Source organism: Talpa occidentalis, unplaced genomic scaffold (genome assembly GCF_014898055.3).
Source record: "Talpa occidentalis isolate TD23 unplaced genomic scaffold, MPIMG_talOcc4v2.1 talOcc4.12, whole genome shotgun sequence".
Classification (NCBI taxonomy): domain Eukaryota; kingdom Metazoa; phylum Chordata; class Mammalia; order Eulipotyphla; family Talpidae; genus Talpa; species Talpa occidentalis.
Window position 1 is genome coordinate 61,635,903 of NW_023601212.1, and position 144,179 is coordinate 61,780,081.

General features: G+C 39.5%; 1 protein-coding gene across 12 annotated transcripts; it reads right to left on the bottom strand.

Moving 5' to 3' along the window:
• Positions 1–11,648: 11,648 nt before the first annotated feature.
• On the bottom strand, positions 11,649–98,936 carry PRRC2C (proline rich coiled-coil 2C). 12 transcript variants are annotated; one of them, XM_054693479.1, is made up of 36 exons: positions 98,727–98,936; positions 74,765–74,930; positions 73,852–74,029; positions 72,459–72,568; positions 70,923–71,048; positions 68,789–69,012; positions 67,114–67,196; positions 66,384–66,517; positions 66,219–66,306; positions 65,145–65,289; positions 63,665–63,718; positions 58,180–58,792; positions 55,847–56,016; positions 53,202–53,451; positions 51,809–52,019; positions 49,055–51,304; positions 46,461–46,669; positions 43,050–43,204; positions 40,920–41,754; positions 40,152–40,237; positions 36,360–36,548; positions 35,966–36,217; positions 34,895–34,987; positions 31,043–31,144; positions 27,794–27,995; positions 24,458–24,661; positions 22,994–23,106; positions 22,494–22,630; positions 19,956–20,187; positions 19,118–19,240; positions 17,872–18,090; positions 17,465–17,568; positions 16,956–17,082; positions 15,851–16,087; positions 14,279–14,331; positions 13,747–13,862 (listed from the first exon to the last, which is right to left on the bottom strand). In XM_054693479.1, exons 2-36 carry the CDS (start codon positions 74,874–74,876, stop codon positions 13,790–13,792), a joined length of 8,493 nt encoding a protein of 2,830 aa, XP_054549454.1. In that variant the 5' UTR covers positions 74,877–74,930; positions 98,727–98,936; the 3' UTR covers positions 13,747–13,789. The 12 variants fall into 12 exon arrangements, with proteins under 12 accessions (XP_037362388.1, XP_037362391.1, XP_037362389.1 ...); XM_037506491.2 differs by lacking the exon at positions 14,279–14,331 and having other exon boundaries at positions 11,649–13,862; positions 73,852–74,026; XM_037506494.2 differs by lacking the exon at positions 14,279–14,331 and having other exon boundaries at positions 11,649–13,862; positions 72,474–72,568.
• Between the last annotated feature and the right edge of the window lie 45,243 nt (positions 98,937–144,179).

A 144,179-nucleotide genomic window follows, 5' to 3' on the forward strand; every position in this document is an offset into this window, starting at 1 on the left:
TGCTTATTGGGGGTTGCAGGGATGGGGATCACTGTTTATGCTCTATCCCCCCAAAGAGCCAGAGAGGGGCTCTTGAAACCTGGTGGTGAGTCTGGCCCTGTCACCTAGGAGACCAGGCCTCTGCAGGGGAGGTCAATGCCATTACTCTCAGGATCCTTCAAAGCATAGTTTGGCACTTGGAGGATTCAAGGAACTGAGATTCACTACACCTGTGAATTTAATAAATAATAATAAAAAAAAAAGCCTGCAAACAGGCTTCAGGTGTCAGGGGCAAGTTCCATAAGGGCCCAACACAGTGCACTTTGCAAAGGACTTTCACTGCCAGCAGCCCTGTCCCAGCCATACTTCCTGAGCCTCCCCTATTCTGAGACAGAAATTTCCTCCAACAGTTGCCACAGAGAAAAAGCATGATCCTCCTTCCATTTTAGATAGAACAATCTTACTCTGGCCTTGCCATGTGAACCAAAGGGAGCCCCACTTTCCCTCAGGTGACAATAGAGGAAATGGAGGCTTAGCAGGTGATCTGACTCCACCAGGTCACACCTGGGCCCCCTTCCAGGGCTGCTTGGCCTCCAGCTCCTGGAGCACCACCTTCAAGGGCAGTTGACTTCACAGGCACAGGCAGAGCTTTCTTCCTGAGCACTCACCTTTTAAGGAACAGGAAAAGGACCACACAGACAAGGCTAGGGCCTGGGACTAGGCTACTTGTTCAGACAAGTTCCTGGCATAGACCCTGGAGGCTTGATATTGATGAGAGATAAAATAGTGGAGGCCCATTTAGTGCTACCAATCAATGGATGACATTTTACATGGTCTCATTTGGTCACCACCGAAATGGCAAGATTAAGTATTATGATCCCCGGTGAACAATGGGGAAACTGAGCAGTGGGGGAATTAGGTGACTTCCTGAGAGGGACAGAGCTCATTCTGCTTGGTTTCAGTGACTATGCTCTTTCCACGACAGAGTCAAGCACCCCTCAGGTCTGCCTCCTGCCACTCTGTAGGGTAAGTAAAGTATCAGGCTTTTCTGCCCTCCCACCATGAGGACAGATGACAGAACCCTGTGGTCCCGAATGCATGCTGATGGTGGGCACCTTGAGTAGGTGTGGGCATATGTAGATGGGATTCACCTGGGCCAAGAGACTGGGTTTAACAAGGGCAGCGTCATGGGGGTGTTAGGGGGAAAAGGATGTCCTAAAGCTAATTCCATACAGGCTTTGTGGACTCCACCCCCACCCCAGGTCAAAGCCAAAGACTCTGGGAACTTCAAATCCCATCACCACCAAAGGGAAGGTGGCTGGGACCTGAGGGTGGGGTTAAGCAGCCAGGGTTGGTATAAAAACCAGACACGTGGGCCTTGGGGGCTTGCTCTCTCGCTCGCCTCCTGGCTTCACGGCTCCTGGCTGGCGGCCAGCTCTCAGAGCGCCATTTTGGGATTCCAGATCGGCGGATCGGGTAGGACTCATTTAAAACTTTGTCTCCCACTTTTCTCCCTGAGCTGTACATTTCCTCACTTCCCCTTCCCTTGTAAATAAACCTTTTATTAACCTTTCGCGTGTGCCTGCAGTAGAGTATTGATAAGTCCTTTTAAGCGCGCGGGTGAGGACCCACAGTCAGGCACCCCGTTTTGTATGGGGGCTGCCCTATAACAGTATCGGGTAGGTCGCATTAAAGACTTTATTTCCCTATTTTCTCCCTGAGTTGTACATTTCCTCAATTCCCCTTCCCTTGTAAATAAACCTTTTATTAACCTTTTGTGTGTGCCTGTAGTGGAGTATTAATAAGTCCCTTTTAAGTGCGCGGGTGAAGACCCACAGCCAGACAACACGTTCAATATCGGGGCTGCCCTATAACAGGGGCACCAGAAAAACGAGAGGAGACCCAACGGAAGAGCAGAGAAGCAGAGAGACCACCAGAGAACACCGGAGAGCCCAGAAAGAGTGAAGACTTGCTGGGGGCTCGGGAGGCCTGCCAGCCTCCCGGCCCCCCAGCACCCCTGCCTGCCATATGCCTGGTAAATCTAAATAAAAGCCTGCAAAAGCTACTGAGGACTCCAGGACTCACTTCTCCTTCACCTGTCTGCTCGGGTCATAGAGATCCTGCTTATGCCCATTCCTGCCGTTACACACACCATCTCCAAGAAACAGGAGATAAGACTCCAGCTATGGACCCCAGTCCCACCCCATGGTGAAGCTGCTGTTCCTGGTGTGTGAAATGTGGTGGCCTTAGCTGGCCAACCTGACCTTTTGGCTGGAGACACTCATTCTAAGGAGGTGCTGGGCCCTGATCAGGCTGCCACAAATGTGCCAAAGTAGTGTATTATTTCCAATTAAAGAAATTGTCAGTGAATGAATGATACCCTAAAAGTAGAATTTTATCCTAAAAGTTGAATTTTCTTCTGCCCCTCTGTAGGGTAAGTAAAGTATCAGGCTTTTCTGCCCTCCTACCATTAGGATTGATGATGGAACCCTGTGGTCCTGAATGCATGCCTGGTGGTGGGCACCTGGAGTAGGGTGTGGGCATACGTAGATGGGATTCACCTGGGCTGAGAGACTGAGCTTATGAGGGCAGTGTCACGGGGACGCCAGCAGAACCACGAGAGGAACAGAGAACAAGGACACGAGAATATGCTGGAGAGCCCAGACAGAGTGAAGACTTGCTGGGGGCTGGGAGGCCTGCTACCCTCCCGGGCCCCCAGCACCCCTACCTGCTGTGAACCTGGTAAATCCCAATAAAAGCCTGAGAAGCCACGGAGGGCTCCAGGACTTCTCCTTACCCCGTCTGCTCGGATCATAGAGATCCTGCTCCGTGTCTTCCTGCCCCTACACCCTCCTCCTCTGTTCCCCTGAAAACTTTAAATGAAAGGATCCCTCCCAGGAGCCTCCCTGGTGGCGCAGGGGTTAAGTCTCAGTGCTATCAAGCTATCCAGCCATCAAGGCATGAGTTTGATCCCTGGCCAGAGAGCTGACATACATAGCACAGCAGACCCCTCCTGTCTCGCCCGCTGCTCCCCTCAGTAGTGTCTTCAGTAGATCTCCCCGTTCTGCCCCACCACGCTGTCTCTGGTGAATCCTCTCATCCCCCACACCTCTGGTCTACACCCCAGCTCCTGTATGCATAAATAAATAAATCTTTTTAAATAAAGAGAAAAGAAAGTCTCCTGCCCCCTCAGAGATGGAGACACACCCTCATTCCCTCCACCCTTATCATCAGACAGAGGACAAGCTCTGCATAGTTCACTGCATTTGTTATCAAAACTTTAAAGAATTTCTTTGCCTTGTCTGTTCTTCAGATTATTACTTCTTTGGCTAAAAGCTATATATAAACTGACTACTTTGGTCATTCACTAGATTCTGTATCTTACGGACTTCCATGTGCATGAAATTAAATCTGTCTCTTGCTAGTCTTTCTTGACAATTTATACTGGAACAGCCAGAGGAACCAAAAGGAAGTGAGGGGGAGAGTCCCCAAAATTTGCCCTCTAGCCAGTGCACACTGACTTACCTTTTGATTTCGGGTGTGCTCGGTTTGTGACCTCCTCCCGCATGTCAACTCTCGTAGTTTTGTGTAGGAATTCTCTTATTATAAAACTGTACCTACATACCTGCTACTCAACCTCCTCAAAGAAGGAAAAGATTTCAAACCCAGGACCAACTGCCACCCTTTTGTCCTTTATGCTCCCATGGTCACTCTCTCTCAGGAGTTTTGAGTTAACGGACGGACTTGTACCCTAAGGGAGCAGCTGACACCAATTTTCCCTGAAGCTATGTCCTTGATGTTGCAGGGGGAGTCGCTAATGCAGAGTGGGGGAAGGGATTCTGTTACCAGGGCAACGAGGAGGCACTTAGACACAGGGAAACAGGATGTCTTTACCTTTTATTGACTTTATTTTAAAAAGGTAACGGGAAGAAAAAAAAAAAGCTAACATGGATACCCCTGCTCCCAGCAACATCATACTCACAGCTCCCACTGCTTCCTGTTAATTCACCCACTGCTGTTGAAGTAGCAGGTGCTTGGGCTTTGAAATGAATTAGTTGACTAATCTTTGAGCTGAGTAACCATGTCAAGCAATTTAACTTCTTTCAGCCTTGGTTTTCTTACCTGTGAAAGATGAGTAATACTATCTTTCTCCCAGGGCAGTTGTAAGGAATGAGAAGATACTTGCAAAACTCCCCAATCCTGACTTTCTTGGGGTATTTTTAGATATTTCAATGATGCTTAAGTATATGTATTTAGCCCAGAAATGAGTATGAATTATGTGATGGCAGGTGTGTCTACCTTCCCTTATGTAATACCATGAATGCACAACTTTTCCTCTCAAACCCAATTCTCTATACTTTCAGAAGCAGGAACTCTATTCCCCACTCCAACTCCTGCCCCACCAGGCCTCTGCATAGTGTTGAGCTCCTTGTGGGTTACATTTGATATTTGCATGATGGATACCTTCTGGTCAGTTCAAAGAGAAGGAAAAAACTCGTTTGCTCCTGTTAATTCAGTATGTGGGTGCAATCTCAAACTGGACAGCTGCTGCTCTGCAGCTCAGGGGTGGCCCTAAATGATAGCAGCAAAGGAAACTGTCCCATAGGCAGTTTCAGGCACTGCATCTGGTAAAGAGTTGGGCTGGTCAGGAGTTTCAAAGGAAAAATGACTGGACACTTGAATCGACATGTATTCTGTATTTAGATTTGCCTTTTCTCCTTACAGGACCTACCTCAGCCAGCACCAGTCACAGCTGTGGAGTGTTTGTTCTACCCTCATGGTGTCCTACGTGATTCCTCTTTGGACCAAGGAATGCACATTACATAAGAGAGGTGGCAGTGTGTGCCTCATCACAGCTTCCACTGTTCTTACCTCACACTGGACTACTTAGAAGTTCAAGGCTTTTGAAGACACAACAAAGGGGACAGCTTGGAGATGACACTGCAGAGCTGGTGTGACACGGAGTTTCCTACATGATCTTAATGATCCCTGCGGAACCAAGCATAAGTATTCTTAGCCATTGCTTGTGTAACTGCCATTTTAGAATTTTAGGTTTTGCTGGGAAAAGACTGCATTCCAGAGATAGTTTCGACCCTCACTCCACCCTTACTCTCTGGTCACCAATGAGGGTGAACTTGTAATTGGAGCTGCAGGTTGGAGCTGCATCTTGGCCTGGCCAGTCAGCTTAGAATGATAGCCGGGCAAAGTTGGAGAACGCATCCTCGTAGCCAATGAGTAACTGCCAGCATAATTTAACCTTATTAAAAGACCCCTGCTTCCTTTGTTCGGGGCTCTCGGTATCTGCCACTGCGTTGGTAGGTGCCATGAGCCAGGACTTGAGTCTGAAATAAACTCCCTTTTGTGTTTGCATCGGCTGTCTTTGGGTTCTTTGGGTTCCTGGAGGCTATGCTCGCCGAGTCTGCTGGCCTTGGGCACAACAATCCCTACCTCCAGTCACTCACAACTTTGTGTCATTTCTGCCCTTGAGTGTGGGTTTACTGAGTTAATGTGAGCAGAATATAGCAGGAGTGATAAAGGCCACTCCCAACATGGAGCCATTAGAAACTGACTTCTATCTTAGATGGTGTTGCTTGGACTGATAGCTTTGAAGCTAGCAGCCATGATATCAGGCAGTTCTGGGGTAAGGCCCAGGGCTCATCAGAGCTGAGGCCTCTCAACAACCACCGTGTGAGTGGTGCTGTAAAAGTTTTCCCCCATTTCGGCCTTAAACAAGGCTGTAGCCTCTGTAAACAGCTTGACAGTACTCAAGACCTTGAGCCAGAGGAAGCCAGCTATTCTTGTATTCCTGACCGATGGAAACTGGTAGTTGTAATTTGACCTACAATTCTTGGGGTAATTTTGTTACACAGTATTAATTAAAAGACTCAATCCTTTTCTAGGGAGGAATTAAACAGTTTACCCCTGAGCGACCCACTTGGGGAACTTGTAATTCTTATCCCTGCAATTCTGGTGCTGTGGGTTTAGAAGTAGGTTCTCCCTCTCAGGAGTTACAAATAGCCTGTGGGTACAGGAAGAGCTCCATTAAACTTCATTGCTTAATTTGGGGTGAACTTGCAAAAGACCAGCAGTAAGAAGTTACAAGTGCTTGGGGCCTCCCTGGTGGCACAAGGGGTTAAGTCTCAGCACTATGAAGCTATCTGCACCACTGCGGCATGAGTTGGATCCCTAGCCAGGGAGCTACCCACACGGCGCAGCAGACCTCTCCTGTTGTGCCTGCTGCCCCCCTCAGCAGTGTATTTCAATCAATCGACCCGTTGTTCCCCTCTGTCTCTGGTGAAATCTTCCACCCCCAACTCTCACACCTCTGGCCTGTACCCCAGTTCTTGTATGCGTAAGTAAATACATCTTAAAAAAAATAAGTTATAAGTACTTGAATCCAGTCATCTGGACTTAAGGGCAGGGATGAATGTATCTGACACTCAGGTAATTATAGGGGCATCTCTTGGTACTTGCCTGCCAATTTTGGCAGGACATATACAGTAGAAGGCATGCTGAAAATGGTTCGGACCCTAGCAGGTCTGGGATAAACCACATAGAGTGTAACAGGGTGGTCCCCAGGAAAGGGAAAGGTTCCAGGTTCCCTGCCCCACCCAAAAGGAGGGTGGAGCTGAGCAGGGAGAGAAGCTGCAGAGGAGACTGAGGAAGGAAGGAAGCAGGATGGAGCCAGGAGACCTGGAGGAGGCACATGGAGCCGAGAGACAAGTGAAGAAACTGCGCTTGTCTTTTGGTCGTGGACTAAGTGACACAGATGTGGGTGAGAGACCCGTGGGGAGGGGACAATGGCGGTTTTTGTCTTGATTTTGCTCTTTTCCTTCCAGACTTGTCTGGTTGTTTCTGATGCTTTTCTTTGGGTCCCCACTGGAAGATACTTTAGACTTGTGGCAGGCTTTGGGGCCTTGCTCCTGGGCCAAACCTGTTTGGGTGGACTTTTACCCACGAAGGGACGGGTTAGTTTGGGTGCTTGATTTAGAAACTATATTCTTTGCCTTTCCTGTATCGTTGACTAATTATATTAAAGTTCCTTTTCATTAAAGTCTCATGTTTTGTGTTGATGTGGTGGATGGCAGAACCTATTTAGAGCAGGTAGGTTTGCGGGCTCTGGGGTGCCCCTCTCCCTGCTCTGTAACTAGAGCGGCAAATGTGTTGGCCAATGGTGAGGGAATTCTGTAAAGAGGGAAAGGAGAGGAGAGGACACTGGTTGTGTCCTCTGGTCTTTGACCAGCTGTAAATGCTGGGCCTATATTTTACCTAGTAATCTTTGTAAGTTTTTCCAGGAAGAAACCAACCACTGTCTGAGGACTATCCCCCGAGCCGCTTTGCTGAAGCCAGTGTGCGTGAGTGAGGAAGAGGTAGACTGTAGTGGGTGCTGGGGGCACTTATCTAAGAGGCCAAGGCACTTGTGACCTCAGCTCTTGCAGTGGGGGCTCCAAATTGGGCCCCTTTCCAGGAACTGTCCTCAGCTAGAGAAAATGCCCCACTCAAGACCTCACGTCCCCTCTGCCCCTGACCCAGGGCAATATTGGACATGAGGGTATAAAGGCCTGGCCCCCATGCCAGACAGTACTAAACGAGTATTTCATTACTAGAGACCTTTGTGGCAATAGCAACTCATTTCAATTCCACCCTCTGCCCAGACCTACCTTTTCCCCTTTTAAGTGTTGATTCCCAGGGCAGGCCCCCACAAACTTCCCATACACATCTTTAGCACTGTTTCCTGTGAAACCTAAGACAGACATGGTAGCTGCTAAACAAATGAATAAACAGATACTATTTGAGTGTTGTGCTATTCTTAACTCGAATGGAGGGGAGGCTCCAGCAATCACCAAAAATAGTTGTGTGCAGCTTTTAGAATAGTGGGATCAATCCACAACTGAACTTGTACATCTTATAGTGGTAAGAGTTAAACCACAGATTAGGAAAATGCTATTTTGGTAGAGAACCGCTGTGGGTTTTTTTTTTTTTTTTTTTAAAGAGATGCTCTCTTCTGTGGGAAGTCAATACAACAGATAAAAGCTATCTACCAACTTGACTTCTTTTAACTGTAAGACACAAGGAAACTGGACCCCTCTATAATTTGAAGAGGACAAGAGAACCCTTGACCTAATGCCATGTAAAGTTACTCAACTATAGGAAGGTGCTAATTCAGGTAAAACTATGTAGATTGAACAAGGAAATTAAGTAATAGTCTCATAGCCTACCAAACACCAGGCATGTATGTATATTATGTATGGAGTAAATGAATGAATCTTAAACTTTAATTACCTGCTCTATAACATGGCGAACTGATGACTTTAACTAGTAGGCTGTTAAATCCGTATCATTTAATTTCTACCAATTTCACTGTAAAACTGTCTTATCTAACTAGGCATGGGGAAAACTGAAGGCAAGTATCTATAAAAATTCAAAGAAATTTTCTACTCAGCCTGTCCATACACTTGGCTAGCAGACACCTCAAAGAAACAGCACAAGCGTCATCAAAAGATTGTGGATGGGAAAAAATGTACACTTAAAATCAAGCAATTATAATATACATTTTATGTTATTTCCCACTCTGACCTGCTACCGGTCTGCAAAGGACTTCTACTTAAGAATCTAAGTGACGCCTTGTCATGTTCACTCTACCATTGAAATGAGCTTCTGCCAAAAAGGCTAAACATCAATAGTATTCTCGTCTTCAAATGTTGCCACTGTCTTCTGTTAACTCAGGAAAACCATGTAAAGCCAACAGCAGACTCAGCCCTACACTGAGGGTGTGAATGAAACCAGCACATGAAAAGAAATGGGGCGAGGAAACATCTTTGGCAACTTGAAAGCAGCAATATTAGGGCCTCCCTGATGGCGCAGGGATTGAAGTATCATCATTATCAGGCTACCATCAGCCACTGTTCTAGCCCCTTGGCCAGGGAGCTGACCCACAAGGTGCAGCAGACCTCTCCTGTCTCGCCTGCTGCTCCCCTCAGCAGTGTTTTTCAGTAGATCTGCCAGTTTTGCTTCCCACTCTGTCTCTGGTGGATCCTCTCACCCCCCCCACACCTCTGGCCTATACCCCAGTTCTTGTATGCATAAATTAAAAAATCTTAAAAAAATAAGTAAAACAAAAGCAGCAATATTAAATGCCAAGATAGCCAGTGTAATGTTGACACCATTGTCCTGTCTTTAACGATTTCACCAACATTTTATGGCTGAAGTTTCTTAAGAACATAAAAATATTAAAGTTTGTATTTATCCACAAATAAGTCAACTGTGGTTAACTGCAGACTATGGGTAAAAAGATTGTAAAAGGACGTGCAAACACTGAAAATGCTACAAAGCTATGAAACATGCTGCAGTGGCAGCTGAAAAACCACTGGTGACCTGCAAAGACGAAAAACCTAGCACGCTGTTAGGTTCTGACAGTCTACTCTCAACTTTCCAAACCTATGATAAATCTCATCTTACCTTTTACATCTTTTTTTTTTTTTAATTATTTTAAATTTTTTTTAATAGAGGCATGTTTTATTTATTTATTTGTTTGTTTTGTTTATACAAGCACTGGGTACAGTCAGAAGTGCGGGAGGGTGAGAGAATTCACTAGAGCCAGAGCAGGGAGCAGAGCAGGCAGAAGGACCAAAGCACACTGCTGAGGGGAGCAGCGGTCAGCAGGAGAGGTCTGACGCCATGTGGGACACTCCTCCGGTGGCCGGGGAGCAGCCGGGGATCGAACCGGCGCTGCAGAGGCTGCGGGCAGCTTTGCAACCCAGCGCTCAACCGCTGCGCCACCGGGGAGGCCCTTACCTTTTACATCTTATGTCTTGCCTCCAAGCCAAGAGTATGTTGAGGATCTATTTTCTGTTATTTGTATGGTGAAAACCAAGTATTACTAAAAGCCATTTCAACTCTACCCTCTTTATTCCCCAATCCTTTTTACCATAAAGCACAAATTGTTATTAACTAAGGACAAACACATCCCCAGTTCAAGGGGCAGAGAATGCTCAGAAGTCTGTGACCAAATATGTCAACCACTTAACATCTTTTGGATTAACTTGTCACGTGAGAAGTCAGACACAAGTTCTCTATCAACTGTGAAGAACTTCTACAAATAACTTATTTTGACTGGACACACTTTGGTTGCTATTTTATTCTATTGTAGATCCTAGCTAGCAAAAGCTGTCAGGAATTCACCAGTGGTATTTCATGTTAATGCAAAAACATGCCTGGTGGCTTGCTAGTGACACAAGCTGTATTAACTTTATAGTTGGTGACTTCTTAAGTCCCAAAATTTTGGAGGACTGAATTTGAGGACTAGAATACGAAAAATAATGGCAAAGGAAGTGGCTAAGACAAAAGTGTCAAGTGGCGACTACAGCTCTTTGCTGCAAGTTTGTGTTCCCACCTTCTCCACCAGACCAAATTAGAGCCTATTTTAAGAAAAACCATAGCTGGGCCTCCCCAGTGGTGCAGCGGTTGAGCGCTGGGTTGCGAAGCTGCCCACAGCCTCTGCAGCACCGGTTCGATCCCCGGCTGCTCCCCGGCCACCAGAGGAGGGTCCCACATGGCGCGCAGACCTCTCCTGCTGCCCGCTGCTCCCCTCAGCAGTGTACTTCGGTCCTTCTGCCTGCTCTGCTCCCCGCTCTGGCTCTGGTGAATTCTCTCACCCTCCCGCACTTCTGACTGTACCCAGTGCTTATATAAATAAATAAATAAATAAATAAATCTTTAAAAAAGAAAAAAAAAAAAAAAAAAAAAAAGAAAAACCATAGCCAAAAAGATCAGATATCAAGACAGGGAGTTTAAGACAGCACTAGAGTTTTGACAGTACTGGAGTTTAAGACTTACAGTATCTGTAAATAGAGGGGATTAGTGACTGAATTATTAGATTTCCTTCTTTTTTATTTTTTAAAGATTTATTTGTTTATGCATACAAGAACCGGGGTACAGGCCAGAGGTGCGGGGGTGAGAATTTACCATAGACAGAGTGGGTAACAGAACAGGCAGATCAACTGAAACACACTGCTGAGCGGAGCAGTGAGTGAGACAGGAGAGGTCTGCTGTGCCATGTGGGTTGCTCCCTAGCCAGCCGGGGATTGAACTCATGCTGCAGAGGCTGCGGATTGCTTAATCCCTTGCACCACCAGGGAGGCTGTGCTTAATCCCAGTGCTGTGCTTAATCCCTTGCACCACCAGGGAGGCCCTAGATTTCTTAAAGCTCTGTCTGGAAGCCAAGTGCTTTGGATATGTTATTTTAGGGAATCAAAATCCCTTTGTACTTCATTTAAACAAACCAGGTCAATGATAAACTGCTTACAGTTTGTGCGTAGGGGTGCTAATGTCTATAAATGTGCTAGCAAACACATGAAAATGACCAATGTTAAGAGCCAGATCTAGGGCCTCCCAGGTGGAGCAGCGAGTTGAGCGCCACACTGTGAAACTGTCCGCAGCCCGGGCAGCATAGGTTCAATCCCGGCTGGCCGGAGAGAATCCCACATGGTGGTGCAGACCTTTCCTGCCGTGCCTGCTGCTCCCCTCAGTGGTGTATTTCTGTCGCCTGCCTGTTCTCCTTCCCTGCTCTGTCTCTGGTGAATCCTCTCACCCCCCCACATCTCTGGCCTGTATCCCAGCTCTTGTATAAAAATAAATCTTAAAAATTAAAAAAAAAAAAAGCTGAGATTTATTTTTGGTCAACTATTTTCTACATGCAGCACTGCATTATCAGTCTTCGCTTCCTCTTGGATACACTGTATTTCCAACATGATTCTGGCTACCCCGAGAATAGGGTCCATGACTGTTATGCTATCCTCTGTGACAGCATTTACCTTAAATAAGCTTCACGGTTTTTGAAAGTCAGAAATCAAGTTTTGGATGATGTTTTCCCAGCGCATAATGTAGTCTTGATCACTATTTTTGGTACATGACAAGACCTTTTTGCTTCAGATTTCAGGAATGGATTAGAAGCTCCAAGATTCATTATTTAGAGAATACTTTATTAGTCTCTGTAATCAAACCCATGTAGATAAGACCTTACATATTTAATACAGTGTGTTACCCCTGTACAAATGGAAAAAAATTATGTTTAACGTTTCTAGACCAATATGGCTGTTAATTTCTGTACAATGCCAACCCAACACGGTACAACTGGGATACTTTTTCCAAAGTTGACAGCACAGCTAATTTCCAAAAATTCAAATTATATATATATGTATATATATATATTTATTTATATAAAAAGACCAATAGCAGTATGTTATGCATCAATAGCAGCAACAGCAACAGCTTTTCCAAGTTCTGCAGTCATCTGAACAAAATTATAGGGACAGCTAGCACACTATTAAAAAAGGAAAAAAAGAAAAGGTAAAAAACAAAAGCCCCCCAAACAGCAAAGTTCTGTTACTGTTGTGGTACCTGGCACCATTTTTTTTAATTAGTTTCTCAATCATCATCTGGAAAGAAAACATTCTAGAATAACGTCATTAAAAACAGCTCTGATAAAGCACGGTCACTACTACGTATCATAAAGCAGGTACAAGGTATTTTACATTCACAGAGGTATGATACAGTACTGTCCTACATCTATAATACTAGAGGATACAATTAAAAAGGCATTATTTGAGACTTGATTCTGACCATTCCAGCAGAGGGCCCAAAGGATGTTATGACACAGCAATGGTAAAGAAATGCACCTTTCATTAGCCGTACTTACTGCTCTTCATGAACATCAGCTAAAAACCGTTACCATTTAATAAAAAAAAAAAAAAAAAAGAAAAAAGTAAAGAAAAACCAAAAAAACCTCCTAACCATTGGATTCATACAAAGATGACCGAGTGGAGGCAAGCAAGATTCAACCAAACTATTATTTTACCAGCTCTGTCCTGTGTGAATGCTAAGAGCTCCGTGGAAGAAAGGAGATGTCAAGTAGCACTTCAAAGCTTCGGGCCACAACCAACACAGCATCATTTCAAATAGAAGCAGTAGGCAAACACTGCCCATGTGATATGTTCAAGGATGCTGATATCAGTAATTCATCATCGCTCACTCGTCCAGGGAGAAGGGGAGATCAGTTACTGTACTTTGATTGTGTTCAACTCAACCACCATCACCATGTTACAAAAATAGCAAGCTGCCATAATAAAAATAAGGCTCCTCTATCCAGCACCAGTTATCTTCAGTTCTTCACCACCAAGCCTACAAATGCTACAACCATATCCAAAGAACATAAGGGAGCAAAGAAACCACATCTGAAGTATTAGCCACACTGTTCATGCCGAGCTATTCCTTTGCAGTGTTATTTTTTCCATATTTCTGATGTTTCATCTAACCAAAAGGATTTTAGTTCTAAATTGTATGCACCAAAGGCATTTGTGCATAATCTGTATAGAAATTTTGACTGAAGATGCATGGCCATCAACAGAGTGCGTGCTATATAGTAGGTGCAAGCTTGCAAAGCCTCACTGTACTGGTGCAGCAGCTGTGTGTCAGTGTAAATTGCGCCTATGTCCCTTGTGCATCTCAAGCTCTGGACAGGATGTCACAGGCCATTTGACCCCTTTGGCTGCTGGCATTATCTGACTTCATTTCTCCCTCTTCCCCCCTCTTTCCTCCCCCCTACCCCCTGCAATAATCCATAGCCTTTAAGATTTTGTTTCTTCAGTTTTGATGGCCTGAGGTTTGATTGGTCCAGTTCTAACAGGTTTGGTGGCTATGGTGGCCGCAGGGGGTGGCTTTTCTTCTACTTTTTCCTGACAGACACCAGGAGGGTCGGTCAGTGTTTCAGGAGGTTTACTTGAATCATTGTCCACTTTCTGGGCTTTGCCTCCTATCTGTTTGCTCTGTTGTTGTTCAGAGAAGAACCGCTGCGTGGACTGAAGAACCTCTGCTCTCTGTTTTGCCTTGAAAAATGAGAGACAACAACTGAAAATGCTGCCGCATCACGCAGGCCTGTCAATCAATTTCAATTCAAATTTTTACCAATCACAAATCAGTTTTCCCCACGTTGGTCTGGCCCAAACCAAAGGTACCTCATTGAGTTTCAGCTTTTAATGGGTAGATCTCTTCCTATTTTTGAAAATATTCCATGTAACTTTTTTTAACATTTGAAAGAACAGAACCTCCTCCCACCACTTATAAATAATAAATAGAAATTGCTGCTGGCTTATATTTTTTCTGGGACAAGCTTATCGATATCAAATGTTATTTAGGGAGCCTACTTGCAAATTCAAAACATATAAGTCACACGTAAAACTTCTAGTCATCAATATGTGGTCTACAATAAAATGAAAAGGAAGCACTTATATTGTGGCATTACCAACACCTAGGACCAAATGTCTTGTGGCTGAGTCCTCTTCCCACAGCTCTCTTCTGCAGGGGAAGAGCATCAGAAATTAGTAACTACAACTTCACTTGATCACTAAGTTCTGATAGCTCCTACCACATTCTGAGCTGGTAAAATAATTTCCTAGTTTTATCAACCATGTGTCCCAAGAACATACTTACGTCAATCTGTAAATTATACCACTGTAACAAACACAATTAAAATGTAAGCTTCTATGCCTCTCGCATATAATAAAAGCCCTTCATATGTTCTACAGATAACCTGCATTGTTTCGAAGATCTGGAGTAATTGAAGAAATTTGTCCTAATTCCCACCCCATTTGGATGATGAAACTTTAATGTCATTTCAATATGGGAATGCATGAAAATCAAGTACTAAGGATCCAGAAGCAGAACTAGAATCCTAGGCCAAATTGTGTCCAGATGTTTCCAGGCATACTAGTATTTTTAATAGTTATGAAAATATAGAAATCATAGGTGTACAGCTTTAATAAATGTAGATAATATTTAAGTTTCACTCCAGAGTAATATTTCAATTTGATTACTCAGGATCAGAAACAAAGGATGTCAATCCAGAAAATGGCTGACATTTTAGTTAGTCAAAACAATTCTCTAATAGTATCATTAAAAACATGGTTTCAATTCATAATAAAACATTAGCTACAGAAATCTCTTTGAAAGCAGCAAATTTTCTTTGTTCTGGTCTGAGTGATAAAATAGGCACGATTAATAAGACCTTTAAAGTCAAGTCTAAGTAAATACAGAAATAAACTGATTCAGCTGGCTGTACAGGCAGACAGGTAAGGTTAAAAACTGTCCCCACACAGACTCCTAAAGGCACTCTTCTACATTAGCAAACCTTACATTTACCAGTGCCTTTTATCATGAAGGATCCCAAAGTGCTTTTTTGACTTCTTCATCTACAACTGTACAATCTACTGTGGCATATAGCCATTTTGGATGGCAGGCAAAAAAGGGGTATGGAAACAGCCTGAGAAGAAAACTACTTGGATGACTCATGAGGGAAGAAAAATTAAGACAGGTAACATGTCTTACCCACGCCAGAATTTTCACATAACCATGAATTATGTCTTAAGTTTGGGAATGGAGGGGGGAAGAAGAGGAAGGGAGAGAAAAACAAAGGGATTAAAAATGAAAGAAAAAACAAAAACAAAACCCACCCAAAATGAAGGAAGCCTATAATTCCTTTCTTTTTTGCTTTTCAAAAAAATTAGTGGCTAAACTCAGATTCCCTCAAGTATTTTATGAGCAATGCATTGGGCCAAAGAATTTAAAATGTTAAGTTGTTTGGTGACTGGGGGTGGGGTTGGGGGTGGTAAAAAAAACAATAAAAAAGGAAAAAGAAAAAAAAGGTGGGGGAAGGGAAAAAATAAATAAATAAAAAAAAGGGGAATGAATAAAAGTAGCTTAATTAAGTCTGCTAAGACAATAAATGCCTGGATATACGGTTATGGGTCCAGAGGCATCTTCAGACATGGTTCAGAGACAGATTCTTGCTCTGTTTGGCTGTTAACACTGTACTAACCTTCATGTCTTGTTCAGCCTTCAACGCAGCCTGGGCCTGATTACCTCTGACTCCAGATAGTGATCCACAAGGACCCCTGGCTACATGTGGCAAACGAGCATGGCTCATGAGGCCTGTGGTCAGCGGAGGAGGCATCTGATTGGCCAGTGCCATTGGTGGCCTCTGAACAGGCGCTGGGAAGGTGTTAGTATGTGGGGCTCTTACCAATGGAGGGACCAGGTTAGGCTGAGAGAGAATCTGAGTGAAAAAAACAAAACATACAACATTGAACTGTTAAAAAAAAAAAAAAAAGCCAACTAGAAACAGGTTGGCTTATCCCAGAGTAAATCTGTGCCCATTCTGCCAGTGAAAGGAGGTATGTGGTCTTGTGCCATGCTAACATAGGGACTAAGAACACAGAGGCCATGCTTGGAGAAACTAACAGAAAAAGTGGGCAAAGCATGCTAAGGCACTTCAGTTGGTTCTAGCATTTCAGGTACAAATTGTGAAGGAGACAGAAAGGCATTAAGATATTTTTGAAAAATATGCAACTGCAGAAAAGGCACACATCTATACCAAACACATTCTGACGATAAATGAAATACTAATTCAACAATACATGTTTTGTCAGGAACCAATTCTAGTTTGTGAGAGTTCTTAACGATTTTTGTTAGCCCCCCCCCTATGACTGGCAAAGGGAAGTGAAGCCAATATTTTTACAAATATATTAGAACATTTTTTGGAATTTTACCTCGAAAAGAGTTATCTTAAAAAAAATTTAAACCTAAAAAACTTTAAGCACTGGGACCCTTCTCTGAAAAGTCAACTTCTTCAAAAAGATAAAAGGAACAGAACTAAAATAAATGATCAGAGCTGTGTGGGGAATCTTTTGACTGTTTCTAATGTCTGCTTTACAACTGTAAAGTTACTACCTGTGTCTAGCTTAAAACTGCAGAGAATATATTTGAATGTCATAAATTTACAGTTAAATATAAGAAACAGTTTCTCATTAAGAACTGTGCTTCTAAAGTGGTTCACATGGCAAAATTATGAAATCAGACAATTAAGCCAGATTAGCGATTGTTTGCAGGTATATAATACTCATTTCTCACTTATATCTGCCCACCTGGGGTGCAAACTGTGTAGGAAATGGTTGTGTCATTCTCACAGTGGCAGGGGCTGACTGGAACTGCTTCTGATAGACAATGCTGTTCATTTTGCTGGACTGGCTGTTCGGACTTGTGGAAGTAGCCCTTGGAAAGAAGCCATCACTGGTCAGTACGGTAGTGCCACATACATAATGCTGTTAGAGTTTTAGAGACATTGCTCTTGGTAGATTCATCATACTTGGTAGCTGATGAAAATTTACCAAGGGAGTTACCAAACAATATGGTAGGAGCGACACTGGAAGGGCAGAGGTGAGAAAGGATACTAGCTAAATTTGCCCTGTATTTAAACAACTTTCTTAAAATATAGGACAGCAAATACATTCTTAATTTAAAAGCTTTAACATTTTAGACAAAACTATCAGTGTTACTGTGCTCAATAAGGGACTGGTAACATATTATGTATTTAACAAATAAATGGTATTTAATTATTTGGAAATTCTTTAAGCAATTTAAATGCCCATTTTACCGGAAGGGACTAGATGTTGATGTGGTGCTTCTACCGCTGATTGGAGGTGTGCCTGGTTTTATATCAATGCCACTTCCAAAGGCTTTTAATTCCATTTCAGACATCTGAGAAAAAGCATAAAATAAACTTAAAATTTCTTCAATTCCATTACTAAGTGTTATGTTTAGTATCCTATATATGAAGACAATCTAGCAAAGAGCAAAGAACCTTATTATAAAAATCCTATAATTTGGTTGGAAACACCATGGAATTATTAGGACCAAATGTGTGGCTAGAAAGTCCAAAAGAAGGTGCAAATCCAACTCATTCACAAAATTTGTGAATTCTTCATTATCAGGAAAACCCCAGAAGGGGACAGACACAATAAAAGTAAACAGATAAGAAATGGCAAATTTTTCTTCACTTACTTTTCCTGTGGTTGCAATCATGCTATGCTGAGTTCCAGCAGGGATTAATCCTCTGAAAGGCTGGCTCACTTGTGCAGGACGACTCAGGCTCTGGGCCTGGGCTTGTGGGGTGGTATGCTGTAATGGGGGCTGAAGAGTCTGAGGCAAAGCAATTAAAGGCTGTCCTGTAGATCCAAAACTAGGCAAGGAAAGTTGGGATGCTGGTAAAGGTACTGTAACCTAGAAAATAAGCAAAGAGAAACTGTTGCTATTTGCCTTTACCTGTGGTAAGTATCGTTATAACTGTACATACAATTCTTCAAATAATTCTGAGTAAGATTTGATACAATACATCAATCTATTAATGTATTTCGCTTATAAATTTCTGCTTAGTGACTATCTCTACTTTTACCGAAGGTGCACAACAGATTTGTAATACAGAAACGATGTAACTGAAATGTCATGACTATCTTTGAATTAATCCATAGGATCATCAAAGCATCATGAAAGATAACAAAACTATGGAGATAAAATTTAAGAAAGTAGTTATAACCTCTCCAATTAATTTTTAGTGTTTTCAGGGCCAGTCAAAAAAAGCTTTGACAAGAAGAAAAGTAACTTTTCAGTTTCATATAAACAATGTTTAATTTGAACATCAATAATATTTATGAATTGCCAACCCTTAAATTAGCCAACAATATTGTTATGAAAAATGACTAATGATTTGTTTCTTTCCTACAGTCCTTAAATTTTAGAGTAAGCTAATGTATGACACTCACTGCTACAAAAAGAGAGTTCTGAAAAATTGTTTTTCACTGTATTCATATAGTTATAAAATGTGCGTGTTATTTGTACTGCCATGATTTGCCACACTGTCCTGTGGATTATGCTGGCCAGTGTGAGTGGCTTCAGTGTTTTCCTTCACTGCTGACACAAATGGGTAAAGTGCCTGTTACAATTGCATTTAACTCTGTATTTTGGACAATGGTTTTCAAACATTTATAGTCAGGGAATTCCCTTAAATAAATTATTACATGGAAACCCATCAAAAGAAGGGGTAAATATCAGAACTAATTCAAGGGGGGATGGGGACAGGAATGTTGTGGGACAGAAGCATGTTCTACTCCCAGTGGACATCATCGAATTCCTGGGACAATACAGAGATCAGTTTGAAAACCACTGTACCAGCTGCCTGTCTCAGTTCTATTTAAATTTCGCAACAACAACAAAAGCAGTAATAGTAATAAAGAAAATTGAGGAAATTTACCATGCCATAGTTTACCTGCTGGAGAGCACTTGGTGACTGGGCAGTGTTATAAAAATTTGTCTGACCAGGCTGTTGTACTTGTCCAGAATAGAGATTTGAAGCCTGGGTAAGATTTGCTCTAGCCTAAAAAAAAAAATTTTTTAAAAAATCGTAAGATTGAAAATTTTCCAATTCAGAGATTGAAATTATTATAGCTCCAAAGTAATCATTAAGAATGTTAGTATTAGATACTTGGGAATAAACCTAAAAAAAAAAAAGAGGTGAAGGACCTATACAAATAAAGCTATAAAACACAAAGAAATGGAAACACATCTCCTGCTCATGGGTTGGAAAAATTAACATTATCAAAATGGCCATCCTACTAAAAGCAATATACAGATTCAATGCTATTCCAATAGGTTTCAATGACATTTTTCAAAGGAAAAAAAAAAAAAGAATGTTAGTATTAGAGGGCCTCCCTGGTGACTCTAGGGGCTAAGTCTCTGCACTATCACTGCTTTGGCCTGAGTTCAATTCTTAGGTAGGGAGCTACCCATAAGGCGCATAAGACCTCTCCTGCCTCGCCTGCTGCTCCTCTCAGCAGTGTATTTCACTAATGTGCCTGTTCTGCTCTGCTCCCCCACTCTATCTCTGGCGAATTGTCTCACCCTACCCCTGTACCTCTGGCCTACACCCTAGCAGTTTTTCTACGCAAAATTAAATTAAATTAATAAAAAACAAAAAAGAATTCTAACAAAGATTTTCTGAATTGTGTCTTCTAACATTAAAAGAAAAAGTTTCCTTAAATAATCTGCTGCATGGAAACATATGACAACACATGACCTAACCTCTGCCTTACCTGGAGAAGGTGTGTATCAATCAGTTGGGAACCTCCTAGTCCAGATGCCTGACCCAGCTGGTGTTCATACAATATAGGGATAGGCTGAGTACTTGAAGTTTGTTGAAACGCAAGACCTGATTGTGCCTTGGCAAGTTCCTGGTGTTGGACAGCTGGGAAGTTGTGGATGGCAGTACCAGAAAGTACCACAGATGGCTGGGATAGACTGCTTTGCATAAAAGCAGGTTGAGATCTACATACATATGCAAGAGAAAAGACTGTTAGAATTTTACCTTAAATCTAGAAATCTTAAGGATAAATATCCCCAAATGACCAAGCATTCTAATTAGCATAGAAAATACAAACAAAGGTAGACCATACAGATCTTGTCTAAGGTACTAGTTTCAAGATTTAGAGCCCCATACAATACAGCTCCACATGTTAAAAGTTCTGAATAAAGGCTTGCTCCCCCTCAGAATCTGTAAGGACTTCCCCCCTTGAATGACAGCGTTTCTCTACTTGTGTTCACTGACAAATCTGCTTGTTTTCTCTTTGGTATTGACATGTTATTCAAATTTGTAGCACCAAAAACACTGATTTGTATTTCATTACTTTCCTTTTCATGTACTTCACACAAGAGGACTGGAGACCTCTGGGAAAAATCAGAGCAGTAGTTCACATCAGAATTATCCATGAAGGTTCCATAAATAAAAACCAATGCTGGAATCTAACCTTTGATTTCCCGGTTATCTCTGGGATGGAAACTCTAATCTGTACTCAAGAAATTGCTACTATACAGAATAAGCTAAAAAGAATAACTAAATCAAAGTGGTGGACTAAAGATAATACCATCACCAGATAACATTATGCTTTGTTAAGGTTGACACATGTGACAGGAACAAAAGTTGTGAAGTAGGAGTGCTAGCCAGGGTAACAAGTAATCTCCATAATTGTCTATTTACAATTTACGCTCCAAATATAAAATGGGAAGACAACATATTGTTATGATCAAGCTAAGTGACAGAGTAGGTTCAGAATATAAATATGTAGGTACGTATAAATATAATAGAAATTAAGGTACATAAGTAATAATATAAATGCACTACATACTACTGAAGAGTATCTAATCAAAACAAAAATGAGAACCACATTTATAAAGTTCTGCTCATTTAAGAAAGTTTAATTGGCTGAACACAGCTTCTTTAGAATATAATTTATGTAATCTAAAAGAAATAGCAATCAGCTATCCAAAAAGATAAACTCTTGCCACTTACGGCAACATGAATGAAGCTGGAGGGCATTATTCTAAGTCAGATAGAGAAAGATAAATACCAAATGGTGTCGCTTACATGTGGAACAGTGAGATACCAAACAAAGGATCAGATGAAGCCAAACTGAACAATGGCTAAAAAGCTGACTATGGAACTGAGGCTATCTGAGTGGAAGAGAGAGGAGGGGCAAGAAAAAAGCTGGAGGGTGCACAGTGGACAATGGGGGTAGACTATGGGTGCTTTGGTGGTGGGTATGGTACAGTAACAACACCCGAAGGGAGAGATTCTACACCTCTAAAACACAACTATGTAAAGCCAATGTTACCTCAAAAAAATGAAACGAGCAACACTGAAACTGCCGAACTTAAGTTTCGAAATTCTATCTGACCCGCTTCAAAAAATTTTCTAAAAGCAAATGTGTAACTTTGCAACCTTCTTAAACTGAATGTCTAAAAGTGATTTATTTTTCTTTTTGATGATTTAGGGTCAGTAGCATGAGTATCAAGGCAGCAATGTCATAATGAGGACTGAGCTACCCTCCATCACTGTTGTCATGACTGTTACTCTCACCTTTCCAGTCTCATTAAGTTGAGATGAGAGACACCAAGGGCTGAATTCAGGGTCTGCCACTTATTGGTAGTGTGACATTAGGTAAAAAACCCAGCCTCTTTATGTCAAAGGGATGGCTTCCTCTACCTTGCATGGTTTTGTTAAGACTAGACTGAATTACATGAAAGGCTAAATGCTGTCATATATAAAGTAAACTCAAAAAAGATTAGTTTTTATCCCTTCCCTAATTACAAAGACAACTTACACGGAATCTTCAAAAATTAAGGTTTTCTTCTACACTACACAACATACACGTCACCACTATTGCTATTCTTTGTCTTAACTCTTCTCGCTTCTATTACCCTGGAACCACCCCTTGCACCGTTCTGTTCTCTGCCATGCTTCTGCTCTTAGATAGAGCAGGCTTGGGTTTAGAATTGTCAGTCACCTGATGGTACTTAAACTTTTAGATCCTTTATAGCAGTTACTTTCTGTGACTTCCAATTGTTATGGGATTATTGTTAATCTATTTCAAGAAGCTTTAAAGCTTGTTCAATAAAGTCCAACTGAAACTACCAGTGACTGAGGTTCATGACATATAACCAACATGCTTAAATATATGATGTTATTTAAGGAGGTCACTCTAGTTTTGCGGGGGGGAAGGAGCAGTAAGGATATCACAAGAAGGCTCAGCAGTACTAATTCCTTAATGCTGCAAACTTAATTTTAAGGCTTTTACCTGTATGGTTGTAGTGAAGAACTGAATAATTCCTGAGCCTGGGAAACAGCAGGTCCAGCACCCAAACTCAGTTGGGCTTGATGTTGTCCTTGCAGTGGTGCATAAATAGGGATTGGAATCTGCTGGACTGAAGTTGGCTGCAAAATCATGAAAAAACAATATATGAAGCTCATACACACAAATCACAACCGTTGGGGGAAAAAATTGATATATGAATAAAATAAGATTAATGTCACTGAACAGCTTCCTTTTAAAACAAAACCAAATGCAAACATGTAACCCTTTCTTTCTGACTCATTATTTCACATCGTTAACCATTAAGCTTTGGCAAATTTGGGAGCTTTAAAACTTTGCAATTTGCATATCAAGACATTACTGGTTGTTCCAAGTTAATAGAACATTGTAACTTCAGAGAGTCTTATCATTTGTAGCCCCAGAGAAATATTTCACCATAAAAACTGTGAGAAGGAAATACAGAATGGGAGAAGTCTGAGATTTACCTGAGAAAGACCTGGTTGGAAGCCTTGTTGCTGAGCCAAGGATGGTGGAGCCAATCGTGCATGTTGAGTATTAAATAAATGACTTGTGTCCATATAGAAAGCAGGAATTTGAGCTATATCCCATCAGAAAAAAGCAGTATTAAATGTTTAGAAATAATAACTGAAAACCAAATTTTGAGGCAGATTCAAATAAAGTGGAACCTCTGAAAATTGTCATGGAAAAACTAACACTACAAAGAGATGTAAATGCAAAAAGATGCGAAACTGCTGGCATATTTATATATGTAAATAAAAACATAACTCAAGTGTTTGTGAAGGCATGGAATAACAGACATCAATACAGTCAAAACTGGTAAAAATTTCACATAATTTACAACAATAGAAAATGAACCTACCTATCAAGCCAGCAAATCACTCTAATTTTAAATCTACCTATTAGACTTTAGCAAAATATTTCAAAGGAATTGCTATTCAAAAGAGTATTTCAAAAGAAAAGTGTAAACCTATTTATACTTTCAGTTTTGGTAGTATAGATTAAAGAGGTTTTATTTTTTAAAAGATTTATTTTATTTATTTATGCATATAAGAGCTGGGGTGTAGGCCAGAGGTTCAGAGGGATGTGAGGATACGCCAGACACACAGTGGGGAGCAGAACAGGCAGATCTACTGAAATACACTGCCGAGGGGAGCACTGGGCAAGACAGGAGAGGTCTGCTGCGCCATATGGGTCATCTCCCTGGCCAGGGATTGAACTCCTGCTGCAGTGGCTGCTCATAGCTTCAGAGTACTGAGACTTATACCACCAGGGAGGCCCCCAAGAGAATGTTTTTCTAAATGTGTTTTATGTATCAACTATTTTGTAATTTGCCGTTTTTACAGAATAGTATGTTTTGGAAAACTTCCCACGTTGTTTTTAAGTTGTCACCATTATAACAGTGAAATGAATCAATATACTCACACATATATCTCTGATTAACTTCAACTGTGCGATAAGATTCTTATTTATTAAACTACTACTATAGTTAATACTTACTCATAATATAGTCTGAGATACTTAAGAAAAAATTATGCCAATTTACATACTCACCAACAGTGTATTCTTCCCATTGAAAGGCAACAAACAGCCTCACTGTGTTTTCTTATTTTGAAATTAAATCAAGTGAATGTTTTTCAAACATTTATTTACTACTTAACTCAGATTAACATTGTGGTATTTAGTAGGGACAAGCTACCATGAGCTCCCTACATAATTTTTTTCTTCTTTGCTATTTCTGTTACATCTCCATGAACTTTTATTCTCCCCTCGAGTTTGAGATAGTTTTATAATTTGGTCGGCATAATAGCAAATGTATAAATTATCCTTCAAAGTACTAGACACCAATTTGATCTAATGGGGGGAGAGGGGGAGGGAAGCATTTAAAAAGTCTTCATTTTCTAAATTTTTCAATCCTAAAAAAATCTTACCTGCGGCAGACTGAGAAACATAGACTTGTGGACTCTGTTGTTGCTGGGCAATGAGGGAAGGCATACAGCTCAGCTGTGAAAAATGACTTGCAGAAGGCAGGTTGCTTGTTTGTAATTGCTGGGGTTTCACTTTACAAATATTTGGAGGGTCCGATGTGGTTGTAGATTTTGTACTCAAAGAAGAGGTAGTGTATGTACCAGCTCCTACATTTGGAAGAGGGATAGAATAATGGAAAGATGTCACATATTTTAGTGTTGCTGTTCATAATAAAATAACTCTGAGTACTAAACAGAAACTGGAAAATTAATGTTTATACCTATCATGTACTTATCTACTGCCCTGAGGCCAAAGTGTCCCTTACACTTACAAAAGGAACATATCATTAAGTGTTAAGTCTACAAAACCCAGAGAAATATAGTAGTAGAGATTGAAATAAGGAAATAAAAAAATAAAGCTCACAAAATGAGACCAAGAACCTACACGTTAACTTAAAGCTTAGCATTAAACTAACATTAGTCACACGCACAAAAAAAAGATAATCAAGAGCTTCATTTATTAATGGCTAGGCGTAAATATAACAAAGAAAGTCAAAATACTATGGCTTAGAGAGGAGTGAGGAGTGGAAGGAAACTGGACCTAGAGCAAAAAAGCAGTTGGGTTCCAAAGGAAGAACTGGGAACCTTTCCAGTCATTGTGTTTCCTAATATTTCCACCACATTCTCCTGGTTCCTTTACAGCCACATCCTCACCCACCCAAAAAAACTGAAGTCCAAGCTAGTAAGCATTAAGTGAAAGATGCCTAGGCAAATAGATGGTGGGGAGCTTCAAAGGTTTTTAAATAGGGAAAAGACATATTTGGGACACTCTTTAATTTGAATCTCTAGGTTTGCCTTTACATTTCTGATACCAGATAATATAAAAATAACTATAGTACAACTCAAAGATCAGTTCTTTTGGTATTCAACATCAGCAAAGTATGCCAGAATACAGAAAAACAATTCTACACTCCCCAATGAAAACAAGTCAAAGAAAGTATATTCTTTTCTTTTTAAGTTATAGGGCATAAATTTATTACAGAGTAGTCAGCTATTAATATAATGAAAGCAAACTTTAAAAATTTCCCCAAATAGAAATGTTTTTAAAATTTATATATATATGAAACTTTTTTTCATTTTTCTTTCTTTCTTTTTTACAATGTTTGCTTTTTTTTCTCAGGTGTAGTCCCCACAGAATTTCCACCACCAGTTCACTCATGCGCCATCACCACAATTTCCTTGTGCTCGTACCTCTCTCATTTCGATCCCTCTCCCTCCTCCTCCTCTGCAGAATGTCTCTGATTTATAGTTGTGTTTTTGCTTTGTTGTGTTTTTTATTGTTATTTTTGCCCCCTAATGCCTTATTGGTTCTCTTATATTCCTCCTATAAGTGAGACCATCTGCTATTTTTCTTTTTCGTTCAGACTTATTTCACTGAGCATAATCCCTTCTAGCTCCATCCATGTTGCCATGAATGTCATCAGTTTATCTTTTTTGATTGCTGAACAGTATTCCATTGTGTATATATACACACTACATATTCTTAATCCAGTCATCTATTTTTGGGCATTTGGGTTTGTTTCTAAGTCTTACCTACAATAAATAGTGCAGCAATAAACATAGGGGTACAGGTATTCTTTTGAAATAGTATTTAAAAAAAATAATTTAAATGCTTTTAAGTTTTTTTTTTTAAAAAGATTTATTTATATAAGAACTAGGGTACAGGCCAGATGCGCAGGAGGGTGAGAGGATTCACCAGAGACAGAGCAGGGAACAGAATAGGCAGACTGATGAAATACACTGCTGAGGGGAGCAGTGGGCGAGACAGGAGATGTCTGCTTCGCCATGTGGGATTCTCGCCGGCTGGCCGGGATCGAACCTGCACTGCAGAGGCTGCAGACAGCTTCATGTGCAGCGCTTAACTGCCTGTGCCACAAGGGAGGCCCTGAATTAGTGTTTTTGTGTCCTTTGGGTATATCCCTGGAGTGGAATTGCTGGGTCATAAGGAAGTTCCATTTTTAGTAAAGAGGAACCTCCACACAGCTTTCTATAGTGATTGGACCAGTTTGCCTTCCCACCAATGTAGGAGAGTTCATTTTTCACCACATCCTCTCCAACATTTGTTGTTGCTAGTTTTTTTAGTATGTATCATTCTCACTGGTGTAAGGTGATACGGCATGTGGTTTTTATTTGCGTTTCCCTGATTATTAGGGATGTTGAATATTTTAAGAAAGTATATTTTATGGGAAAAGAGCTTCCTTTGCTTTTGAAACACTGGAGAACACTGGGAAATGCAAATGGCTGTTTTCAACAGAACATAGTAAAAGGGTATACTGTTCTTGAAATATCTCCTGTGATTAAGAACTATAAATCTCCCAAATGGGGTAACAGTTCAATGAAAGGATTACACAGTAATGAAAAAAGGAAAACACCTTCTGATGGGGGATGCTGATAAATTCTCCTTAAAACAAACAAACTGGAAATTCTCTACCCCTAACTCTTCATGGGGATATGTATATCTGTATCTATCTCTATATATAAAACCAATAGATTTAGGTCAGTAGCTCCTTCCAGTTAAGATATAGATCACAAAAAAATTTATTTTTCTTTTTTTAAAAAAATATTTATTTATTTATGCATACAAGGGCTGGGGTATAGGCCAGAGATGGGGGTGTGGGGGTGGGCTGAGAGGATTCACCAGAGACAGTGGGAAACAGAACAGGCAGACTGACTGAAATACACTGCTGATGGGAGCAGCGTGCGAGGCAGGAGAGGTCTGCTGCACCATGTGGGCTGCTCCCTGGCCGGCCGGGGACGTGCTGCAGAGTCTGCGGATTGTTTCATACTATGGTGTTTAACCCCTTGCGCGACCAGGGAGGCCCACAAAAAATTTTAAAGCTGTGTTACTGTTATTTCTGAGCTGATAAAATTAGTTATGTATGGGTTAAAAAACAAAACCAAAAGGTGAATTTTACAGACAAATTCAGAGGAAAAAGAAAAAAATCCTTTTACCAGTTACAATTAGTTTCTACAATGGGGGAGGGGTAATAAAAGAAGGTTCAAAAAAGTGTTTTAGTAGGACATCAATATTTTCCAAACTAACCAAAATTGAGAGAGGGCGAGAAAGGGGAGGGAGTGAGAATGGGGTGGAGTTTACAAAACAACTATCTCATGCACAATTTGATATCTTTCATAGTTCTCAACCCGACCCCACATTGGGGAGGACATTAAATAGGAAATAACCTTAAGAAATTTTAAATAATTTAAGATATTCAAAGTAAAGGCATAAAAAACTTCTACCTGACAGTGACGTTGTTGGAGTGACTGAAGCAACAGGAATCTGAGGCATTGACGCACTTGAGAATGAATTGTAATTAGCAGTGCTAGGTCCACTGGCACTACTGCTGACTCCACTTGCAATCGGAGGTGCTGTGGAAGTTACTGGGGATCCCTTTTCTCTTACATTTGGAGAATTCTCCCACGCTTTGCGTGCAGACTCCATCTGCAATAAAATGGACACTTTTAAAAACAAAATCACTGCAACAAAACGTATGCATACATATGCAAATATGCATCTATATTTAAATTCCAAATAAAATTTCCCAAAAACCACAGAATAAAAAATTAAGAGCCCTAGGATTTTCAGACCTTTCACTTTCCACTTTATGTTTGATCCTCTACTCAAACTGGGAGGAAATGGACTCTGATGATATCTTTACAGAGTTTGTAGACAGCATGCTGACAAAAGTCGTAATTCCTGCATCATCTAAACATGAGTCCACACCTCTACCAGTGAATAAAGAAACAAAAAAATGCTCTTATTAGACCGACTGAGACCCAAACTCTAGTAGGAAAAGGCACCGAACTACCTTGGAAGAAAATATCTGTCGTGTCTCGTGTCTCCCCCCTTCCCCCATGCCTTCTTACTTTGTAAAAGCAAATAGTTCTCAAGTGGCAGATGACAGTTATCTTTTGTTTGGCTGTTTTAAACTCACGGTGTCTTAAAAAGGCATGTAACTAGATGGGTTTTAGGCTTGAGTACAGTAAAACACTTGGTTTTACATCCAGAATCTCATCAAGCAATTCAGATGCTGGCCACTGCCATTTATGGCTACTGGTTTTCTTAGTCTACGAGTTTCTTAAAAGACAGTATCAGCCTTACGTCAATCTAGAGCAGTTCCATTCAATAGACATATAAATGCAAGTTTCTAAATTTTAAAAAGTAAAAATAAAGAGGTAAGACTAATTTTGACATTTTATATTTACTATAATTTTATGTAATGAACATAAAGGTTGGAATATTTTAATTCTTTAAAAAGGCTAACATTTCAGATCTAGCATCTATTTACATTTACATGTAAATCACACCCCTCAATTTGGATTAGCATCCTTCAAGTACTCAATAACCCAGTGAACTGGAGAGCACAGAGGTAGATCCTTGAGCTATCCTAAGGCTACTCTAACAGAAAGGGGACAATAGGCTGAAATAAAAAAATTCAATATAAACAATAAAATTCAGTTGTAATGACCTATATAAGGCTGCCCTTTTCACAAGTAATTTTTAAAAAGTTGTTAGGAAATTTGTAGGTTCTTGAAATAGCAACTTTATTTTTCTTCCTATTGACTTTTTAAAACACATTAAATATAATTTAACTTTTTCTAAAAATAAATCTTTTTTTAAAAAATTATTTATTTATTTGTACAAGCACTGGGTACAGTCAGTAGCGTAGGAGGGAGAGAGAATTCACCAGAGTCAGAGTGGGGAGCAGAACAGGCAGAAGGACTGAAGTACACTGCTGACGGGAGCAGCGGGCGTCAGGAGAGGTCTGCATGCCATGTGGGACCCTCGTCGGCGGTTAGGGACCCTATAAGTTAACTCTTTCTTAGATATTAATGTCACTTTAAATTCAGAAATAGAAAACACTGATGCATGGTTGGGGCTATCTGGTCACAATCACCTGGCTGACTTTAAATGTGTTTAATTTTAAAACGAAAGTCTTAGATTAAAAAAAAATTAGGAAGTGAGCCACAATGCAATTTGCTTGGACTATTTGAGATATAAGGTTTAGAGAAATTTCAGAGTACAATGTCATTTATACCAGCTTTGTTGTGCTGAGAACACAGAAATTATAAGCAATCTTGTATAATATATAGCCATGTATTTGGCTTCATTTCATATCTGAAACAGCAAGAAAATTTAGTTTCTATTTTTGGAAATTCAAGGAAAGTAAAAATTAACTACACTCATTTCCCCTCCCAACCCCAGCAAGAACCCAAGTCAATAAATATCTGTATTATATAACTTTTACTTTATATATCCCCCAAATAAAGAGGTATCAGAAGTAAACATACAGAAAGTAGAGGTCTTAAGTTAATGTGATTTAATTTAAATTCATTTTAATTCTAAATGTATAAGATTTCTACTAGTGCTAAAAATATTAAATGTAAGGCAATGTGCAGTGGGATTTTCTGAGACATTAATGACAGGACAAAGTAATGTTATCTGCCTTATGCAAAACTGATATTGCTTTGAGTAGTATGATGGTCAAAACCACATATAAAACACGAGATAAGGAACAAAGAATGAGATAACCATTCAAACAGAAAACAACAAAGGCTGAACACGCATTGGCAGTAAACACTAAAGACTGGGTAAAGATAGGGTTGACACAAAGAGAGGAGGTGATCTTATAAGGTTTTATCATCTTGCACTATAAAAGCAGATGGGGGACAAAGAAACAAATGGTCAGGAGACTAGAGATTCAAACAGAAGCAACTGGCCACATTATAAAAAGACTTAGTTTCCCAATTTCCTGAAGACAGTCAAAAAGATTCACTGTCAACCATTGTGAAGTATAGGAGTCCTGCTATGACAGGCTAAGTATTTGCCCAGATCATAAAACTGAAGAAAGAGCACCAATGAAATAAATGCATTAAAAAAAATTCCTCACTTAATTCTACATCTCGGCCTTCTGAATAACTAATTTTGAGGCAACAACTGATTTTAAACTTTTTAAATAGCGTAATTGTAAAAAGCATTAGCAGTTCAAAATTATAATCAGATTTAAAAAATGATTATGATATCAAAAAGTTAAGTTGTTTAAAATAAAATCTCCTTTGCCCCCTTATCACTACCTCTAAAATATTCTAATTACTACATTGCATTCATTCAAATCCACACATGACTTATAGGAAAGACAGAAAACTGACATTGTTACCATTAACAGTATTTAGGACTAATATATCCAAACATTATTAAGATCTCTAATAGGAACTCAGAATAAATAGGGAATATAAATGCTCTCCTGTATTTTTTAAGACAAAAAATTCACAAGCATAATCAGCCTCACTTTAAATATGAGGTATCAAGTCACTAAATGGAATCAGAAGCTAATACAATTTTAAGGTCCAATTTGACATCACTTAATTTCCTCAGTTTTGCATGTTGCTTATCAAACAAAATTAGTAAAAATACCAAAAAGACTAGTGTTAACTATGTCCCCTTGCATGCAATAATCAAGGACCCTTAGAGACAGATGTCGTACATACCTTGAAGGTGAGGCTGAAAGTAGTGGGAGGAACTGAAGTTAGGCTGGAGCTCTGTTGTATAGTCTCCCTCTTAGGGAGGGGAAGGGTGTTGGGCAGGGGCACCTGAAAAGGTAGGCAACACATATCACAATCTAACTAACTAAGTCTGCCACAAAAGCCCCATTAAAGATAATGCTAATATATGCTAAGGGTGTTTTATTTTTTATCAGAGCCAGCAAGAATACAGGATTACTGAGCATTACATTGTGTTTAGATGTAATAAACACATCTTACATCTAAGATGTAAGATGACTTTGGACATCTTAGATAAGACTTCTGAAGAGAAATATTGTCTTTTTATTCATACGTTGACAGAATGTCTGTCCCCAAAATAAGATAGATACTTGAAGACAGTGCTTTTCCTGTTTCAAAGTGTCTACAAATCACCTGTTTAAATTCAGATTGTGACACATTTAGTCTGGGGTAAGGCCTGAAATAGTGCATTTTGAATAAGCTCCCAGGTGACACTGATGCTGCTAGTCCTGTGTAGCAAAGCTCCAAGGGAAAGCATTTCTACCATTAATGCAGCCACAGGTTCAATCAGAAGCATCTGACATGACAGTATAAACACAAGAAATTAATCTCTTTCCTGTAATACATAAACTTTCTTACAAAGATTCAAGAACAAAAGTAGTTTGGAGAGTGATATTGTCCCCTACCTCCTGTTACTGGACACACTGCTTTGCTCTAGTAATGACATGATTATGGAATATATTAATTAGAAACTTTAAGATATTAGAAACTCACTACTACATCTTTTTTTCTTCTAAGAATCTGGATCTTGAGATTTTATTAGGTATATCTATAGTTGGTTTCAATGTTTCACTCAGTTGCTCAGGTAAAAATGGGATGTTTGGAGGTTTCAAGATAAGTACTTTGTGATACTATGGACTATCTAATGAAGTTTATAATTCCACAAACTACTTGGTGGAAATTATTTCATAGATCTTTAAAACAGCTGTTATAATGCTATAATAATCAAAACCACCATCTGTTTTTAAATCTTCAATACATTCAGGATTCAAAACAATTGTAATGTAATTAAAAACCAATTGTAATATGGTTCGTAAGGTCATATTAACCTATCTGAGCTTACATCCTTAAAAAATGTACATCCCACTAGGGGAATAAGTCTTTTATAAGTATATATATAATTTTTAAAGGCAAAAGTTTTCTGCATAAACTGGAACTCTCCCCCAAACTAATGAATGAAAAAGGAACATTTCAAAAGGTGCTATAATTTTTCCCAAGTAGGACATTTGTTTTTAAAACTACATTAAGTACAGTAAGACCATGAAAATCATCCCAAACTGAAGACCATCTATAATGTTCTTTTTTTTTTTTTAAAAAAGATTTATTTATTTATTTATACAAGCACTGGGTACAGTCAGAAGCGCGGGAGGGTGAGAGAATTCACCAGAGCCAGAGCAGGGAGCAGATCAGGCAGAAGGACCGAAGTACACTGCTAAGGGGAGCAGTGGGCGGCAGGAGAGGTCTGACACCATGTGGGACACTCCTCCGGTGGCCGGGGAGCAGCCGGGGATTGAACTGGCGCTGCAGAGGCTGTGGGCAGCTTCGCAACCCAGCGCTCAACCACTGCGCCTCCGGGGAGGCCCTATAATGTTCTCTTAACGCAAAGTGCTTTTCCTGTTTTCAAACATACTCTGATGCAATGCTATACATCAAAAAGATATTGCATAGCTATGCACAAGACTGGGTCTCTTCTTCCAGCAGCCCTCCATGCATAAATTAGTTGGCCTCACATATAACACAGATTAACCTCATAGATAAATGCTTATATGGAAATTTGCAAGGTCTTTTATGAATTCTGAGAATGATGAAATCTTCCTCACTAGTAATATTTCATAAATTATATTTTTAGAGGATACTTTGGCAGGAAGCATCATATACTTCCTTGAAAAGGTTACATCTTAGAAATACTGTTATTTATTTTTAAAACAGATTTATTTATGCATACAAGAAGTGGGTGTACGGCCAGAGATGCAGGGGGTGAGAGAATTCACCAGGGACAGAGTGGGGAATAGAACAGGCAGATCTATTGAAATACACTGCTGAGGGGAGCAGCAGGTGAGACAGGAGAGGTCTGCTGCGCCATGTGGGTAACCTCCCTGTGCTGCAGTAGTTGCAGATAGCTTCATAGTGCTGACCTTAACCCCTTGTGACACCAGGGAGGCCCCAGAAATACTGTTTTTTTTAAATGAGAAAAGATTACACAATGAAAGCATAATTAAATTGCTAGCTAGCTACTACTGATTCAACATCTGATAGTCTCATAGTGACACCAGCACTTAATCTGACAGGACATCTTTTCCTCCTGCACAAGTTTTCCATTTCTTCCTACAGAAGTAAATAAATAACCATTCTCAATAAGGATAGGGGAAAGGATTTGGCACACCAAATTTTTTAACATTTGAAAGTTGGAAGACTTCAACTCTCAAAGCACTTGCTATTATCATTAGGAGAAAACAAGATTTATTCCTTTCTCTTCCTTTTCCCCCAGCTATATACTAAGAAAGTGAGATTAAATGATCCTCAAATGCTTCTCAGCTCTATAAAATTCTATCTTCCTGAAGTTAACAAATAGAATGCAAAGGGAAAGAACGGAAAGAAAACAGAACAGATATTTATTCTTGAAAAGTGAGTTAAAAAAGCCCTTTGTAAGAGACCTTTAAATATATTTCTAATGGATACTTTTAAAAAAAGATTTATTTATTTATGCATACAAGGGCTAGGGTACAGGCCAGAGATGGGGTGTGTGTGTGTGAACATTCACCCGAGACAGCGGGGAACAGAACAGGCAGACTGAATGAAATACACTGCTTAGGGGAGCAGCAGGTGAGACAGGAGAGGTCTGCTGCACCATGTGTTTCTCTCTGGCCGACCGGGGATTGAACTTGTGCTGCAGAGGCTGCAGACTGCTTCATAGTGCGGTGCTTAACCCCTTGCGCCACCAGGGAGGCCCTCTAATAGATACTTTTGAAAATAATGACCATCATTTGAGTTTGATAGCCTCTGCTATTACACAGTGCTGTATTTAAATAGAGAACAGTTGACAAATTTTCCATTGTACCTGCCCTCCAAAACAAAGTTCACACACAAATAACTTTTAAAATATTTTCTGCCACAGCAAGTTAGCTAACTTTGGGGCGAGGCGGGTAGGAGGGATGGCCCGTTTTCCATCTGTCATTCAAGAAACTGGGCAAATGATGGGCTGTGCTGACTTTTAGCACAAATTTGAATTATAACACAGTTGCTCTGGGGAAGCGCTATTTACAACATGACTTATACCATCTTTTAATACACACTTTTAAAGAGTTTTGGAAGTAATTACATAATTGAAGCCTTACAACACAAATAGTTAGCTTCAGTATATATTTTTTAATTAAAAGAAATATCCAAATCATCAGAAACACTCCAGTTGTTTTTTAAAAGTGAGTTTTCACTATATATTGTGAAAAGATTTAATTTAGGCACAAAAATCACTAAATAAAATGTCAAATTTGTAGAATGTGAAAGAAAAAACTCTTACCAACTAGGTTAATAGGGTTAGTATGTATGAAATCAAGTCTTAGCAGCACAAGACAGGGTCTTAAACAGAAAAGTTAAGGACTTTCAGGGGAAAAACAAAAAAACTCAGCTCTGGCTATTTTTGCTTATTACATTACTGTACTAATAAATACAAATTTATTACTAGCTTTCTCTGAGTTAATTATTTGTCATGCAGCAGTATGTACTAGATAAAAATAGCCAAGCTCCTATCCAAACTTGCCACATCTCAGGATGATTACTTACATTATTAACCAAAGTATCCTCCATCTTTGCATTATTAGTAGACACAGTGTTAGGCAGAGAAGAAGAAGGTGTAGTATAGTCTGTTACAGACTCCTGTAGATTGGTAATAGAAAAAAAAAGGTTTAAACTGAATTAATGAATCACTTTCTAATGGAAGTCTACCAGGTGTAATGTGGTTTTGGAGGAAAGCAAGAGAGAACAGATCTTAAGACTCAATTCACTCAAATCTTCAGGACGAACAGGTATGAAAACAAGCATGAACCTACAACTGAAATAACATTTTAACTATTGCTGGGGTCTTGTACCATTTTTTTTCTGAATGCATGGAGTATCACTAGAAGGCTGTGATCAGTATAAAATATGACAGAGTTGGACATTACAGCATTTACTTACATACAGTGAGCTGTATGGTAATGAAAAGGGAAAAATGTTCAAATAACATCTTTCTTCTGAGAGTATATCCGACCGTGAACACCAAAAGATAAAAACAGGCTATTCCCATAAGAGTTAGTACCTGTAAGTCACTCAGTATGTCTTACTACAATGAGTATTTTTAAACTTAGGCATCTTTCATTCAAAGTGACCCTGAAATGTGAGCCAACTACGTCTGCTGGCGCTTAACCAGTGAACCAGTGATCTGTATCTATCCTGAAAGAAAACTGGCTATACTAGAGTTACTAAAACTTTGCCTCATTGCCTGACTTCACAATCTCATTAGTGAACAAGATGAGGCTCCACTGTAATTCTATTAACAAAATAAAACATAATATAAAGCAGTTAACAACCCCAATAAAAAATCATTCCAATCTCATGCAGACATTTTTTACTTTAAGCAACAACTCAAACAGTTGAGGGTTAATTTCCACAGAAAGAAATTCACTGTAAGGAATTTCTCTAGACTAAATATTCACACCATGACAAATGCTCTCTATAGAAACAATAACCCATCTAGTCTATAAAATTAGATTATATCTCTAGCAAACAAAAACAAGCACATAGTTCCTGTTTTCACCACTCATTTTAGACATGGTTTACATCAGTTTGAACGGTACCCACTGCAATGTTGCCTACCTTTGTATTACTGCCATATTCTGCAGATGACACTGAAATCATTGTTCCTATTTCTGTAGACATTTCTGAAACTGCTTTGGTTTCCTTCGTTGTCACAGGATCTGTACTCCTCACAGGAGCAGGGCTTGGTTTCTCTTGTCCTTCTGGCTCCACCTGTTGGGCATCTTTTACTTTTCTATTTTTTAACGAACGTTCCTTTCCAATAGGGCCAGGTTTATGTTCTTTGTTTTCTACTGGACTCAAATCTGGAAGCTAAATTCAATGTTTATGATAAAAATGACATCATGACAAATGCAGCAAAGACAGTCAATGCAAACTAGTTTAATTAAAAAACTATTCCCCATATATGCTAATGGATTTCATGCTATACACCCGAAACAGGAGCTGTACTCACCTTCTGGGCTTTGATAGGGCCTGCTCGTGGCTGCTTCTGCCGCTGTTCTTTAGGTTCAGGAATTTTGTCAGCAGTTTTGTCCGAAAGGACAGGAACGATTTCATTTTCATTCCCATTTGAAGCTGGAGCGCCAAACTGAATTGTATCAATTCCAAGTTCAACTCCACTTTCCTGACCATTCTTTGTTCCCTAGTAAGAGATCATTTAAAAATTGTTATCAAGGCAAACAATTCAAATTTGACTGAAAGATCTGAAGCAATCTACATATATTTTTAAATTTTTACAGCAATTTTACTGAGATGTAATTCACAAACCATGTAATTATCTCATTTAAAGTTTTAGTTTAATAAATTTCAATTTATTAATTGAATTAATCAAATTATTTATTAATTTAATTTAAATTTATTAAATTCAAATCTATTTATTTTAACATTTATCATTTTTAAATTTTTTAAAAGTATTTGCTTCCCCCCATCCCCTCAGATTGAGTCACCATAGAATTTCCTTCCCCAGGCTCCCATGCACTGAAGCAATCTACATATTTACCGACATTAAATGACTCTGTCTTAGGACAAAGTTTCCCTTCACAGCTATTGATCTATATTAGAAACCAACTGCTCAAATGACTATTAGACAAGACTTAACACTTTAAAAATTCTGATTCTTGTGAGTATGATCATGGGCAAACAAGAGCCTTAAGCTACTTAATCATTTAAAGCAAATATGAAAGCAAAAAATCACCCAAAGGCACTAACAGCAACAAATAAACAGAAAAATGAATGGGGGAAGAGAAGAAAGAGCAATACTAGTGTCACCTACTTCTAAGGTATAAGCTTTGAAATTAAAAAGAAATAATATACATTAAATTATTATCTTTTTAATGGATAGCAATTTTTTTTTAAAAAGATTTATTTATTTATTTATACAAGCACCGGGTACAGTCAGAAGCGTGGGAGGGTGAGAGAATTCACCAGAGCCAGAGCGGGGATCAGAGCAGGCAGAAGGACCAAAGTGCACTGCTGAGGGGAGCAGCGGGCGGCAGGAGAGGTCTGCGCACCATGTGGGACCCTCCTCCAGTGGCCGGGGAGCAGCCAGGAATCGAACCAGCACTGCAGAGGCTGCGGGCATCTTCGCAACCCAGCGCTCAACCGCTGCACCATCAGGGAGGCCCCATTAAATTATTTTTTAACTGGCAATGTACATGCACCTTAGGAATCCACTTACCAATCAAGTAATTAATGTTCTTTAGTTGAAAAGTCAGAGAAAGGGTCTTATAAAAATTAAAATATAGTTAAGCTACTTTAGCAGAAAGAGAAAAACCCTGAGGAGGTCACAATGAAAATAAACCTAAAAGATAGAGCTGTGTAAAATGCTTCTGGCACAGTATATTCCTAGTGTAAAGGTCAAGAAAAAAAAAAAGGCAGTAAAGGTGGAAGATACCAGTTAATAAGAACAATGGTAGAAGATGGACGAGCAGGTCAGAAAACACAGGGTTTTGTAAGCCAGATGATGTTTACAACAATTATGTCAGTTTTCCATAGAGGAACAAACAAAAAAACCCAAAACTAGGTACTAAGTTCAACTTCAGGCCTTGCTTCACTATTTTCTGTCAGTCTTTGCATCCCTGAACTTAGTGTGTCAATTACTATGTTACAGTTATAGCTGTAACAATGTCAGCTGTTATGAACAAGGTTTGTCATTTAGATTTATACTTGTATCTGAGTACTGAATTTTAAATACAGGTCAAGATTATTGATGTAACTTAGAATAAAAATCTATGTGCTTTAATCATTGTTGAAATTCAGTATAAATTTAGTAAATTCAGTATTAGAAGAACAAAATAGTGTGGTAATGAGCAAAAGCTATTAATTTTATGTACGAAAACAAGTAAGAACTCACAGTTAAATGTGAGTTATTTCACAGTTAAACAGTTAAATAATTAGGAAAACAGATTGACAGTTAACATGACTTTAGGGAAAGTTAATTTTAGGAAGATCAGCATAACCTTTGAAACAAAAAATGTTTATTAAACATACATACTACAAGGAAGGGCAATAAAACTTAGGCTAACCATTAAGAACTCTATTTTTCACTAGTCATTCAAGAAGAAATTCCATCAGGGGTTTCTTTTTAGCCTTTGAAATGAATTAAAAGGGTGCCAGTTAGACCAATTAAAAATTCAACCATGACAAATTCCAAAATCATGCACAATAGATATCCACCCCCAAAATGACTTTCTGTTCAGAAAACATAAAGAACATGAAGAAAAATGAGCCACCACTGAAAAATATGTTGCTCCTCTAACTGGCAGACGGTGAATATAAGCTTCCCGGTGGTATTGCAGGTAATAAGAGTGTCTGTAAGAAAAACCTATGGCCATGAGTGCTGAGAAATTATTATTCCTATACTTTAAGCTCAAATAAAATTTTACCCGGATCAAACATTTTAGTAAAATTATTAGTCAATGCACTTAGCCAAAACAGAGAATAAACTTCCCAGTCCATTCTTTATATTGGTATGAAAAATCCTATAATTTCTATATAAGAAATGCTCTCTACAATTAAGTATAATGCTAATACCAACAGGAAGGGGGGAAAAAAGCCGAGGATCTTAAATACTGCACCCAGTGACTTTTTTTTTTTTAAAGATATATGAACTGGGGTGTAGGCCAGAGGTGCAAGGTGTGAGAGGATTCACCAGAGATAGAGTGGGGAGCAGAACAGGCAGATTGCCTGAAATACACTGCTGAGGGGAGTAGCAGGCCAGACAGGAGAGGTCTGCTGCACCATATATGGGTTAGCTCCCTGGTGGGCCAGGGATCGAACTTGTGCTGCAGTGGTTGCTCTTAGCTTCCCTATCTTTCCTAAAGGCTTTACCCAATTCATTTCTGATTATCTTTCCAACATCTCTCCATTCCTTTACCCCATAAAAGAAATTCCTTAATCTTTCTCAAACATATCAGGCAAGCTACTATCTCAAGGTTTTTGTATTTGCTATTTTCTGAAATGAGAATTCACTTTTCCTCAGATATATGAATAGCATGTTCTTATCTCCTTCAAGTATTTAACTCAAATGTCACCTAAGTAAACTTTCCTGGCCATCCCACCCTATTTTAAACATCTCCATTCCGTTGGGAACTTTCTTATAGACCTTCCCTGCTTTGCTTTTTTCCCCAGCACTAACTAACCACCACTTAACATTCTGTATGTTAGTTCATTGCCCCCACTTTGAATGTAATCCCTGTGGGGAAAGGACTTTTCCTTCATTTTCAGCCCCATTTTGTAAGCCCAGAGGTTAGAGCAGTACATTGCAAGTTCTCAATGAATGAATGAACTGCTGGCCTAAATAAGTTTATTTACCAATGTTTACGGAACATATTTAAGAAACTATGTTGGTACAACCTCTTGCAAACTGTTTCTAAGTAATTGTACTGCTTAATTATCAACCTAAAAACAAGGCAGACACATCCAGAAAGCAGTAATTGCCCTTATTTTCTCTGTATCACAAGGACTTCTGAGAACAGAATAAAAAAAAATTTAACCATAACATATCTAAAGGTGAGAAACAGCTAATAAATGTAGAGATTCGTAGTATTAGCATCACTTGAGAACTTGTTTAAAATGTCTTCAGCCCCAAGTCAGACCTAATGGATCAGAGACTGGACACAGTTACCAAACAATTTATGCTAACAAGGACTCCAGATAGCTGTGGTACATGCTAAAATTTGAGAAAGTGTTCTAAAGAAAATCTGTCACATTAACCTCACAAAAGCCATTACAAAGTTATTCCTACCTCTGTTGAAGTAGCTGATCCAAATGATGTTAGGGGCTTATTCCAGGCACTGACTGAAGGTGGCTGTGGTGGACTAATGGGACCTACTGAAAAGGAGGAGGAAATGTGATCATTAAAATTTAGAAGCTCACAACAATTCCTACTCCATTTAACTCTTTCTCTTAATAGTTAAATAAAACTAAAACTTTACACATTACACATAAGGAGATTCTTACATAGCACACAGTAAGTGTAACTCTCCCCAAACATTGTGCATTTTTCTTTATCAACATAAAACTGTGTCCATAAAATGGTTTTTTTTTTTTTAAATTTTTTAAAAAAGATTTATTTATACAAGCACTGGTTATAGCCAGAAGCGCGGGAGGGTGAGAGAATTCACCAGAGCCAGAGCAGAGAGTAGAACAGGCAGACTGATGAAATACACTGCTGAGGGGAGCAGCAGGCACAACAGGAGAGGTCTGCGCGCTGTGTGGGACCCTCGCTGGAGGCCAGGGATTGAACCGGCGCTGCAGAGGCTGCAGGCAGCTTCGCAGCCCAGCGCTCAACCGCTGCGCCACCAGGGGAGGCCCCCTGTTTTTTTTTTTAAAAAAAGCATACACGTTTGCTTTAGAAACAAAGGTTTTTAAGAAAGGAAACTAAGAGAACATCTCTATTACTATTTCCTACTAAAAAAAGATGATTAAGAAAAGTAATGAGCATACAAAAATGAAAAGCACCCCAGTCTTCCCAAGCCATCCCCTAGTCCTTGCTTCTCTATTGCACACTCACATTTCTTAGAGATGTCATTCAGCACAGCTGGGGGGGCCACCTTGTTATCCCATAATTCGGTTGTAAGAGTGCCATGTGACTGTGAACTCTGAAGGGACTTTCCTGTGGCTGGATAATCTGTGCCATTAGGTGTTTGAGCTGAAGGTAGTCTAATGGAAGCCGGTGGCTGTTTTGAAGATTGTGTTGTAGTCTGTAGAGGACTCTGGGCTGGTTTGTGAGTCTGTCCCTGAGTGTGGGCTGGGGTAGTGGGAGCTGAGGTAGGAACAGGGGATGGGATCGGGGCTGTGGCTGAAGATGGGATTGAGGGTGGGATAGAAGCTGGGGCAGTTGAGGCTGGAGCAGGTGGGACCGAGGCAAGGGCAGTTGGGGCTGAGACAGCTGGGGTGGTTGGAGCTGAGACAGTCAGGGCTGGAGCTGGAGCTGAAGTTGGAACCAGGGCTGAGGCAAGAATGGGCGCAGAGGCTGGGGTTGAAGCTGAAGCAAGGATGGGGGTTGGAGCTGGAACTGACGAAGGGGTTGTGGCAGGAGCTGAGGTGGAGGCTGGCAATGGAGTTGAGGTGGAGGTTGAAACTGGTACTGAGGTGGAGGCTATAACAGGAGCTGTGCCTGAGGCTAGAACTGGAGCTGACGGTGATGTTAGAACTGGAACAGGAGTTGAGGCTGGGGCTGGGGCTGAGGTTGAGGTTGAAGGTGGAGTAGAAGTTGAGGTCAAAGCTGGTGCTGACGCTGGAGACTGAGTTTGCTGGATCCCTGTAACCTGTTTTTTGGCAAATCTTGGTGGAAGCTTAGAAGTTTGACTTCTTCCTTTTTCACTTGCATTCTTTTTGTTCCAGACCTTTAAAAATTAGTAGAAATCATTTTATCAGTAATACAGCTGGAAGCAAGAATTCATAAATACAATATCTAACAAAATTACTGACTGCCATATTAGCACCTTTGATTTTCACAGTTTAAGTATTTGAAAGACCAAAAAATATCACGGCTGCTAATGAGATTTACAATTATGATACACAAACATGCTTTTGGGGGAAAAAGACAAACACATTATACTTTCTAGATCTACTAGTCCATAGTCTCTTGTCCACAATTCGGAAATTCAAAAAAACTTAACAAGTTTGCAGGAAACTGATTTGGCAGCAAAATCTAAATGGATCTGACACCCTCCTACCTCACTCTCCAAAAAAAACGGAAACAAAAAAACAAACAAAATAAACGGTTTGCTGACTTAACTCATGTTTGCCTCAGAAACATTAATTCTGGAAGTGTTGCTGGGTTTTTTGCTATATATATATACATAGCTAATTTTATCTTTAGAAAATTAATAATAATTGACCTATGAAAAAAATATCTAGCCCTGAGCATTATAATATTCAGTTGAACTCAAAACTACCACCTATATAGGATTTTTACAGAATTTCCTATTATCCAAGAGTTCTATTCATTTTTATTGTGTCAGCACTTAGCAAAATGGGTGTTTGTCACGATTTAAATGGAAAAGCTTATCTTGATTCATATTGTGTACTTAAGTGAACTAATTTAGATTTCAAAATTTTGTTTTTGTAGGTCCAGAATCTACAATCTATTGGATCATAGTAGTTGTATTCATTGGTTTTCCAAGCTAATTTAAAATTAACTTGCCATAAATTAAGGTAGGGTACATAAGATGATCATTAGTAAAACCAAAAATATGTTGTTGAATTAAATATGGCCTAAATGTAGTGGTTAATAGAAGGCAAGGGGAAAGTGGAGTCGGCAAACTGGATAAAGAGGATCGATTTTACAGTAAAGGGTATAATTGGATTTTTAGTGGTTATATACTTAATATATATGCAGATTTTGACTTATAATGATGCAAACCTGAAATTTATGTTATAATGCAATGTTACTACAATGAAACATTAAAAATAGAGATGGTCCAATCTAAGGCAAATAATGAGTCACAGCATTTATATTGTACTTAAGACTTACCCCAATTCTGGTTAAATAGTTTAAAGTTGTGAAAATTCAAGTCATTCTCAATAGATGAGTAATAAATACAGCCTTGACTATATAAGTACGTAGAAAGCTTGACCATTAGCTAATATTTTCTCTAACAATCTAATTAACTTGCAATAAATGAAAACACTAAACCTGTATGATCTGTTCTTCCTTTTTCCGACGTTCCTCATCCTGTAACCGTTTTTGTTGTTTTTTGGATACCACCTCAGTAAAACCATCATCATTCAGATTTGACTGAGGATCTTCAACCACTGTTACTTCGGGATGGTCATCAATTATAACAACACCTGTGGGTAAGAAAAAGATCTAAAATGATTTTTTTCTATCACCTGAAAATATAAATAGAAATTTTTGTTCTGGTAGTGTTTTTTCCTAATAAAAGGAGACAAGCCAAAGATCCTATAACTTGGAGCATAACCTATTTCCCATTCTATAAGATGGCTATTCAATAGTAAGAGCTGAAAAGATCTCATAAACAAGGTGCAAGATAAAAGCCCTAAAGCCATCTATTTTGAATGATATATACTTTTCCCCTCTTGGGCAATATAGTGACAAGTATACTGACAAAAAATTTTTTTGATTAAGTAGTCTGATTTAATTAAACATAATCAAAATTATCCAGTACCTTAGTTAAATCACTTAATCTTACCTCTCTGAGCCTCACCTCTGTACTATGCTGTAAAGATCTACATAGTATTTTACCCTACCTTTTTTTTTTTAAATTATGTCTGATGTGCAGACAAATGATATATATGTGAAAGTTCCATCAGAACATAATGTGAAGTAAACGGACAAACATAATAGTAACCTAATAACAGGGTGAATAATTCAAGATACATTTTCAGCTCATTGTCCAAATAATACTTATTTTGGCTACCCTGTTAAGATTATCATACATCATAGTGGGTATTAAGAAATCTAGATTAAATATTTCAAAGAAAATTGAAAACAGTTGAGGCAATGTGATTTCTGGTTGTAGTTATGTTTACATAATAAAACGATGAAGCAATTCAAATAAATTATTTTCATTTTGTAAACTATGATATAGTTAATGGGGAACATACATAAATTTATTTGGTAATAAGTATGCAGATTCAAGATGTACTTTTTTTTATAAGATATTAAATCATATACTAATTACACATGATAATGGGTGATACACAAGCTTCATTCCCACATGTGATTTTTATCTGTTATCATAATTCAATCTAGACATATTGCATAGGATGTGCCAACTATCATTAATAATTGAAGAAACTGCACCACTTTGCTTGTGTGATCCTTTTAATGGGGAACTCCAACTCTTTTTTTTTTTAAAAGATTTGTTCTTCTATGCATACAAGAGCTGGGGTACAGACCAGAGATGTAGGGGTGTGAGAAGACTCAGCAGAGAGAGAGTGGGGAGCAGAACAGGTGGACTGACTGAAATACACTGCTGAGGGGAACAGCGGGTGAGACAGGAGAGGTCTGCTGTGCCATGTGGGTCACTTCCCTGGTCGGGGATCGAACTTGTGCTGCAGTGGCTGCGGATAGCTACACAGTGCTGTTATTAACCCCTTGCGCCACCAGGGAGACCCCAGAACTCCAACACTTAACACAGTAATTATCAAGTCAACTACACCAAGACTTCTCAAAACAATGCCTTCATCACCCAAGCAGGTTATAAATAAATTTCAAATAGAAACTGGCAGATGGTGATGACTTGTGAGCCATGGCAAGACCCTTCAATTAGGGAGTGATTCATAGGGAATCTACCTGCAAATGATTTTTTAAAATACTGTTTTTCCAATAAAAACTTGATTTTAAAGGGGGAAAAACAACTGATTTTGATTTAAGTACATACTTCTATTGGTATTTAAAATTGTTTAATAAATTAACTCAATAAAATGGAACATAGCTCATTTCAATGAAAGGTCTTTGCCAAACATTTCAAGGAATGTCATGTACTTCATTACTTCAGACTGGTGGGAAAATTTTTTATAATTCTAAATTCATCTCAGTTTTTCACTTAATAGTTTATCTTCATAGCCATACCATCACTCATTTAAATTTCCTTGCCAAGGAACTTCTTTAAGAGCACTGGGAAGGGTTACTTCATTCAACAACACACAGTTATGGAAATTTGAACAGTAACTTGTCTTCAACACGTCGTTCTTGCCCGGTGCTTTGTAATATTTTGGGTTGAAGAGGTATGACTTCACCCATGTTACTAGGAAAACTACCTTAAGATGACTAACTCTTGAATTTTAATGAGTTAAAATGAATAGCTCAATCTCCATCTTAATTTTGAAACAACAATGCTCTTGCCACCTTATGTCTTAACCCAACAAAAAAACTATGGGAAGATTTCTATTTTAAAAGTTTTTTAAAAGAAGGAAAACTGGTAATAAAGAGTTGGGAAAGGGCCTCCCCAGTGGTGCGGCGGTTGAGTGCTGGGCTGCGAAGCTCTGCAGTGCCGGTTTGATCCCCGGCTGCCGGGCGAGGGTCCCACACAGCGCGCAGACCTCTCCTGCCACCCGCTGCTCCCCTCAGCAGTGTACTTCGTCACTCTGCCTGTTCTGCTCTCCTCTCTGGCTCTGGTGAATTTTCTCACCCTCCCGCACTTCTGACTGTACCCAGTGCTTATATAAATAAATCTTAAAAAAAAAAAAAAAAAAAAAGAGTTGGGAAAGAAAAATCTGTCATGCCCTGGGATTTTTCATAATTTTTACTTGTCACTTTCCAAATGTGATGTTTAGGTGGATGCTAGTCCCTCTATCTCATGGACGAACATAAAGTTGGCATTTACGCTTTCTATGGATTTTATTTCAGTCGATCTCTCTAATTTAGGGCATTTCACCTTCAGTACTATTAATCTTGTGGGTTGGTTGTCCATTCTGTGCATTGTAGGGTGATTACAAGCATCCCTGGCTTTCATCCAATGCATGGCTTAATAAATCTTTCAATTTTACTCATTTCCAGCTTAAGTTTCATCTGAATGGGAAACAGCACATTTTTACATGCATCTCCTTATAGACAATCCTTGTTAACATCCTCATCAAATATCTTATTTTGTTATCCTAAGCATTTGACAGTCTAAGACTTCAGGGCTTTCTGAAAGTATTCATCTACAGCAAAACTGCTTCCCGAGCTATTCTATTCACCATACCTTAGACACCAATTTTATCAAGGTCATAACTCACTGAGTTTAACATTTCCTTCTTTAATTTTTTAAAGAAACAGTATTTGTAAAGATATAATTTAGCATCTTCATTTGGTTTTGTGTGCCTTCCCACCCACACCTGTTAGGCAAGGTAAAGTACTTAATTTTCTCCTATTTTACAAAGAACAGTAAAACTCTGTGGACTATCTTTAAGAAAATTTGTCAAGCACTGAAGGCTATTATAAAGTTGCTGCTATTTTAGTTTAGTTTAAATCAGTGGTTCATAATCAGTCCCTATTGTCACCTTGTTGGTCCAATTCTTTCCTTCCATGATGACATTTTTGTTACTAGCACCTATTAAAATATATCAAACACACAGACAGATGAAATCAAAGACATACTTGCGTAATTGTTGAGATCAAATTGTGAGAGCGCATCTACTTTCTCTTTGGGTTTTTTAGGACCTGGTTTGGGGTCTTCTCTTTTTTTCCCAGCAGAATCTTTGGAGTTCTTTTGTCCTGTACTATTAGGTGTTCCTTCCTGATGGTGAGCAGAGTTGCCATTGGCAGGATCAACATTAGCTGTACCTGCAGATTGGTCATCAAATGGCCTACAAAATAATAAATCAAGGTATTACAACTTCCGCATACCTGAAGAAAAGCAAAATGCTTACTGGCAATGTTGAAGGTACAATGAAAGAAAAAATAGCATTGGGATAGAAGACACTAACTCTAAACCATCAAGTCTTACTATTATTGTTGAGTACAACTTCATTAAAACTGAACTTCCCAAAAAAGGAGATAGATTAGCCCCTTAGAGAACTTTTCAGCAATTAAATTCCAGATTTTGGTTATTCCCCAAAGGTTCTGGTTGTAGCTCTTTTGTTCTGTGTTCAAGTTGTCCATTATGTTCAAGTTAATCAACATCATTTTTAAAAAAAAATATTATTTTATTGATTTATGCATATTAAGAGCTGAGGTATAGGTCAGAGGTGTGGGGGCTAAGAATAATCACCAGAGACAGGGTGGAGAGCAGAACAGGCAAATCTACTGAAAAACACTGCTGAGGGGAGCACTGGGCAGGACAGGAGAGGTCTGCTGTGCCATGTGGGTAGCACCCTGGCAGGGGATAGGACTCATGTCACAGTGGTTGGCTATAATAGCTTGGCAGTGCTGAGGCTTTAACCCCTGCATCAACAGGGAGGCCCGAACTTGTTTCTTTAAAGAACACTTTTCTATGATTTTGCTTGGTAAATTAGGAACTTTTATATAGTTTTGTTCTTGCAGCCTGCCTTTAAATTATACATAAAAACCCCAGTACTTGTATGAATAAAAAAAAAATAGATCTTTAAAAGAAAATCTTAAGTTGATCATTATAAAGGTCATCATCACTATTTTCAAGTTTAGAATGCTGAGACCCAGACAGTTCGAACCTGTTTTGAAGGGTCTACCACAATAACAACTGAATCCCTTCCACAAGAGGGCAGCATATGACAAGTCTTAAAACAGCATGTGTATTTTTTAAGTTCAATTAGATCTATACATTAACACAAATATAGAAGTCATTTTGAACATGCTAACAATTCACTTTATAAACCAAATGCATTTCTACAGTTTATGTTTCCTAATAGACTAATAAAAGTAGACCAATTCTACTTTTGGGTTCATTTTATAAAAATTTCCTGGTGAATGAATTCAAGACCATGGAAAAGGATTTACTAATAGATTTTCATATTAGCTTCTAGTATCAGTAGAGATAAAAGTTTACCAAGTACCTGACACAAAAAAGAATCTCAAATATACAAAAGACTGAATTCATTTTTTTCTAAATGGGATTTGCACATAACATTGATTTTAATTACAATTAGCAACTGCTTTATCTGCACTCACTCATCACTTTCTATATCATAAAAAAAGATTACAATTTCCCTTGAGTATTATTACTTGAAATTCTAACCGTTCACTTATCAACTGTGTTTCTATTATAATCATATATATTATCCTGATTCTTTAAACTTTTAACATTTTCCTGCAACTTTGTCTTAATTATCAGAAATCAAAAATACTTTTGCTTATAGATGTAGCAACCTGAAGTACTAAGTATATGTAATTAACCAATATAGATTAATATATTGCTTGAATAAATTTCTTATCAACTCAGGAAACCGGAAACTTGCTCAAAAGAGAGGGCACACCATAATACTATTTGCTCACTATATTGTGTTCAACATTTCACAAATACTATGCCAGTAATCTTATAAGAGAATAAATTATCTGTTTATAAATTTATTTTTATTGGTACTATTACTTTCCATTTTACTAGTGAGGCAACAGAGAATTTATACAACTTGTTAAGTACCACACCTAGATTTAAAACTAGGCTTATAATTAATTAATTTTTCCTCACACTAAGGAACTCTGTAATAGTATAATCAATAAAAACAGACTGACCAAGTTTAGTACAACTTAGAAAAATTCTTTTAAAAAAACACATAGTATTTGTTATAGCTGGTCTTGGTGGTTGGGTGGGGTTTGCAACTTGAAAGGAGGAAGTAATTTATCCTTAAGGTTAAACATTCACTCTGTAAAGTGATAATGTATATGGTTACAACATAGTAATTTAACTTTTAGAAGACATCTGTGAGCACCAGAACTTTGTGAAAGAGAAACCAGAAAAGATGGTTACTCTATCAGCAATAAAATGACCTATAAATGAAGGACATCATGCAGGTCCTTCCTGAGGTATGGAGATTTCCCCAAAGCTACACATTCTTAAGTGGGCTCTTTTTCAAAGTGTAATGTAGCAGGCAGACTCCTGAGACACATTAACCCCTCTTCCTGAAGCACTTGTTACCTTTCAAAAACAGAGGAAAGATTTTGGGGAGAACAGTGCCTTGGTCCTTGAGACTGGCTCCTTTGCATAGTTCAACCAAGAAGTGTACTTTCAGCTTTTTAAAAGGTACTAAAAGCAATTACATGTAAAATAAAGTACTCACCCTCTCTTTCCACTTTTTGATGGTGGTCCACTTCTCCTTTCATTCCGAGGACCTGAGAAATTCCTTCCGGATTTGGGCGGTCCACTGTTGCCACGTCGGTTCTGACGATCTACACCAGGTCTCTGACTAGAAAAACTTCTCTTGGCTATTTCCCTCTTTGTGGGTAAAACATTCTCTCCAGCCTTTACAACTGCTTGTGTATTCAAATCGGCATTTTTTTTTTCATCCCTTTCTCGTCTCTCATTGAAATCACTGCTTTCAGAAGCTGTTTCCCATTCTTCATTTGCCTGATCTGAAGAGTTCTGATTTGATAAGTCTGGAGTCTTATTCCCAGAAATATCCCCAGTAGTATTAACTGGTTCTGGAACCACATTGTTTACTGTACCATTTGTGGGCACTGCTACCTCACTGGTTTTTGAAGCAGCCTCTCTTTCTCTTAGTCTTCTAAATCGAGGAGGCTTATCTTGCCGTGGTGGTCGAGTAGGACGTTGTCTTCGGGGCCTTTCTCTGGTTGGGTCAAACTTTCGTTCAAACTTTGGGGGTCGTTTATCTGCTGGTATAGGAATAAACTGCTCGTGTCTCCTTGGTGGCTCGCCATCCTCTGTTTTAGGAGCTTCGGTCTGCCTTGGGTTCCACTGATTGTCCCGATAAGCGGGTCTCCGTAAAGTGGAAGGGCGTGTTGGGCGACCTCCAGGATCTCTTCCACCACGTCTGAATGTTCCCCCTCTGCCTCGCCTGGTAGGCTCTCCTTTAGGAAGGAAGCCTGGTTTAGATTTATCATCATCCCGTACATACGGTTTTTCTAGAGCTCTATTATCTACTCGGACATGATTTTCAGGCTTGAAAGAAGACTGAGGCTTTACAGATTTTTTGTTTTCAGACCGTTCCTCTCTTTTGGAAAGTTTACCTTTGCTTAAACTATCCCTGTCACTTGCGCTTTCATGAATTTCACTGTCTGTATCAGTCTCCGAACCTCGCTGTCTTCTTCTTTTGGGAACAACTTCAAAATCGGAGCTCTCACTTCGGGTTTCACTTTCTTCTCTCTGTCTGAGTGGTCCTGGGGGAACGTGCTCTGTTCGGGGCTTATTGTCTCTGTACTGAGGATAATCTCGAGTATGCCCTCTGCCCCCCCGGCCACGCCCCCCATAAGAGCCTCTGTAGCTTCGGCCCCTGGAGTAATATTCACCTCGACCCCGACCCCTATATCCTTGATCTGGAAACCAATCTCTATCTCTAGCTTCTCTCCAATAGGTCCTAGGGGGTAAGGTTGATTCTTTTTTAATTGCTGGTCTTGAATCTGGTCGAGGTCTCTCTGTAACAAGATCTTTGCTGATGACTTTCTCAGGTTGTTTTTCTTCTTTGACTGTTGGTGCTGTGACAGTCTGTTGGTTTACAATTTTAGCTCCAGGTTCTACCTCAGTATTACTTACAGGTTCCAAGGACTTCTCAGTATCTTGAGGTGGCTTTTGTGCCAATGATGTAGTTTCTGTTGAAGGAGGCTTTTCTACTTCTGGTTGAGGTGGTGGTGGAACTGACTGTGGCTGGACTGGTACTGCAGGCGGTAAGGCTGGAGGAAGAGGATCCTTCTTTTCTATCTTTTCAGGTTTCACAACTTTTTCAGTGACCTTTTCTGCCTTTTCTCCTTCTTTCTCCTTCCTTTGCTCTCGTTCCTCTTTCATATCTCGTAGTATAGGTTTTTTAATGGGACCTGATCTTCTCACAGGCCTATCATTACCATCTTCTCTTCTGTTGGAGCCTGGTCTTGGACCCCACCGAGTTTCCGATTTAGATTTATACATTTTTTCAGGTTTTGGTCCTTCTGAAGATCTTATGAAGCTATCCTTTTTTGGTTTTTCCTCTGATCTTTCTGTTGGTTCTTTAGATTCGAAGCATCTGCTGGTCACTTTAGGAATGCTTGCTGAGGGATCATTTCTCTGCTCCTCTGATTTTTGAGTATGGTTAGAACCATGGGAAACACTTCTTTTCCTGACAGGCTGACTTTCTCCAGCTGAAATCCGTTCTTCTTGAGGAGTGGAGACAGTCTTTTGATCAGGTATATCAAAACAAGTAGACTGATTATTTGTGTCAGTATGGTGAGGTCTAATGTCTTCCACAGATCTGCTTAAAAACTTTTGCACTTCTGTCTCACTTGATTCTCTGACAAAGTCTGGTTTTGGATGAGCCTCTAATTGATTATGTTCTACAGGATAAGCAGCAGTAACCTGCTCCTGATCCAATGGGGCTTCAGGCCTATGAGGAGTTAAAGGGAGAACCATCAAGGCAAAATCTTTCTAATGTTAGTGTACAGCAAAATAACACCTCTAATTTTAAAATATAAAAGGGATCCAGATCATAAACAGCATCTTTATGTCTCGATAAAAAGTTTAGTTCAGCATCTCTCACCACGACCAAGAGGGATAAACAATTTAAATGTATTCTGACCAAAAAAAAAAGGGGGGGGGGGTGTTTAGGAAAATGTGTTATATAATCACACATAACAAGGATATGTTCTGAGAAATGGGTTATTGGGCGATTTCATGGTTGTACAAAAGTCATAGAGTATGATGACAAATTTAGATATAGCCTACTATAGACAATGGTTACATGGTTTAACCTGCTGGGACCACTGTCATATACACAGTCCGCTGTTTCCCAAAATGCCATTAAACAATGCATGAACATATACACACACACACACACACACATGCTTTCTTTTCACTGTAATAGTCTATGTGGTAGTCTGTTAATAATTACCTTACATCCTCAGGTTCTTCTGTTGCCTTGGGAGTAGTATTCTGCTGAGGCTCAGTATGAGAATAGGGATCTGACCCCCAAATCATACGAGGCTCAGAGAGAGAAACTGCATGATCTCTTGCAGATCGAGTTATATGCTCAAATGACTCAGAACTATTTGGTGACCCTTCCATTTGGTCTCTTCTCATTAATGGTTTTGGAGGAATCATCCCTGTAACAAAAGTTCAGAAAAAGATAGTAATGAAAAACTAAAGAAACAAAATCACCATAGACAAAGAATCTAGGTCATTAAACAGTGGATGGAATTCTCTATTTTTAAGCTAACAAAATACTTTTTTGCCAAATAAAACTGGTCAACTCAATGAACAATGAATGGAGATTATATAAGGTATTTCTGTGACTGAGATCTTACAGTTGCTGTTAAACACATTAAGAACTGAGGAAGGAAATCAAGGAATCACAAGAGCCTATTTTGTTTAAAACATAATGCTTTGGGTAAGCACTGTGACAAACATAATGAGGATTATATAAACCATAAAATAGTTCCTATAGTTAAATTCCATTAATTTAATTTAGTCAATCACTATACTCTAAGTTTCCTTCTTAAAATTTAAAATTTCAGTGTACATTTTAAGATGAAGATGTAATTTTTATTTTTAAAGACTGATTTATTTATGCATACAAGAACTGGGGTACAGGCCAGAGGTGTGCGGGGTAAGAGGATTCACCAGAGAGAGTGGGGAGCAGAACAGGCAGACTGACTGAAATACACTGCTGAGGGGAGCAGTGGACGAGTCAGAAGAGGTCTGCTGTGCCATGTGGGTCACCTCCCTGGTCAGGGATTGAACTTGTGCTATAGTGGCTGCGGATAGCTTCATAGTGCTGCGAATTAACCCTTGCACCATCAGAGAGGCCTGCCATAGGTTATGTGGATTTATTCAACAGATTTCATAAAAGATTGCTAGTTCATTTGGTTTTAGCTAACCTATGAGGAAATTCAAGTAAGAGGCTGTAAATGAGGAAGAAGTTGAAAAATTGCAATATATAATATACAGACAAAATTCAAATGCTGAAATACCTTGTAAAGCAAAAACAGTGAAGCTAATAATATTGCTAAGAAGACTGGATAATTTTCTATCTCAAAATTTTTAAATATTTACAAAAAAGACAATGACTAGCATTTTTGTCTTGTCACATTGCTGGCATAGTATCTGGCATTTAACTATTTTGTACTGAAACAAAGTCACATGTTGTGATTCAAAATCTATGATCCCAGTTAACTTCTTACTAGATTGTAATACTCTTGAAGGAATGAAGACCAAAAATGTTGGAAAATGGAAAATTTCAATCTTGCATAATAGCAAGGACAAAAGACAATGACATTTCAACTTACCAGGATGAATGGGAGGAATATCCATAGCTGGTCTCCCTGACATCATTCGAGGATCCATGTATGACTGCATCATCAGCCACCTTGGATCAAAACCCATAGAAGCCAAATGCTGAGGATGCGGCTGCATGGGCTGGTAAAGAGGTCTGTGTGGTGGAGGAGGCACAGCACCACTAGATGGTTGTGAAGGAACAGTTTGAGGAAGTACACCTTGCTGTTGCTGCTGCTGCCACTGCTGCTGTTTCATCTGTTCCTGAAAAAGCAGAATCATCTTGAGATTTTTTGCTTTATCTGCTATATCCATACAATCAATCAAAATAGATAATGGGCTTTCCATGAAATCTTTTTTTTTTAAAGATTTATTTATTTATGCAAGCACTGGGTACAGCCAGAAGCACAGGAGAGTGAGAGAATTCACCAGAGCCAGAACGGGGAACAGAACAGGCAGACCGATGAAATACTGATGAGGGGAGCAGCCGGTGCGGCAGGAGAGGTCTGCACGCCATGTGGGACCCTCACCGTTGCCTGTGGCCGGGGATCAAACTGGCGCTGCAAAGGCTGCGCTCAACCACTGCGCCACGGGGGCGGCGGGGGGGGGGGGAGGGGCCTCTCCTTGAAATCTTAAAATCAGAAAGACATTTCTTCAAAGAATATATACAAATGGCCACAGGCACATGAAAAAATTTTCAACGTTTATTTTAAGGAAAATGCCAATCAAAACCACAATAGGGTATAACCTCACACATGTGAGAATGGCCTCTGTCAAAAAAAACAAGTTTTGGCTAACGTGTTGAGAAAAAGTAACTCTATTCACTGTTGGTGAGACTATAAATTGGTGCAGCCTCAATAGAAAAACCAATGGTGATTTTTTTATGAGGAAAAACAAAAACAAAACTAAAAGTGGTAATGATAAATGATCCAGCACTACTACTGCTAGGTATTTATCTGAAGAACATGAAAACAGTAACTCAAAAAAGATAACTGCACCCCTATGTTCACAGCAATGCTATTTATAATAACCAAGACATGGAATCATCTTAAATGTCCATTAGTGGATGACTAGATACAGAAACTGTGGTATATTCACTCAATGGAATGCTACTTAGCTATTAAGTAGATGAAAACTTGAGGTGATTATGCTAAGTGAAGTCAGTCAGAAAGAGAAACACAACTATCAATGATTTCACTCATGTGGAATATTCACAACCAAAGCAAACAAACTGGCAAAACACCACAAAGAGTGTGTGGACTGTATGAAAAATGTGGTGGTGGGAGCGGCGAGTGAGGTGGGAACAATGGCTTTAGAGGAGTTCAACCTTACAGTGCGATGGTACTATATATCTTCAGTTGTGAGGTGAAGCATAGCCACATACCAAGGTGTGTAGCTATACTTCCCAAATTGTACTGTTTTGGAAACAAATGGCAAATCAATCAATGATTAAAAAGTCAAGACATTTAACGGTAAGAGGCAAGACAAAGGAACAATGGATAAATTAGGGGCCTCCCTGGTGGCCCAAGGGGTTAAGATACAACCTATGAAGCTAACTGCAGCCACTGCAGCATGAACAAGTTAGATCCCCGGACAGAGAGCAACCCACATGGTGCAGCAGACCTCTCCCGACTCACCCGCTCCTCCCCTTGGCAGTGTATTTCAGTCAATCTGTTATAGGACAGGGAGAGGGTCAGCCCAAACCCTGCAAACCTGCCTATTCTACATGGGTTCTGCCATCCGCCGCATCAACACAAAACATAGGAGACTTTAATGGGAAGGAACTTCAATTAAACTAGGAAACAATACAGGTAAGGCAAAGAGTCTAGTTTCTAAATGAAGCACCCAAAGTTACCCATCCCCTCGTGGGTAAAAGTCCATCCATATGGGATTGGCCCAGAACAAGGCCCCAAAGTCTACCACAAGTCTAAAACATCTTCCAGTGGGGACCCACAGAAAAGGGTCACAAACAACTGGACAAGCCCGGAAGGAAAAGAGCAAAATCAACATCAAGATAAAAGCTGTCATTGTCACCTCCCCACAGGTCTCACCCACATCTGTGTCACCCAGTCCACGACCAAAAGACAAGCGCAGTTTCTTTACGTGTTTCTAGGCTCCATGCGTCTCCTCCAGGTCTCCTGGCTCCATCCTGCTTTCTTTTTCAGTCTCTTCTGCAGCTTCTCCTCTTCCTGCTCAGCTCCACCCTTCCTTGGGTGGGGCAGGGAACCTGGAACCTCCCCCTTTCCTGGGGACCACCCTGTTACAAATCTGCCTGTTCTGTCCCCCACTCTGTCTCTGGTGAATCCTCTCCCACCCCCCACCTCTAGCCTGTAACCCCATTCTTGTATGCATAAATAAATCTTTAAAAAAAAAGGATAAATTATGACATTTTAGTACGTGACTTAAGCAACTAATCCACCTATTAAACTTAGAGGACCATTTCCTAAAAAGGAAGAAGGTACCCATAGATGAGGTATAGGAAAAATAGAAAAACACAAAGGTGTTCATGATAAAGCCCATTAAAATGAGCTAATTAAAAAGGGAAAGAAATTCAGGGAAAATTTGTGTGTTCTGTAGAGTTTACATCAAATTATTTCTCAGATTACTGAACAATAAACCTTTCAATCACATGTACATGACAAAATATTTTTGCTATTACCTGTTGCCGCTGGAATCTTGGTGGTAAAGACTTCTGAAACTGTTTAAAATAGCCAGATAATACAGCAGGCCGGGGCTGAGAGCCTGACTCTGGTTCTGCTTCATGGGTCACTTGCGTCGTCTCTTTTTCACTGCGATTACTGTCTTGTCTAGTGAAAACTGGGTCATCTTCTGCCCAAAGAGAAGGTGAAAGATAATGACATTCATCTTTAACACTTATTAAAAGATGACTTGATGATTTCTGTACTGGAGTGAAGGTATTTTAAAAGTCAGTGAGGAAGAGTAACATTCAAGTTTTGTGTTCTAATATAAAGTAGTCATGAGTGAGGTAATAACAGGTTAACAAATAGTGTTCTATTTTCTCAAAGATAAAGTCCTAAGAGATCACAGGACCAAATGCTTCAACCATATATAAAAAAAAAAAAAATCTACATTCACTATTTGGTGACAATAAAACATTTAAAACACTACCCACTTTCCATTTGTTTCAATAAATAATGCTGCTGTCAATATTCACTCCTTGTGACTTATGTGAAAACACAAAAGGCCTACAACACTTATAACATAACGACTTACTTTTCTTTTTTCTTTTTCTTTTTTAAGATTTATTTATTTATACAAGAACTGGGGTACAGGCCAGGGGTGTGGGAGGGTGAGAGAATTCACCAGAGACAGAGAAGGGAGCAGAACAGGCAGATGGACTGAAGACACTGCTAGGAGAGCAGCCATTTGGGTATCTCCCTGGCTGGCCAGGAACTGAATCCGTGCTGCAGAGGCTGCAGACAGGTTCACAGCACTGTGTTTAACCTGCTGTGCCGCTGGGGAGGCCCCTTTTTGAATTTTAAAAGGGCAGGGTTTAGTAGAAAGAAAAAAAAAAAAAAAAAAGAAAGGAAATAACAGGCAGCTATAGACACAGGTGGGCAGAGAGCTGCTGTTGCTGCTGCTTTTGAAAGGGAAAGGTATGTTAACAAAGACACCTGTATAGACAATGGTGGACAGCCTTAGAACAACAACTGCCCACATTGGTTTAATTTTATGTTGATCAAGGATTATCCATAAAGAAAACAAATGAATCTGACAAGAGAGTGACCGTCACCAATGTAGTCTTCTCAAGTGCACATGGGACATTTTCCAGGATAGGCCATACTTAAGGCCACAAAATTAGCCTCAAAAAATTTAAGTAGCTATATAGCACATAAAGTAGCTATATAGCACAGAAAGCAATCACAGAAGTAAAACCAGAAAATTAAAAAATCTGTGCAAATCCAACAGTCTTAAACATCAATGAATCAAAAAATAAATTGCGGGACCTCCCTGATGGTTCAGGGGTTAGGCTCAGCGCTATCACCACTACGGCCTGAGTTTGATCCCCGACCAGGGAGCTGACTCACATGGTGCAGCAGACCTCCCCTGCAGTGTATTTCAGTAGATCTGCCTGTTCTGCTCCCTACTCTGCCTCTGGTGAATTCTCTCAACCCCCCGCACCTTTGGCCTACATCCCAGTTCTTATAGGCATAAATAAATCTTAAAAAAAAAAAAAAAAAAAAAAAAAAGAGACAAATATTGGTGAAGACCTGAAGAAATTGGAAATTTGTACAGTGTTGGTGGTAATGTAAAATGGTATAGGTTACTATGGAAATCAGTAAGGTGATTCTTTAAAAAGTTAAAAGTGGAATTATATGATCCAGAAAGCCAACTTCAGAGTATCTAAAGAACTGAAAGCATGGTCTCAAAAAGATATCTTTATATACATGGTCACAGCAGCATTATTCAAAATACCTAAAATATAGAATCAAACCACTTGTCCATTGATACATGAGGGGATAAGAAAAATATTGTACAATGTGACACCCATAAAATGTAAGAAAACTCTGTAATATACTACAGAGTGATTACCTTGTGGATACCAAGTGAAATAAGTCAGTCACAAGACAAATATTGTATGATTCCACTTATATGAAACATAAAGTCTCTGATACTCCCCCCAGGGGCCAGGGAGAAGGAAGAACAGGGAGTTACTGTTTAACGGGAATAGAGTTTCAGGTTTACAAAATGAAGAGTTTCGGACATGGAGAGTGGTGATGGTCGCACAGTATTACGAGCATTCTGAACTGTACACTACAAAATGGTTGAGGTGCTAAATTTCCCTTTACATATATATCACCATAATGCAAAAACAGGGTATGTGTCCAATAAAATTCAACTTCATTCCAAAAGACCTGTAACGACTTTTACTTAGTGCATGTATATTATCAAAAAATATACGCACATCCATATATAACTAACATGAAGTCCTTTGTAAAGCTTATGTAAGAACAAACAAGACCATCATACCTTTATTATAGTTGTTTTCACTTTCTGGCTTTTCTACCACAGGCTCTAAAGCAGGTTCTTTGTGTTCTGTTTTTTCCTCCACTTTTTCCCTTTCCTTCTCTGACTCACATTCCTTTTCCTGTTCTTTCACCTTTTGTAGTTCTTTTTCCTGCTGTCGTTCAAGTTCTTTTTCTTTTTCTTGCTTTCTTTCCTTCTCCATTTCTCGTTGCTTTTCTTGTTCCCTCTCCAGTTCTTTCTCCTTTTCCTGTTGTCTCTCCCTTTCCTTTTCCCGCTCCTTCTCTCGTTCCCGTTCCTGCTCTTTTTCAAGTTCTTTCTCACGTTCTCGTTCTTTTTCTCGCTCCCTTTCTCTAATTTCCTCTAGAGATGGTTGTTTGTCCACAATGCCAAGTTTTTCATCCAACTTTTTCAGCTTCTCTGCACATGCTGCCTTCCTTTGTTCTTCCATCCTCCGTTCTTCTTCTTCACGGCGTTTACGAGCACGTTCCACTGCTGCAGAAAGTTCTGACTGTTGTCGTCTTCTTTGCTTCCATATTTCATCATCATCAGGAACTGGCTGCTTGGGGGGGAAAGGGCCTGGTCTTCCAGATCCTGCCTGCCGGTCTGGAGGAGGATGCTGAAACATTAAGAAATATTAGATAAGACTGGAAAATCTGCTGATCAACTCTGCCTAACACAGGCATAGAAGGAAAATGTTTTAAAGTATCAGACATTTTTATGATCAAACATACACATTAAAATGCAAACAAGTAACAACATGAGAGAATATTTAGTCTAGATAATTCCCCACTTTAAGACCAGAATTAATCCAACCCCCTAATTTTACTTAACATGTGCCTTATTTATTTTTAGACTTTTTAAAACTACTTTTAACATTCATTGTTGTTCATTGAGTATTTGTTGAATAAAATTAGAATATGAATTTCAAAATCCATATGGAGAGAAAAAAAGATACTTAGGGTATGAGTACTTTAACAACATCTTCCAGAGAAAACAAGTACATAAAAATCCAACTGAGGTAGAGTTATAGGGGAAAAGCAAAGAGCTAAGAAATTAAGCGAAGCAAATGGAGACACTACTGCTGCCAACACTCCGAAGTAGAAATTCTGAGAAATTAGCGTGGTTGGACAGATCTATTTTCACTCTTAAAGTTCCAGAAAGGCATATCTAAAATCCACAGTGAAGTGGGAGAGGGAGGATCACCTGAGAGAGAGATTCAGTGATTTAATTTTCAATTAATTTGCTCTAAAAAAAATTACTACAAAGTGTAAATTCACAGCCAGCCACTATGAAAAGACAGTAAGAATGAAAAAGCCCATGAAGGGTTGAAACATAGAACTAAAAAAGATGTGTTTTGAAAATAATGATTTTAAAAGCAATTAGGGTGAATACATCCTAGAAGTCAGGTCATATAGCCAGCAAGAATCCTTACAAGAGAAAACAATGGTACAATGAAAACACTGGTTTGAATATTAACCCATGAATCCAGACTATTTACAAGCACGGGTGCCTTAGGCAAACCAATTAATCTCTGGAGTGCTTAGTTCTTTAATCATAGTTCAAAGACAAGCTGCAAAAGCAAAACCATGTAAAAGTTCCTAATTTACAAAGCAAAATCACAGAAAAGACGTCTTTAAAAGAAACAAGTTTGGGCCTCCCTGGTGGTGCAGGGGTTAAAGCCTCAGCACTATCAAACTATAGCCAACCACTGTGGCATGAGTTCAATCCCCAGCCAGGGATCTAACCCACATGGTAGAGCAGGCCCTCTCCTGTCTTGCCCACTGTTCCCCTCAGCAGTGTTTTTCAGTACATCTGTCTGTTCTGCTCCCCACTCTGTCTCTGGTGAATCCTCTAAACCCCTGCACCTCTGGGCTACACCCCAGTTTTTAGATGCATAAATAAAAAGAAATCCTTAAAAAAAAAAGTTAACATAAGGCTAATACATAAAAAATGTAATGCACATATTATAACTATAAAGTTTGATGAGCTTGGACAAGCTCATTGGACTGTGCCAATCAAGATAAAGAGTATTTTCATCATTCTTCCGCTGTTGCCCATAACCCCAAACAAAACCATTTATTAATCTACTGGTCATTCTGCCTGTCCTAGAGTTTCATAATAATGGATACATAAAGCCACATTCTCTTTTGTTTCTGGTTAATACTCTGTGTAAAAGTTTGGAGGTTATTATGTATATCAGTATTTCTGCTCCATTCCCTTGCTGGGTAGTAGTATATCATAGGCATACTATTTCACCTCTGGATGGACATGTAGAATCTTAGTTTTCTAAAAGTGTGACTAAAATAGCTGTGGGCATTCATACCTTAGTCTTCGTGAAAATGTGTGTTTTCATTCCTCCACCAATTTATGAGGGTGCCAGCCACTCTACATTCTTGCCAATATTTCGTGTCAACACCAAATTTGGCTAACAAATCTCACTGTGATTTTGATTTACATTTCCCTGATGATTAAAGATATTAACATTTTTTGACATGGACTGTATATTATTTCACGTGCCATTTGTAAGGTCTATTCTGTAAAGTGAATGTTCAAATTATTTTGTTGGACTGTTGTTTGTCTCAATGCACTGTATGGGTTTAAAAAAAAAAAAAAAAAAGAGTTCTTTATATTAATAGTATTTTTCCAGAAACATCTTTCATTGCCTTAGAGATGTTTTACAAAGTCCAACTGATTAATTAAAAATTTTTTTTTATTTATGCATACAAGAACTGGGGTGTAGGCCAGAGGTACAGGGAGTGAAAAAAATTCAGAGACAGAGTGGGGAACAGAACAGGCAGGCAGACTGAAATACACTGCTAAAGTGAGCAGTGGGCGAGACGGGGGAGGTCTGCTGAGTCATGTGGGTTAGCTCCCTGGTCAGGGACTGAACTCATGCTGCAGTCACATGATAGTGCTGGGACTTAACCCTTGCGCCACCAGGGAAGCCCCCAACTGATTAATTTTTAAAAACAATTTATGCCTTTTATGACATCTTTGGTTTTTCAAGTTCATGAAGACTTTTTGTTTTACTTTTAGCTTGTATGTACACAGATACAATTGTATGTATGCATGTACGTGTATATATGTATTTGCATCTATATACACACATACATTTAATTATGTAGTAATTAAAACAAAAGTAACTGGTGAGATGAGGATGACTGTGGTATGTGCAGCTATCAGAGTAAGGTGATAGGGAAGACTTCTGAACAAATAACTTTATTATAAGATGTCGAAAAGAATCTTTTAGCTAGAAGAAACAGCAAATGAAACACAAAATAGTAGTAATAAATTTGTAAAGCAAGAACACAGAGAGAAAAGTAGATGAAATCACAAGAGCAGACAGGGACTTAAAGACCAATGGAGAGACCCGAACAAGGAATGACTAATTCAGTGAGCATTTTTTTAGAAGATTTTATTTTTTTATTTTTGTGTAGAAGTACTGGGGTATAGGCCAGAGGTGCAGGGGGGTGAGAGGATTCACCAGAGACAGAGAGAGGAACAGAACAGGTGATTTACTGAAATACAGTGCTAAGGAGAGTAGCAGGTGAGACAGGAGAGAGGTCTGCTGTGCCATATGTGGGTTAGCTCCCTGGCCAGGGATCAAACACAGGTCAGTGGTGACAGCGCTGAGAATTAACCCCTAGGCCACTAGGGAGGCCTCCTAAATGTGCACAGTTTTAAGAGATTATATCTACTCTAAGAGAATTTGGGATGGAGCAATTGGGTGCATAGGCAGCATGAAAGGAAAGGAAGACTTGTGAAGAACCTACTGTGATAGCTCAAATGAAATATAGCAGCACATACATATACATTGTTGGAATATATTCTGAATATAGAGGTGATATTATTTGCTGAAGGATTAGGACCAGGCTGGATGTGAAGACATAAAAGAAGTAAGAGCTAAGAGTAACTTTCCAGGTTTTAACCTGAGCAAATGGGTGTATGATAATGTCATTACCTAAAATGGGGAAGACAGGGTAAGTAGAACTATTTATGTATGGGAGGAGGAGATGCTTTCTCCAATGGTTTGGATATTATTAAAGTATAGAATACTTTAGATATAAAAATGCTAAATACATTACTTTTGAAATCAGGGGAGAGATTTAAGGACTGAGATAAACATTTGCATGACCATGAATGCAGATGAGATCCCTTAAAAATATATGCTAAGGGCCTCCCCGGTGGCGCAGCGGTTGAGCGCTGGGTTGCGAAGCTGCCCGCAGCCTCTGCAGCGCCAGTTCGATCCCCGGCTGCTCCCCGGACACCAGAAGAGGGTCCCACATGGCGCGCAGACCTCTCCTGCCGCCCGCTGCTCCCCTCAGCAGTGCACTTTGGTCCTTCCGCCTGCTCTGCTCCCCGCTCTGACTCTGGTGAATTCTCTCACCCTCCCATTCTTCTGACTGTACCCAGTGCTTGTATAAATAAATAAATCTTTAAAAATAAAAATAAAAAAAAAATATATGCTAAAAATATGAAAATGAAGGCAGGAATGAGAACACAGTCCTGAGCCCTCCAATACCAAAAGGTTAGTACAGGAGGTCCAGAAGGAACACAAATTAAAAAACAAAATAATGTGATGTCTCTAACAAGTGTCTTCAAAAGAATGGTGAGGAGGGCCTCCCTGGTGGTGTAGGGGTTAAGTCTCAGTGCTAGTTATCACCTCTACAGCTCTGAGCTCAATGTCCCAGTCAGGGAGCTAACTCACATATGGTGCAACAGACCCCTCCCGTCTCACCTGCTGCTCCCCTTAGCAGTGCATTACAGTAAATGTGCTTGTTCTGTTCCCCACTGTTTTTGGGGAACTCTCTCATGCCCCACACCTGTGTCCTATACCCCAGTTCTACTAAATAAATAAAATAAATCCTAAGGAAAAAAATGATGAGATACTACATCAGCTGCTCCTAAGATTAAATAAAATAAAGGCAAGAGAACTGGACTTGGCAAGATGGAAGTCATTATTAATCTTAATAGTTTCATAGGTATAGTTGGAGATGACAGCGTAACTGGAGAAGTTTAATGAGAGTGAAAGTTAAAACAGTAAGTGTAAATAGTTTATTAAAACAATGTCACCATAAAGGAGAACAGAGCAAACAGGGTGAAAATTGTAAGGGGGTGGAGGGTAGTAGTATTTAAGGAAAGGCTTGTTTAAAATAATATTTTTCATGATAGGATATATTATTATTGGTGAATGACAGAAGATGGGATCCAGGGAAGTTGAAAGATTGTCCTTAGCAGGGTCAAGAAGGAAGTCAAAACAAGTACTGTGAAATGGGCAAAATAGGTACTTCTTATTTTCTTAGTGAAATTAGGAGCATGTTTATTAGCTGAGAGTAAAAGGACGCAGAGGAAAGGGTGTAGGAGCTATAAGGTGAATTCTGTAAGTGCTTCATCAAGTTATAAAAAAAAAAAAACATTCTCAGAGCCTTTCCATTAAAACAAGTTAAAAACAGAGACCACAATACACCAGCATTTAGTTAAGATTTACCTGCTGTGCAAGCAACTTTGGAGGTGGTGGCAGGTGTGAAGATGGTCCACGCTCCTGTTATAAAGGAAAGTTTTGTTATTTTAAAAAATCAGATAAAAGATATCCACTGGAAATATTTCTGAACTGATTTTTTTTCCTCAGTTAGACTACAACATTGTAAAAAGTTTATCATCTTTATCCTTTTCTCTTTTTTAGTAAAAAGCACATCACTCACTACAAATTATCTTTACATTCCATAGAAACACCATTTTAGTAAGGTTAAAGTGCCAAAGAGCTTGGCAAAAAGAATTTTAGTGCATAAATTTTGGAATCCTGGCCCATATAATTCAACGGTGGAGAGATATATTTCTATTTTCAAAATCTTGTTTATATAAACCCAATTATTTTTCTACATCTAATGGCAAACTAAAAATGACATCTATCTAAAGAAAAATCTAACATGACACACATAATACAAAGAATATCTGCTTGCTAAAATATACATCAGTTTAACAAAAAAAAAACCCAAATTAGTAAAAAAGTACCATTTCATAAAAGTATTATTTGAAAAATGCTTTGTTCTCCAGTTGCTAAGCCAGTGCTGTAAAAATAAAACTTGAACTCCTTTGTGTAAGCATATAAGGCTTAACAACTGGTTCTTTGATAGGTTTCTTACTACTTTTGTATACGAACTATTTGATGTTTCTTGAAAGTGTCATACTTCCTTATACTTTTGTACTCTGAAGATGTTCCTACTACTTGGAACTACATGAAATCACTCTGTTCCCAATGTTTACTATTTTCTGCTTCAAGTACTAAGTTCTCTGCAAAACCTTTCCCAAAGAATTCTCTAAGATCTCACTGTGCGCAATCTATTTCAGTACTTTTCACACTCTATTGTAATTGGTACTCACTGGCATTTTCATTTCTTTCCTTTCTGGGCTGTTAGCTACTTCCTTCATCTCCCTGAAAGGACTGGTTTCTTCGTCTATTTTGCATGGATTCAACAAGTACATGCCATGTATACTGAGAGCTAAGTTGAACTCTCTTGAAAACAGTTTTTTTCAATCCCAATTTTCAGTGCAGCCTTCTGCATCTTAGGAGTAGGCTCATGTCTATCTTCCCCACATATTTCCCTCTGTTACTGTTCTTCAATATGGCTCAAACTTCTTCTATTTCCTTACTCCCTCTGTTTTTTTTTACACAGCATGAATTTTCTCACACATGCATGCTAAGATTTATAAAATAACCAGTAAATCATAAAGCAACTCATCCACTTTGATATGAATCAGTTGCTATAATAAAAAAAGGAAAATTTTAGTGTCTACTTGATGTTAGCTATGGTATTGATCATTTTTGTTAATGTGCAACAGAAGTATAGTTTAGAGTTGGAGCTACTCAAGAAGAAAGTTTCCATTTTTAAGTCTTTTTCCACCTCTGTGGTAAGATTAATTCATCCATGTAACTGCAAAGACAAGGATTCTCTGTAAGTTCAACAAACCTGATTAAACGGAGGTCCTTTCCCATAGGGACCTTTTGCCACTGAAGGCTGGGAAGGAATCTGAGGAGATGATTTAGTGTTGCAACCGTCATCTGCTTCTTTTCTGTTTTCAGTGTTTTCGGAGGCTTTTGAAACTTGATCCTCACTGAAGAATCAAAATCCAGGGGAAATAAAAAAAGCAAAGTGGATGGACTATATGGTAAGTAATGGCATTTTCTCTATGTAAAAAAGACATTATTTCCATGTGGTTTTAGGGAGGAAAAAAATATATCAAGGAATAAGATGGTTTTGTAATCTAGTGCGCTAATTCATTCACTCAAGCAAACACATACTATATCTAGAATGTGTTGGGGTTTGGCAATGTTAAGATTAACACATGGTACAAAGTACAGGAATATAGTTATTGTCAAATAAGAACATGCATGCTTGAAAAACAACTTGGCAAAAGAATACATTTCATTTTCTCTAGCCCCTTGCCAAAAACTCTCAGCTGAATGCAAATGAGTAATCTCAGAAATATCAGTTAACTGTATTCTATTTTATGCTGATTTAATGAAAAAGATAAAATTTGGCTCATTTAACACCCTCCCTCTCCATAAAACTCAGCAATAGAATGTAGAAATTTTATAAATAAGGAATTAATAGCCAGTAAATCATATAGTACATTATACATTAGCACATATAGTACATCATACATTACTGCCTATTAATGAAATCTCTTCATAAATGGTTAATGGGGCCTCCCTGGTGGTGCAGGGGTTTGAGTCTCAGTGCTATCAAGCTATCTATTGCCAGCCACTAAGGCATGAGTTCGATCCTGGACAGGGAGCTGACCCACATAGCTCAGCAGACCTCTCCCATCTCGCCTGCTGTTCCCTTTAGCAGTGTATTTCAGTAGATCTGCCTGTTCTGCTCTCCACTATCTCTGGTGAATCCTCTCACTCCCATACCTCTGGCCTAAACCCAACTTCTTGTATGCATAAATAAAAATAAATCTTTGAATGGCTAATGTACTTTAAATAATGTACCTTAACTAAATAGACACTACTGTTCATGAAAGATATCACAACTTACCTGCTATTTTCTTTAGGACTACTACTTCCTTGCTCATCATCATCACTGAAATTCAACTGTTCTGTATAATCTACTTCCATCTGTGCACCTATTAAAATAAGGAAAACTCAGATGGACTGTTTAAAAGCAACTAAAAACTGAGATTGCTTTATCTTTGTCTCTTACCTGCCCAGCCTTCATCAGCTTCAGCATCTAGGTTATCAAATTTATCAAGCTCCTTTAGTTCTGACGCACTAAGAATAGAGGGGCGTTCAGGCTCAGCAGCCCACGAAGGAGGTGGGCCTCTTCCACGAACACCTCTAATGAAGGGAAAGGATACAAAGTTTCAATACTAAATTAGGAAAATATTACAAAACTGGAATTTAGTTCATTCAATTCAACGCTTTCTTTATCAAGATACATAAAATATTTTGCACCTGACACAAGCACGAATAAATAATATTAACCCATAAATGCAGGACAATCCATGTTATAATTATTATACATGTATTTAATAGCGGATAAGGAGCTTTGTTAACTCTCAAGGATTTAAAATAACACAAATGTATGTTGAAGGTAATATAGCTAACACTAATCTCAAAACAATTAACTTTAAGAAAAGACATACAGGAGGAAGCTCATGTATTATGTTAACCAAGAAATTATGAAAGGAAGCAGGGGTAAACAAGTGTTACCAACTTTCAGGACTGTGATTTTCAGTTTTCAGAATTTTATGTCAAAATTTTAGAAAAATGAAATACTTTGTTTGTCTTTTGGAAGTCTGCCAATTACTTGTTAGTGGCAATTGTAAGTTGAGGACAGAATAATGACTCAGTCACTAAAATATGCTGAACTTCTGGAAAACCTTAACAAGCATATATACACCTTATAGACTTTAATCATTTAATAGTCTTACTTGTTTGTTTCAGATAAAGAAGGTGGGAACCTCATGGGACCATGTAGTGGAGGATACGCCATCCTTGGATATTGTTGAAACATCTGAACAAAGGAAACAAAAACTGATAAAAAATTCAATGTAAATAAGGAATAACTAAGGCACCTCATATGAAGACCTTCTGTTATCCCATTAATAAAACATAAAGATGATTTGTGTAGTGACATGAAAAGCTAAAAATAACATACATGTACCTAGAAACTGCAAAACCTTAGCCATGAGCAAATACCTGACAGAATATGAGACTTCATCTTAAGGGAGGAATATAAAATTATTAAAGGCAGATTTGACAGAGGATCTCAGATATAAGTATAGTCCATACACAAAGGAGAGGAAAAGAAGGTGGACAGGGAGCTACTTGGATATTCTATGAACAGGGCCTAGGTGATTTCTGAGCTAAGTCACTTATTATATACAAACAGCAATTATAAACTGAGGTGTAAAGATGATGTTCCTCTATGGGACCTTGACTTTGAAAAGCTGAGAATTTATAAGATAGATTATGTAGACAAATAATATATGATTTGGAAGGGAAAAATGTCAAAGAATGGTTATTTACTGTTAGCTTATATCCTGAGCAAATTATGTGTGTTACATATAAAAAAACAAAATTATCATATTACCTTTATTAAATACACAATTTATATTCTGAAATTAGTTTTTCTAAAAAATAACTGTTAAATGAGGACACTGACTTGAAATGGGATACATTTATATGGTCACGCTATTGAAAGAAGAAATTTCTAGGAAGGGCTGGAACAAAGCTTATAAAGATATTGCAGCAACTGAAACTCAACTGTGGAGCTTTTTGTTTGGGGGAATACTCTGGAGAATTTTCATACATCACATCTTCCAAACTGAAGTTAGCAAATAAACTACTGGAGGCAAATGTTCATAGTGAAAATTGTGTTAGATACTTCTTCAGCTAGTTATTCAAGCATCAAGATTAATTTTATGTGGTATTAAATTATTTCAAATTTAGGATTTCCCCTCAAGATTAACTGCAGAGACACTCTAAAAATTTTCGACATACAGTTTAAAAACTTCCATGTTTATGTTAATTAGTGGAATGCTTTATTCAAATGAAATCATTAGTAAAACTGGGAACAAAGTCTATTTGATGTCCCTTGTTCTGTTCGTCCCATCCCACACCTGGAATGGGACTTTGAAGGCACTATCTGAAAATTATTAGGAGACCAGTAGTTAGGTATAAGTCACTTCTCAAGGCCAGAATGGCATATAAGACTGACTTCTATCGTACTCCCCAGTTTCTTTTTCAGAAAATATTTAACAAGAAGTTACATTTAATCATTAATTTTCCTCCTCTGCCTTAGAATAGTCAACTGAAAATACAAAAAAAGAATAGGAAATATGGCTATTTAGAGCTCGAATACATGAATTAAGTCATAGACACGACATATGAACTTAAGAACTGTCTGCTTCTTTCAGACAGCAATGGTCTCCCCGAAAGATGCAAATAAATTTACTGGGACACATTTAACTAGCAATATATATCATTTCACAGTAGGTTGAGAGCTTTAACCATTACTTTCTAGGAAATACGGGGTGTAGGGGCTGAGAAGTATATATTATATAAACCTCTTATTTAACCACTTGCTTATTTAACAATACTCACATAAGGAGGCATCATAGCTCTGTACTGGGAAGCAAGGGGAGGCTGCTGTCCATTTAGCTTAGCCTGTGGTGGACCACAAGCTATCCTCTTTTCCACCACTTTGAGGATATCATTTTGTTCTGATGTTACAGCTGAGCTTTCATCCTGACCAGGTAGTTTTTCATCTTGGTCAGATGTTGAAGGTGAGCCAGCAGACTTACCACCATCTCTCCAACAAGCAACATCTGATATTGAGAGGTAAGAAAGGATTAAGAAAAAATCTGAACGTCACAGAGTGAAACCAAACTTGGTACATTTCAAGAAAATATAAGTTAACATGATGACAGAATAGTGAAATGATTTCAAGATATTTGGGTATCAAAAGCAGAGAGGATATATCTCAGGGTGCCAGCACAAGTAAATACGGGGGGGCCAGGGAAGAAAATGTTTAAACTTCTCTACTAGGCTTTATCAATATTTGATATAGAAATTTAAATCACTGTTACGTCTGAGATGTCATGAGGGCAGAAGGGTGTAAGTTCTTGGCTGTGAAGGACTGCCAGTGAGGCACGACTTCACTTGTTTTCAGTCTACTATTGCTAAGAGCAGACTGGACAGACTGAGTGACTATATTATCTGGTTCTGTTACTCTTAACAAAATAAAACAGTTAATTGTTTTACAAAGAAACTATTTGGTAGGTAGCCTCCAAGATGGCCTGCAGTCTCCATCTCTTGGTATTCACATCTATGTAGTCACCTCTTACAATGTACCAGAATTAATCTGTGTAACCTGTAGAATAAGGCAGAAATGATGACATGTTTCTTCTGAGATGACTTTCTAAAAGACTGTGGGCTTTCCTCTTGGGTGGGAGATGTCTGTCTCTCCTTTCTTTTGGGGTGTGTGTGTGGTGGGGAGCCATGTTGTAAGCAGCGCACATACAAAAAAGTTACCATGAATGAACGTGGAGAGGGCCCTAATGAAGTCAGCCTCAGCGGGCAGGTACACTGCCTTTCTGCTCAGAGTTTCTGAACCAGAACCCCTAGCTAAACAGCTGCTAGATTCCTGATTCTTACATTCTTTTAAGTCCCATTCAGTTTGTCCTTTTAAGCTATCAAATTTGCCAGGAAGCAACAGATAATTGATGAAAATTCAACTTGACAAGGAAACAACAGACCTGACATGTCTATTGATCAACTATACGTGGCAATTAAAAAAAAATTTGCTCAGACCTGACAAGAAATGAATCCAAAGAAATATGGACTGTGTCAGATTATCAGAAATACAGGTTTTAATTGCTGTGGTAAAGTGGAACCTGCTCACTTATATAGGATCCTTTGAGAAATTTGGCAATGATGACATTAATACAATACTAAGACATTTCAAAATCTCTTCAACATCTGTATTTCTATTGTTAACTTTTGCTTTATTATGTACCCAAAATGATTCGGTTTCACAGTTTTAGTTCAGAAAGCAAGGGACTCCTGAATAATTACAGAAAACCAAATTAATGAATACAAATATTTATAAATTGGGAAGGTTTCCTGGAAAAACTTTACTATTGTACAAATGACCAAATATTGAAGTGCAAATAAGTCACCTAGGCATCTTGTTAAGATAAAAATATTTTTATTCAGTAGGTTGAGTGTAGGGCCGAAGACAGTATTTCTAATAAGTTCTCGAGCTATGCTAATACTGCCCATGTAAAAACTATACTTGAATAGCAAGCAACTAGTTACAGTCTGCCCTTTCAAACCTGGAAAGTCATACATGCAATAGCAGGCAAGAAGTTATACCAAACACAAATATGATCTTCTGTATTTTTTTTTTTTTTTTTTTAAAGATTTATTATTTATTTATTTGTTTGTTTATACATACAAGCACTGGGTACAGTCAGAAGTGCGGGAAGGTGAGAGAATTCACCAGAGCGGGGAGCAGAGCAGGCAGAAGGACCGAAGTACACTGCTGAGGGGAGCAGTGGGCGGCAGGAGAGGTCTGCGCGCCATGTGGGACCCTCCTTTGGTGGCCAGGGAGCAGCCGGGGATTGAATTGGTGCTGCAGAGGCTGCGGGCAGCTTCGCAACCCAGCGCTCAACCGCTGCGCCACCGGGGAGGCCCATGATCTTCTGTATTTTTATTAAGTAGAAAGCAATCTTACTTGGTGGGCGTAAACTCGGTCCAGGGCCATAGTTATCATCATTTGCTTCTTTTTCTTTTTTTTCTTGATCTCCAGCTGCCTGCAGGCTGGGAAATTCTTGCTGAAAATGACTATTCACCTGGATTCCTATAGATTTTTTTTTTAAAAAAAAAAAACATCAAATGTAACTTTCAAACTGCAGATAATTCATATAATCCTCCCAGGATAAAGTTAACCTGCTTTTTTGAAAAATCACTTCACATTTCAGTGATGATTATTCATATGCATGAAACTTTCAAATTCATCTAGAATTAAAATCCCTTGGAAAGTTACTGAACAGCCACAAGGAGATAAAAATCTAAGAAAGGAATCTGCCAAATACTGGTCCAGAGTACTCATTTAAAATGACAGGGTTTAAGTGAGGATTTTCAATACTGTTATTTTATTATGAACCCTTACATTTTTCAATACAAGTCAAACAAATTTGCTAATCACGCTAAGCATCAATTCAAATCATATACTACATCTTAGAACAAAAATTATCAACACTGTATTTAAAATGCCCTTTTACTGCATTTATTTTTCACTGAGACACCGATTGTGCCTCATTATTCATCAATTCGCCCAGCAACCTAATGTGCTTGCATATTTATTTTCACAGTTCTTTAAATTGTTATATGGTTTCTTCTGCCCTATATAATTCTATATATTAAAAGAGCTGATTTTATTAGCTTGTGCTCCTAGGAGGCTTTTTCCATAGAATGTTTTATAGAAGTTTTCTACTTTACAAGTGAAAAAATTTAATTTTGACAAGGACTTCATCATTCCTTGGGCTAGGAGAGTATTTTTTTTTAAAGAATTTTTAAAAAATTTATTTATACATACAAGAGCTGGGGTATAGGCTGGGGGTGGAGGGGTGAGGAGAATTCACCAGAGAGAGAGCAGGGAGCAGAACAGGCAGATCAACTGAAATACACCACTGAGGGGAGCAACGGGTGAGACAGGAGAGGTCTTCTGTGGCATGTGGGTAGCTCCTTGGCTGGGGATCGAACTCATGCTGCAGTGGCTGCAGATAGCTTCATAGTGCTAAGACTTAACCTCTTGTGCCACTAGCGAGGCTTCGGGTAGGAAAGTATTACAGCTTCTATGCTTTATGGCTACTTGCTAGCATTACTCTATGCTAGAAACTATGAAAAGCATGTTTGAAACAGCAGAACTTGTGGGCACAGACAGAAATGAATATGGTTTCCAGCAACCTACACAATGTCGAGGTACTTTTAAGTTTCAAAGAGTTGAAGGTACTGGTTTTATGAGGTTATATAGGGTAAAGATACACAGGAGCAGAGGATTTCTTAAAGCCTCTTTCTTTAATCCCTATCATTGGCTTATGTATGCCTCTTAAGAGATTTACAAAGACCCTCGTTTTAGGGCCTGAGTATATCCTTTGATAATATTCTACACTGATACTGAAACACACAATCCACCCACCTTATCTCTCAGCATGGCTGTTCAGTAACTACCAAGACTAGTCAGTTTCCCCAGCTAACGTCCACTTACCATCTCCTTGCCCACCTTGCTTGTTACTGGCCCATGATTTGGGAGCAGGTGCTACTTCTGGGGGAGCTGCAACCCCAGGTTTTGGTTGTGCTGGTGGAACTTCTGGTGTTCTTAAAAAAAAAAAAAAAAAAGAAAGAAAAGAATCCATTATTTCAGATACATGTTTAAATAAAATAAAAACTGTAAGGTACATTTGTGTACAAGTAATTTTGGCTACTTATTTATTGACAGATGTGTACATTACAAATGTTGTCCCTCTACAACATTCCTTAAAATGAATTATAGCTATTTTCAGTCCCTTTCATTTCTACCTTTGAATAATCCAAGCACAGCTTTGCTTATTTTTCACTTTGTAAAAACAGGGAAACAATCATTATTGAACATAACTACAAAAATCTGTTTTGAGATGAGAATATTTATAATTAGAATTAACAGAATGGAATACAAACAAAAAGGAATACATACAGTCTGGGCTGGTAGAATAAGCCAGGAGCTAAGGCTAATAAGCATGCCCTCCATTTGGCAGGCAACAGGTTCACCACTGTACTTATTATTGTTATTCAAAGATGTCATCATGGCAACCTGCCTAATCCAATCCCATGAGTAAAAAGGTGTCTTATAAGGGTCTAGTTTTATTCAATCTTTGTAATGAGTTAATGCTTAAAAATGAAAAGGGTCGTTAAGAGACTTAAATGCAATATATCTCTGGCACACTTAGAACTGTAACTGACTTGCATACCACAAAATAATTCCACAACTAAGAAACAAAGAATAAGCCCTTGATAAGTTTTTCTCAAGCCATAAAATTTACTATGTAAAGCTCCCCCTAACAGAAGTCCAGAAATTGTCCAGTATCCAATTGTTTCTCTCATTTTTAATAATTACCACTATTTGATTTAGTTATTCAACAGAGTCCAACATAATTCTTGACACACAGGAGGTGAAAACACCTGTTGAATGACTAAGAGGGACATTATTACTTTTGCCCCATCTCTCTTGCTAATTCTTTATTCATTCAAGAAATATGATGAGCATCAGACATAGTTTTAGTGAAGCTGGGAGGGAAATTCTTAGCATCACAAATTATTTAATAGAATCAACTCTTAATGATATTAGAAAAAGAATGCCTGACGTGGTGGGTATGGGACAGGAGGGAGCTTGACATAGTATATTAGGAAGGTGTATTAGCAATCTGTCAAATGGCCTATCTTGAGACATGGAAATACTGTCACTAAACTCAGGCACAGGAAAAATCCATTGAAGCTGACTATCTGAGAGACTTTAAAGGGCCTGTCATATGTAATACACCCCAGCATACATAGAATGAACTCAAACATAAGTTCCCTTACAAAGAAAGGAAAATGGTTTCATTCTTTAGCAGATTTTGACTCACTTTTCTTCTTCGTGCTGCTCTTGTTTTGATGCCCATCCTGTGCCATCTTTAGGCACAATGTTCACGTTGGGATCATTGCCCTTGTTTTCTGCTTTGAGACTAGGGAGGTTAGCAGGTGGAGGCATACGCCGTGAAATACCAACTTTTCCAAGACTTTGTAATCCATGTCGAGCTGCTACTAAAAACCAACAACATCAACATTCTTAGAACATTTGTTTTATTACTCATTGTATTCTATAATACATAAAAACAACAGCAATTAATTGAGTCATTGAACTATTTCCTGATATTCAGAATTCCTAACAAGGAAATTTTAGACTAAGTCACATACCTGCACCACAATGTGATGCACAAATTATATTAAAATATACTATTCAAGCTACTGAACATAAAATTTCTAACAATGCAACCCTACATAGGATGAGAAGAAATCACGAATAATGCTGTCTTTGTAATATTTTCAGGGAGTTTATTTCAAATTAAGTCATATTTTAGAGACTATGAAAACTTTATGTACATAATATATTTAGCACATCTATGATACCTAGTCCATTTTCACTATAAACAACGGGTTGAGGGTATCAAAAACACAACTAAACCAAACTATAGGACTCTATAGCTCTATGTCATTAATTTCATTGCCCAAAGTTTCCCCTTGAAACTACACGTTTCTCATTTTTTTGCTGACAACAGGAAAAGTAAATATCTTAAGGCATGTATATACAAATTTTCTATTTTAAGACATTTAATTTATACTCTCTGAAAAATGTATGCATATATTAAAAAGCCCCATGTTGTTAAGGTCACATTAACATGGAGTTGTTTTAGCTCATATAGCAGTAATTCCAGTGTAAAATTTACAGAAATAAAACAAAATCATAAAAAATATAAATGCCAATTGATTTTTACTCACCTGTGGTTTTCTGAGTTTCTAATGATTTTCCCTTGTAAGTATTAAATAAACTGAGTGTTGCATACTTTTTCCCATCCTTCGCTTTTGTGCTCTGGCCTGACTTCTCCGACATTTCGGTGGAAACTCATCGAGTCCAAAACCTCCTGCCACACCCCTTAAAACCAGTCTTTAAGATCATGTAAGAACAAAAAAAAAATGAGGAAAAGTTTAGAATTTTATTAGTTGAGTAATATTTCACTAAATTCAATTATTCACACTCTGAAAATGAGAAACGAAGAACTCTATCTTCTACAACTCCTATCACTAATTTCACAGATCTGTCTAATAACCAACATGACAAAATTTATCAAAATAATTAACCATGCACACAACAAAATGTATGTTATTTGTAGTTATAAGTGGCTTGTAACTACTTAACTATCACAGAGACTAAGACTTTTTGATGCATACTAAGATGAACATAAGTGCTTTAAATACAGCCAATCTATGAAGATTTCCTTCTACTTAACAGACTTTAGATCTGGCATCATCAGTATACACATATAAAATCAAATATGACAGGATAACATCATTCCCCTATAAATTGCATGCCTGTTTTCGAGCAATATGTGTTTAACAAAACTCTAATAATTTAAGTTTAGGAAAAAAAAAAATCACTCTATTTTCTCCACATTCTGCAAAGGGAAAAACATTTCCTCATAAACCAAAGAAACATAAAAATATTCTTTTATGACTATGGATTAACTGTTCCAAAAAGGGTGTTTGTTCAAATAAATCTCTTGTATATATGAAAAGTTATTAGAAATGTGTTTTAATGAACATTCCTACACAAATAAAATATACTCTAGGGGCTTCCCTGGTGGCAAAAGGGATTACCACAGCATTATGAATTAACAGACTCTGTAGCATGAGCCTGATCCCCAGCCAGGGAGCAACCCACATGGTACAGCAGACCTGACTTGCCTGCTGATCCCCTCATCAGTGTATTTCAGTAGATCTGCCTGTTCTGCTCCCCACTCTGTCTCTGGTGAATCCTCTCACGCCCCACACCTCTGGCCTGTACCCCACCTCTTGTAGGTATAAATAAATAAAACCTTTAAAAACATAATAAAATCTACGCTAAGCTTAGAAGTGCACATTAACTAAAAATCAGCCTGTAGATAAATAGGGGGAAAGACACACATTAGCTCTCATATTATTTCCTTTGATTTTAATGAGGTTATTAAACTTAGCAACTTCAGCGCTTTTTTGGTTTAATTTTTTTGAGGGGTTGGCGTGGGATTCACACTAAAAGCAGCAAATTCTACAGCAGAACAACAGCTAACAGCATCGAGAACTAAAGCACAAGAGTTGAAAATAGTACAGAACAGCCTTATATCTTGCAAAAACCTTCGAGGTCAAGGAATATCCATGTAGACTCATCTACTCGTTTTATATCTGTCAATTGAGAACCAGCATCAGATGCAGAGATGCAGTTTTGTTTGCATATCAACTGCTACATTCAATTATTTGTGTAGTTCCATGAGATTTATCAAGATCTCTTACACCTATTATTTCATTCCAATCTAATAATCTTATGATGTAGCTAGTATTCTAATCTTACAGGTAAGGAACTGATGTTCAGAGTTGTAAAGGAATTTGAAATCAGTATTTCTAGGTCAGTCTATTACACCATACTGGCTGCTTCCTCCCCATCTAACCAAGGATAACCATTTTGCCCTCCAAGTATACACATTTACAACAAAACATCTTTCCTTCAGATAAATGGACTCAATTGCAACCAAAAGAACCATGATAGTATAGACACCCTGCTATCATATGTGCAAGAATGCATATAATTTTATATCCCAAGGGTGCTAATTAATGTGTATAAGGAGAACAGTACTCCCATAATCTATCCTATTGGTATATTTACACCAATAAAATGGACAAAGATACTGGTGGAATATTCTACACAGAGGGCGGAAAAACAGGACATTTATTAACTATAGAACAAAATTAAAATTCAATATCTTCAAGTGAAAAAACTAACTGATTTATCAAGAAAAAAGTCAACTTGTTCTTTTACCTTCACTTGATGGCAATTTAACATCTACGAATACTTAGAGCTCTCTTAACAGACTTATTTACAACATTCTTTAAGGAGAGACCCTCAGATACCTCCATCACAGAGAAAGCAAATCATGTGAAAGAGCAAAACTGAAAGCCCACTTGCATCTACCTGTCTTTCTCAAGGGTTTTTCCTTCTTCCACCAGTTTACCACATCATCTAAAAACCTTATCAGATTCCAGTCTGGACCCACGATAACAAACTCTGAGTGTAGAGTCCAGCACTGTGTTTTAGTGAGTCTTCCAGGTAGTTCTCAGACATACAAAGTTTAAAAGCCAGACTTCTTGTAAGTAGAGATAGCCTAAGCATGCTGCAATTAAAATCACCTGGGGATTTAAAGTACATTAGTATGCGTGGTGTTGAGGTGGGTTCTGGGTATCAATCCTAATTTTGAAAAGGCTCCCTAGTGTTGATTCTAATATACAAGTGGTCCTCAGAATCACTGCAATATAGGGAGTATATCTCTTCTACAATTCCATCCAAGGTCAATATTTTCTCCAGTGCTATTCATCCTGTACTCACTCCCATTTTCAATCTAAACTTTCCTTTCTAAGAAATCTCATCCACTGAGATAGCTTCCTTCCAACTGACAATCCAAATTTTTACCTTTAACCCAGAACTCTGTACTTCTGAACATTACATCCCATTTTTTACATTTCTTCCTCCTTGAATAAAGATTCAACTTTACCTAAAATACAAGTACTGATTTTAATATTGAGAAGTCTACCAAATATTTGGCAAGTCTACCAAATATTCTGAGCAGAAGAAAATGACTGCTAAAAAATAATCAACAGAGAAAATAATTCAACATTTAACAAAGTGTGAAAATGATATATAAGAAGGAAAAAAACACTCAAGATACATGAGCAGACAATCCACTAGACAATAAACACTGGTAAGCAAATGTATTAAAATGTTCACAATTTCACAGGTAAACAAAATACAAGGGAGTCCAGCTTCTCCACTATGTTTACACAAGGAAAACAACACATTAAACTAACCAAAGGGTGACAAAAAATTTAATTCAATTGTGGCCATTTTAGAACATTAGAGCTTGGGAAGAGTAAGAAAATGAATCTTAAATATACCTTCCTTGGGGGTTAAGCACTGCACTATGAAGCAATACGCAGCCTCTGCAGCATGAGTTTGATTCCCGGCCGGCCAGGGAGAAACCCACATGGCGTAGCACACCTCCCCTGTCTCGCCCACTGCTTCCCTCAGCAGTGTATTTTGGTCAGTCTGCCTGTTCTGTACTCCACTCTGTCTCTGGTGAATCCTCTCAACCCTACAACTCTGGCCTACCCCAGCTCTTGTATGCATAAATAAATAAATCTTACAACAAAAAACTGCTATGCTTGTGGCAACATGAAAAATACTTTCTTTATAAATTGCAAGAAATTTCCAAATACAAATAGAAAAAAGAACAAGTAATTGACCTTAAAAACCACAACACAGGTACTCTACAAGGTCAAATTACAAGTTCCTGCAAATATAAATTCGTACTTGAGGAGGTCTCTTTAAGGTTCAAAAATCTCTAAGTTTCCCCTTCCATAATTAATAAACTATTGCCTATGTATGCCCTTCAGTACATGCTCTTTTCCCAAGCAAGAGGTAAACAAAATATATATTAGTTGTAATCTGAAATGAGAAAGATGGACAAAGAATCAACTTCTCAGATCACCAGAATAGAGAACAAACTTGTTTTCAAATATTTATCAATCTCTTATTTTTATGTATAGCACTTACTCTATAGATGATAAATACATGTAACTGCCATCAGCGGGAATGAAATCTAAAGATAATTCAACCAAAAAGAGAAACTGACTTAGTGTAACTACTGCTATGAAAAAAATAAGCATTCTGAATCTGCAGCCAGTTCTGTAGCTTATGAAATTTGAGAGATCTTCCTGCCATTTAAATTTTGGATGTTATTATGATCCAGTTCCTACATCCCTGAAGTGCTACCTCTGAATGGTCACCCAAGGTATTCCCCACCTCCCACAATTCTAAACTCATCCACAATTAAATTTCAGTGTGGAAGAGTCTGTCTGCCTTTTATCTGTCTGATTTCTGTCAATGGCTAGACAGGGTAACCAGACTGTCCTCACAGATCTAGGAAGCTCCTCTCACTAGCCCTACCCTCCTAACCTCAGCAGCTGGGATCACAGACCTAGATTCTCATTATCCACTGTTATCCAAACTGGTGTGAAAGGGTACGTGGATTTGGGAGGAGGTGAGGTAATTGTTCTTGTTGGGAGAATAAAAGGTTTATTTTAAAAAGAAAGAAAGGAAAAAGAACAGGCATTTCTAAAGACAGAATTTGTGACCATAAACAAATGAATGGACTAATCAGAAAAAAAACAATTCCACTGTAATGTAATGTTTGCTGGTTAGGTGTGGGCATTTTTTAAAGGTTTAAAGACAAGGTTTAATTAAGCCAACTTGATGTCTTCCATCTAAAAGGCTTGGGAGACACCCTGAAACTCTCAAATGGCTGAAACTTAATTCACCATATATATAAAAGTCAGTGACTTGTTCAAAATAAATTTTAGTATAAGAATCCAACCAATGCAAAGTAAGTACCAGGAAGTAAAAAAAAAAAAGTAATTGTTTGGATACCTAAAACGAAACAATTAATCCTGAACACGTAAAAATTTTCTAAGAAAGCAACTATCAAGCTTAATAGGCTTATTACAATTTCAATCAAGGACCAGATTTTTTTCTTCTCAATTTAACTCAAAAACTGGTATGTGTGTGTCTTTCTCTCCACACACACACTCCAGTGCATGAAGGTATAAACATATTTTACATACATATAAACAAAACAGAGAAGATGGAATACCTTTAAAAAGACATGAAAGATAATGAAAACCCCAAACTTACTTATGAAATACACTGTGATAAGCAGCGTTGTAGACACTGTAGGAGGAAAGAAGTCCCCTAACTTGAAGTTTGAGAAATTATCTCAAATGAGACCAGAAAAATAACTTAAAAAAAAAAAAAAAGAGAGAAGCATATCAGTTACCTTGAGAAATCTCTAATCAGCCTACTCTAGGTTTAAGTGGAGTCTTTTAAGGAGAATGGGTGAAATACAGGAAACAAGTGGCCAAAATGTTGCAAACCTGATGAAAACTGTAAACCGAAACACAAGACAATCAACAAAGCCCATGAATAAGAATTATGATTAAATTATACCACAGTAAATCATTATCAAACTGTTCAAAACCAATGGTAATGAGAAAATCATAAAAGCAGTAAGAGGAACGAACATATAAAGGACAGCTGAATCCTTGTTAGAAACCATGCAAAGGAGAAAATACTGTGACCACAAGTTTAAAGTACAAAAAGGCAGAATTCTATACCAAGCAAAAAATATCTTTAAAATAAAAACCAAAGAAAGGGCTTTCTTAGACATAAGAAAGCTCAAGGAATTCATTTCTAGTAGACCTGTATTATAAAATGTTAACAGAAGCTTTTTAACACAAGAAAAATGCTCAGATCAAAATTTGATCTACAGGGCCTCCCCGGTGGCGCAGCGGTTGAGCGCTGGGTTGCGAAGCTGCCCCGCAGCCTCTGCAGCACCGGATCGATCCCCAGCTGTTCCCTGGCCACCAGAGGAGGGTCCCACATGGTGCACAGACCTCTCCTGCCGCCCGCTGCTCCCCTCAGCAGTGTACTTCGTTCCTTCTGCCTGTTCTGTTCCCTGCTCTGGCTCTGGTGAATTCTCTCACCCTCCCGCGCCTCTGACTGTACCCAGTGCTTGTATAAATAAATAAATAAATCTTTAAAAACAAAAAACAAAAAAAAACCCGACCTTTAAAAAAACAAAAACAAAATTTGATCTACAGATGAATAGCACCAGAAATGGAATAAAGTACTATGTGAGATTTTATTTAAATATCCTCATCTCTGGAATGCAAGTTTGGTTTAACACGCAAAAATTAACCAACACAGGTCACCATTTTAAACTAAAATAGAAACAATGACTTCTAACAGATGCAGAAAAAGTATCTCACAAAAGCCAACTCATTCCTGATAAAGACTCTCAATAAACTAGAACTCAGACTGATAAAAGGCATCTATGAAAAAGCTACTGTAGGGTAAGGAAAAATGTCAGGCTTTTCTGCCCTCCCGCCATCAGGATAGATGATGGATCCTTGCGGTCCTGAATGCATGCCTGATGGCGGGCACCTGGAGTAGGGTGTGGGCATAGGTAGATGGGATTCACCTGGGCTAAGACTGGGCTTTTAAGGGCGGCGTCACGGGGACGCCAGCAGAAGCCGGAAGAGAAGCCGGAAGAGAAGCAGAGAGAACTCCAGAGAGCCCAGATAGAGTGAAGACTTGCTGGGGTCTGGGAGGCCTGCCAGCCTCCCGGCCCCCCAGCCCTCCTGCCTGCTCTGTACCTGGTAATCTCAATAAAAACCTCCAAAAGCCTCTGAGGATTCCAGCACTCCTCCTTTACCCGGTCTGCTGGATCAGAAAACCTGCACTGTGGTCTTCCTACCTCCACAGCTATTAAAAAGTCTGTTAATATAAAACAAAACCTTATAATTATCATACTTAGTGGTAAAAGACTGAATGCTTATCACAGTATCCCAAAGATCAGGAACAAGGCAAGGATATCGGCTCACCACTTCTGTTCAATACTACAACCAGCCAATGCAACACAAGGAGAAGAAACAAAAGGAATTCAATGGGGAGGATGAATAAGTCTAAGTTAAAACTGAAAATAAGATAGATGACATAAAGGACATATAGAGGAGGCTTGAGAAGTAGAGTTTTCTAGGACTTCCAGCATCACTTCTCCTCCAGAGACGGAAAGGAAACCTGACTTAGATGAGTAGGTATAAACTGAGTAATAGTAATAATTTGGGCAAAAGCTGCCCAGTCCCAAAAAGTGTCTGGTCTAATTCAGTTTCAGAGGGAAATTCTGGAATCATTTAACAGAGCCCATTTCCAAGTTATTTATGATGAATTTAAGGCGGGATTTGGCAAACTAAGGTCTAATGGCCACATCTAGACTGTACCCAGTTTTGGATATCCTATGAGCTGAAGAACAGTTTAGAATCCAGAACTGTAATTTAAAATGAAGTATAAGAAATCTATCTTAAAGAAATATTAACATGTGTAAAATACACATACAAGGATACTGACTGTACTCTTGTTTATGAAATGAATCACATTTTGAAACCTACTGAACATCTATTGTACACCATTTTGAAGACTGGAGATACAAAAATACATTCTCATGGGCCTCCCATGGTGGCGCAGGCAGTTGAGCACCATGCTGTAAAGCTGTCCACAGCCTCTGAAGTAGTGTTTTGATCCCAGCTGGCAGGTGAGAATCCCACGAGGCCCAGCAGACCTCTCCTGTCTTGCCCGCTGCTCCACTCAGCAGTGTATTTCGTCAGTCTGCCTGTTCTGTACCCTGCTCTGTCTCTGATGAATCCTCTCACCCTCCTGTGCATTGGCCCTGCACCCCAGTTCTTGTATAAATAAATAAATCTTTTAAAAAAATACATTCTCATGAGTCTACCTTTCCAGTGTAATGAAAATAATAAGTAAACAAGAACCATTTCAGATGGAGAAAAATCCTATGAATAAAACCAAACAGGATAATGAAAACAAGGGTGGGACAACTTTAGATTAGCTGATTGCTAAAGGCTTCTCTTTTTCTCTGTAAAGGCTTCTGATTTGGATATATAGGGATGGAGTAACATTTAAGGCTGAAGGAAAAAGCAAATGCAAAGGCCCTAAGGTCCTGAACCTGCTAATCACATTCAAAACTGCAAAAGTTGGTAGAGTAGAAACTAGAAAGCAAGGGTGTTTTCAATGCAAGATTGGATGAGATAGACTTATTACAAGATTTTAGGTCTCATCTTTGAATTAATCGATTGAGCAGAGGTGTGTCTTTAGTTCTAAAATTATCATCCTGGCTACAAGTGGACAATGGACTGTAGTGGGGCAAGGGTGGGATGTAGTCATATCATAGACTGCAACAGCCTAGGTATAAGATGATGTGGCTCTGGCAGAAAATTAGAAACCAGACACAGGAGGTTAGTAAAAATCAATCAAGGAAAATTTTGATCTTGAGCTTGAAAACCTGGATATTAAGCAATGTGTGTGGTAAAGACCAGACATAGGAGAGACAGGTGAAAGAATTAAGATTCTGTTTTAGCCATGCTTAGTTTGAGGTATTCATAAAGACAACCACAAATTTGTATGGAAAGATACTCAACATATGAAGTAAAAAAAAGTATATACAGTACAGTATGTTTTTAAAAACAATAAATATGGGGGCCTCCCTGGTGGCGCAAAGGGTTAAGCACCACACTATGAAGCAATTGGCAACCTCTGCAGCACAAGTTCAATCCCCAGCAGGCCAGGGAGCAACCCACATGGCGAAGCAGACCTCTCCTGTCTCACCTGCTGCTCCCCTGAGCAATGCATTTCAGTCAGTCTGCCTGTTCTGTCCCCCCACTCTGTCTCTGGTGATCCTCTTACCCCCTCCACCCCCCCAGCATCTCTGGCCTATACCCCAGCTTTTGTATGCATAAATAAATAAATAAAAAGAATAACATACATTAGGTATGAAAAATACAACAAACATATCAAGGGTGTGGGTCTCCCTGATGCTGCAAGGGGTTAAGCACTGCACTACGAAGCAATCTGAAGCCCCTGCAGCACGAGTTTGATCCCCCGTGGCCAGGGAGCAACCCACATGGCAAAGCAGAACTCTCCTGACTCGCCCGCTGCTCCCCTCAGCAGTGTATTTCAGTCAGTCTGCCTGTTCTGTTCCCCACTCTGTCTCTGGTGAATCCTCAACCCCCGCATCTCTGGCTTGTACTCCAGCTCTTATATGCATAAATCTTAAAAAAAAAAAAAAAAAAAGTCAAGGGTGAAAATGTCTACAAAATCACAAACATTAGCAGCAAACATTATTGATCATAAGAGATTTGATTTTCTTATACATACTGTGATATCTAAATCTAAACAATGTATGTAACAAAATAAGAAACAACAAATGTTTTGGAGAGCAATAATAAAAAATAAAAAAATTTATTTATGGTTAAGTAAAAGTATTTTAAAATCTATACTTATTAGAACTACAAATATCTAAAATATGCAAGAATATTAACAAAGACTGTAAATAAACAAGGAAGAAGCAGCTTAGTGAGGGTTCATTTGAGTTCTCCTTATCTGCTTATGGATATGCAATAAATAAGAATCAAGTAAAAGGGGCCCCCCTGGTGGTGCAGGGGTTAGTCTCAGTGTTATCAAGCTATCGCCAGCCACTGTGGCATCCCAGCTACTGTGGCATGAGTTTGATGTGTGAATTTGACCAACAGCCAGGGAGGTAACCCATATGGCACAGCAGACCTCTCCTGTCTTGTCCACTGCTCCCCACAGCAGTATTTTTCAGTACATCAGCCTGTTCTGCTCCCCACTCCGTCTCTGTTGAAGCCTCTCACCCCCACCCCACACCTCTGGCCTACACCCCAACTCTTGTATGCATAAATAAATCTTAAAAATCTACAAAACTACTTATGTGAACATTCATTGAGCACAACACTAAACTTATCTCCACTCAGTAACTAAGTACAACATTTCTCTTTTTTCTACCTTCACACAGTATAACACTGAGTAAACATTTGTAAGAGTGAATGGGGGAATTAAACATTGATTAACTAATCTACCTTACACCATCAGAGTGCTTTAGAGGTATGGTAAATACCTCTTCCTTTTGTGCACTGGTATGGGAACCTAACCCATATGGGCAACATTGCCTCTAAGGGACAACATATCATCTCTCTGGTGTGCCCTTGTCCTTGGATACTAATACCTTAAATAATGAAACCAGTGTCCTCTTAAAGACTGCTGGAGTAATTAGTATATTCTCTGAAATACAATTTAGCAAAACAATCCTCTATAGATTACACAGAAACAAGCCCTCTGAAAGTACCTTCCTACTGCTGCAGTGACAACAGTCATTCAACATCTATAAACAAATGCAATGAGAACTAATGTCTAATTTTATATTATGAAGACAGATAATCCCCCTATCTTCATGGAACTGTTACAAACAAAACCAAGTAAGAATATGGGGATGAAAAAAACTCAAGTGGGTAAGAAAAAAACTCAAGTGGGTAAAGGAGTAGCAGAGAAAAAAGGCAAGATAGGCTGGTGAAGGTCCAAAGACCTCTCTGAAAAGGTGACATGAAAATCAGAGGAGCAAAGGAAAAATCAGTCAATGGTTCTCAACCCAGGTGAGTGCAGAGACTTGTATAGAGAAAGATCTTAAAAGACACATGTCCAGGTACCATGCTTAACCAATTCATTCAGATTGCCAGGGTGGATCTAGCAACTGTATTATTTGATAAGCTCCCAAAATATCTATGAAGTACAGACATGGTTGAGAACCACTGGGGGAAAAAGGAACCAATGTCAATGGTGAGAAGATTCAAGTCAGAGCAGGCAGAATTGAGATTTTGCAGAGTCTCGCAGGCCTAGTATAAGATATATTGACCTTGAGTTTATTATAATACCATGAATCAATGGAGGGAAAAATTAGTCAAAAAATCTTCATGGCTGGGGCCTCCCTGGTGGCGCAAGGGGTTAAGCACTGCACTATGAAGCAGTCCGCTGCAGCACGAGTGTGAGCCCCAGCCGACCAGGGAGAAACCCACATGGCCAAGTAGACCTCTCCTGACTTGCCCGCTGATCCCCTCATCAGTGTATTTCAGTCAGTCTGCCTGTTCTGCTCCCCACTCTGTCTCTGGTGAATCCTCTCACACCCCCTGCATCTCTGGCCTGCACCCCAGCTCCTGAATGCATAAACAAATAAATCTTAAAAAAAAAAAATCTTCATGGCTGAGTAAACAAATGCACACCCGCATTCAGAAGACCAACATCTTAAGTAACAAAACAATTTATGTAATTAGTAATTTTAAGTCGTCAGTAGGAATATTTCTCTTCAACTTGCCAGCTTCTGACTAAAAAACAAAACACCTGTACCATCAGCTAAAGGAGACCAACTTATGTCGTTGTAATTTTGAAAAGCATTTTATTATACATGCTTAAGAATATTTTTATACTACTGTCCTGCCTGATGATGCACCTAACAATCTAAATTAATTAGGGCTGAAGGTCAGAATCTGTAAAAATAAAAAAGCATTTTGAATAACACACCCCCCCTTTTCTCTGTTTAAAAAAGAAAGCAATCACTTCTAAATTCAAGGTTCTATACAATTGAGCAATTCTGGTAAGAAACTAGAATTTTCTACTAAAATTAGATATATCAAAACATGTGCAGTATCTGCAGTTTCTAAATTCTGAACAATGACTATGTATTTCCTTGGAGGTATTTTTTGCAAAAAGTGTGAAGGTGAAAGAAGAAAAAAAGTGAGGGAATCAAGCATTTTAAAAACAAATCCCAAAATGTCTAGGATGAATTTGGAAGGCAGCAGTAATATAAACCTTTCAAAATGAAAGAATGACACTGAAGTGGGGTAACAAAAAATGATTTTCATGAAATGATGGTAACTGTAGATTGAAAATCTGTGACAAAGAACCTATAAGGGCATACCAGAGACAAGTTATAATCTCTAAAGTTACTTTAGTGCCGAAAATTTTAAGTTTCTAAGTTACTTGTTTACCAGTATGAAAGGATTTAAAGTATTTAATACTGAAAACAGTGATATTGGAATCTAATGCATTTGGAAAGGATCCATACTTTGGCAAACTGACAATGTACTAAATTCAAATAAATGCATACTTTTCTCTGATGGGCTTCTAAGTATTCAAGTTATGTTTACCTATCTTTACCTCTTTGTTCTTGTAGTGATGGCTAAGCTCCTCTAGAGATACAGTACAATGTCCTACTAATTTGAATAGGTAACATTAAAAATAAACTGTAATCATTTCCAGAAGAGCATGTGGTACATGCTTAACAAATTAATTGAATAAAGGAAAATGTCTACTAATAATAGCCAAGTATCATATGCAAATATAAAATGTATATTCTGTGTAAACCATTTGCCTAACTCCCAATGTAATTATAGATGTATTTAGAGATAAGACCTTTGGAGATCCTTAAGTTTAGGTGAGGCGATATGGATGGACACTTCATAATGGGATTAATGCTCTTATAAGAGGAACAGAAGTCAGAGTTCTCTCTTCCTTGTGAAGACACAATTAGAAGGCAGCCGTGGGCAAGGCACCAGGAGTGGCCTCACCAGAACTGGAATATGCTCGCTCCCTGATCTTGGACTCCCAGCCTCCAGAACTGTTGAGAAATACTTTTCTGTGTTTAAGTCACCCAATCTATGGCCTTTTTTTAAAATGGCAGCCAGAATGGACCTAGACAGAGAAGACTGATGCATTAACTTCAGAAAATAGTACTTTATCACTCAAGTGTAACTAAATTTCGCATTTAAAATAAAAATGAAGTCATTCACCACACTCCTGAGCTGCAAGACAATCAGTGATCACAATTTATAAATTTTCTAGTAAGTTTACTTTTAGATTTACTCCCTTCCTTGATCTGAAACACATTAAAAAGGGCCTCCCTGGTGGCGCAGTGGGTTGAGTGCAGCACTGTGAAGCTGTCAGCAGCCTCTACAGTGCCGGTTCAATTCCCCGCCAGCCAGGGAGATTCCCACATAGCGCGGCAGACCTCTCCTGTCTCGAGGGCTGCTCCCCTCAGCAGTGTACTTTGGTCCTTCTGCCTGTTCTGCTCCCTGCTCTGTCTCTGGTGAATTCTCTCACCCTCCCGCGCCTCTGGCCTGTACCCCAGTGCTTGTATAAATAAATCAATCTTGGGGGAAAAAACCCAAAACCTAGAATTAAAAAAAAAAAAAAAAGTAGTCCTTGGACTTCCCTGGTGGCCTAGGAGTTTCAATCTCAGGGCTACTACTGCCAGGGCCCACTTCAAAGGCCTGAGTTCTATCCTGCCACGGAGCTAACCCTCATGGCACAGCAGATCTCTCCTGCTGCTCCCCTTAGCAGCCTAATTCAGTGGATCTACCTGTTCTGCTCCCCACTTCTGGTGAATCCTCTCACCCCTTGCACCTCTGGCCTACACCCTATTCTTCAACGCAAAAATAAAAAATTAAAAAAAAAAAGTAGTTCTTACATACTCTTTAAATAAATATAAAACACAGAATATCTGTGAAGTCCTATCATTGCAAAATTATTGTTGAGAAATTACCTTAATGTGGGGCCTCCCTGGTGGTGCAAGGGGTTAAGATGCAACCTATAAAGCTATCCGCAGCCACTGTAGCACGAGTTTGATCCTTGGCCAGGGAGCTACCCACATGGCACAGCAGATCTTTCCCGACTCACCTGTTGCTCCCCTCAGCAGTGTATTTCAGTCAGTCTGCCTGTTCTGTTCCCCACTCCCTCTGGTGAATCCTCTCACCCTCCACACCTCTGGCCTGTACCCCAGTTCTTGTATGCATAAATAAATCTTAAAAAAAAAAAATGGGGCCTCCCCTGGTGGCGCAGTGGTTGAGCGCTGGGCTGCGAAGCTGCCCACAGCCTCTGCAGCGCTGCTTCGATCCCCGGCCGCCAGAGAGGGTTCCACATAGCGCGCAGACCTCTCCTTCACGCCCACGGCTCCCCTCAGCAGTGTAATTTGTCAGTATGCCTGTTCTGGCTCTGGTGAATTCTCTCACCCTCCTGTGCTTCTGACTGTACCCAGTGCTTGTATAAATAAATAAATCTTTAAAAAAATATATAAAGTAACGTGATCTAAATAATATAATGGACCCCATTCTTTGCAGTCCTTTTTAAAAAAGATTTATTTTGGGCCTCCCTTGTGGTGCAGGAGGTTGAGCGCTGTGAAGCTGCCTGTAGTCTCTGCTGTGCCGGTTCTATCCCCGCTGGCCTCGGAACAACCCACATGGTGCAGCAGACCTCTCCTGTCTCACCCGCTGCTCCCCTCAGCAGTGTATTTCATCAGTCTGCCTGTTCTTTTCCCCACTCTGTCTCTGGTGAATCCTCTCACCCTCCCGCGCATCTGGACTGTACTCTGGCTCTTGCATAAATAAAATCTTAAAAAAAATTTATTTTTATGTATTTATGCATACAAGAACTGGGATGTAGGTCAGAGGTACAGGGCTAGGGTATGAGATTTTCACCAGAGACAGAATGGGGAGCAGAACAGGTGGATCTACTTAAATACACTGTTGAGAGAAGCAGTGGACAAGACAGGAGAGATCTGCTGCGCCATGTGGGTTTGCTCCCTGGGCAGGGATCGAACTCATGTTGCAGTGGCTGGTGATAGCTTGATGGTGCTGAGACTTAACCCCTTGAGGCACCAGGAAGGTGCCCTTCTTTTCAGTCTTTTGTTAAAAACTTGGAAAGGCCTCCCCGGTGGCGCAGAGGTGAGCACTGGGTTGCGAAGCTGCCTGCAGCCTCTGCAGCGTCAGTTCGATCCCTGGCCTCCGGGTGAGGGTCCCACATGGCGCGCAGACCTCTCCTGCCGCCCGCTGCTCCCCTCAGCAGTGTATTTCGTCAGTCTGCCTGCTCTGCTCCCTGCTCTGACTCTGGTGAATTCTCTCACCCTCCCCCACTTCTGAGTGTACCCAGTGCTTGCATAAATAAATCTTTAAAAAAAAATAAAAATAAAAACTTGGAAAAAAGACCTGGAAAGTAAGTATCACATATAGTCTATACATCTCAAAGAATACAATGTAGTCAATGACTTTTTTTTTTTAAAGATTTATTTTTATTTATTTATACAAGCACTGGGTACAGTCAGAAGTACGGGAGGGCGAGAGAATTCACCAGAGCCAGAGCGGGGAGCAGAGCAGGCAGAAGGACCAAAGTGCACTGCTGAGGGGAGCAGCGGGCGGCAGGAGAGGTCTGCGCGCCATGTGGGACCCTCCTCCAGTGGCCGGGGAGCAGCTGGGGAGCTGCAGAGGCTGCGGGGCAGCTTCGCAACCCAGCGCTCAACCACTGCGCCACCGGGGAGGCCCAGTCAATGATTTTTTTAAGATTTAAAAGGATCTTGAAAAGGCAGGCAGATTAAACAAAAAATAGTCACCGTTCAAAAAATGAATTTCATAAATATACAATACAGACCCAACTTGTCCCTATTAACTGGCCTACTAGCAATAGTTCATAGTTTGACAACACTGTTTTATGAAAATTTTTACTTTAACAGAAATTTAATGCACAGACGTGGAAATTTTACAGTTCCCCTAAATTTTGTGTTTATCACACTAGCATATTCTGCTCAATTCTGGGCTTCATTAATACTAAACTAGATACAAAGAAAAACTTTCTAATTGTTCAGTTTATCATAGGTGGAAAGAGATTATGTGAAAATAAACTCATAGCCTTCCCTATTTTCAATTTGCCAAGCAACCCAGAGCTGTGAAATGTAATTTTGTTCAGGCACAAATTTGCATCCAGTGCCAAGAAATGTGTGAAAGAAAGTGCTTCTAGGAAGTACGAGACAGGTATTCTTATCTTTTTGCTGTATCCCCATCTCCAGGGTTTGTTTTCTTTTATAGAGATACAGAAACACACACGAGGAGCTACATTAACTGTTTCTTGGAGGGGGAACTCTGAAAAGAAAGCCAAATCCTAGGGTAGATGATGGAGACAGAAGGTGAAAAGATTCAAGCTCTATAATTGTGTTCAAATTATTTGGAAATTTGGAATATCTTAAGATACATTTTATGAATGTTAAAGGTTGTCTACAGTTACCCCCTGGTCAACAGATACATTCAAGCAAAAGCAAGATAAGCCTCTGTCAGAAATATTTTAAAGATAATTCTTGCTTTGGGTAAGAGGTTGACCTGGTCAACTGCTAGTGTTACATCCACCTCTGTAATTGTTATAATCAACTAGTAATTCTAAAGTTAGAGTAATAAAATATTTCTTAAGATCACATTTACTGCCATAATAGTAAAGCTAAGAAAGCCACCATATGTTGAAAGCCTCTCCTACCAAAAGCACTACAGCAAAAACATTGAAAATTGTCATTTTTAAAAACAAAGTGTAATATAAATAAATCTGGAGCTCTAATCAGAATGGTAGAAGGGCTCGGGCTGTTCTTAGAAACTGAAACATATGAATTAAGATACTATGGTAGGAAAAAACTTAACAATCATAAAAGCAGCCATCAAATCTTCTGTATTATAAATTGCTGTTCTAACGAAGTAAAGCTGTTATGTCTACTGCTCTTAACAATGATGACCAGATTGCCACAGCATACTTCTAATATTTAAAAACTTCATATTACACAACTATTTCTCTTCAAATTGATTCAGTTTAAATCCCAACCTCAACATTTAGAAGGTTGCTGTTTTTATAGCACACTTGTGGGACACGTGTATTATGACAAACATTTCCCTGGTCATTAAATATAATTCTGAGTTTTTATTTTGTCTGTGGGCTATAATATCTTCTAGTCTGTCATAATATTTAATTAACAAAGTGTGTATAAAGCTCTTAAACCAGTGCCTTAAAAGAAGAGCTTTAATAAATGATAGTATTTTCAAAACACAGATGACAAGCAAAAACCAAAGCAAAGTTTTTTAGTCAACTTTTTTTTTTTTATTTTGGCAGAAAGGAATACTGGTAGTTACGGGAGAAAAAGAAGCATTTTCTTCAAGATGCTGATTTAGTGTCATTAATTATTCTGAACTTTTCATTTATTATTCTAAACCTCCTTAGAAGGGCTGCTTCTAAGAGTTGGAATTTAAGCTTAAAATTTTAAGTGTAGGGCCTTTATGGTGGCACAAGGGGTTAAGAAGCAACCTATGAAGCTCGCCACAGCCACTGCAGCCAGCATGAGTTCAATCCCTGGCCAGGGAGCTACCCACATGGCATAGCAGACCTCTCCTGACTCGCCTGCTGCTCCCCTCAGCAGTGTTATTTCAGTGGATTGCCTGTTCTGTTCCCCACTCTGTCTCTGGTAAATTCTCTTACCCTCCACACCTCTGGCCTATACCCCAGTTCTTGTATACATAAACAAATAAATCTTAAAAAAAAGGGGAAAATTTAAGTATAGAAAATTTGTTATCCTCTCCCCATTACACTCTGGCTCAATTATTCCTTCAACATTAAAATGTCTTAAAACTGACACACCTACCCCTCTCTTTCTACTTGTCTTCTTTCCACATTTGTTATATATCTTAACTATACAATCAAAATAATTTTTTCTTTCTGGTCAGGTAACCAAGCAATCAGCACATGTAGGTTATTCTTGACTTTTTAAAATCCTTATCAAGGGTTCTCCCTGGTGCTGCAGGGGTTAAAATGTAGCACTGTGAAGCGGTCCATAGCCACTGCAGTACGAGTTCGATCCCTGGCCAGGGAGGTGATCCACATGGCACAGGAGACCTCTCCTGTCTTGCCCGCTGCTCCCCTCAGCAGTGTATTTCAGTCAATCTGCCTGTTCTGTTCCCCACTCTCTCTCTGGTGAATTCTCTCACCCCCCACACCTCTGGCCTATACCCCACTTCTTGTATGCATAAAAAAAAAAAAAAAAAAAAAAAAACCTCATCAAACAGTTCTTTCTTCAGCAGGAGAAATACTGTCACTGCCTCCAAAAATGTCAGAAGACTCTGGTTCTATAGCTGGAAGATACTTCACCTTTCTCCAGTTTGTAACCTAATTGTAGTTCTGGCTACATGAATGTACACATATTAAAACTCAGAAATGTAAACCAAAAACCCAATTTTTCTTAATCTAAAATGTTAAAACTCACATAGCAATACCCTCCTTAACCCCGTCAAAAGTCTTATTTCAAAAAATCTTGTTTCTGCTTTTAAAATAAAATTCCTCTACTGTTCCATTTTCTAAATTTCCTAATGTATTAGTATATCTCCTGTACTGTGCTTCAATTAAGATCAACAAAATTTAAAATTAACATTAAAAAAAGCTAATTAAAATACAGGTTAAGCAACAATAGTCTTATTGTCAAAAGTCTAAATTTTAGGGGCCTTCCTGGTGGCACAAGGGGTTAAGTCTCAGCACTATGAAGCTGTCAGCAGCCACTTCAGCAGGAGTTTGATCCTCAGCCAGGGAGCTGATCCATGTGGCACAGCAGACCTCTCCTGTCTTGCCCACTGCTTCCCTCAGCAGTATATTTCAGTAAATCTGTTTGTTCTGCTTCCCACTCTGTGGTGAATCCTCTCATCTCCACACCTCCCCTTCCCCCGGTACCTTTGCCTACACCCCAGCTCTTGTATGCATAAAGACTAAATTTTCATTAGAATAAAAAAAATCCTGAAGTTTTTTGAAGATTATGTGTTAAGTATAGTTTTGCTCATATTTGTCACCTTTATGAAATTTGATAATGTATAAACGATATTTAATATACTGCTCCATTAACAAAATATTTAATAAGCAACAATATCCCTCTGTAAAATATGCTGGATAAACTAGAACATCATACTTGCCCAACTGTTTAACCCATCTTAGTAAAAAAGTTTTAAGTTTTTGTTCCTTAGTGATCATTTTTTTAGTCTCCCAATTATTTTTTTTTCTCCCAATTATTTTTGATATTGTCCCTATGTATCTCCTTACTATGTTACTTTAAGGAGACTTTCAGAGCATACACTGGGCTCCACTGGGCCTTGGTACAAATAGAAAAACACACTCTTCTGGGAAGGAACAGGTACACACTCCTCCTGGTGAGGGGCTGATGCCCTGGGAGAGAGAGGAGGAGAGGCACAACTTCCCCTGGAAGGCCTAAGTCAGGGCATAAGACTGCAAACAGAATAGGGCTCTATTTCAGTCCTTGTTGCCTCCTTCAGCCAGGCATCTTTGTATAGTGCACCAACTGCAAACCATATACAGCTGTCCTGCACTTTCAGATTACTCATTTGGAAAGAGGGAGGAAGGATGATTAATTATAAACTTCTCTAGACACCCATCCTCCAACCATATAAGCATCTATCTCTTGAAGACTCAAAATATATTTGGTAGGGATCTTCCTCTTATAATCCCTGAGTTTTAACTTTTTCTTCATGGTTCTTTTTAAAATATGATCAAGACTCATGTGATATCAGATATATTAAATTCAAAAGATACAAACATTTAATGTGATCTTTACAACAATCTTGAGTTAGAGAAAGCGGTTTTACCTTATTTTGCTGATGAATAGATCTAAAAGTTGAAGTAACTTGACCCCACAATGTGACAAATCTTAGGTTTAAATTCCTAGTCTACAGCTCATTGATCCTATTTTTTAGATTCTCCTCTACCCTGATTTCTGTAGTGACTTTCATTTTCACTTATTAGTTCTTATTCCCCTTCTCTTGCCATAGATTGTCTTAGACATCCTGTTACTTTCCTCATCTCTATATACCCACTCCACTTAGCAGTTTATTATGGACATGATTGTGCCAGATATGTTGCTACAACTCTAATTTATAACTCTATTCCAGTATTGCTGTTATTTCCTATTTGATGATGATATTCCCATTCTAAGTTTTCATTACTTCTGGTCTTCATTAATTGCACTTGTCGCCTAACCCTATTCAGCTTCCCAAAGGGTGGAATACAGAAGACTACTGATGGTACAGTAGATGATTTTAAGTGGCCCATTAGAATATTTAAAATTATAGGTTTATTTTAGAGGGGGAAATAGATGCCGAGGGGGGAAATCTGTAACACTGAATAACCATTTTAGGTTTAATTAAAAGAGTTAATTTTAAATAAAATATTAACAAATGGCTTGAATATAAGGCAAAAATCACATATGTCTGAAGTCTGAAAAATGCAAGTAGGGTAGAAATCAGGCACTTAAGAGTATTCAAATCCCACTTACTAGCTAAACAATTCTGAAGTTACTTAAATATCAGTTTTCTAGTTGTAAAATGGTATTAAATAATCCACTCTACTCCCTAGGGATAATACATGATTTAAAAGAAATAATTCACAAAATGTTCATATCTCAGTACCCAGCAGAGTAAATGTTCAATGAATATTAATAATAATGATGACCAATGAATAATAATGAGTATTAAAAATTATTCTTGGTCTCCAGTTATGCCCTCACTTGTATTCAACTGGGCATTTGATCTACACTACAATTTTCCATATATGAATTTCCTGCACCAAACTTCCCTTACCTTCTTGAATACCTTTATTTTTATCTTTTTGATGTTTGTTGAATAAACCTAAAAATTAGGTTGGGATATCTGATGCAAATAAATCTCACAATGCATAGTACATAAACAAACTATATTTTGAAGTATCTGATACAAATCTAATGGGTAATACAGAAAGAAAAAACTGCCAGTATTCTTTTGCTCCACTAAGATACTTGCCTGTTGCACCTTAGTTCTGGGCTTAGTCTTTTGTGTTTCCTAATCTTATTCATACAGTAATATATAATAAATTCTAGGCATAAGCCTAGAGGATATGGCCAATTAACTACCACACAAGGTGATGAGGACATGGAAATATTCTAGGAAAGGAAAACTGACTAACACCAGAAAACAGATAAGTAAATAGAAAAGTACTAGGTAATAGCTAAGTAATACTTAATAGTGTTTTTTATATTCTATGTGCTCCACAAAAGCAAATTATATCCCATCCTCCTTTATTAGAATACCCAGCAGTACCAATAGGGGTGAGAAAGTTTCTTTACATTAATGATCTTATAGCTACATTGTGTTCAGATTCTAGGTTGATGAAAACCATATAAAGTTTTTGTCAACCAGAAAACTGTTGAACTAAGTAAGAAGAGCTGCTGATTGATCTCATTAGCCAGCAAATATGTGCACACTGAGGACCAAATACACAACTGGCATTATGTTATTCTACAGCAAAACAATGACTAGAAATATAATTGTAAAAAAGATAAGTTTACATTTTTGCCTTTCTGGAGGGGAGAGAAAAACATACAACAGAAAATTTACTACCCTCTATAGAATATTTTTGCAAACATGTTCTGACTGATGTATCAATGATATTGCTGAGAAACAAAGTATTTTTTTAAAGATTTATTTATCCGTACAAGAAGTAGGGTGTAGGCCAGAGGTGTGGGGAGTGGAGTATTCACCAGAGACAGAGTGGGGAGCAGAACAGGTGAATCTACTGAAATCCACTGCTAAGGGGCACAGCAGGGAAGACAGAAGTCTCTTGCACCATACGTGGATTAGCCACAGTGCAGTGGCTCATGATAGCTTTGTAGAGCTGAGACTTTAACCCGTGCCACCAGGGAGGCCCAAGAAACTGAAAATATTACTCAGAAAACTATCTTATTCTCAAAATTTCTAAGCAACAGTTAAAATACTGAAATAAGCTTTCATTGTGTTACCTATACTCATAGGTGACAGGTTTCATTTTACTGAAAAAATGTGAATGTAATTTAGACACACCTGATACCTTTTGGATCTCCCACACTGTGAGAGTGGGGTTCTGTACCAATTTGTGTAATATTTCATCAATGATCAATATTTGTCTTACACAAATATGGCATTAACAGCATCCAAAACATGTTACTCAATTAACTTACAAAGTGAAATGTTTATGGGACAGGAGGTAAATACTCAGGGGAGAGAAGGTTAAATAATACATTCTTTGATGAGAGGGGTGGGGTAGGGGTTAAGGAAATATCATAACTAAAATGAGCCAGAACCTGTTACTTTCAGTTATCTGCAATAAAATGATCCCAGAGATAAATACTATAGAGCATGAACAAAAAATGCAGTACATGTAGCATGTAAATATAAAAAGACATTATTATCTAAAATGTTTTTTTAAAAGGAAAAACTGTAAGTCCCCAAAGGAAATATACTCCATTCTGGAAACATTACTTACTGCTAGGAAAAGGATTTTTTTTCCTACTAACATTCTTCCATTCTTCACTACTGAGCACAGTAGTTAATCAGTCCTTTACATATTAGCCCTTTATATACATCATTGTTAATAACAAGCAAGCTTTAAGGGAGGTGCTATTATCATCATCTCCATTTTATAGATGAGAAAATATTGTATTAATAATATAAGCCAAGTCTCAAAAATTGTTTCATATCTGTGATACTGCAGAGTTAGTTTAACTCAACTGGCCTTTAATAGAAAAGGGTAAAAAATTAGCTTCTATGCTATCCCTAAAGTAGCTGGATAAAGTAGGTGTACAATCCATGTTGTACACCTTGCAACACCTTAACCTTCATATGCAACAATGTTACTACACTGAAGTCTAGGGAAAGAAAAAATGAGATTAATAGATTATTTTATTTAGTTATTATAGTTCATAAAATTCCAACTAACAAGGAGGCAAATCTGATGGCTTAGAGCACTTCCCTTTGGGTTTAGATAGTCTGGTCCTGAATCTATAAAGCACCACCAATAACAGCTATGTGACCTTGATGAATTACTTTCATCTCTGTGATTTCATTTCCTCATCTGTAAAATGGGGGAGATAATAGCACGTCCCTCAAAGGTTTGTTTAGGATTAATGGTGGAGGAATAATAGTTACATACATAAGCTGGCCACATCAAAATAGAAATTAAAGTAAAAAACCTGCATTACGAAAATTCCACTGCAGAAAAGGAGATAAATACTATTTCACAACCTCCTAAAGATAAAATTCAAATTCAATCTATTCCTAATTTTTTTTTTGGGGGGGGGGGAAATCAGTGCATTTGAGGTGAATCAGAAAAGATGCTGCAGTGCATGTGTGACACACACCTAAAAATGGCTCCAGTCGGAGCAGCATCTTAATTATCAAATAGAGAAGGCTAAATCTGCTTTTAAAAATGCTGGAAATGGGTTTGGTGGGGGCTTAAGTACCACCCTATCATTTTTATTTGCGGGAGTAAAGCTATCCAAGCAAAACAAAACTTATTTTCATCAAAACCACTTATTTTCCTGGTGCATTCCAGATGAAAATCTCAGAGCACAGCCGCCTACTGCACCCTACCCTAGCAAGGTAGGTAGGAATTTATGAATATAAAAACTGAAGATCGTCCAATGCGGAAATCCGGGTAGCTTTAGAAACGAGCAAACATCAGGCATGTCTGAAACCTCAAAAAAATCTCAAATCCAGTCAAAACAAATATACACCCCTTTAAAGGAATTAGAAGCATTCCTCTCTGGCAAAGGAAGAATCTATCAGTGTTCTTATTGGCCCCGTGCCCTTTTCTTCAAGTTCTACTGCGAGTCCTTCACGGTAATACCAATTATTAGTAATGCTATCTTAAAAAGAAGGAGCTGCAGAGAGTGGAATTCACCGCGCAGGTTAGGGGATGCAGAGGCCTAGGGAGCCAAGGCCGCCCGAACCCTCCCTCTGGAGTCGGGGGCAGCTCATCACATCCCAGGAGGAAGTAGGGTTGGTCTGATTCCCCAAGGAGTCTCTCACCGATTCCGGTTTTTAACCCAGTCTCTCCCATACAATGCTTATTGTAAATCCTATCCTCACGACACCCTGGGAAAGAGGCAGGCAGTTAAGGCCGCAGATGAGTCCTTGAGTTGTTTGGGAAACTCATCCCCCACACTAGGAAAAGGTTCCGGGCGCCCCTCCGTCTGGCTGGCTGGAAACTCCCCTAGCTAAGCAGGCAGGAGCGATCCCCGCAGGGCCAGAGACGGGGACTGGGTGGGAGAATGACCCGCGGTCCGGAACTCCCGCTGCAGACCACATGGGGCGGGTCTGACTTCGGTTTCCCGCTCCTCGCGCAGGAGAGGCCGAGACTTCCCCAGAGATGACGGTCACCAAAGAGAAAGGAAATGCGCGGCCTCAAGGCCCCGTCCATGCGGACCGTGGCGGGGTCGGGGGGGGCCGACGTTGTGGGGTCCTCCCAGGTCCCAGGTCGCCCCACACCAGCCCTCCCGGATGGGGCCCGCTTTGATCGCAGCTCCGACGCCCTCGCTTTCCTTACCGGCCAGGCTGAGTGTCAAGCTGAGTGTGTTAGCGCACGCCGGGAGTCTCTGCCGAGCTCTGATCGAGGGGCCGGGGAGGGGACTTCGGGGAAGGGGTGGCTGGGAGGGCCTCGGGTCTGGAAACCCAAGGCTGGAGATGGACAAACCGCCAAAGCACTTTCACTGCCTCCCGAGAGGGAGCAAGCGAGAAAAAGAAGCAAGATGGCGGCTAGCCAGCCCCTACGTACTACGTCAAGCGGCGGCGTACGTAAGGCAGATCCCCCGCAGCACCGCCCTCCGGCGCAGATCACGTGACGCCTCCGTGGCGGCTCAAGCCCGGCGGAAGGAGACAGCGCACCCTACTGGACGGAGGGAATTCCTGCTGTCACCCTTCCCGTGTCAGGATAAAGATTTAGCTTGAGCCGTCTCCTCTCCTGAGATGCTTCAATACCCCGATGTGCCTCAAGGAAGTGAACTCTCTTGTATATGGTGGAAGTGTGTGGGTTGATTCGACCAGCAGTTTAACAGTGTGTATCAAAATTAAAGTATGCTTAATCTTTCACCTTGATATTTTGGCAATATCTTGATATTTTACAATATCTTGATATTCACAACACCAAACTCTGTCCCTTGATAAAGATATAGGTAAATACAATATGATATATCCATATTATGGAATATTTTGAGTCCATTAAATTCAAAATATTATTTAATGACCGGGGAAATATTTATCTCTTAATATGCTAATGCCATAATTGTTACAACACACACATTTGTATTTGTTATAAAAGACCAAATATACTCTGAAATGTTAATTATGGTAAATATGTTAACAGCAGCTTTCTTAGAGTAATCAGAATTTTAGAAATATTTTTATGCCTTTCTATGATTTCCAAATTTTACAATCAGAAAAAGTTGTAATGTGTAATGAAAAATTTATTAGTTGCAAAATTATGAGAAAAAAAATCACAAATATGTATGCATATATTGTGTATATATGTATGTAAATATATATGACATTGTGTTTATTCAAGATTCAAAAAGCATTACGTATTTTATGTCTTTAGACTAAAAGAACAATATGAATACCAATTCTGCTAATTAATTGCTTTGAAGTACGTGATATTGATGTATTTTTTTGAAGATTTATTTTTTTATTTATTCAAGAACCAGGGCAAAGGCCAGATGCGTGGGAGGGTGAGAGGATTCACCAAGACAGAGCAGGGAACAGAACAGGCAGAAGGACTGAAATACACTGCTGAGGGGAGCAGCGGGAGAGACAGGAGAGGTATGCTCGCCGTGTGGGTTGCTCCGAGGCCGGCGGGGATTGAACCCTTACTGCAGAGGCTGCAGACAGCTTCATAGCGCTGCGCTCAACCACCTGCGCCACCAGGGAGGCCTTGATGTCGTTTTTTTGGAATTAGGAGTGCGGGGTCCTTGGGTTCACTCTGGTAAAGATTTCACTAGGTTTCAGTGACACGTGGTGAGTTTCCCAGGAGAGTTTCTTAGTTATATTTAAAGGGGAGGTTTATTAGGGAAAGGGAAAGAAGAATAAGAACACTTGCACAGACACAAGCAGGCAGGAAGAGCTAGGGACAGGTTGCTAAGAGAGGCCTGCATGGTTGCAGTGGGCGACCTTGAGGAGAGCTGCCTCCCATGAGGGAGGGTCAGTGAGAAGTCTGCCCTGCAGAGGGAGAGAGTTGGTGAAAGGAAGTATCTGCATAGTCACAGGTGGGCAGATGAGTGCTGCCCTGTTGTGGGGCAGTGTTAGGTTTTATCATCTTCTCTTGGTAGGGAGGACCTCATCTTTGTGGATGGATGGTTTGTGCCCCTAACATTCCTTATAGCAGTCTGATAGTTTATGGGTGTTCTCCTGATCTGGGCACTGATGCTTAAGGGTCTTGGTTTCTTTTTTTTTTTTTTAAAACATTTATTTATTTTTATACAAGAGCTGGGGTACAGGCCAGAGGCACGGGAGGATGAGAGGATTTACCAGAGACAGAGCGGGGAGCAGAACAGGCCGAAGAACCGAAATACACTGCTGAGGGGAGCAGCAGGCAAGACAGGAGAGGTCTGCCACACCATGTGGGTTGCTCACTGGCTGGCCAGGAATCGAACCCGCCCTGCAGAGGCTGAAGACAGCTTCACAGTGCGACGCTCAACCCTCTGCGCCACCTGGGAGGCCCTAGGTCTTGGTTTCTATAACTGGGTTAATGGGTTACGCTAATCCCTTCTACCCTTACCTCCTCAGAGTTAGGTTCTTGACCTTGTCTCTCCTTTCCTCCATCAATATGGTTAGTTACTTAACCTCTCATAGAGTCAGTTTTCTCATTCGTAAAATGGAGATCATAATTCCTACTTTTGAAGTTAGTCATTCATCAAATATTTATTGAGTACCTTCTGTATGTGCTGAGATACAAAGGTAAAGTACAGTTAAGATCCTTGTTCTAGGCTGTGTCATGGTGGATTTGCTGACGAAGACCACTGATCTTGTGACATTGGCTGTATGTGATAGTCCACTTGAGAGGCTGTCAGAGAGAGAGAGAGAGGGGAATGGAAGTGAAGATCCCACTAGGGGGCCTCCCTGGTAGTGCAGGGCTTAAAGACAGCGTTATCAAGTAATTGGCAGCCACTGCAGCACGAGTTCGATCCCTAGCCAGGGTGCTAACCCACACATGGTGCAGCAGACCTCTCCTGTCTCCCTACTGCTCTCATCAGCAGTGTATTTCAGTAGATCCACCTGTTTTGCTCCCTACTCTGTCTCTAGTGATTCATCTAACTTCCCCATACCTCTGACCTACACCCCAGTTCTTATATGCAGGAAAAGAGAGAAATAAATCTTTATAAAAAACCCAACAGTATAAAGCAGCTCAAGCAATCAGATGAGCTTATGTTAACCAAAGTCACAAGACTGATAAATACCACAGAATATTAACACATTAATTTCCAAGAGCTATAATTTATATATCTGAATAGTCCAGACTGCAAAGCCAGTTCATTTTCTATATAGATGAGCACAGAACAGGTGGAGTTATGTGCATTAACTGTTCTAGATTCATCTATATCCATGACAGGATGATTTTTGTCCCCAGAATAGAAATACTCAATTTCCAATGGTTGCAACTTTCTACATCGATCTCCAATATAGTAGAGACATTCTGCTGTGCTGTTGGTTTGGACTTCGCCTCTCTTTGACAGCACTTGAATGGACACTGGCACTAAAGTGCCTTTGGATGCTCCTTTTACTGTTTCCATGGCTATCCAAATCTCTTAGCAATATTCTTTCAATAAAAATCAACTTACAGCCAAGTCCAGTAAGTCTGTGTTTTAAGGTGATTTTGCTTATTTGTGCTCTTATCCGTTGTATATAATATGAACAGTTACCCTTCAAAGAGCTTATGTCCTGTGTTTCCAGTATGTTGGGGAGAATCTGACTGATATCTCTAGGTATTGGTACAATGCCCAAAGCCAAATACTGTTCTTTTAAAATTTTCTTTGTCTTGGATAATTGGCACCTTTCCTAATACACCTTTAGCACGCACACACTTGTCATAAAACTCTTTTTATGACAGGTTGAATGAAAACTTGTCATTTAATTTCCAGTTCTGCTTTTTAACAGTAATTTAGAGTAACATCAAATTGCCAACATGTAATGAAGTCAGACAAACTAGTTTCTTGCTGAAAAAACTTTGGTTCCCCAAACAATATGTCTTATTTTCTTTGTGATTACCCAGCTTATTTACCAATGTTTCTCTTGAGTTTCTATCCTCCTTATTGGGATTGACTCTGTATACTTGTAGGCATGGAAAATGTACAGGACATTATGTGAATAATAGAATTACCAATGAAGGTATTATGATTTATTAGTCACAGTGTTTTTTAAATGTTTATGTACAAATGACAATTTTGTTTCTTTTCATGTGATTTAGAAAAATATTTGGTCATTAGTAAAACTGAGATATTATAAGCCTGATGTAATGAAAATCATAATATCCAAGAAATAGGTGAAAAGGTAGTCTCACTTTATAAATATCAATAAATATCAACACAGCGGTTGAGCGCTGGGTTGCGAAGCTGCCCGCAGCCTCTGCAGCACCGGTTCGATCCCCGGCCACTGGGCAAGGGTCCCACATGGCGCGCAGACCTCTCCTGCCTTGCCCGCTGCTCCCCTCAGCAGTGTATTTTGACAGTCTGCCTGTTCTGTTCCCTGCTCTGGCTCTGGTTAATTCTCTCACCCTCTCACACATCTGACTGTACCCAGTGCTTGTATAAATAAATAAATAAATAAATAAATAAATCTTTTAAAAAAAAAAGTATTGACAGTGCTTTGAAGACTTATTTTTGCCAACTTGTAAGATGTTATATACTAATATATATATGTTAATGGAAAATATTACATGATATTTAAAGAAGTGTAGATATTTTTGTTATTTATCAATTACTAAAGATCTCAGCAAACCTTATAATAATGAAAAGAGGTACATTTTGGTTAAAAGTGTTATTGAACTCTCACAGATCATCTGCAATGGAATTTAAATTAGTTGGTGTTTATTGTCCACCTAAAATTTTCACAGAATTTTCCTTGCTGAGAGGAGAAACTAAGTTCTTAGCTGTGAACGATCAGAGAACAATTGTCTGGGATCCCGAGAAAGAAGTAGGAGACAGAAAAAACAAATTTTACTGACTGGTTGTTTTGCCTGAGACTGAAAGTTAACTTGAGCCAGGTTAATGATAATGATGATAAGGGCAGGGGTAAGTGAAGGGATGGGTCTAGAGAATACCGCGCAGAAGAGGTTACAGAGGAAAATAACCAGGCAGTAATTAAAGACCCAGAAAACGTGATTTCTTAATCACCTTAGATAATGCAATTCTCCGAGAGGGTTCATATACCAGAAAATAGGAACTTGAGATATTGCTTGTAGTTATAAAAGCAGTGCTCCTTAATTACCTCTAATATTCTGACTCTGGCTTCTACTTGTAGCATTTCTCAGTGTATAAGGCACTTTATTTTTTTGCTGCCCAACTAATTATAAAAAAAAAAAATGTATCAATGAAACCACCCAGTTACATTTCTTTGTAGCACTGGGACTAGGTAATTAGAATAACTTTTAGGCTTCTGGTAGAAAAGAGAATTCCATGCATAATAACGTATCAGTAGTTGATGTCTATCTAGTTCAAATTTTATTTCTTTGTATTTCTCCATTCTTATTTCTGCTGGGGATAATTAAACAGTTCAAAAATCTTTCTTGAGTTGTTGAGAGTCTATGTGAGATAATTGCTTCAAATGGGAATTAGTAGTACAATACACTGGGGATTGGGCCAATGTTAACTGTATAGGACATAATCTTGATAGGAAGAAGAAAAATAGTGATTGAAAGAGAATTGAGGAAAAGCTTCTGAAAGTATTTAACAGCTTGGGTAAATTGCAGTGAAGTGAAACTCCATTTCAGTATTCAATGTTACCTTTGGAACTTTTCATTGGAAAGTCTCAATCAGTACAACAATTGCAATCATTGCAACACCCACCTTTGAGAAGATACTGATGGGATGACAAATCATCCTAGTTTGCATGAGACTGTTGTGTTTTTTTTTTTCCCCAAAGATTTATTTTATTTATTTTTGCATACAAGAACTGGGGTATAGGCCAAAGGTGCAGGGAGGCAGGGTGAGAGGATTCACCAGAGACAGACAGGGGAGCAGGACAGGTGGATCTATGGAAATTCAGTTCTGAGGGGAGCAATGGCTAGACAGGAGAGATCTGCTGTGCCATATGGGTCAGCACCCTGGTGAGGGATCAAACTCATGCCACAGTGACTGGTGATAGCTTGATAGCACTGGGACTTTAAGCCCTGCACCACCAGGGAGATCAGACTGTTGTGGTGTTATAACTGATGTTACCACAGCCAGGGAACTTCTCAGTCCATGGCAAAATTATTCCTTTCATCAGGTATTAATTGAGCATGTGCTATTCACTGTGTGAGATGCTGTGGTTTTAAGGGTTAGTGTTTCAAGTATTTACTTAACTGAAACATAGAGAATGGTTTGATTGGGCACAGAAGCTGTTGATTTAGAATGCTGCAATGATAATCAAAGAGGGATTTGAATCCTGCAGTGTGGAAGGAGAGAGTAGGCAGAGCTAATTTGCTCTGATGGTTTTTACTTCCATGGAAACTTCATAATGATCATTGTAAAAAATTAGGTAGGGGAAGAAAACAGGGAAGGGGGTGAGTAAATTGGGGCAAGTGAGACACTTGTATGGTTAGAATTAGACTTCTAACAATGAACTGAGGATATAGATAATGATTTTCAAGGATGAACACCTGAAACTATTATGTTATAATTTGATGTTATATCAATAAAAACCAAAACAGAATAAAATAAAACGAAATTTGGGGATTATTTCTGCAATAATATGATTTCAGAAAGCTCATTTGTAACCATCAAATTTATAACTTTGTTACGAAACTAGTGAAGTACTTGACTGATACTTGTGCGTTTATAATATGTAAAGTTGTATCACTCTGAGAAATGTGTCCTGTGTCTCAGAGAGACAGCCACCAGAGTCTCAGAGCCATTGTCCAGATCTTCCTTGGGGGAGACGTGACTCCCTTTTCCTATTTCTGTCAAATATTAGCCTGATGGGAAGGACAGTTTCTGAGAATTGCATTATCTAAGGAACTTCCTTGTCCAAGGTCACTTCTCCTTCTGGAGGCACCTGCCCACTAATGATTGGTGTTGGGGCATAAAGGTCGAACCTTTTATAACATTTCAGGCTTATTTTGCATGGACACATTTCAGTTCAGAGCTCCACATAAGGTTGACTAAGGTATTCCTTGGGACTGTGTATAAATGAGCTTTTCTGTTCAATTCTGCTTTCTTCTCTTCTTCCACTGGTTTTGGTTCTAAATGACAAGCTTCCCCAAGGGTATTCAGAACAGGCCTCCCATGATATTCAGAACAGATCTCCCCAAGATGTCCAGGACAGGTCTTTTCAAGGTGTTTGGAACAGGTCTACCCAAGATGTTCAGGACAGGCCTCTCAAAGATGTTCAGATCAGGCTTTTCCAAAACATGTCACTTTGGAAGTGGATTATTTTGAGCCTGCAGACTCACAAGCTATTTTACCTTTTCCTTAACTGCCTAGAAGAATGAAAATCAGGAATAATGTACTAAATTAGAATTTTTATCCAAAATAACATTTCTATTGGTGAAACCTCTCTGTATGGCAGGGCAAACATCTAATTACAGAGAAGAGTCTTTGTCATTTGACTCAACCTCTCCTCATTATGAGAATCCTCCTCTGTAAAACCTCAGGCTGATACTCTATTTTTTTTAGCTAAATGTATATATCCCCCATTTTGCCTCATTGTCATTGGAATCAATACATACCTATGTAGATTTCCCACATGTATGTAATTTAAAAATTTTCCCTGCTACTCTGTTTGATGTTAATTTGTCTGCTCAGTCAGCCTGAGAAGAAAATAGTGGGGTGGGGGAAATTTCCTCTTCTCCATAACACTCCCCAACATGCTAATTTCTGTCTGATCCCCTGGAAATATCATCCACCCTTCTTTCCCAAGCTGGAAATCTGGAAAATCCCTGAGACTCCTTTGACATCTTTATCTTGATCCAATCAATCACCAAATCCTCATTTCTATATCCATTCTAATTGCCACCATCATAACCTAATTCACCAACATGTGCCATTTAAGCATTTAAGTAAACTGTTTTAGTAGTTGCTAATTTGTCTTTCTGTCCTTATCTTTTTTATTAAATGAATAATTTAAAAATTTTTATTTTGTTTAATAGATTTATTGAGGAGAGTGTGTGTGTGTGTATAAAAACAGAAATTCTCTTCATCCTCCCTTGGGTGATATTTTAAAACTTGAATCTCAGCAAATTTCTTCCTCATCTTAATTTTCTCTAATTGCTTCAGTTACCTTTGAGTAAAGATAAAGTCTTTACCTGAAGGTTGGTTTGGTCCTCCACCCACCTTTCCACCTTCCTCTTGCAGGGCTTTCTACTGCCTAATCTGGCAGGACAGGATCTTAAACCAAATAATATGATGCCTTGCCCCTTCTGCCTTTGGGTCTTTGCCCATGTTTTTTTGGTAATTTATATTGTTCACTGTTTGCAGATGAAGAACTAACTGCCTCCTAATCATGCAGCTAGGAAGTGGAGATAAGTTCCTGGTTGCAGACTCAGTTATATCATCCTCCAGTTCTCCCTTAAAATATGTATTACATTCCCCCTTAAATGTTTGCCTTTCCGATTAGATTAGAAATTGTATGAAGACAGAGACCATGTGTGACCTGCATCTATGCCAGTGCGTAGTGCATAGTAAATGCTTACTACATAATTCTTGAGTGGGTGTTGCATGGATAATGTGAACATTATTATTTAAATGAAATCAAGAGATTAGAGAATGCTTAAACTATGCAAATCAGCAAACTCCAGAATTCAGCATGCCTTGCATCTCCAGGGGAGGTGATGCCATCGCCCCCCCACCACTGAAACAGAGGGGAGATTGTTTAGGGAGTTTCTTAACCTTGCATTCAGGAAAGTGCATGTAGATTTCCTGGGTCTCATCATGAGCAGATCCTCCAATCTGCCCTTTCTTCTGTTGTTTGTTATTGAATAAATACTATCTGTTGTGGGAATAACTGCTTAAGTTTGAGGTCAGCGGTAGTATTCTCCATCACTAGCAGTTTAGAAGCAATACCTTGCATCCTGCAGTCAGAAAGAGCAGTTCAAATACAAACTTTGCCAATATATAGTCTTGAGCTGATATTTAACCTCCCTAAGCCTTTCTTTATCTGCAAAATAGAGACAATACTTTACCCCTCAAGAGTCTTGCTCTGAGACACGAATGAAGGAAGTGTTGTTAAAAAGTCCCCTTCCCGGGCCTCCCCGGTGGCGCAGTGGTTGAGCGCTGGGTTGCAAAGCTGCCTGCAGCCTCTGCAGTGCCGGTTCGATCCCCGGCTGCTCCCCAGCCACTGGAGGAAGATCCCACATGGCGCGCAGACCTCTCCTGCCGCCCGCTGCTCCCCTCAGCAGTGTACTTCGGTCCTTCTGCCTGCTCTGCTCCCCGCTCTGGCTCTGGTGAATTCTCTCACCCTCCCGCACTTCTGACTGTACCCAGTGCATGTATAAACAAACAAACAAATAAAATAAATAAATAAAACATGTCTCAAAAAAAAAAAAAAAAAAAAGAGCCAAACTCTAAAAAAAAAGAAAGTCCCCTTCCCTGCATAAAGATACATCTTTTGTCTTCCCAATGTTGAATGTAAAGTATCCAAGGGCATGTATCAAACCCTACAATCATTTTGTTTCCTTTACTGCTGTGCCCAACATGTGTGGTTATCAGCCAATAAGTAGTTATATTGAATACCAGGAGGTATTTCTGTGGGTGTAGAACTTACAGTTTCAGTCTCCTTACTTTACAAACCAAGAGTGAAGTGAAGCAGTTTTCTTACCACTGTCACTATTTTTTCAGCTAATTGGGGTTGTCCCTGGCTACTCAGGGTGGAACAGAGTGAGTCAACACAGATCAGAGTTGAGTCAGCATTTATCCAGGTCAGACAACCAAGATGCAAGATATTTAGATCTGTAGACCTGGGGTGTGGTCAGAGCTCATGGAATAACTAATATCTACAGTTTTGACTCATTTGTTTATTCATTCATCAAGTATTTATATAGAATTACCACTTGGAGTGTTGCCCTCTGGGTAGTGATGCTCATATACTGTTGGCACTGGCCATAGACAAAGCACCTGAGGATATATTAAAATTTCACACTTTTGAGTGTCAGCTTCTGGAGTTTCTGATAAAGATCTGGGATCTCCAGGGAATTTTTTTTTTTTTTGGTAAAAAAGCTCTTCATGTGGGAAGAAACAACCACTCTTCATGTGATTATGATGCACTTTTCAGAGAAAGTAAACATGGAAGACATTCTCCCTGTTTACAAAGATGACTGGGAGAGGAGCCTAACTAATAAGGAAAATGTAGTCTAGTCACATCAGAGTTTTTGTTGGTTGATTTAATTTTGGCTATAGGTGAAATGAGGCTATTTTCCCCATCATCACTCCTGAAAAAGAGCTAAAGGTTTCATAGAGAGGACCAAACAATGTTGTTTCATCTATGTTGCTGTGGTTGGGAGCGAAGGTATGCTGGTAGAAAAATATGTGGGCTGATAGAATGTGTTTATATATGAGTTAGTGTATAATTAGAAGCATACATTATAACATAAACACTATGTAGGACTAGTGAATTCCAGGTCAGGAAAAGATTAATGAGAATCACTGAAGAAGTATGACATCCTTACTAAGTAGGCCATCTATCCAGAAGAATTGTCACTTTACCAGTATGTAAAACTAACATATGTGAACATAAAGTGCCTTTTATCAATATCCAGAAGATATTGGATATTGGTGGGTAAATCACCCACCCTCTGGGTTGTCCTCTGGTTCCCCTGAAAGTTGAAAATGGAGGTGAAGTAGAGATGCTGATATCTCTGCACACACAACACAAATTCTGTGTGAACCCTGCATACAAATGTACAGTAGGAATGAAACAATATCATTTAAAGACATGGTTTTCACTATGGAGAGCTGTGTGGAGATTTCTTGACCTACTAAACATAGAGCTTCCATATGATCCAGCAATTCCACTCCTAGGTATTTACCCAAAGGACACAGAAACATCAATTCCAAAGAGCACCTGCACACCTATGTTTATAGCAGCACTGTTTACAATAGCTAAGCTTTGGAAACAGCCCAAATGCCCAAAAATAGATGACTGGATCAAGAAGATGTGGTACATATATACCATGGAATATTACTCAGCATTCAAAAAAGATAAACACATGCAATTTGCAGCAACATGGATGGCACTGGAAGGGATCATGCTCAGTGAAATAAGCCAAAAAGAAAAAGAAAAATACCGGATGGTCTCACTCATAGCAGGAATCTAGAAAACTTAAATAAGGGACCAGGAAAATGAATAACTATAAGAAAGTGAAAATCAAAATCAACAAAAAACTATGAACCAGAGACACTTTTTGGGGGGTGGGGGGCGGGAGGGGAGGGATTGGGGTCAGAATGGGGGGGTTGCAATTGTATGGGGAATATAAAAATAAAATTTATTATTAAAAAAAAATAAAGACGTGGTTTTGTTATACATCATTTTACCCAGATTCCAAGAACCTGCCAGTGACATTAAGTGAAGTTTCACTGTATATATTTGGGACAGTACAAATCTACTGAGTGCAGAGCAAAGGCTTATATAAGAAAAAAAAAATATTTTTCCTACTCTGTTCCTAGATGTGGAATAATATTTATATTGCATTTGGCATAATTAGGAATTTAATAGTTGTCATGTTGGAAAAATTTGGTTCTGACAATAAATCCAATAAAATATTATCAAGCACCTGTTGTGTGTAAGTTTTTTTTTTTTAAAGATTTAGTTGGTTATTTATGCATATAAAAATTGGAGTGGGGCTTCCCCTGGTGGTGCAGCCTGTTGAGTACCGTGCTGTGAAGCTGTCCGCAGCCTCTGCAGCACTGGTTCGATCCCTGGCCGCCTGCAAGGGTCCCACGGGGCGCGGCAGACCTCTCCTGTCTCGCCCACTGCTCCCCTCAGCAGTGTATTTTGTCAGTCTGTCTGTTGTGTTCCCCGCTCTGGCTCTGGTGAATTCTCTCACCCTCCCATGCTTCTGACTGTACCCAGTGCTTGTATAAGTAAATAAATAAATCTTTAAAAAAAAATAGTGCTGGTCAGCACCAATCCCTAGGAGATATGTCAAAGACACTAGTGCTACAGCTTTAAAAAGAAAGAAAAGAAAAGAAAAAAAAGAAAAGAAAAGAAAAGGAAAAAAAAAAAGAAAAATTGGGGTGAAGGCCAGAGGTGTGGAGGGTGAGAGGATTCACTAGAGACAGAGTGGGGAACAGAACAGGCAGATCTACTGAAATACATAGTTGAGGGGAGCAGCGGGCGAGACAGGAGGTCTGCTGCGCCATGTGGGTCAGCTCCCTGGCTGGGAATCACACTCAGACCCACAGTAGCTATCAAGCTATCACCAAACTTTAATCCCTGCACCACCAGGGAGGCCCTAGAAGGTTTTTTCTAAATTGCATTCCAATAAAAATAAAAACATGATACTTTATTTGACTCTAAGTTTTTTCAGAGCCAAAAGTATTGCAAGCTATCTTAAACTTTCTATTTATCAGTGTCTGCTTTTATTGTGGAAGGTAATGTGACCTGTCACTCAATTGTCATTAATTTATTTTTTGTGATTTTTACATTTCTAGGTGTCATGTGCTATCACTGTGTAGCAGATAGTTTTGTCTTAAGACAAAGTATTAACATAGAACTTACCAATCGACTAAGAAAGCAGCTCATCTAAGGTCGTGGACACAAGTCCTGACAAGCACCTTACTTTACCTTTAAATTTATCTTTTTGTCAATATTTTCAATCGAAACATTTTTCAAAAAAAGTTTAAAAACATCAACCTGATGTTGAATTTAAATATTAGGAAAAAAAATCAGATAACTAAAAATAACAGGATGTGTATGATTAATGATTTTGATTTCACAGTCTGTTTTTATCCTTCAGGAATCTGAGTATCCAGACTTTGGACTTGCAGAGCAATATAAGAAAAAATGAGATTACAATCCATAGTTTTAAAATTCTTTTTTAAAAACATCTTAGCTTTACTGAAATACTTTCATTTGAGAACTTGATCCATTAGTATTGTTTCTCCTGGACTAGATGCTAGGACATACATTGTTGGGCCTCCCTGGTGGCGCAGGCGGTTGAGCACTGCACTGTGAAGCTGTCCGCACCTTCCGCAGTGCTGGTTCGATCCCCGCCGGCCTCGGAGCAACCCATGTGGTGAGCAGACCTCTCCTGTCTCGCCCTCTGCTCCCCTCAGCAGTGTATTTCGTCAGTCTGCCTGTTCTGTTCCCTGCTCTGTCTCTGGTGAATACTCTCACCCTCCCGTGCATCTGGCCTGTACCCCCGTTCTTGTATAAATAAAATAAATCTTTAAAAAAAAAAAAGAATTCATTGTTAATTTCATATAGTGGATAATGTTATTGTGGCTAAATGGATTAAAATATTTATTTCTTGGTAATACATGCAGAAATATTTATAGGTAAAATGATACAACATGTTTGTTTTGTTCTAAAAATATATTCTGGCCATACAAAATAAAGAAAAAAGTAAAAGAAAATGGCAAATACATATGTAACACAATAGCAGAATGTTGATAATTGTTTAAGATGGGTGATGGTACATGGCAGTTCATGATATTCTTTCTTTATATTTAAAACATTTTTCTGCAATAAAAATTGTTTAAAGGGTTTATCTCAGTGACACATTCTATATCATATTCTTACTCTACCCTCTTTCAGAAATCTTTTTGACAAAATTTCTTCCAAAAGATTGTAAACACAATGAAAATGATCCTTTTAATTCTTCACTCATAAATACAATTTTAACACCCATTTATTAAATAACCTTTGTTTGGTTCTTGGTACAGTTGCTGCAGAGTCAAGAGGATTCAAAAGGAACAAATAATCTGGTCACATGAGAAAGTTGCATTTCTGATCTGAAGTTTCTTTATCAGAAAATGAACAAATTAGATGACTTCAACAATCTTCTTCCAGTTCTCTCTGTCTTTGAATCTAGCTACCTTCTTGGGATTAAGGACCATAGAGATATTTTGGTTAAGGCGGGGTAAAAAATTAGACTATGAATACATATGCCCTGAATAACTGGTGACTTTGAATCAGAGGCCTTTTCTTTCATAAGATAAGATACTCACCATAGCACTCCTTTCCCTGCCAACCACACTTTCCAAGAATAGTCTATTCTTTTCAGCCAAATAGTTGCATTCAAGAACTTACCCTACAGTTTTTATGGTATTTTATGGTATTTAGGAATAATTTGAAAATGTTTCTTTTATAGTAGAAGAAATGACCCTGTTGTCGTCAGATAAGCTATGCTCTAGTTTCCAATAGTTATGACATTCTAAAATATATTAAAACTTTTGGTAATTTATAATAACCTAGCTTTAAAAAAAATCAAGAGTCAATATACTCTCAAACTAAACATTGTTCTTTTCCTTAACTACAGAGAGCAATGAGATCAGGAACACACTAACAGGACAAGCCATGTCCTGTTAGTTACTCAGATTTTAGGGCATTAGGATGACTAAACATATCAATTTTGGCATACTATCAACAGAACAAATAGCATGTTCATAAAATGAATTTAATGTAAGTGTGGCTACTGGAAAATGTGTTTAAAAGAAGCATGAGCTGGCCTCCCTGGTGGCACAGGCAGTTGAGTGCAGCGCTGTGAAGCTGTGTGCAGCCTCTGCAGTGCAGGTTCAGCCGGGGAGATACCCACATGGCGCGGCAGTATATTTCAGTCAGTCTGCCTGTTCTGTTCCCCACTCTGTCTCTGGTGAATTCTCTCACCCTCCTGCACATCAGGCCTGTACCCTGGTTCCTGTATACACAAATAAATAAATCTTTTTTTTTTTTTTTAAAAAGAAGCATGAGCAAATTGTGTTTCTAGAGTTGAATGTTGTTTAACAGTGGAGAATTCAAAATTTAACCACACACTCACACATTCTCTTTCTCTCTCTTCTTCCCCCCCGCCATCCCTGCCCCACGGAGAAGCAGCAGCAGCAAAGATAAAGCAACTCTCAAACTCTCACAACATCATCTTTCCCTGAACCTTTCTGCTCTAAAGCAGAGTTGTTGTATCTTTGTATTATTTGATTGTTTTTTCTTGGTAACATTCATTTTCATACAACAAATACTTCTATAAAGTACTGCCCAAATGTTTTTTTATTCAGGGAGAATTAGAGCGATGACTACCCATAAGAATAAACATATGTCTTTTGGAAACTTTTCTTGGATTCCAGGAGTACAGAATATAACTCCATACCTTGCTTTAACATTTTGTGGCAGGGAGGTGGTATGTAGTTTCAGGAACAAACTTAGGTAAGTTGGTAACTTTCATTTTCTTTTTCACAAATGAAAGAAAATAGTAGTTGTTTTTCCCCAGCTCCTTCACTCATTCTTTTCCTTCCTTCCACAAATGTTTATTGAATTCTATGTGTCAGCTTTTAGGGATGTAGAGAAGTAAAGATGGGGATTTTTGAAGAGAGGAGATTCTGATATTGCAATCATTAAGGAAGTCATAAATTTCAGGACAGAATTATACAACACTGCCTTTCCAATTCGTGAAGCATAACTCTGATTCTCTCCTCTGTTTTGGAATCACTTCCATTTTTAATTTTTTTTTTGAACTTTTTTTAAAAAAAAGATTTATTTATTTATGCATACAAGAGCTGGGGTATAGGCCAGAGGTGCGGAGTGTGAGAGGATTCACCAGAGACAGACTGCGAAACAGAACAGGCAGATTAACTGAAATATATGTGTTTCTAGAGTTGAATGCTCTTTAACAGTGGAGAATTCAAAATTTAACCACACTGTATGGAGGGGAGCAGTAGGGAAACAGGAGAGGTCTGCTGCGCCGTGTGGGTCAGCTCTCTGGCTGGCCAGGGATCAAATTTGTGTGGTAATACAGTGGCTGCGGTTAGCTTCCCAGCGCTGCTACTAACCCCTTGTGCCACCAGGGAGGCCCCTGTTTTTTGAACTTTATATGCATCCCTTCCTTAAAATTCCTTAATAAATCCCTTTATATAAGAGAAGATATGGATTTTGGCCATGTGCTTAATGGCTGATCTAGGATTCAAACCAACTCTAGATGATGTTTTTTTTTTTTTTTTTTTTTCTTACCTCATTATCACTCTTCAAACCCCAAACCCAAATGTACGTGGGAACAATGCTCCAGTGCAGATGAAAGGTCTGGGGAGTTTATGTTCCATGAAGTGGCGGGACCCACTGATGAGCTCCATTCTCTTGAAGCCAGGCAGAAAAGCAATTTGGTGTCATGTTGATTCTGATGTTTTTTTTTTGTTTTTTTTTTTTTTTAAGATTTTATTTTTTTTTTTTTTTATTTATTTATACAAGCACTGGGTACAGTCAGAAGCACAGGAGGGTGAGAGAATTCACCAGAGCCAGAGCGGGGAGCAGAGCAGGCAGAAGGACTGAAGTACACTGCTGAGGGGAGCAGCGGGTGGCAGGAGAGGTCTGCGCGCCATGTGGGACCCTCCTCCAGTGGCCGGGGAGCAGCCGGAGATCGAACCGGCACTGCAGAGGCTGCGGGCAGCTTCGCAACCCAGCGCTCAACCGCTGCGCCACCGGGGAGGCCCTGATTCTGATGTTTTGAAAGTCGCCAAATATAGATGATTTTAAATGAACCCTCCAGTTATTTAATGATGGCATTTAATTACACATACATATTATTTTGTTTTGTTTATTTTTAAAGATTTATTTATTTATGCACACAAGAACTGGGGTACAGGCCAGAGGTGTGGGGGCTGAGAGGATTCACCAGAGACAGAATGGGGAGCATAATAGACAGATTGACTGAAATGCATTGCTGAGGGGAGCAGTGGGCAGCCAGGAGTGGTCTCCCTCGCCATGTGGGTCACCTCCCTGGCCAGGGATTGAACTTGTGCTGCAGTGGCTGCAGATAGCTTCCTAGTGCTGCATCTTAACCCCTTGGGCCACCAGGGAAGCTCCACACAAATATATTTTGAGGTCATGTGAAGGCCAAAGCATGTCTATAGATACCTCATCTTCAACACTTTTCCCCTCAAAATCTGTTCCTATTCCTATCTTGTCACAGTAATGGCATCTCTGGCCTCAGAGTGAGCCAGGTTTAAAATTGAAGTTGTTTCTCTTCTTTTTATCCTTTGTCCCATATTTCCAACCCCAGAAATATCTTTCCAACTTGATACTCCTCTCTGTTTCTCCATCCTCTCCCAGTTACTATGTTTGGTCAAGTTCTTATTTCTATCTGGACTAGCAGTACCGCCTACCTGGTATCCCTACTTTCAATCTTTCTTCTCTGCGGAACTATTAAATTCCAAAAAACCATGTCCAACACCAAATTAGAGGGAGAGAGGATGGACCATTAAAAAGATAATTTGGGGGGAAATTGCCTCACTATATGGAGGAAATTAAAACTGATTGACATTTAACACCACATAAAAGAGCAGACTAGGTATGTATGGAAGATCTAAATGTGAAAGGTAAAATCGGAAATTTACTAGAATTTTGTCTTTCTGTGGAAGACAATCTGTGATTTGGGGTCAGAGAGGACTTCCTTTATTTTTACTTTTTTTGTGGAAGAACCGGGGTCTAGGCCAGAGGTGCGGGGGGTGAGAGGATTCACCAGAAGCAGAGTGGGGAGCAGAACAGGCAGATCTATTGAAATACACTGCTGAGGGGAGCAGCGGACGAGACAGGAGAGGTGCCATGTGGATCAGCATCCTGGCCGAGGATCAAACTCAGCCAGTAGTGGTGATAGCACTGAGACTTAACTTCTAGGCCACCAGGGAGGCCCTCAGAGAGGACTTCTTAAAAGAAAAACTTAACTGTAAGGAAAAAATGGACAAATTTGATTATATCAAAACTGAGTACTTCTCTAAGTGATGTTAACAGATGAAAAATAAGAAAGTGTAATGTCTAAGTCTACCTATTATTTACATTAATTAAAAATATATGTATATTTTATTAGCTCACACATATATAAACAAAAATATCATTAAGCATAATGTGATTTGTGCAGTGTAGGAGTTGAAGAGAATGAGGAAATAAAGAAATGAAAACAGTAAATGAGAGTTTTGTCTGGACAAAGAAATGATAATATTTCATGAACTGTCCACTATAATTCACTCATCCTTGTGAATTTGAATTCCAAAAAGAAGTATATCCACCTCCCCAACCTCCACACAGGCATACACTTTCTCCTTATTATCCCAAAGTTAACCCCCTCCACTGACTTTCTGTCACCTAGAGTCAAAGGTCAAATTGCAAAGCAATCTGACCAGAAGGTATTCCATCTTCCACCTCTCCCTAAAATTCTTACCATTCCTGAAGACATCTTTCCTATTGTTAGGGTCTCAATTTGACTCCTCAAATTATATGGTGATAATTTGTTTACATGTTTACCTTTCATATTAGTTTGTGAGTTTCTGAGTTTCCCAAGGGCATAGAAATAAGATTGTAGGTTGTCAGGTGATACTTAATATTGTCCACATATGCAACATTTATTGAATGATTTCTAAATGTTTGTCGAATTAAGTAATTAATAAATGAATTATCAAATCCAGTCACAACTCAGATGTGAAATCTGGATACCATCAAGTATCCAAAGTTTTATGGAATTAAACAATGCTATGGGGGAGATCTGAGGCCATCCTGCTTTTCCCTCCTTTGTAAATGATTTAATCTTTTGTTTGGTTACTGAAAGGGATCTTCATCTTTCCAGACCAATAATGTTATCAGGATATGTATTTTTTTAAAGATTTATTTATTTATGCATACAAGAACTGGGGTACAGGCCAGAGGTGTGGTGGGTGAGAGGACTCACCAGAGACAGAGTGGGGAACAGAACAGGCAGATGAGTGGAAATACACTGCTGAGGGGAGCAGCGGGCAAGTCAGGAGAGGTTTGCTGCACCATGTGGGTATCTCCCTGGCGGGGGAGCGAACTCATGCTGCAGTGGCTGCGGACAGCTTCATAGGTTGTGTCTTAACCCCTTGAGCCACCAGGGAGGCCCAGGATATGTATTTTTTGATAAATTTTCACTGATACTTAGTATGTTCTTCCAGTAGGTACATTTGTGTCCTGACTGATTTTGGAAAAGTTTTCATGACTCTCTTTAGCATTTTTTTTGCATTTTTTGGTGTTTTCTTCTTCAGGTACTTCAATTATGCACATGTTGGCACACCTTTGTTTTCTGCATACTGTTATTGCCTTTAAAATTTTTATTTCATGGACCTCCCTGGTGGCGCAAGGGGTTAAGTGGCAGCACTATGGAGCTATCCACAGTTACTGCAGCATGAGTTTGATCCCTGGCCAGGGAGCTACCCATACGGCACAGCAGACCTCTCCTGACTTGCCTCTTGCTCCCTTCAGCAGTGTATTTTGGTAAATCTGCCTGTTCTACTCCCCACTTTGTCTCTGGTGAATCCTTTCACCCCCCACAACTATGGCTTACACCCCAGTTCTTGTATACATAAATAAATCTTAAAAAAAATATTTATTTCATTTTCCTTGTTTTTAATACTCTGATTCTTATTCCTTTCCTGTCTCTTCTCCCTGTGCTCCTTCTGATTTCATCTTCTTTGTTGGGTTTCATTTTTGCCTGTACTTCTTTCAGTTCACATTTATCATCTTTGTCTCCTCATCTCTTCCCTGAGTTCTTATATTCTGATTTATGGGTGTCTTCCAGAAATGTGATTACCTTATTAAGATTTCTTAAACACATGGGGGAATTTTGGTTATAATTTTTTGGTTATAATTTTTTCTGTTTCTTGAGAGATATTTTTGTCCTGGTCAGTATAATTTGTCCATTGGTAAATTTATAACTGTTTTTTAATTAAAATAAAGTATATTTGATCATTGGTGTCAAATCCTTTTCATTATTGCCTAACAATGAATGAGTGGGGTTTTCATAAACTAATATTTTCAGATTATCATGCAAGAGGGGCAAGTTAGGGTAACTTTTGAAGCTTTATAGCCAAAAAGCTCTTTTCCTGGGCTTCCCTGGTGGCCTAGGGGTTAAGTCTCAGCACTACCACCTCAAAGGCCCACCCTGGCAGCCTGAGTTAGATTCTTGACCAGGGAGTTAACCTGGTCAGTTAACCTGTCTACTGCTCCCCTTAGCAGTGTAATTCAATAATCTCCCTACTTTGTCTCTGGTGAATCCTTTCATCTCCTGCACCTCTGGCCTTCACCCCAGATTTTCTATGCAAAAATAAATAAAATCTTAAAAAAAATTGGAATCCTGACTCATTTCTTAAAAAATAAAAAAAAAAAACTCTTTCCTGTATTACTACAGAAACATACTCCCTCCAAATTTTTAGATTATCTATGTCGTTTTTAGGGTTGTCCCACCATCCCCACCACTTCTCTGCACCCCAGCATGTCCAGGAAGAAATTTGCTCAGCTCAGTTTAGTTTCCATAATTCTTTTGTGCAAACAAGTGAATTGCAGAGTGAGTCCCTCACTTTCAGAAGGTGAAATTTTCTCCAGATATTTTCTGAGCTTCTAATATACCCCCTCTTCCTCTCTGGCCTTTGCACACTCCCACCTCCTGCTGGAATATTTTTTGGAGTCTACAAATTAGATCTGTATATATACATATATACACACACATAAATACGTATATATCATAAAATTTGCCATTTAAACCATTTAAAATGTGTAGTTGAGTGACATTAATTACATTCACACTGTCATGTAATCTTCACGCCTAGCCATATTCATCATCATCCCAAACAAGAGTTCTACCCATAACCACTAATGCCTCATCCTCTCCTGACCTGTCTGGTAACCACTGTTCTACTTTTTGTCTCTATGAATTTTTTTTTTAATTTAATTAGAATTTTTTTTAAAGATTTATATTATTTGTTTATGCATACAAGAACTGGAATGTAGGCCAGAGGTGCAGTGGAGTGATAGGATTCACAAGAGACAGAGTGGGGAGCAGAACAGCCAGATCTAAAATACACTGCTGAGGGGAGCAGTGGGCGAGATAGGAGAGGTCTGCTGTGCCATGTCGATTAGCTCCCTGGCTGGGGATCGACCTCATGCCACAGTGGCTGGCTTTAGCTTGATAGCACTGAGATTTTAACCCCGCGCCACCAGGAAGGACCTTTAATTTTATTTTGCATAGAAGAAATGGGGTGTAGTCCAGAGGTAGAGGGGTTGAGAGGATTCACCTGAGAGAGTGAGGAGAAGAAAAGACGAATCTATTGAAATATACTGCTGAGGGGAGCAGGTCTGCTGTGCCATGTGGGTTGGCTCCTTGGTTGGAGAATTTAGGCCTTAGTGGTGATAGTGAGACTTAACCCCCAGGCCACCAGGGCGGCCCTGTCTTTATGAATTTGACTACTCTTGATACCTCATTTTAGAGAAATCATACAACATTTGTCTCTTTGTGTCTGGCTGATTTCATTTAGCATGTCTTCCAGGTTCATCTGTATTACAGCATCATCCCTTTGTGAGTTTGTGTTCTGAATTTTTTTTGATTGAGATAACAATGGCTTACAGAGCTGTTTGTGTTTTAGGCAACATAACACAACACCCTTTAGGTGTTGTTACCACACATTCCTTCCTAAGGATGAATAATATTTCACTGTATGTATGTACCACATTTTGTTTATCTGTTCATTTGATGTACATTTGGTTTTGCTCCACCTTTTCACTGTTATGAATAATGATGCTACAAACATTGGTATATACAAATTGTATATCTGTTTTCATGTACTATTGTTTTCCTTGTTGCTTTATACACTTTCTAGGATGCTGATTTATACAGCCATGGTTATTCTGGAAGTTCCCTGAAAGCTGCATTTAAAAAGAAACATTCCAGGTTATGATCAGTCAAGTTTGGGAAACACTTTATGCCATTTCCATCTGGATAAAAGTAAGTCAATCCATCAGAGATGGATTCTGAGAAGAAAAGAAACACCCAGAAATCTGGGTACTTTTGGAGCAGGAAGTAGATTGATGGTAAGAGGAGAATGGGTGTTTATGAACAGGCTGGAGGTAGAAGAACCAATTGTTTTACTAACTACCACCTGTCAGATTTGCTTCTGCTTCTATGAATTGCTTTTCAGGCAGGGACAGGGTGAAATAGGTAGGTTAAAATTAAAATTACTTAATTCCATTTTTGAGTGGACTGTACCTACAGATAATCTCTACTTAGCTCTGTTTAAGAATGCCAACTTTAGCTCAGCACTTTCCATGTAACCCAACCTATGGCAGAGCAACTATTCGTTCTAGATTTTAACATAATAACAAAAAAATTTGCAGAAGTTTCCAAGAGTTATTAGTGGTTCTAAACTCACCTCCTGTGCAAGTCTCAGATTTGCATCAAGGGAATAATGTGAGTATCCCAAGGGATAACTTTGATGACATATGCAACCTGTCATCATGGGAATATCTTTGAGGCAATTTGTTAAGTGAACTGCTGTTCAAACATTATAAAGCAATGCCACAGCAACTCAATAAAAGCAGTTTGGGTTTTTTTTTATGATTTTCTAAAAGAATAAACAAACATTTGACAGACTTTTGTGTATTTTTACTCATTCAGCATATATTTATTAAGCTCCTAGTATGTGCTAGGTTCAGTGGATAAGCAGAGGAAAATATTTTTAAAACTGAAATTTCATGTATATGGAAAATGGATATTAAACAAGTGAACAGATAAAAAGATACTTTCGAAGAGCAGAATACAAAACACCAAGGAGACCTAATTAAATACTTAATAGTGACTGATTAAATGCATTAATAGACTCCTTTAGTTTGTTAGGTTCAGTGGTTTATTTCAATAATGATTTATGTATAAAAATAAAACTGGCTGGCACAGATCCTAAGTACCAAGACATCAGATAAGAAGTAAGGTTTTGCATGGGTTTGGGGTCTGACAGTTGGGAAGTTTTTGCATTCTTAAACAGGTTTCTGACTCCACCCACAATTTCTTAAATTGGCTTATCTACTTGTTCACTTTCTTTGATGTTTCATCCCTTAGAAGGGAGTGGGAGGTGAGGAGGAGGATGATGTTATTATGTGCTCCCTGTGGGCTGTTTGAGTATAAAAATGGCATGCTGGAATTATTAGAATGGTGCTTGTTGTGTCTAACTGGTAAGGCAGTGCACTTTAGTTTTCTTCAGGAAACTGTAGCAAAGAGGATCCCTGGATATTAGAGGCCCTTGGTCCTTGATTATACACACTGTTTAGTGTACATGTGATGCTGCTTTGGGATGTGAAAGTCCCCTCAGGAGTGTAACACTGATCATTCTGCCTCTGTTTGAGCAGGCTAAGGACTTCGGTGTGCTTCACTTTCTTTGGATAGTACTGCACAAAGACTGTACAACTTTTCCCAGATATTGAAGTTGAAAGAATGTATACTTACAGAAAAAGGAATGCTGCCTAAGAAAGGGACTGAACACTCTTAAGGACTGGGGAAATGTGAAGCATAAATTAAATTGGTGCAGATAAAGGAGTATTTGGTTGAGTAAAATCATTCATTTAGGTAATGTCACCACTAAGTGCAAGCTATTCATATAATGATGGTTCTTTCTATAGATAACTGTCAATATGATTAGAATTTCTCCTTTAATCATGTGAATGTACATATATGGGGAATTTTAATTCTTTTGTGTGTCACTTGCAAACTTACTCCCTTTCTCATCGTACTGGGGCAAATAATTTTGCCTGTCAAATAGTAATTTTAAGAAGCATGAGAAATACATAGAAAATAGGAACTTAGATACAAATTTTGCACAGTTCTCAGGATTGATTTCTATGGTGTTCACATTTATGTCAGAAATGAAGAACTGCATTTTTCTTATTAAATAAATTTCACATATGAGAAAAACATACCTACTATTCAGTCAAGTATTGTCTGGTAAGTGTGTCATGCTCTGTCTATATAATAAACTCCCAAAGGGATATGGAAAATAACTGCACTCAAAATTTCAATCCCTGCTGAACCAAAGCAATTAGACTGGAAACTTTTTTTTTTAGAAAGATGAGCTCTCCAACAGTCACAGATTTATTTATAAGGGCTTGTATTTTTTCATTGTGAGGAACTGGGAAAAAGCTGTTAACAGCAGAGATGATTTGTCTTTCAGTAAAATTTTATAAAAATCGAGAGAAAGCAATCTTCTTTACACAGACAAAAACTAGATTTTAATTGTGCTGATAGTTTAAAATCAAGTGTAGCTTTCTTTCAACATTGCTTGAGAATGATTTAAAACTATTAATGGTTCACACAATATCCTTTTCACTTATTTAATCTTAATAATCTTCAAGGACATAGAATCAATCAAAATTGCTGTTCCTTGCTTACTTATAAATTTAAGTTTTTAAGGTTTTTTTTATTTTTTAAATTTTATTTAAGATTTTATTTATTCATGCATACAAGAACCGGGGTGCAGGCCATTGTGTGGGAGTGTGAGAGGATTCACCAGAGACAGAGCAGGGAACAGAACAGGCAGATCAACGGAAGTACACTGCTGAGGGGAGCAGTGGGCGAGGCAGGAAAAGTCTGCTGCACCATGTGGGTATCTCCCTGGCTGGCCGGGATAGAACTCGTGGTGCAGAGGTTGTGGACAGCTTCACAGACCTGCGCTCAGCTGCCTGTGCCACCAGGGGAGTCCCTTTAAGGATGTTTTTGATAGGGTTATCGGAGTTTGGAGTGCAGATGTCCATGGGATAACCCTGGAAAAGGTTTCACCCTTTCAGCTCGCAGCAAGTTTCTTAGGCGAGTTTCTCCAAGAGACAGAGACGGTAGTTGTATTTAAAGAGCAGGTTTATTAGAAAAGCGATTGGACAGTAAAAGACACTTGCATAGACCCAAGCGGGCAGGAAGAACTGCCCCAAAAGGACAGGTTGGCTAAGAGAGACCTGCATGGTCGCAGGAAGGTGGCCTTGAGGAGAGCTGCCTCCGCTAAGGCAGGTCAGTGAAGAGAAATCCCGGCATAGTACAAGTCACAGGCAGGCAGGAAGGCTGCTGCTCTGCAGAGGGAGAGAGTTGGTGAAAGGAGGCATCTGCCTAGTGACAGGTGGGCAGAAAGACTGCTGCCCTGTTGTGGAGGCAGCGTTAGGTTTTATCATCTTCAGGGAGGGGCTCATGTTTGTCATAGTGCTCCTGACACTCCCTAGAGCAGTTTGATAGTTTCTGGGTATTGCGCCTACTGATCTGGGCGTTGATGCTTAAGGGTCTTGGTTTCTATAACTGGCTTACACTAATCCCCTCTCCCGCTACCTCCTTGTGTGAGTTAGGTTCTTGACCTTGTATCTCCTTTCCAGTTTTCCTATTCTTATCCTGGGAAACGCACCATGTGCCGCTGAAAGGGGAGCTCTGGCCAAACCTTTCCCAGAGTGAACCCAAGGACCCCGCACGCTACAAAACTCCAACAAGTTTCTTTTAGCAAACATTGACCTGAATCAAACATTGCCAAACCAGAGTCGTTAGGAAGCTCCACCACAACAGCAGCAGAGTTTTTAGAGAGAAGACAAAGAAGCAAAGCAAGGAAGTTATTTGATTAACTACAACTTAACTGATAAAGTACTTGGGAAAGCTTAATTTGTGGCTCTTTGTGATAGATTGTTCTTCTTAAACTTGAGGTATTTATGGGATTGAGTCTGTTTTAGCGATATATGTATATATACATATATATATATATATTTAAAGGGCAGGTTTATTAGAGAAAGGGATGGAAGAGTAAAAGACTTGCATAGATTCAAGCAGGCAGGAAGAGCTGCCCTGAAAGGGACAGGTCTGCTGAGAGAGGCCTGCATGGTTGCAGGCAGGCGGCCTTGAGGAGAGCTGCCTCCGCTGAGGGAGGTCAGTGAGGAGAAGTCCTGGCATGGTACAGGTCACGGGCAGGCAGGAAGGCTGCTGCCCCGCAGAGGGAGAGAGTGGGTGAAAAGAAGCACCTGCATAGTCACAGGTGGGCAGATGGAGCGCTGCCTGGTTTAGCGCCGTTTGTTTACACATGTTGGGAGGGGAGTAGGGGCCATCTCAATCTTTTTTTTTTAAGGTTTATTTATTTATGCATACAATAACTAGGGTATAGGCCAGAAGTGTGGAGGTGAGGATTCACTGGAGACAGAATGGGGAACAGAATGGGCAGATTGACTGAAATACACTGCTGTGAGGAGCAGCAGGCGAGCCAGGAGAGGTTTGCTGTGCCATGTGGGTAGCTCCCTGGCCAGGGATGGAACTCATGTTGCAGTGGCTATGGGTGGCCTCATAGGTTGTGTCTTAACCCCTTGCGCCACCAGGGAGGCCCCATGGGGCCACCTCACTCTTGTACCCTTGTTTGATAACTTTAACAGCTCGGAGTTTATTTTGTTTTTTTCCTCAAACACTGAAAGAATAGCACTGATCATGCTCTGTCATCATGTTATAGGGCAGGGAGAGGGGCAGCCCAACCCTCGCAAACCTGCCTATTCTAAATGGGTTCTGCCATTCGCATCAACACAAAACATATGAGACTTTAATGGGAAGGAACTTTAATAAAACTAGGAAACAATACAGGTAAGGCAAAGAGTTTAGTTTCTAAATGAAGCACCCAAAGTTACCCATCGCCTCGTGGGTAAAAGTCCATCCATATGGGAATGGCGCAGAGCAAGGCCCCAAAGCCTGCCACAAGTCTAAATCATCTTCCAGTGGGGACCCACAGAAAAGGGTCAGAAATAACCACACAAGCCCAGAAGGAAAAGAGCAAAATCAACATCAAGATAAAAGCTGCCATTGTCACCTCCCCATGGGTCTCACCCACATCTGTGTCACCCAGTCTACGACCAAAAGACAAGCGCAGTTTCTTCACGTGTCTTCTGGCTCCATCCTGCTTCCTTTCTCAGTCTCTTCTGCAGCTTCTCCTCTTCCTGCTCAGCTCCACCCTCCCTTGGGTGGGGCAGGGAACCTCCCCCTTTCCTGGGGACCACCCTGTTACAATCATAGATATATACAAGGTCCTCTTCGCCCCCTCCCCCCCTTATTTTTGATTTCCATTCTCATTTCTTGTTTCCTTTGTAGGCATCCATTGGTGAGCTTGAGCATTATATATTCTTAGACTGTTTTAAATTTACAGTGGTACAGTGCTATAGATTTTATTTTTTTCACATTTATTTTTCACTCAACATTATGCCTTAGAGGTAACCAGATAGCTCAATGTATATCTGGTCCATTGACTCTTCCTGCTGCCTAGTTTTTCACTGAATGCATACATCACACATGGTAGTTATAGTTATTTATATCCCTGACCGTCAACCCCCCGGTTGCTTCCAACTCCCTGCTTCTGCAAACAATGCTGAGATGCACATCCTCATACAGATTCCCATAAAGACTTGCCTGCAAATTTCTCTGGAGTATATTCCCAGGAGTGGGATTACAGGGATATATTTAGTTGTTGGTGATTCACTCTCTAGTAAGGCTGCATCCATTTACAGTTGCGGACCAACAGCATTTAGTACCCTTTTACCATATTTTTACCAATTATTGACATTACTAAACTTTAAAATTGTATAAAGTGATATTTTATTTTAACTTGCATTTTTTGATTAGAGAGTTTGAATGTCTTTTCATCCACTTCTTTGTGTATTTTTTTTTTTTTTGTGGGACCCTCGCCCAGTGGCCAGCGATCGAACTAGCACTGCAGAGGCTGCAGGCAGCCTCACAACCCAGCGCTCAACCGCTGCGCCACCAGGGACGCCCTTCATCCACTTCTTAGACAATCAGATTCCTCCTTATATTTGACTATTTGCATGCTTGGTCCAGTTTTCTACTGGATTTCCTGTTTTTTTCTTGTTGGTAGACGTTCTCTGAATATATATGTTCTAATCCCTTGAGGTGGCAAAAATATTCTCCTAAACTCTCACTTGTCAACTTTGTCTAGCATGTTCTTTTTTGAAAAGAGAAATCTTTTTTTGACATACTAAAATCCACATTTTTCTCTTGATGATTTATGGCTTTCCTATTTGCTCCTCCATTTTAAGGTCACAAAAATGTTCTTTTTCACTTTCCTTCTATTTTTGGTTCTTATTTCACATGAAAATAGTGAATCTAAAGTATCATTTGTGTACTGTATGAGGTAGGAGTTTCTATTTTTCTCCATCTTGTAAGACAGATCTCCAGCATCATTTCCTAAATAATACATCTTTCCTTCATTGATCAGAAATGTCATCTCAGGGCCTCCCTGGTGGCGCAAGGGGTTAAGACGCAACCTAAGAAGCTGTCTGCAGCCTCTGCAGCAGGAGTTCGATCCCCAGCCAGGGAGCAACACACATGGCACAGCAGACCTCTCCTAACTTGCCCGCTGCTCCCCTCTGCAGTGTATTTCAGTAGATCTGCCTGTTCTGTTCCCCGATCTATCTCTGGGGAATCCTCTCACCTCCCACACCTCTGGCCTCTACCCCAGTTCTTGTATGCATAAATAAATAAATCTTTAAAAAAAAAAAGAAATGTCATCTCAAGCTATATGAAGTTTCTTTATATGTGTAAGCCTCTTTCTGGAATGTCTGTTTTATTCCATTGATCTATTTGTCTATTCCTGTGCCTTTTAAAGTATTCTCTTTAATGTGGCGCTGAGGTGTGTCTTTATCTGGCAAAATTTTCAAAATTGCATAGCTACTTGGGTCTTAGCTGTCTTTGTACATTTTAGAATCAATTTGTCACATTTCCCTCAAAATTGTGCTGGTTTTTACTAGAGCATGAGTGAGGGGTACAAGAACTCCAAACTATTAAGGGGAACACAGTCTGAAAGGAACCTGGCCATTTGTGTACACAAAGGTGAAGGAATCATACTGTTAGTGTGAAAATCTTTTATAGATTTTTCAGTCCTCTTTGTTCTCTTTGTGCAGGGCCTCCCTGGTGGTGCAGGGGTTGAGATGCAACCTATGAGGCAATCAGCAGCCACTGCAGCACAAGTTCGATTCCCAGCCAGCCAGGGAGAAACCCTCATGGTGCAGCAGATCTCTCCTGACTTGCCCACTGCTTCCCTCAGCAGTGGGTCAGTCTGCCTGTTCTGTTCCCCACTCTGTTTCTGGTGGATCCTCTCACCCCCTCACACCTCTGGCCTGTACCCCAGCTCTTGTATGCATAAATAAATAAATCTTAAAAAAAAATGAGTGTGCATAGAGAGGAAAAGAAAGAATATTTCTAATAATAGTTTGCCAAAAAAACTCCCCAAAGTACACATCTCCTCATGGGCAAATACCCAGCCAAATAGTCTGGGCGTAAAGCAGGGGGAGGTTCCAGCTGAGGCCCAAAAATTTGCAAGAGGTCTAAGGTACCTTCTGACAGGGAACCACAAGAAAGGGGTTAGTCAGCCCTGTGATAGGAGAGACAAAAATATAAATCAAGATAATGGCTACCATTGTCTCTGCCAAGGAAAGCCTCCTCATCTGTCTCTCACCTACGTGTCTCTTCCAAGTATCTCTTCCAATTTTCTCTACATGTCTCCCCTCCACCTATCTCCTCCAAGTCTCTCTCCCAGCAGCACCAGGGTACAAGTCAAGCCAGAGAAGCTAGAGTACCTCATTCCGCATGTAGTCATTATTTTTTTAAAAATATTTATTTATTTATACAAGAACCGGGGTACAGGCCAGATGTGCGGGAGGGTGAGAGAATTCGCCAAAGATAGAGCAGGGAACAGAACAGGCAGAGTGATGAAATACACTGCTCACGGGAGCAGCAGGCAAGACAGGAGAGGTCTGCCACGCTATGTGGGACCCTTACCGGCTGGCTGGGATCAATCCCGTGCTGCAGAGGCTGCAGACAGCTTCACAGTGCAGCGCTCAACTGCCTGCACCACCAGGGAGGCCCCCACTTGTATTTATTATTATAGGTTCATTATTCATTATAGGTTCTTCTGCCTGTTCAGCTCTACTCTTATTTCCCAGTAACTCTGCTACTCAAGAAATCCAGTTCATACTATACTGGGACTTGTTATCTTAGGAGGCTACATGTAAACGGGCAAGGAAAATGGTGCCTGTTCACTATGCTGTGATGCTTCTCCCTTTTGCATGAGCAACACTGCCCTGATAAAGAAAAGCTGGAGTCATGCAGCCAACTATAGGATGCTGCTCGAAGAGCAAGATCCTGGCCTTTTTACTGATAGGAGAACAAAGAGAAAAGGCTATGTCAAATTGGAATTATCATTATGTCATTTAGGGCTTAGGGAGGGTGTGTCCACTGATCAAGTAAATCATAATCCTGAACCCCACTCATGGTTCCAATCTTATTAACAAGTTGTTCCACTGATCGGTCTCTGGGATGCAAAGTACATCAGTCCACGGCCCTCTAGGGTGTTCCGGGTCATACCTCATGATGTATACCCATTGCCCTGGGGCTTTCAAGCGTCCTGCTCTTGTTTAATTTGAAAGGATCCTTGTAGGGTCTAGTATGCTGCATTTAGCAGACCCACACCTCCATCCTTTATGGAGATGCATTCTGTAACATTTTGAATGAAAATATATGACATGTATATGACACATTTAGAAGAACCTACAGATTTCTTCTGGTAAACTGTTTCACATGAACATGGTATTCTTTCTTTTCTTTTATATCTTTAGTAGGGTTTCTTTTTCTTTTAAAAGATTTATTTTATTTATACAAGAACCAGGGTACAGGCCAGATGCACGGGAGGGTTAGTGGATTCACCAGAGACAGAGCGGGGAACAGAACAGGCAGACTGACGAAATACACTGCTGAGGAGAGCAGCAGGTGAGACAGGAGAGGTCTGCTTGCCATGTGGGTTGCTCCGAGGCCGGCGGGGATCGACCTGGCACTGCAGAGGCTGCGGACAGCTTCACAGCGCTGAGCTCAACCGCCTGCACCACCAGGGAGACCCTTTAGTAGGGTTTCTAAGACTGCTTTCGGATTCTCAGGCATGGAAATAATAGAAATGTATTTAAAGATACATTTATAAGAGTGTAGTGAATATTTGCAAACTATCTAGATGTTCAATAGTAGAGGAACGGTTAAATAAATTGAAAATAGTCTGATATATGGGCCTCCCTGCTGGCACAGCGGGTTGAGCACAGCGCTATGAAGCTGTCTGCAGTCTCTACAGTGCCAGTTTGATTCTTGGCTGGCCAGGGAGATACCCACATGGTAAGGCAGACCTCTCCTGTCTTGCCTGCTGCTCCCCTCAGCAGTGTTTTTGATCCGTCTGCCTGTTCTGCTCCCCACTCTGTCTCTGGTGAATCCTCTCACCCTCCCACACCTCTGGCCTGTACCTAGCTCTTGTATAAGTAAATAAAAATCTTAAAAAAAAAAAAGAAAATAGTTTGATATAAACGTTAATAGAAAATAGTATTGTATCTGTAAAAACCATACTTTCAGATAATCTTTAATGATATGAAAAAATGTTCTTCCTGTAATATAACTATGTATAATGTTATAAAAACATAACCTATAATAACAATGTAACATTAGTTGGTGATCTTACAGGGATTAAATGCTCTTTATTTTGTTTTTTTGGGTATGTTCCCAATTTTCCTAAGTGAGCATTTTTATTTTTATTGTAACTGTCTTTTCTTTTTAAAAGTTGTTGGAAGCAAGTAAGTCATGCATTTGCCATCTGACTATTCGGGAACATTGGGAAAACAGTTTCAGAGTCAGTTAACGAGCTCATCAACAGCAAAATAACTCATATGTGAATTTCCTCATTTGGTTCTCTGCTTACTCTATCTGCTAGAACTCCTCAGTTTGTTAGGCCCCCTGACTCAGCTAAGCATAAAGTGAATGTAATCTCACACTTTCATGTTTTCATAAAACAAACATTTGGTAATCTGCTGCTATATGCACAGCATGTATTAGAGCCATTAAAGATAAAGGGATGAGCCCTGAAGGGGCTTAACCTGGCAAACAAAGATTCAGAATTTGGCTGGTTTTCAGTCCCACCTCTGTGCTAACTCTAAGTTCTTGTCTGTTCCAGTATCTCCGTCTTTTTTACTTTTTTCATGCTGTTTCTTTTCCTGGAATTCCCTTCCCTCCTTATCTACCTATGAAAATGCTACTTGTTCCTGGGGGAACAGTGAGACCTCTCTGATCCTCCTGCTGCCTCTGGCATTCCAACAGCACTTTATTTTTTATTTTCTTTTAAAGATTTATTTATTTATTATTTATGCATACAAGAACTGGGGTTTAGGCCAGAGGTGGGGGGGCAGTGAGAGGATTCACCAGAGAGACAGTGAGAGCAGAACAGGTGGATCTACTGAAATACACTGCTGAGCGGAGCAGCAGGTAAGACAGGAGAGGTCTGCTGCACCATGTGGATTAGCTTCCTGGCTAGGGAACTCAGGCTGATGTGGCAATAGCTTGATAGTGCTGAGACTTAACCTCTGCACCACCATGGAGGCCCCCAATAACACTTCAAACTGTTGTAGAGCAACCCCGATACAAAACGGGGTGCATGACTGTGGGTCCTCACCAGCGCGCTTAAAAGGACTTATCAATGCTCTACTGCAGGCACACGTGAAAGGTTAATAAAAGGTTTATTTACAAGGGAAGGGGAAATGAGGAAATGTACAGTTCAGGGAGAAAAGTGGGAGACAAAGTTTTAAATGAGTCCTACCCGATCCGCCAATCAGGAATCCCCAAAATGGTGCTCTCAGAGTTGGCCGCCAGCCAGGAGCAGTGAAGCCAGGAGGCGAGCGATCGCGAGGCAGAGAGACCCAAGGCCCACGTGTTTGGTTTTTATATCCAAACTGGCTACCCAACTCCACCCTCAGGTCCCAGCCACCTTCCCTTTGGTGGTGACGGGATTTGTCTTTCCCAATGTCTTGATGGCTTTAGTCTGGAGTGGGGGTGGGGTCCACAAAGCCTGTATGGAATTAACTCAGGACATCATTTCCCCCTAACAAGAATGCAAGGTTGTTTGTGAGCTCTTCGAGCTTTTACTCAATTTTCCAAAAGCAAACATGGAGGCATGATTTTTGTCTACATTAAATACTGAATTTCTGGTCTTAGTGGGTAGGAAAAGTGGAAATTCAAGCATATATTTTATTTATTTAATTGATTAATTAATTTTTATTAGAAGATTTATATACTTAATTCAAAGAATTTGAATTCAAGGATGAAAATTAACATAGGATTTCAACATAAAAATCATAATTATTATCCAAACAACTACGCAGGGCAGCCCATAAGAAAAGCACAAATAAAACATAACTTTAAAAACCTTAAATGCATTTGTGCCAAAATTAAAATCTACACCTATGACAAATAATTATAAACTAAAATATTTATAATTATTTTCAAGGGTCAAAGGGTAGATTACTTTTTTTTCAGTGCTGCAAAAAGTCTGCATCATAATATTTTTGCCCTTCATTATTTCTACACAATAGATGCTTTTGGTTGTATGATCAATCACTAATACAGATAGTAATTCTTTGTAATCAAATCTGGTGCAGCCATTGTCTGCAGGCAAACACCTTTATTTTCAAACAACATACCTACAACAATTTTAATCTTCTGACATCAGTCAGTAGAGAGGAAGATGGGAGAAAGCTGTCCTGTCAGTCTTGGGCATGTACAGGACACCATTGTCTATAGATCACCTCTGAGTGTTTCCTATCAAAGAGACTGTCTGAATTAATTGAAGAGACTTTAGGAAATTAACCCACACTGATAACTTAGAGACCTACAAAGAATGAATCCACCAGGACCTAAAAAAATACAGCTGGAGGTCCTCATTGGTGGCGCAAGCGGTTAAAACGCAACCTACGGAGCTATCTGCAGCCACTGCAGCACGAGTTCGATCTCTGGCCAGGGAGCTACCCACAGGGTGTAGCAGACCTCTCCTGACTCACCCGTTGCTCTCCTCAGCCATGTATTTCAGTCAATCTGCCTGTTCTGTTCCTCACTCTGTCTCTGGTGAATCCTCTCACCCCCCACACCTCTGGCCTGTACCCCAGTTCTTGTATGCATAAATAAATAAATCTTAAGAAAAATATAGCTGGAGAAGGAAGGAATCCCTGGGTTCTGTCTATCTGGAGAATTTGTATCTTATTCTAATTCCTGCAGGGTACCTTAATCACCAAACTTTGCTTCTAGGGACTATGTTTCTATCAGGAAGTTTCTTTTTTTAACATCGGGGAAGGAGCTCTGTGGGCCCCAGATGTCCACTTGAGCAGAGAAGGCTCCATTCATTACCTCAAATTCACCCATAAACTTATTCTCGTCCCCCTGGAGGTATGAATGAGGGCAGAGAGGATCTGCACACTCTGTATTTCTTCCTTCCATACTTCACCCTTTTGGGATGTGGAGTTGAAATCCTCCCCGTCTTTCCTCATTATGGGAATGTGGAATCACCCCCATCCCCTAACAATCATTTTATATAGTTCTATTTGTTGTTATTCTTCCCTCATTTTATAAACGTGTGGTAAGAAAGTGGACACAGCAAGGCTTGACTGATCATTAGGGAATTTTGGATGAAAAGAGGAGATAACAATTTAAGGTGCAAAGTCAGGGATTTTTTTAAAGGAGAGACTTATTTATAGCCAGTAATTCTCAAACTTGAGAGTGTATCAGAATCACCCGGAGGTTGTGTTTGAACATACAGGGCTGCTAACATGCTGGGAGTTTCTGATTCAGAAGGTCTGGGGTGAGGCAGGAACATTTGCATTTTTAACAAGTTCTTACAGGAGACTGATACTGTTGGGCCCACACTCTGGGAACCAGTTATAGGCTAAGGCAGTGGTTGACAAAATGTGGCCCACTGCCTATTTTTGTATCTCTCATGAGCTAAGAATGACTTTAAATTTTTTTTTTACAGATTTATTTATTTATTATATAAGAACTGGGGTGTAAGCCAGAGTTGTGGGGGTAAGAGGATTCACCAGAGACAGAGTGGGGAGCAGAACAGGCAGATCAACTGAAATACACTGCTGAGGGGAGCATCGGATGAGACAGGAGAGGTTTGCTGCCCCATTTGGGTTATTTCCTTAGCCAGGGATTGAACTGATGTTGCAGTGGCAGGTGATAACTTGATAGGGCTGTGTCTTTAACCCCTTTGCCATGAGGGAGGCCAGACTTCTACATTTTCAAATGGTTGAAAAAAAAGCTAAAGGAGAATAGCATTTTGTTGTATGTGAAATATGAAATTCAAATTTCATTGTCCATAAATAAAAGTTTTATTCAAACACACCCATGTATATCATTTGGAATTGACTGTAGCTGCTGTCACACTAAAACAGCAGAGTTAATTGTTGTGACACAGACCCTATGGCCTCTAAAGCTTATAACATTTATTATTTGTGCCTCTACAGAAAAATATTGCTGTCTGCCCTCTCCCTCCTCCCCACCTGCCACATACACTTTTCCCATGCTCCTGGCATAAGAAGCTAGTGGTGACAGAGATGTTAATAATGTAGAAGAGATATAATTGAGCAAAAGAGCACTAATTCTTCATGAGGCAAGAGGGAATGCAGTTGAGAAACAGGGAAGTCTTATTCTCTGAAATTGGAGGGTAGTTGGTGAAGATATGGGTAAATCTACATGTGCCATTTAGTTGGCATTTTATAAAGATAACTTGCTAGAAGTGAGAGGAAAGAGGAAAGGATAAAATTTGCTAACATTTAGACTAAAATTTAAAGGGGAATAGAGAAAGCATTTAAGATCCAGTTGTGGTTGATGGTCAATAAGTTTTCAGTGACCCAGCTGCACAATCTGTATCATTCTATGCAATTTTGTTTATTGTCTCAGTGTAACAGCAGAGCAGATGTCTCTGCTCTCATAGAATTGATTCAGAATGTAAAGATAGGTGTGCCTTGGATCTGATGGTGTTTCTGGATGATGAGCATCTACAGAAGAATAAACTCCGTTCAGAAGGGGAAAAGGCCAGAAGAAGGCTGGGAGAAATGAAAGGATCTAGCAAGTACTATCTAGTGGGAGTCAGAAATAATTGTGCATGAGACATCAGTCCAAAGTTAGGGCCTCTCCGGTGGCACAAGGGGTTAAGATGCAACCTATGGAGCTACCTGCAGCCACTGCAGCACGAGTTTCATCCCCAGCCAGGAAGCTACCTACATGGCACAGCAGACCCCTCCTGTCTCGCCCACTGGTCCCCTCAGCAATTGTATTTCAGTGGATCCACCTGTTCTGTTTCCCACTCTGTCTCTGGTGAATCTTCTCATGCTCCTGCACCTCTGGCCTATACCCCAGCTCTTGTATGCATAAATAAACAAATAAATAAATAAATAAATAAATAAATATTTTTTTAAAAGAGAAATTTGTAATTAAGTACTTTCTCAGTTATCCATTTGGCAAGTGATTATTGAATAGCTATTTATGTCCCAGGCAATGTAAGATTTTTAGGACACAGAGATAAGTAAGATGAGATTGTGATCTTTGTGCATGTAAACAGTTTAGTGTAAGAATGTGATAAATGAATGCAATGTAATATTAAAGGTGTAGTACACTAGAGATGGTAGGGGCACATACCTTGCTTGAGAAGATCAAGGAGACTTTCCTGACTGAGGTCTTCATTGAGATAAATAAAAGATTGAGCTTTAGTCTGTGTTGAATAGAGTGGAGGTGCTGGGAGTTGAGGAAGAAGAGGAAAAGGGAAATTGTAACTTTACAAGTGCAAAAGCCTAGAGTCTTAAAAAGAATGGGCATACTTGCTAATATGAATGATGGGGTGATATGGCTTATGGCTAGAAGAATCTGGAAACAAGACAGGTGCCCTATAAGTCAACATCTGGCCTTTTCCACGAGGGTTTGGGTGAATTATTGAGAATTTTTAAGTCAGGGAATGACATGATTAAATTTAGTGGCAGCATGAAAAATGAATTGGAACCCTCGTCTCTGTAATCACTCACAATAATTGGCACTTTAATTGGAGCACTCATGACCTGATTTGTATTAAGGACATTTGTATGACATGTTTTCTTTACTATTTTATGGGCTCTCAGAATAAAATACTCATTTTATTCAGTGGCATAATATCTCATCCCATCACTTCACATACTCTTGAATCTACTACATTCTCAATGTTTGTGTTAATATCAATAAACTTTCTTGTAGACAACACTCTTTCATACCTAATCATTGTTCCCCTTTCCTCCAGTTTCCAATTCACTCCTCACACTCACAAACCAACCTAGTTCTTTCCAGATCTGGATCCAAACTCAAGATAAGTGATATGACAAAAGATATTTAATTTTGAATTTATATGCATTAAAAGTCTGTAAAAAGTCAGTTACATTGGTTATATATTATTGCTTTCATTAAAACGAAGATTATATAAGATTGGGACCACTTTGGGAAGTCCAAGATGGATGGTTTTTATGTTTGCACATCAAACACTTGGAAAGAATGTGAGGTCATCCATTTTGTTTGAGGGGCCAACATGATTGCATGTAGATTTCTTGGGACCTCAGGAAGAGGAAAGGAAGTGAATTCTCTGGATTTGGCTCGGCCTCAGATTCTGAGAAAAACTCTGAGAAACAGTTTAGCCTCTGCCTGAACAATGGAGGCATGGGAAGTACACTGCTGGGCACCAGCATTAATGGAAATAACAAGTAATATGAGGGGGAAAGAAGGAAGGAAGCGGAAGGTCTACTTGGATAGCAAGTTCTGCCAGCAACCAGTCTCCTGCAAAGCAGTGATGGGGGGGGGCTGTGTGTGCTGATGAACCGGGTGGTTGAAACCATTTTGAGTCTGTGAAGCAGTAGTGAATTGAAAGCGAAGACTTAGTGAGAGATCCCGCCATCCCCTAGAGATTCCACAACAGCGCAAGGGGCTTGGACTAGGTTGGAAGTTCTCAGAGTGTGGGAGAAAGATTGCAGGAGGGTGGGGGAACTTCCTGACTGCATCCACAGGCTGTTTTGGCCTAGAGGAAAATACAGCGTTACTTAGAAACTAGAAAAACAGAAGGGAATTATTGTTGTATTTGTGTCTAATTTGTATGTAGCAGTTTATCATGGGTAATAGAATATGATATTTGTGATCACTCTCTTGTGTGGGAGAGGGGAAAGAAGAAGGTTCTACTTCTAGAATTAAGTTTTTTTAAATATATTTAAAGATTTATTTATTTATACAAGAACTGGGGTACAGGTCAGATGCACGGGAGGGTGAGAGGATTCACCAGAGACAGAGCGGGGAACACAAAGGGCAGACTGACGAAATACACTGCTGAGGGGAGCAGTGGGCAAGACAGGAGAGGTCTGCCGCGCCATGTGGGGTTCTCCCAGTGGGAATTGAACCCGCGCTGCAGAGGCTTCGGACAGCTTCACAGTGTGGCGCTTAACCTCCTGCACCACCAGGGAGGCCCTAGAATTAATTTTTTTTAAAAAAAGATTTATTTTATTTATATAAGAGCTGGGGTGCAGGCCAGAGGTGCAGGAGGGTGAAAGAATTCACCAGACAGAATGAGTAGCAGATAACAGGCAGACAGACCGAAGACACTGCTGTGGGGAGCAGCAGGCGAGAAAGGAGAGGTCTGCCATGCCATGTGAGTATCTCTCTGGCCAGCAGGGAATTGAACCCGTGCTGCAGAGGCTGCAGGCAGCTTCACAGCACTGTGCTCAACCTGCTGTGACACCTGGGAGGCCCTAGAATTAAGTTTTTGATATTGATAATAGACATTTATTGAGTCACTACTGTGTGCTAGGCATCATGTTTAATTATCACAAACACTCTCAAGTAGGTACTCCTATTATCCTTTTTTTTTTTCCATTGGAACAAAAGCAAAATTTGTTTATTGGAACACATTTAAAGATCTAATTGACTTTCTTAAATGATTTATGAATTGGACAGTATCCCACTTAGCAAGTAGAAAGATGCTACCTCCATCATTCTTTCGCAGATGAGAAATTGAGGCTCAGAAAGATATATTAACAGCTTTTAAGTGGTCAAGACTAACCAGGTCTATGGGTCTCTGAAGCCTGCTCCTAACTGCGCCACTCTGGCTTCCTTAGTGCCTGCACAGTTAAAGGATCATATCTGTACATGTCCTGCCCCAGGCCAGCTCTGATGTGTAAAAGGCACTCTGACTTGAGAGACAGGTTTTCACTGGCTTCTTGAAATGGGAATGGGGAGGAACTGGGACTGACTCAACGGAAGGCCTGGCTCTTGTTGTCCTAAGGGGATCAAGTTCCACTGTGGATGGGAAATTGGCAAATAGGAGATACGAGGGTTTTGACAGAAAATTATGAGAAAATCCCAATTTGTAACGTGAGCAGGGTTTTGCCTTCTGTGTATTGTATATAAGATTCCTATAAACCCATCTGTCTCTATTGTCTTCCTGTCTTCATCACATCATACTCCCTCTTGGATATGCTCATTCCAAATTATTGGATTAAGGGCATTGGGTGAAATGGAAAGGCATCGATGGGTTTTTTTGCAAGGGATTTAAAAATTTTGCACTTAAAAATAATCACTCCTGCAGGCTGGGAGTAAAGTAGATCAATATTTCTTATAAATCTCTCCATCCTCTGTGATTTGGGATTAAGATGAAAGATGAAGGGAATTCAATACCCCCTCCCTTTCATTATCCCCTTCTTAAAGTTCCAAGATTTTCTGGACTGCTCTCCCTGCTTAATTCAGCAACTGACCCCACCCATTGTGAAACCCCAGCCAAATTTACGTTCTCTGTGCTCCCATTAGGGGCCGTTAGGACCTTAACAGAGAGGGCTCAATGCAAGAAAGCCATGCATTTACAATGATACGTCATTAGAGTGAATGTTAGTATATGGAAACCCCACTTAAATGAGGTCAAAGGCTAGAAGAGAGTTCTCACACATGTATAATCAGCAAATTATATGACCCAACACTCCTTGCCTCTCCACTGGGAAGTGATGCTGTTTCTCTGCAGTAGAGGGAAGAAGGAAGTTCCTCTTTGCCCAGCAACAGCTCAGGCAATGAAAGAATGCCATAAACCAGCAATAAAATGCTACCACACATCAAACTCCCAGTTCCCTCCAATAAATTATTTGGTCATAGCAGCCCCTCTAAATCCTACATAAATTGGTTCTGACTTTCTCTTTCTTCACATGAGACTGCACTTTCCAAATTGCTTTTTTGTTTTTTCTGGAAAAAATTTGATTGCTTTTTGTTTGAGATCAGCACTAGGAAATAACCCATATTTGTTTGTACTGAGGTGGTTTACAGCATTGTGTGTGACTTAGAGGTATAGGATCACACCTTTCAGGTATAGTTATCACACCCACACTTACTATGAAGGCACTGAAAATCCTCCCCCACAATCCATTAGGTCCCCTCCCCACTTTGCTCTCCCTCTTCAAGCCTCACTTCTATAGTCAGAGTTCTAGAGTTTGTTATTAGTTTGGCCAATATTAGTAGTTTTAATAGGGATTTTTGTGTACTGGAAGCATTTTGGTACATAGTGCTTCAACAGAGACTAGAGGGGGAATTTGCTTATAGACTGTTGGGAGTTTTTTGGGGGGAAATGTTTATCTTATCAGGATAAACACAGTAATAACAACAGTAATGCACATGTATACTTCTTATCTCTTGTCCTCATGAACCCAAGCACTTGAATCACATAATCCTCATTATGTTAGTATGCAAACTGAAGGGTACCCCAGGAACACCAAACTTGCATGCTCTAAATGGGTTCTGCCAAACATTGCATAAAGACAAAGCATACTCTTGGTGTGAAGGAATTTTAATAAGATTAATATACAGAGAGAGAAGCGAAGAGAGGGCAATAGTTTCCCAATAAAATGCCCAAATTACCCATACCCTAGTAGGTAAATATCCAACCAAATAGAATTGCCCCAAAGCAGGGCCACTGACACCCACGACCTTGCCACAAGTCTAAGACACCTTCTGGCAGACAACCCTAGGAAAGGGGCAAAAGGGGGCAGGCAAATCTAGGATGAAAGGACCAAAATCAAAGTACAAATCAAGGTAACAGCTGCCATTGTCAGCCTCCCTCCATGTGTCTCACCTATCACTTCTAAATATTGCTACACGTCTTGACTCCATATGTCTCCTTCCACGTCCACCAAGTCCCTCATGCAAGTCCAAAGCTGAGAAACCAGTGCGACTTCTTCAAATGTCTCTCTGTTCCACGTGCCTCTGCCAAGTCTTGTCTATGTCTGTTCAGTGTTCTCTAATAAGCCTCTTTGCGGCTCGGCTCCACCCTTCCTTAGGTGAGGCAGAGAACATAAAACCTCCCTTTTTTACGGAGATCTTCCTCTGTAACAGTTACATCCTTCTGAAGTATTATTATTGCTCCATTTTACAGTAAAGAAATGGGAACACAGAGAAATTAAATAATTTTCCTTAGATCCACAAGTAATTCTCTTGACCACTATGTCATGCAAAAAATATGTCAATGTCAAGCACAATTATATACATAGTGGTAAGTATGCTTAACATCTGATCTTTCTCTTAATTCTATTCTTTACTTCCATGAGCTTCATTATTATTATTTTTCTTAAAGGTTTATTTATTTTTATACAAGAACCAGGGTACAGGCCAGATGCGCAGTAGGGTGAGAGGATTCTCTGGAGACAGAGTGAGCAACAGAACAGGCAAACTGACGAAATATACTGCTGAGGGGAGCAGCGAGGGAGACAGGAGAGGTCTGCTTCGCCATGTGGGATTCTCGCCTGCGGGCCGGCATCAAACCTGTGCTGCAGAGGCTGTGGACAGCTTCACAGTGTGGAGCTCAGCTGCCTGCGCCACCAGGGAGGCCATGAGCGTTATTATTTTGAATACCTCTTAGAGTAGAGTCATATAAGATTGTCTTCCTGTGACTGGCTAAATGTATAATGTCCTCAAGGTTTATCCATGCTGTTGCTTATTATAGATTTTCCTTCCTTTTTTAAGGTGGAATAATATACCATTGTATGTGTATACCACATTTTAAGAAACCCATTCCTATGCCAGTGGACATTTGAATTATTTTGGCTATTGTAATTAATGCTGCAGTGAAAATTCCAATAGCTCTTCAAGATCCTGATTTGTCCAGGAGGTATATGAAATGATTTTCAACACCACTAATCACCAGGGAAATACAAATCAAACACGCAATGAAATATCACCTCACACCTGTTAGGATACTGAGACACAGGGCAAGCTAGGAATTAGGCAGTTTTAGGGATACTGCAGGAGGGGACCTCGGAGAATTGAGGAAGGCTTCAGAGATAAGGGCAGCAAGAGGAGTGTAACCAATTCCACCAGGAAAAACAAACATTCCAGGACAAAGGACAACATTGTTAACGCTGGTCCTGGTTTCCTTCAGGTGGTAAAGGGAGGCAGAGATTGGAGAAATGGAGAGTGGTTTAATTTATGGACAACTTAGAAGAGCAGCTGTTTTACTTCAATGCTGGGATGCCCATCCAGAGGACTGGGCCATAAAGATAAAGATGCAACAAATGGGGAAAGACAGACCTGCTAGATAAGGAATGTGAAGATCCCCCACTGAGTAACAAATTAAGTGAGACAGCCGAGAACTAACCAATCACAAAGAGACTGGTGGAGCTCTAGAATAATTAGGAAAAATAATAAAAAAAAAATTTAGGAAAAAAAAAAAAAAGGTTTATATTCCCTGAGACACTGTAACAGGGTGGTCCCCAGGAAAGGGGGAGGTTCCCTGCCCCACCCAAGGGAGAGTGGAGCTGAGCAGTAAGAGGAGAAGCTGAAGAAGAGACTGAGGTAGGAAGCAGGATGGAGCCAGGAGACCTGGAGGAGGCGCATGGAGCCTAGAGACATGTGAAGAAACTGCGCTTGTCTTTTGGTCGTGGACTGGGTGAGACCCATGGGGAGGTGACAATGGCAGCTTTTATCTTGATGTTGATTTTGCTCTTTTCCTTCCGGGCTTGTCCAGTTGTTTGTGACCCTTTTCTGTGGGTCCCCACTGGAAGATGCTTTAGACTTGTGGCAGGCCTTGGGGCCTTGCTCTGGGCCAATCCCATTTGGATGGACTTTTACCCACGAGGGGATGGGTAACTTTGGGTGCTTCATTTAGAAACTAGACTCTTTGCCTTTCCTGTATTGTTTCCTAGTTTCATTAAAGTTCCTTCCCATTAAAGTCTCATATGTTTTGTGTTGATGCGGCAGATGGCAGAACCCATTTAGAATAGGCAGGTTTGCGGGGTTTGGGCTGCCCCTCTCCCTGTCCTATAACAACACGAGTCCACTTTGGCTTCCTTGCCCCTTCCAGGCCTGGTTCCCTGGCCTGGGAGTCCCACTTTATTTCTGTTTTTTATCTCCTCAATAAACTTTTTCTTTCTATAAACAAACTGCCTCTTCTCGCTTGCTTGCCTGAGAGTCTGCGAAGTTCCTGCTGCGGCTTTGTGAGACACCAACCCGTGGGGGTCTAGTGGCTGGGGCTCAGCACTGCCCTGCAGCCTGAGATCCGTTCCTGGCTGGGAGACTAGGCCTGACAATTCCGGTATCAATACCTTATAAAAAAATTCAAATGACAGGTGTTTGCAAGGTTGTGGAAACATTGGGATCCTTGTACACTATTGATAGGAGTACAAAATGGTACTGCTATTGTGGGAAACAGTAGGGAGTTTCCCCCCAAAATTAAAAATAAAACGTCCATGTAGTCCAACAATCCCACTTCTGGGTGTTTGTTCAAATGAGTTTATCTTCAGTTTAATTCTGACCAGCTTTATATTGCTTTAACCATCTGGGTGGAGCTATTTCAGTATTTCCCACACTTTTTCCTTTACAGAAAACCACAAAGCAAAGCAGAAGACTCAGAAGAATAAGAATGGACCATGCTTAAAAAAACAAAAAACAAAAAACAAAACAAAACAAAACAAAAACCAACCCAAAAACATTGCATTAAAATACTGGATGAAGCTGAATGCTATGTTGTAGTTTTAGGAAAAATTAATATTCTGGAGAGACACCATTTCCAGTCTTATCACCTTGGGTGTGTCTCTGGCTTTTATTATCATAATTATTTCTTGTTTCTCTTTTGCTCTCACTCACCTAAGCTGAGTCACCCAGATAACTCAGAAACTTGCCTTTACTGCCAGAGGCTGGAGTTAGGAAAGAAAGGAACTGAAACTTGAAAGAGCCTTCCTTCAAAGGGAGACCTACTGATGAAACTTCAAGCTTAGTTTCAAGGAGACATAAATAATTAAATGGTGTTAAAATAATCCAGCGCTACTTTGTGAGTGCAATCCCACCCTGGGTGTTCTCCCACTGAACTCACACAAATGTTTGTTAGTCAGAGCCACAGTTATAGCACTGATACAACAGGTCATAACATAGCCCACTCGATCTTTCTGTGCTGATGTGATGTGATGTGATGGAGTTGGACTAATGCCACCTGTACAAACCAACAATTTTAACTATTGATATATCTTTAGAGTTGGAATGGAGGGGATCTCACAGGTCATTTAGGTGATATGATTGTCTTAGTTCAGGCTACTATAATAAGTTACCATATCTAATTACTTCTTTTTTTTTTTTTTAAAGATTTATTTATTTATGCATACAAGAACTGGGATACAGGCCAGAGGTGTGGGGGGTGAGAGGATTCACCAGAGACAGAAGGGGGAACAGAACAGGCAGACTGATTGAAATACACTGCTGAGGGGAGCACTGGGTGAGGCAGGAGAGGTCTGTGGTGCCATGTGGGTCAACTCCCAGACAAGCTGGGGAATTGAACTCCTGTTGCAGTGGCTGCCGATAGCTTCATAGTGCTGCATCTCAACCCCTCGCATCTACAGGGAGGCCCCATATCTAATCACTTCTTTGGGTCTTCTTTTCCAGAAAGCCTTTGTGTCATATATAACGGACCTTTTCTCTTGTTAATCTGTCTTTTGTCAGTTGGTACCTAAGGCAAGTCCTTAGGTACTAAACCTAAGAGAGTAGAGAGAAAAGTTTTCTTTCCCTCCTACATTTGTTTAAGTCTCTGCAGGAAGCACAGATGATGCTGGAGATAAGAGAGCCAGAAAGGGGCAGGAGATGAGGTCAGAGCATTAAGCTGGTCACCAGAGCATGATAAGCCTTATATGGCAGCTTGTATCTATTCTGAGTGGGTGGGGAGCTATTGAAGAGTTTTGAGTAGGGAAACATATGTTTTTTTTTTTTTAAAGATTTATTTTATTTATACAAGAACCAGGGTACAGGCCAGATGCACGGGAAGGTGAGAGGATTCACCGGAGACAGAGTGGGGAACAGAACAGGCAGACTGATGAAATACACTGCTGAGGGGAGCAGTGGGCGAGACAGGAGAGGTCTGCTTCGCCATGTGGGTTGCTCCGAGGCTGGCGAGGATAGAACCCGCCCTGCAGAGGCTGCAGACAGCTTCAAAGCACAGTGCTCAACCGCCTGCGCCACCAGGAAGGCCCTGGAGACACATATTTTATGGTAACTGAAGGAAGTATGGTGGAAACAGTGAGGCTACCAAATTGGCCCCAGGTAAGTAATGAAGGATGGAGCTTGAACTCATGTAGTACATATGAAAATATTAAGAACTCAGCTCCAATTCAGAATTATGAAGTTGTAGATCTTTCTGGTAGTTTGGATATAGGGGATGAGTGAAAGAAATGAACCACTTTTTTGACTTGAGCAACTCAGTAAATGAGATGGGAGATTGGTGGGAGAGGCAGGTTTTTGGTGTGGGAAATAGATTAGCTTTGGTTATGGTAAATTCGAGATGCATATGGGATATTCAGAGGGAACTATTGAGCAGTAATTGTATGTAAAAGTCTGGGACTCTGAAAGATATAATTACTGGAGCTTGGGCCCAGATAAATCTTGGGGAGACAATGTTGATACAAAAGGAATAGGAGTGAGAATAAACTACATAGAAAAGAGACAGCAAAGGTGTGGGGGACTGGATCTTAGAAATTT

What these genes read in the sequence shown, in the direction of transcription:
- PRRC2C (XM_037506489.2), bottom strand. Translation starts at nt 74,876, where the DNA reads ATGTCGGAGAAGTCAGGCCAGAGCACAAAAGCGAAGGATGGGAAAAAG. An exon ending in GAAGAACCTGAGGATGTAAG is followed by an intron (nt 51,305 to 51,808) that starts GTAATTATTAAC and finishes AACTCCTCATAG; the next exon opens with GCCTGAAGCCCCATTGGATC. An exon ending in TCCAACAACGTCACTGTCAG is followed by an intron (nt 24,662 to 27,793) that starts GTAGAAGTTTTT and finishes TTCCAAATGTAG; the next exon opens with GAGCTGGTACATACACTACC.